This window comes from Callospermophilus lateralis, chromosome 11, assembly GCF_048772815.1.
Source record: "Callospermophilus lateralis isolate mCalLat2 chromosome 11, mCalLat2.hap1, whole genome shotgun sequence".
Lineage (NCBI taxonomy): Eukaryota > Metazoa > Chordata > Mammalia > Rodentia > Sciuridae > Callospermophilus > Callospermophilus lateralis.
This window is the reverse complement of record NC_135315.1, coordinates 94,240,899-94,385,077: the sequence shown is the minus strand read 5'-3', so window position 1 is coordinate 94,385,077 and position 144,179 is coordinate 94,240,899. Positions and strand designations below refer to the sequence as shown.

The window sequence follows — 144,179 nt, the reverse complement described above, 5'->3', positions numbered from 1 at the left end:
TTGACTCCCTTGGGTGAAGGGCCAGGCACTGTTGGTGCTGAGTTTCAAACCCACACAGGCCAGGTTCAGGGTTTGCACCAGACTCCATATCCCTGGGTGTTGTGTGAACTTGACCCTTGACTTTAACCGCTGCTTCTTCCGACCCCCTCCAGTCTTCACGGTCAGATAAGGATTTTTCAAGTTTCTTCTTAAAATTCCGATTCCATCATTGGGCATCGCATTTCAGGAGTGATCTCTTAAGGTGTCATTGCCGTCATTATCACCGTACCCATGTTTTATGTCCCTTGGAGAAAGTACTCTGGTATGAGTTTTTAAAGTGTTTTGTCCCGTAATAATAAAAATTATATGATTTAAAAAAAAAAGAAAAAAGAAAACATAGGTCCCAAGCTGCCACAGCCTGGAGTTTTATGGCAGGATCTCTGTGGCTATATAAATTTAAAGACATAGTACATTGTCAAGGTTAAAAAAGAAAAATCCAGCCGGAACCAGTGGCGCATGCCTGTCACCCCAGTGGCTGTGGAGGCTGAGACAGGAGGATCGCGAGTTCAAAGCCAGCCTCAGCAAAAAGCTGAGCAGCTCAGTGAGACCCTGTCTCTAAATAAAATACAAAACAGGGCTGGGGATGGGGCTCAGTGTCCCTGAGTTCAATCCCTGGTACACCACCCCCCCCCCAAAAAAAAGAGAGAAATCTAAATGGTAAAGGAATATTTACTGTATTTACCATTCTTTTTATGACTTTTTTTTTGAAAAATAAATTGTTAATATCCCCAAGGACCTGTTCCAGGTGGGTCTGACAACACTTGTGTGCAATCTCATTTATTTCCTCCAGGCTCTGTTTTAGCTCATTTAGCAAGTGCGTAACTAAGAGGTGGCTCCCGAGTTTGTGGTGGACTAAGACCCCAGGTCTCTAGCTCCACGCACGCTGCCTGGCGGAGCTCACATGGCTGATTTTCTTCGCCTACATGCAGAACTTCCCATACCCCTCTGAATTCACTGGGCACATTTTGAGATAATTGCTGTTCTCCCAAGATAAGCTTCCGTTCCAAATCTGATAGGCAGTCTATTAACTATCTTTTTTTCAGTTTGGAAAGTGGAAACAACTCTGCCCCTTGGCCGTGCAGAGGATTTACAGTTTCCATTATCAGCTGGGAGACGATTTTTGACCACAGTTAAGCTTCACTTAAAAGGGTCTATGAAAGATCCCTGCTCAGATCCAACATCTGCCTGCTGCCATTTTCCAAGTGATGGGATTGGAGTTGTAGAACCAGAGCTTCATATTTATAGGTTGAGATGAAGGGCTCCGGGGACTTTCTCCAGTTCAAATATGGCATTTACAAGTCGAGGTTTTCACGCCATCCTCAGTTTGAGTATTGAGTTGTGCGACTCTTTATTCAGTTTGATTTATCAGAGAGCTGTGCCTGCATGTATTGTATTGGACCATGTTTTAATCTGTGGCTATGGATCAAACCAAGTCATTAGCATTGTATCCTTTAAGTGATTTCACCATTTTATACCAATATAAGTTGATATTGACCCATAATAGGAAATGCATTTATAAATCGAAGTGTTTTACTCACCTGGAGATACAGATCTTCCTTGTATATTACAGTCCTTTACAACAATAAGTCAAGCTAAGTTTTTTCAATAAACTCTTCATGTTGGAATGGAAATCCCCAGTTATGTGGTGTTTATAATGGAGTTTTGAAGTGCTTTTGCAGTGGAAAGATATTAGTTAGACGTCATCTATTTATTCCCTGTAGGGGATATTGGTAGTGGTCATTTGAGGGTGGACACAATTGTTAAGACTGTGAAATTGAGGCAGGGCCTGACACCTCATAGCTATAACTCTAATTACTTGGAGGCTGAGGTCTGAGGATCCCAAGTTCAAGGACAGCCTTAGCAAAACAATGAAACTAGAGGAGGGGGTTTTGCTCAACACTATCTCACCATTGCTTGATGAAGGCAAGGCTCTAGGTTTGATCAGCAGAACCAAATCAAAACAAACAAACAACAATAACAACCAAATAAAAAGCTTTGCATTTTAGTTTTTTTTTTAACTTTTCTGAAATGAATTTTTGGTGTTTTTTTTTTTTCCCCACCAATTCCGTACCCATGAATGTTTGTGGTTTCCTTTCTGGGGCATAAATACAAACCAAATGGACTTTGAAAAGAAAGATGGTTTTATAAAAAGGATTAATTCTTCTTGGCCTTCTTTTTTAAATGGATTTTGTGATAGGCAAGGGATGCAAATGAAGTCACAGCAATGTCCCCAAGTGTCTCTCTATCCTGGCAATGATAAACACAGAATATTTGGGTTGCTATCAAAACTCCCAAGCGCGTTTTCTTTGTGTTAGTGACTTAACACAAGGTTGTATCCTTCATCCGTAGGTTAGATGGTGTGCCTTCCTTTACGCCCAGTATATCCTGCATCCACTGTGGGGGGTGGGGGTGGGGGGACATTCTTCTTCAGCTGAAGCTAAGAAAAGTGTCAGCGTCAGATTCCTACCTACACGTTTCAGATCCAATAAATGGATCCCCCCATGGTTATAGAAAGGCCAGAGTCTTTCCAGTCTCAGCAAACTCCCAAATGAGGTCGTACCCTGGGGTTGCTACAAAAGTGAGGTTAGCAAATCGCTGACACCTTTCCTCAGAAAGATTCCAGGTGAGGATGACTCTTGGCCAGATCCTGACGGGCGGTTGCACGTTTTCACGCTTTCTTCTTCCCCTCGCCTGATTTTATGAGTCGTCTCCATCTTTAAAAAAACAAAAAGCAAGCATTGATGATGTAGAATCATTCACACATCAACACAAACCATGAAGTCTCTTAAGACAGTAGAAAGGATCATGGAAAGGAGGGAAAGACGCAGGCCCGGGAGTCACTTGGAGATGCCATTCTTATCCAAAGCAAACTATATTCCAAACCAATTATCTAGGTCATTTCCTACTTGCTAGGTGCAGAACGCCTCTCGTGATGGGGCGGTTGATGCTCCTCCTCTTGGCCTTTCCTGTTTTATTTACTTTGCAATGCCTGTTGTCAAGGGGCAAGAGGGGAGAGAAGGGAAAGCACACAAACCAGTTCCAAGCTCTAACAAGAGTTTAAGCCACTCTTGGAGTACGGTGCCCATAATAGGAGAATAAAGGGGTCCTGTCCTTTTTGGCTTTATAATATCAACATTTGGGTCCAGGGCAACCAAATGGCTGTAAAAAGATGAGATGATTTTTATGGGTTGACTTCAGTTTCTGAACCAAATCTGTTCTGCTAATCCTCGATCCTCGTCTGTCTCCACATCACACTCTGCGGTGGCTGTCTCCGACAGGCAGCTGAAATGACCTTCCCTCCCTTGGTCACTTTCTCCCCAGCCAGTCTCTGCTTGGGAAGGTGTAGAGTTAAAGGTCTCTGCCTTTTTCTTTGATGTCACTCTGACCATCCGAGGACTCGGGACTCTCTGTCCAGTGTATGATTTATCTCCAAGAATCCCTCACGATGGCCTTTTCTTGGAATTCCCAGCAAGGCACTAACTCTGACCATCACTGCTTCTCCAATTTTTTTAATCACCTTGTAAGTGACCTTGTTCCCAATGTCATTCACCACAAGCCATTCTGATCATTTCCATTATGACCATCTCCGGTCAAGTCATTATAGACGAACACGTGTGTCCTGGAACGCTCAGACACTCATCTCTTGACTAATTCATGGCCCCGTAAAGGCTGGATACCCCTCTCCAGCAGCAAAATCTGAAATCTTTGCCTCTTCCCCGTGGCTCCAATATTAAGGAGTTAGAGGAAGTCACCGGGTCTTCAGTGGAGATGTCTCTTATGATGCACGTGACCCTGCGTCATCTCCATGTTCCTGGGAGTCACAGTGATGATAGTTTTGCGTGTCTTGGACGTAAAGCAATTCATGGTAGCTGTAAGTAGACTGAAGACCTCTGAAAATAACAGGGAAGAAGAGTCCCTTCCCCTCTCCTCCCCCCAAAAGTTATATATATATAGATTATTACTATTTAATAGATTGGACATCTCTATAGGAAATTCTTGGAAGGGTTGGGACATTGGTTCTCACATGATGACTCAGTAAATACCTACTGGGTAACTTTTGTGCATCTCGCCCTGTGTTAGACATTGGAAATGCAGTTTCATCCATTTAAAGGAAGAATCTGTTCATAGACCTTCATCTAGTGGAGGTGGATGTGACTTAATCGGAGGACTCTGCTTCCTGAAGGCTCGCACTAGGGAATCATATCCTTGTCCACCTTAGTAAGCCCATGGCTCAGAGGGTGACTATGGAATTCATCTTTGCAGTCTCACGGTTGGCATCTACCTTAGTCATATGCCAAGGAAGTTTGGCATCATATTCAAAATAGCCAGTATCCACATCCAAAGCCGTGGAGTGCATCCTCTCTGTACATTCTCCACTCTTAAATGAAGTAATTCCCTTTGCTTTTATGGATATGTGTATTTTAAGTCCTCCAAAAGTTGACAGTGATCGCAAAAGCTACCATATATTGACTATTAGACTGTTTCCTAGAACTCTGGTAAGAATTCACATCTTCTCAATTAATTCCCTTATGAGATTCAGTGGGGAAAAAAAGACTTAGGCAAGTTCAATGATCTGTCCAGGACCAGACAGCTAGACATTGGGACTTCCACTGGGGTGGCTGATTCTAGAATCTAAACATTTTTTAAAAATTTTTTTGGGGGGTGGGGTACAAGGGATTGAACTCAGGGGCACTCGACCACTGAGCCACCTACCAGCCCTATTTTGTGTTTTATTTAGACACAGTGTCTCACTGAGCTGCTTAGCTCCTCACTTTTGCTGAGGCTGGCTTCGAACTCACGATCCTCCTGCCTCAGCCTCCCGAGCCACTGGGATTCCAGGCATGTACCACCACAGCTGGCCTAGAACCTGACCTCTTAACCACTCTATGAAACTGAATCACTAGCAAACATTTGGTCTCCTCTCTATGAATGAGAAAACGTAAACCCAAGCTGTTAAGTGATTTGCCCATTTAATATACTCCTTACGTACCAACTAGAGATTAAATCTCCATGTTAATACAGTATTCATTAATAACAAAAATGTCATTTTTTTTTTATGGTACCAAGTCCATGCCAGCTGCTCTCTCCTGATGCGTCTCTTTCTGTGGGTTCATTTGTACCATCACGACTGCTATTTAGAAGCATGTTCTCTTATTATCTCATCAACCAGAGGATGTTAAGATGAAGCGGCTTCACATCACAGCACCGCAAGCCTGAGCAGGTCCAGTTCCAACTCAGCCAGGCGGTTGCAAGTTTGTGTGCCATCTCTGTAAGCAGACAGGCTTTCCCCTCCTGTTCCAGGGGCTGTGCCAGGCTTAGAGACATTTTGGGGGTCGTCACTGGTGGGAGTGAAGGGTGGCATTTGTAGCATCTGGTGGGCAGAGACCAAGGATGCCATGGAACATCATATAGTGTCTAGGACAGCCCCCCACAGCAAAGAATTAGAATTAGCTGCCCCCAGAATGTGCACAGCATTCTAACCACAATGCTAAGTCTATGCCACCAGTTCTGTCCTCCCAAATTAGCAAAGCATAGTGTCCTGTGCACATGCTTGATTTAATGCTGTGTGTGTGTGTGTGTGTGTGTGTGTGTGTGTGTGTGTTTTAATCATGAGTACAGTTCAGGCTTGGAAAATCATTGTTCAGTCTGTACCTCGTGGTTATAAAGACTAGCATTGTGCCCCCTGGGAGAACCTATAGGGGTGCATCCATTATGACAATGGAAGTACAAAATTGCTGTGTTTAGATTTAGGATGAAAGAATAGCCACCCAGTTGGAGAAGATGATAAAAGTGGTACTTTGATGACTAGGGATGATTTCGGTTTCAGTAAGGAAAAGTAGCCATATTGTTATTCAAAAAAAATGTTATTTGGGGAGAACAAAAAAAAAAAGAAATGGATTTTTCCCCCCCTGGTATTTTTCTTTTCTTTCAAACAAACCTATTTTGCAGATTTAGTATGCCTTTTATCATCAGCTCAATTACAGTTTGGGCAGCCAGTTTGGACAAAAATAAAAAAAAAGAGGAATAAAAATATTTTTATCACTACCTTGTATATTTCTCACAAGGTTTCTAAGTGTAATTTTCCATGAATATCATCCAAAAATTCTTCAACTGTGTGAATTTTGCACTGAGTTTCTGGCTAATCAGGATTGGGCCGAAGCCCAGTGTATATGTTACATAAGGAAAGGGGGAACAGGCTTTGGAAAGGAGTCCTCCTCCTGTGGTCTTGTGTGGCTCCTGATCACCCAGGGAATCCTATATAAGACCGCCTGCCTCCCGAGCCTCTCCTGTTCCTGTGATTTCTTTTAATAATCATATTGGTCTGTCTGGCAATGTGCTAGCTTTTGTGAGAAGCACGTTGTCTTCATAAACCCGACAGACAGAGAGAATTCACGGACCTCACACACCTACAGATCTGGGAACCCAGATTTTGGGGTACGAGAGAGCAGTTTCATAGTGGTCTGATATAGGAGTTTCCATATGACCTAGCAGTTTCAAAAATGTAGTCGGGTGAGCCAAAATCACTGGACTCAGCACACTAGGGACAAAATAGAAACCCAAAGGCACACCCCCCGAGTGACCCACCTCCTCCAGCCATACCCTACCTGCCTAGGGCTACACTCCAGTGAATCCATATCAGTGGATGAATGCACTGATTAGGTTAAGGCTCTCATAACCCAACTGTTCTATCTCTGAACTCTCTTGCATTCTTTCCCACATGAGGTTTTGGGAGGGATACCTCACATCTTAACCACTCCAAATTTCAATGTTATAAGTAACAGTATTTCTGTTTGGGAAAGACTACCCCATCAAGTTACTAATACTAAACATGAAATGCAGCACCCAAGATCCGGCTGATACCTGAAAAATAAGTTTCCAAGTCATGCATTATATTGGGGGCTTTGTTCTAGAGCTGCTAATGCTGTTTAATAAATACAGGGTACTTACTGTTGAAATAGTCATAAATAAAATGGATGCCATCATTTTCTTTTCTCGCTTGCCAAAAAGGTTAACCATCCAAGAAATAATACATTCAAGTTATAAGCTTCTCCAAATGACCACATAAACTACTTCACTGCTCCTGAAAGGGGAGTTCTTAATTTTTCCTGAAATAGCTTCTATAATTAAGGAACTTGTCTAATGTGAGGAGGAAAATGATAGATCCTCAGTGAAGATCAAAATTCAAAGGAGGCACTGTGCTGTATGTTTTGTTGAGTGTTATTAACTTCGAAGATTTTTAACTACATAAAGTCCTGTTGGAATTGGCACTCCTTAGCTTAGACATAGATTTTATTTTTTTACATATTTTTGTTCTTTTATTTTCATATTCTATTTTTTTTACTACGATTTCAATGTAGAAACCAAAGAATTTCTTCTGTATAAGATTAATAATCCAAGGTAATGCTGAAGGAATGGCCAAGTATACAAAAATAAGGTCTGCAAACTTTAAATTCTAATGAGTTTTTCATTTTATTGTAATAGATTTTTAGGTTTTTTTTCCCCAGGGAGGTACTGAGGATTGAACTCAGAGGCACTTGATCACTGAGCCACATCCCAGACCCTTTTTAGTATTTTATTTAGAGACAGGGTCTCACTGAACTGCTTAGTGCCTTGCTGTTCCTGAGGCTGGCTTTGAACTCAGGATCCTCCTCTCTCAGCCTCCAGAGCCACTGGGATTCGGGCCTCCACCACTGCACCTGGCTAGATTTTTAGTTTTTTTTTAAAATTAATTTATTTATTTTAATTAGGTATATATGACAGCAGAATGCATTTCGATTCATTGTTCACAGTTGCAGCACATCTTTCATTCATATGGTTGTACATGATGTAGTGCCACTCCATATATGCAGTCACACATGTACCTAGGGTAATGATGTCCATCTCATTCCACCATCTTTCCTGCCCCCATGCACTATCCCCACTCTCCCTCCCTTTGCCCAATCAAAGTTCCTCCATTTCTTCCCATGCCTCCCCCCTCCCTGTTATGGATCAGCATCCATTTATCAGAGAGAACATTTGGCCTTTGGTTTTGGGGATTGGCTTACTTCACTTAGTGGGATATTCTCCAACTCCATCCATTTACCTGCAAATGCCATGATTTTGTTCTCTTTTAATGCTGAGTAATATTCCTTTATGTATATATACCACAGTTTCTTTATCCATTCATCTACTGAAGGGCATCTAGGTTGCTTCTACAGTTTAGCTATTGTGAATTGTGCTGCTACAAACATTGATGTGGCTGTGTCCCTGTAGTGTGCTGTTTTTAAGTCTGTTGGGTATACATGGAGGAGTGGGTCAAATGGTGGTTCCATTCCCAGTTTTCTAAGGAATCTCCAAACTGATTTCCAGTACTGCACCAATTTGTAGTCCCACCAGCAACGTATGAGTGTGCCTTTTCCCCCACATCCTCGCCAACATTTATTATTGTCTGTTTTTTTGATAGCTGTCATTTTGACTGGCATGAGAGGAAATCTTACTGATTTGCATTTTAAGCAGTTATTTTTCACGGTATTGTTATCTCTTCTTCTTCCCTAAACTTTGACAGTAGGCAACAGCATCATTTGAAAGATATGAACTGTAAGTGAGGCCAACCTAGAATTCTATCAAATGTAAAAGTAAGCTGGGTACAGTGGTGCATGCATTCCCCATGACTCCGGAGACTGAGACAGTAGGATTGCAAGTTCCAGGCCAGCTTCAGCAACTTAGAGAGACCCTAATCAACTTAGAAAGACCCTGTCTCAAAATAAAAAATAAAAAGGGCTGGAGATGTAGCTCAGTGGTTAAGTGTCCATGGGTTCAATCTCTAACACCAAAAAAAGAAAAGTAAATAAAACAGTGGGGAGGGGCATTTAGAAATAAGCTATTTGCAGTAGGTCAGTCTATTTCATATTTGGGGACATGAAGTTTGGAATTGAGCAGAGCTGCTAGCAGCAGTCATTTGGTGCCTGAGGTTTCTGCCTCCTTTTGTCTCGTGACTCAGTTGGTTATTTAAGGTTCAAGTTAGGGAGTCAAGTGCCATTTAAGACAAGGAGGATTTTTGCAATCTGGTTTTTCTTGTCTTAGACCTTAGTGTTTTTCTCCCTCCATCATCATGTATAATTTTGCCCATGAGCTACGAGAAACTCTGTGGCCCTTGTGCTTCTAATAGCTCATGGTCTAAAAAGGAAGATAAAGTATAATTGCTAGGTCTTAAAAGTAGGTCGCGGATCACCAAAAGGGAGATGATGATTGTGAATGTAAAGAGTCTATGGGATGTTCCAATATGCTGAACATATATTTCCTACAGAATGCCCTACGGTTTTTCAACCCACAGATGGTTGGCAAAAATATGACTTAATCATTAAGTTCTCCACTTGGGTCATTTCCAAGTTCACTACGTGAGATATTCAGGCATCCGAAATTCTTTGCTTGTTGGTGCCCCTTCAAGTTGCTCAGTTATGTGTGAATTATGCCAAACCTAGATCACCACTGAAGAAAAGTATTCCATCCATTCGCCACCTTATTATTTTATTTTACTTTATTTTGGCCAACTTGGCAAACGAAAGAATTCACAGTGAGTTCTCTTTGGCCAATCATTTCCAAATGTTACTCTGGGAAATGTTGCATTGAGAAGCAGTCTTTTGGGTTTTCCATGAAACTAAAATCTTATAACTCCCCTGGCTGGAGTCATTTGCCTCTCACATCAGCTCGGTGGCTCAAAGGAACGTTCAGGAAATGAAGACGTAAAGGTCTCATGCATGGGAGGGGTGATTTATGGGAGGGAAAGGAGAAGAGAGACGAAAGAGAAAACTGCACGAATTCAAATGGTGCCCGTCAACTCGGTGTGGGTTGAGATCACCTAGGAAGCAATGACAGTGACCTGTTCTTGTATCCCTACGTCCATCCCAAAGAGAGTTTTTTTGGCACTGAGTCTCAGATGGAACTGGGAAACTGCATTTATTACCAGGCACTGCGGGTCACCCTGAAAAACCTGGCCCAATATGAAAGGCAAGCTCTATCCTAGAGAACACGCAGGTGTCCTAAATTCCATTTTTTTTTATTCTTTCTCAAGGCAGGGGATCATTTGAAGACTGAGGTTATTTTGTGACAGTCACATGGATCGAATCTCTGTCCTGATGTATACTCCAGCCAGAAAAGTTCCCTATTAAGGCTTTGGTAACCTTTGGTATGCTTTGGATATAGTGTATTCCCCAAAGGGAAGGTCCCCAGTGTGATGTTAAGAGGTGACGGAGTCGGGGCATGGTGGTGTGCACACCTGTATTCCCGGTGACTTGGGAGGCTGAGGCAGGAGGATCGTGAGTTCAAAGTCAGCCTCAGCAACTTAGTGAGGCCCTAAGCAACTCTGTGAGACCCTGTCTCTAAATTAAAAATTTAAAAAAAATGGCTGGGGACGTGGCTCAGTGGTTAAGCACCCCAGTACCCCCATCCCCCCCAAAAAATAGGTGATGAACCTTCACAAAGTAGGGTCAAGTGGGAAGTCAATATGTCATGGGGGTGGAGCTTTTAGAAGGGATAAATATCCTTCTCTTAGGGCCCATTTCTCTTTCTGGCTTTCCAACATACCACAGGTTGTCTCCTGTTTCACCATCTCCTCCATAAGGTCCTCTCCGGAGTTTGCATTCGAGCCTCCCAAACCGTGACCTCCATCACCCTCTGATTTTTCTGAACACCAACCCCATGTCCAGTGTTTCCTGAGAACAACAGAAAATGGACGAAAATAACCTCAAAGGCCTTCTAAATTAGATTGTGGGCAAGATGAGACTAGGAAGGGAAAAAAAGTACATTTTTCTTAACGTTCCTTAAAGTTTATCAAGTGCATAATGAGCCCAGGGTTTCTGTTCAGGATGATTAAAAAGTCCTGAAGATGGATGGTAGTGATGTATGGGCAGTTAATGCCACTGAATTATAAACTAAATAGTAAATAGTTTGGTATTTTACCCTAGAGATTATGCAGTACACATATTCTTGTGGTTATATATATATATATATATATATATATATATATATATATATATATATATTGTATTTTTTAAAAATATTTACTTCTTAGTTTTAGGTTACACACGATATCTTTATTTTATAGATATATGTTGTGCTTAGGATCAAACCCAGTGCCTCATGCATGCTAGGTGAGCACCCTACCACTGAGCCACAACCCCAGCCCCTATATCTATTTTTAATTTTTTAAAATTATAGATGGACACAATCCCTTTATATTTTTTAAAAATATTTTTTTTTAGTTTTAGTTGGACAAAATACCTTTATTTATTTATCTTTATGTGGTGCTGAGGATCAAACCCAGGGCCTCACACATGCTAGGCAAGCATTCTACCACTGAGCTATAACCCCAGCCCTCCCTTTATTTCATTTAATTTTTTTTAATGTGGTGCTGAGGAGCCAACCCAGTGCCTCACATGTGCTAGTCAAGTGCTCTACCACTGAGCTACGACCCCAGCCCTGTGGTCTGTAGTCTAACATTGCAAATACATATATAGCATTGATGGGATCAAATAACAACTTGGTGTTGAGATGATATTTTAGTGATCAACCTTGACGATGGAATGCTTTTCAATTTTTCTTCTAAAGTGACGTTTTGCTATTTATTATCTTGTGTTTTTGGTTTTAGCGAAGATTTGAAAAAAAAATGTGAGTAATGCTTACTGCGGCCTCTTAAGTACGAAATAAGAAAAGAGTCATGCAGGTGTTAAACTTGAATGTTCTCTAACATTTCTTCAAGCCTGAAGTCTCCCAGCTGCTGGGTTAGATCTCAGGGTGTCTGAATGACACCCTGAGTGCTTTTCTGACATGAAGTTCTATAGGTGTGCAGTTTGCTGACATAACCTTGGTGACTTTTTGATACAGCATATCCCCCCTAACATGGGAGTGTGTGCCATTCCTAATTGGGAAGATTTTTGGGGGGGAAGGATTCATTGTGGATATTTGAAAGTGACTTGGGGCATGCTTTCAGACTGTATCACGGGCAAGGTCAACAGCCTCAGCATGTGAGTAGTTTGTCTTTGGCTGTCTGTCGAACATACCAGGCAATTCAATCTGCTAGGTGCACTTCTGTACACCTAAACCAACACCTCTGAAGGAAGCCACCGAAGCCCAGTAGGGTCCTGGATCTCCCTGCAGCCATCGCCACAGGTGTATCCTGATCATTTAAAATGGGCGTTCATATGGGGATGTGTTATTCTGTTGACATAATAAGACTGTTAGGATTATAAGAAGGTCACTTGGAGGAGTTGATATGAAAAAAATTGAAATGCTTGTCCCACTGACCTACGCTGCACATCCTGAATCGTTAAGGCTGGTTATTTTGGAGCAATGGATGCATACATGGAACCAAACAAGGGTTTGTTGGTGTTCTCCTCTTGGATCTCTGTCTTCTCCCTCCATCCAGAGCAGTTGAGTGGAGTGAGAGGTTGGGAAGCACATTATATAACAAAACTGTGAACTCAGAAGGAAGGAGATGTTCGTGGAAAAGAAGGGAGGGCCAGAATTATTTTTTTAAGTATGTTAAAAAAAAACTGAAATGATTCCTTCTTTCTACTAGTGACTGTGTGTGCTGGTGTTAACAGAGAGAAGCTAGTTGCTATGGTACCTCTGAGCTGTGTGTTTGGTGTGGTCTGTCCTAGCTGTAACTGGACACGTTTATGCATTTAGACAGGCACAGTTAGATGGTACTGAACATATATATTCCTTTTAAAGTCCAATTAGCGAAGGCAAAATCCTATGCCAAATGAACATCAACAAGTGAACAATATAGCACTTACACATTAATTGTTTTAATAATTAGAAGGGTCAACTGTTTCCCTCTGGGCTGTGAGGTTTAGCACATGAGCATTTGAGAATTTCTCTTCTTTCTCCATCTCTTGCTCTTGAAAACAAGTCCTTCATTTCCATTTCTTGCTTTAATTTTTTCCCCCATTTCCAACTGCCAAAGCACTCAGTCACTGATCTAATTTTAGCCTTCACATATGGAGAAGATGCCAGTCTTGTCTTATTTTTTAAAAAAACCTTAAAGTATCACTAATACATATTTTCCCCATTGAATGATGTGCTAAAGTTATTTTATTTTTTCACGAGGGCGGGTAGGTTGAGAAATCCTGGTCAAGGCCTGGCTACCCAAAATACCAAGAATATGAATATTGATAAGAGTTCTAAATTGGTGCAATTTTACGAATACACTTACTTTCTGGATTCCAAATTTAGCTTTCAGCTAGCATCCTTATTAGTTCTTTCGGTGGCTTGGCCCCTATATAGGTCCAAGGACTGGGAAACTGTGAAGGTTAATGATGTTTGCCCTTGAAAAGTAGGAACTCTGCTCTCCGACCATCCTCAACATATTTTTTTAGGTAGGTCACAGCAGAATTGAATCATATGTTTCAGGCACACATAAGCCTAATAGCAACGAGATGATTTCCCTTGTAGAATAGACTTGCATGCCAACTTTTCTACCTGTGTCCTTGTGTGCGCTTGTGATGTGTGATTGACTTAATGTCTCTGAGCCTCTGTTTTCTCAATGCAGAGGGTTATATCTGCTTTGCAATTTATAATGCAAAATAATATAGGTTAAGGTTCTAGTAAGAATGCTGGGTAAAGAAAGGGTAGTGGACCACCTCTATTATTATTTAATATCAGTAACTACTTAAGAAATAAATGGGCCTCCTATATACAGGTGGAGATTTAAGCAAACAACAGCCACGTTTTCAAATCTAGACCTGATGTAACAGAGACGGATCTGAACTTGACCTTGAGGGGTCTGGTCTTTTCCTGTGTGCAGAGACTGTGCCCATAATGCAGAACTTGACCTTTCATTTGTCTTTGCCCCTGCACATCCCCTCATTAGACTTTTCAAAAGAGTTTAATGAAGTAGGTACTATTATCTATATTTTATAGGCAACTCAAAGCCCAAGGTGACTTAGATCACTCAGCAAATGGAGACAAAGTCATGCACAGAGCTAGTCCTTCCTAGCTCCTGGTCCAGAGGCATCTCCCGCAAACCCTGATGCTCTTAACAGACTCCCCCCTCCTTTTTTTTTGTAAGGAAACCAAAGCACAAAGAATTCGGTAAATAAGACTGAATTTGACATTTACCCTTTCAGACAATTTGGGCACTTTGATTTTTTAAAATTATTATTATTAAATGAGATTAGCCAAAAGAAAAGAATTAAGAATAAAGAGAGGCAAGGGGTAGGGGGGAAACATTCTAATCCAGTTTCTTATATTTGAGCTGGTTATGAAGACAAATGAGGAGTGGATAGCTGGTTTGCAGACAGTTTTTTGAACTCCTTGAGATTGCAGGTTGTATATTACCCATGTATTTCCAGGGCAGAGAGCAGATCAGATATTGATCCTGTGACAACTTTTCCAGAAATGTAAAAACAGAAAAGAATGTCCCAAAGCACATGAGATAGGCACATTGCTAGATCAGAGTCCTGGTTTGTTATTGAAGGCACTGGTGATATTTCATTTAAGAAATGGAGACATTCAGGGTGAGTTCTTCTGACTGGGATCTGTGGAAAGGACTTAGTCAGTAAGAATCTATCAATAGATTTATTTATGTTTTTAGATGAGACTCTCTGGGTTGGAAGACAACCCAGTAAAGTGGCACAAGGACTCTCTCTGGGGTTCAAGGACCTCTGCTGTGACCTAGGCATATTCTCTTTGCTCTCTGCCCTCCTTGGTATCTTGGTTCTAATCCCCATGCCTCACAGGGTACCATTTCAAGATGGCGGCCCTTGTTCCAGGATTTACATCAGAGTGGATCATAGGGAAAAAGTGGGGCAAATGATGGCACCCATTTGGGCTCTTTCTTATTCCTGTCATTTTCTAAAGAAGGGGAAATTTCCCAGAGATATCCCTCCCATGTGAGACTTTTCTTTTAAGGTTCATTGGCCAAAACCACTTCTCAGGATTCTTCCTAGCTAAAGAGCTGGCCAGGAGAACTGAGATTGTTCTAACTGACCCAGGCCGATCATCACTCATCCCCGCAGCTGAACTCCTTGCTCCGTGTTCTCTTGTTCGAGGGGAGATTGGCATTAACCCACCACGCCTGTCTCTCTTTCCTGTGACAATTTCCCATGAATCCAGATAATTTCAGTCTTACTCTTTCTGCTAAATTGTGAAACACCTTGTCATTCATGAAATATCCCAGCGAGTTGAGTAAGAACCAATTACTTAGTTCTTTGCCTCTTCAATATGGCAATCACTTCTAATGGTCTACTTTTTAAAGTTGGAAGTATTCCGATAAAGAAAACATCGAGTGATTTCAGGCAGTGACAGAGTCAGGTAATACCTGACACCGATCCTTCGAATTTCTAGCAAGTGGCTGTGGGTGAACGTGATACCTTCTCCTTTAACCCACACCCACTTCTGCGGACTTGGAGTCCTGCTGCAGCCTGAATATTTTAGGAGAGCTTTAAACAGGTAAAGCACACTAGATCATTTTCACCTCCTCTGTGCTTGAGGAAGTCTATTGCATAGTTAGCAGCATATTTCTAATGCTGGATCAGTTAAGGAACTCATTTTGGGATTCCTCAAACTCTCCAATCTGCTATTGGGAGGTTATGGCCATTTTTCAACTTTTTTTTTCTCCCCCATTTAACTCATAGAAGCTGCTGGTATATTCTGTGTGAATGTAAAAAAAAAAAAAAAAAAAAACTTCCTTTCTTTGCATCTGTTTCTGCATATCTGTGAGTGATGGGCCCAGTAGAGGCATCTGACGTTAGAATTCCTGACGCGTGCTAAGAATCTAACTCCCTAATGTCTTTGTGGAAAAAAAAATGTGAGGAGCTTCCAAGACTCCTCTGAAGTCTGCTTAGCAACCCTCGAAGGGAAGAGGCACAAGATTGTATTCATGTTTACACGTGGGATGAAGTTGTTGACTGAAAATCTTTAAAAGAAAGGCTTTTATGCATTTATTCCCTGGCATAAATGTATATCATGGGAGTGGTTTCACCTTTCAAAGTCCTTTAGAATTGCTTTCACAATAAGGTGTCTGTGGCTTATTTTTTATAAAACATGATGATTGGGTCGTTTTCCCCGATTTTCAACTGTACTTTCCTCTATTGATAAAATAGTGCCGCTTATTCCTGGTTCTGCTTATTTGTTTGTTTGTTTTGCTTTCTTATCTCCAAACTCCGGTGCAAGCCAGAGCTGGGTGGTAGATGCTCCTTGAATTTCACATCTAAGTCTCATTTCTCACCTTCTCTTAACAGGGTACCTTTTTCCAGATGTCTTATTCAGTCAGTACGAGAGGCCAATAGACACGTGTACCCCTGTAATTTATTTCTACCCCTTATATTCTTTTGAAGAACTCTACTCTGAAGACTTTACCCATAAGAACGAAGTTACTTGCCCACTTGAGGTTGCCATAAAATCAGGTTTGTCCTACCTCTGTTATGAATGGGGCATGTTTAGATTCATGCCTATTTGTACAGCTTCCCACATAGAGGAGAGTTCAAAAAAAAAAATCCATCAGTGAATCAACGGGTGGAACTTTCGGTAGGGGGACAGTTGGAATTAGATGCTTTGAGAAATCCACAAAGAAAAAGTCCACCCGGTACCTCCCCACTCTACCCCACCACCCGGATCATCAGTTTTTTCCAGGCAAAAGATGCAGATGTGTATGGAAAGCTAGTCTCTCGTGTAAGACTCTCTGCACATTAAAAATATCTATTTTTTTTTTTTTGCTGAATGAATATGGCCCCATATTAAAAGGTCTGGGAATTCCTAGCTGAGACAGATCACGGTGCATCAAAGACACAAAAAATAAGTCAGAGCGCCTTTGATTTGGGAGAGGCATCAAGTAGCTTCCACTTCTTACAGATAAGAAAACCCAAGGTGCTGAGTCCTGCTGAATCGTTTTCAAGGAGACAAACGTGGGTGTTGACAGAGTCAGAATTTGTTGGTAGAGACTGAGAGATGAGATTCATGCAGGAAGAAATGCAGAAAAAAAAATCCAAATAGGGTCATCTGGAGGGGTGCATGGCTTAGTGAGTATATAAAATTGACAGATGTGTTTGATTAAAGAACAAAACAGAACACATCACAGCTGTGTGGTGAGGAGAGGGTTCGGGAAGATGATAGAGGGTGGCTGGCTTTGTTGGACTGGAAGCCATCTGTCTTTCCAGAGATGCCCTGGTTCACGCTATTCCAAAGTGAGATGATGGTGGCGTGTGCCAGCTTGGGCCACTGGACCTTCTCGCACCTCAGTGTTAGAAGTATCAGTAGGTTGTGGTGTCGGAATCATCTCCATTGATCCCTTTCATTCACCTTACTTGCGTCTTTCATTAGAGCCCTGGGTGAGAGTTAACGGCGTCCACTTGCAGAGGAAAATCAGCGTTACCCTCAGAAACGCATATGACATGAGCATCCTCCAGTTCCTATATAAAGAATATGTAGGACGGATTGTAGAATTTTGGGGGTGAAGCCCAAGTACAAAATGGCCCATTCTGATCTGTTCCTTTTCCTCCTGTGCTCATCCTATAATTTACACAAGTTAATGGGGTATTTACATCCTTCACAGCAGATAAACATTGGTGCTGGGAGGAAAGAAATGAGTTAGATCCCTAATAAATGATTCCATGGAACTCAAAGAATTTTGTAGTCTAGTTCTTGGGCAAACCCACCTGACAACGGGTATCCAATCATAATCTATAAGTTTTCTTGGACATTGGGTTAAGTTCCTTTAGTTTATTAATTCAAGAAATGTCTATCGAGAATTTTTTTTAAATGGGAAATATTTTGGTGAACAAGGCAAACAAATATTTTTGGACTTCTAGAAAATGTACCAAGCAAGTCCGGCCATCTTGCACCAGAAGTCTAGGAAGCTGTCAAAAAGATAGGGGACCTGGCAACAGGACACAGAGGTGGTTGAACAGGGGCACTCACGTACAGTGGGACCATCTGAGCATCACGAAGCATAATGTCTGCAGGGCTGGGGCTGTGGCTCAGTGGTGGAGAGTTTGCCTTGCACGTATAAGTCACTGTGTTCCATCCTTAGCACCACATAAAAATAAACAAGTAAAATAAAGTCATGTGTCCATCTACAGCTACAAAAAAATTTTAAAAAAAGTGTGCAAATGGTTTTAAAATATTAGATATGCAATTAAGTCTCCTCTTTCATGCATAGCGGAGGAAAACCAGTTCCTAATAACCTGAACCACGGATTCTACTTATTTCCATTGTACTGATGAGGGGGATGAGCCATTGGTTCAAGAACCACTTTTAGTACGTGGTGAGCTGGAAACTCAAACCCAGGGAGGCTGCATTCTCAGTCACTGCTGTTGACAGTGACATTCCATATCTTCCTGGTTATACAGACACCTGGCTTGAGGTTTTTCTTGTGGAAGGAGAAAAAGGCACAGGATTCATTTATTGTTGTCTTATCTTTTTCTGGAAGGCTCCTTTCTGAATTTCTTCAGTAAAGAATTTCAGGGATTGTGAGATCAAGGTAGAGAGCTTCTAACTTTAAAAAAAATAAAAAATAAAAAGTAGCAATCACACCCAATAGCCATCCTTATCTACCCGGTTTGAAGGGCAGATCTTGACAGCCTGTATGTGTGTGTGAGTGCATGTGCGTGTGTGTGTGTGTGTGTGTGTGTGTGCATGTGTGTGTATTTCCCCAACCTCTTCCTTCCCAAAACCTGGTTCTCTCAAGATAAGGGTGAAAGATGTGGCTCAGATGGAATCTTGAAGCAGCAATCCCCTCTCTTGGACTCACCAGAATCTGTGTGGATATTTTATTTGGGACAATACTGCTTTGATTTCAAATATATCTTAATCCAAGTCATCACTATTACTGCTGCTTAAGGAAAAAAAATGTAGAAAAGCATAGTTTGTCCAAGAGCATTACCAAGACAGGGGGTTGGCGGTAAGAGGTGCTTTTGGATTTCTCATTTCTCACATGTCTATGATTTATGTGAAACAGGATGTTATGTATTTCCACACCTGAGAATGTACTCTGGGACTAGGGGGCGTGCATGTGTGCGCGTGTGTGCGCGTGAAGCTTAGCTATGTCAAATCAACATGTCACTGTGTCAGCAAATAGAATCGTATAACCACATTCACCGTCAAAATTGAGATGGAGGGAAGAGACCCGGCACACGATATTATTTTTTCAGTGACACATGTTTTGGAAAAACAAGTCATCTTTAAATCATGTGCTTGGTAATAAGAACAAATATCCTTGGAAATGTTGTTTAACGCCTAAAACTGGAAGGAACAGATTTCAGCGATGGTCTCTGCCATACTCCATGTCGGAAAGAAGACCTGAGATATTAAGTGACCAAAGTCACTCCCTGCCACATAGCAGCATCTGGGCCCCTGGGGGTTGGAATGATCTCTTTCCCAAATCTGATGCATTTCCCACGTTCTCCAACTTCACTAATGGGGACAACATCCCTGGACAAGTCAGCTTTTGCCCTGAGCTCTCGTCTCCCTCAGGTCCCATAGGCTTTTGGTCCCCAAGCCTTGTATGTCTTCTAGCAAATTCTTGGCTGCAGCTTCTGGGTTCATCCCTTACTGATGGCTCCCTCTTTAAAGTTCTCCTGGATATCTTTGCTGCTGTGGTGCAATAGGATCCTACTTAGTCTCCCTGCCTGCAATCTGACTTCCCATCTCCATTTTTAACAGATTTTTCTCTCTTTTTTTCCCTAAAATGCACATCTGATCATGAAATGATAGTGTTACCCTTGGAAACCGTTCCATCATGGGGCCCATAACTTCTCCCACGATGGCTGTACTCTACCAGTCTCTCCTTCTCTACAACCCTATCCCCCTGGCTGAAGCCATCATGAACTTAATTTAGATGCCCCAAAGTGATACTTTGCAGGGTATGTAAAGAACTTAAAAAACTAAGCACCAAGGAAACAAATAACCAAATCAATAAATAGGCCAAGGACCTGAACAGACACTTCTCAGAAGAAGATATACAATCAGTCAACAAATATATGAAAAAATGCTCATCATCAGTAGCAATTAGAGAAAAGCAAATCAAAACCACTCTAAGATTTCATCTTTTCCAGTCATAATGGCAGCTATTATGAAGACAAACAACAATAAGTGTTGGTGAGGATGTGGGGGAAAAGGTACACTCATACACTGCTGGTGGGACTGAAAATTGGTGCAGCCAATCTGGAAAGCAGTATGGAGATTTCTTGGAAAATTGGGAATGGAACCACCATTTGACCCAGCTATCCCTCCCCTTGGTCTATACCCAAAGGACTTAAAAACAGCATATTACAGGGACACAGCCACATCAATGTTTGTAGCAGCACAATTCACAATAGCTAAACTGTGGAACCAACCTAGATGCCCTTCAGTAGATGAATGATAGAAAAAAATGTGGTATATATATATATACATACAATGGAATATTACTCAGCAATAAAAAAGAATAAAATCATGGCATTTGCAGGTAAATGGATGGAGTTGGAGAAGATAATGCTAAGTGAAGTTAGCCAATCCCAAAAAACCAAATCAGAGAATATTTTCTCTGATATAAGGAGGCTGATTCATAGGGAGGGGGAGCATGGGAGGAATAGACGAACTCTAGATAGGACAGAGGGGTGGGAGGGAAGGGAGTGGGCAGGGGGTTATTAATGATGGTGGAATGTGATGGACAGTATCATTCAAAGTACAAGTATGAAGACACGAATTGGTGTGAATAAAATATTTATAAATTGGGCTCTATATTTGTAATAAGAATTGTAATGCATTCCGCTGTCACATACAAATAATAAAAAAGAAACCTAAAAAAAAAAAAGTGATACTTTCCAATCACATAGCAACCGGGCATTCCTTTCATTTCAGTTAACTAGAGTTGAATGAAATGAAAATCCAAGTTCCAAAGCCAGGATACCCTATGTCAGATGCCCAACCACCACTGAAGGCTGTTGGCAGAGCAGAGCAGAGATTTTAGGATGCATCCATGACTGTGCCCATCACTGCAGATAATTCACGTGGGCAGGGATGCTTCCAACAAGTGTCCTGTCCTTCACCTTGGGTCCTACTCAGAAGCCAGGATGGTCTAACTTCATGTAGCATTATCTTCTCTACCTCCATCCTAACATGAGCCAACTGAGTCCACTCCTTCCGCTAAGGGAGTGGTATTTCTTCTCCATCTTAGATTTCATTGAGCACTCAGTAAACTCTAAGTTAATTAATGGATCAATTAAAACATTTATTTTGTTTGAAGCCAACATGAAGACCCTAAAACAATAAATACACTTGTAATTCTCTTTGAATTTCAGTTGTCTTTAAGATTCTGACTTCTGTTAATGACTAGGCAACAATGTCTTCGAACATTGAATTTATTTTTGGCAATGCCTGTTTACGTGAACAACATTGACCCCCTATCATACAAGCACAATGATGATGGTAGTTATAAGAATACTGGAAAAAAAATAAGCCAGTCTCATATCCAGTTAGGGAGAAAACTGCATTTAGGAAAATTGGTTCTGTACCAAGCCACGTGAGAAGCCCATTATTGAATATAATTAGAACAAATCAACTGTTTTCATTTTTCTATTTTGCCTTCTAACCCTTGAATACATGAATACATAATTTCACCATTGCCTCCGTGGCTCAGATAGCTTCTATTCTTAGTTTCAGCATTAATATTTCATCATAGGTTTCCCAACATGAACAGTATAATTATTTTAAATGGCGACACTGCATTCTGCCCTGTTACCGCAGCGTAATTTACTTAGAAATCACTCCTATTACTCTTTGGACAGTTAGCTTATTTCCAGCGCTTTGTGTTTTTTAAGGAATAATGCGTGGAATATTTTCATATATAAATTTTTTATGATCAAGAGGGATTTAATTTGCCCTCTGCTAAAATTGCTTAATTATAAAAATCTACAACTTACTGGCATGGGAAATATTTTACCATATATTTTCCCATACCCATGGTGGATCTTGTCATCTCTTTACATTATTTTGATTGAGCAGGTACAGAATGTACAGATGGATTTGAAAGTCGAGTTTGCGGTAGGAAATTTTATTTGTCAAAACACTTTATGTGTGACCTCTGTTGATTTGGAAAAGAAGTGAGTTCGAAGGAGCAGAGGGTGCCACTTGTTTTTCTGAATTCTGAACGACATTGCTAAGCTCTCGTTGGCCAAGGTTAACAGCCCCTCGGTGAGTCCTTAGGTGTTCCCATTCAGCAAGGTCAGGCATGGGAAAATATCTGGTGTTTTAGGGTCACACCTAGTGTGGCCCGGCGTCTGAGGGTCCATGGGTGCCGCATGCATTTTAAGTCTCAGCTTTGACAAAAGTGATAGCTTGATCATCTCCGGCTCCGGAGATGCTTTTTCTTATGTTGTATTTCCAAACAGGACAAATGGTAGAGGGCGCATATCGGTGTTCTCCCACGAACATTCCATCATTCCGTCTCTCCCTTGTATCAGTCTGTTCCTATGCACAAGAGTTTTACTTCCTTCAGATTTCTTTTCTATTTTGATTGATTTTTTATCATTAAAACAGTTTTTATAGGTGCTTAGTATTTGTTCCTATTTATGAGGTGCACTGTGATGCTGTGATTCGTGGATGCGTTGGGTAGCGATCCATTTAGGGTAACTGGCTTCTCCCTCATGGTGAACTTTAATCATTCATTGATAGTGAGTGTTTGAGAGTTCCTCTTTCCTGAAAACCTGGCCAGCATATAAATACATATTTTTCCTCTTTGATAAGCGCTGTGGTCCCTAGAGTATGGTGGCATCTCATTAGGGTTTGGATTTCCACTTCCCTAGTGTTTTGATATCTGTTTTATTTCTTGTCTAATGGCCATGGTTAAAGCTCTCGGCAGGAGGGGCTACACTGACCATCACAGTGATATTGCAAAAAAAATGGTGATTGCTGTCACCCTAACTCTTCATATTGAGTTTTGGACCCTGGGTATCGCCAGAAGTACTTAGTACAAGTAAACACTCTACGAGAATCCAATGATTTGAATAAATTTGGTGTATTTTCTCATTTTTGTCCCCATTTCGAATGTAAGAAAATCGAGTCACAAATGGCAGAGGTCACAGGTCTAAAATCGCCCTGTCCTTTGGCCTCACAGTCTCAGGCTTGTCATTTGCTCCTCTTAACTTTTGGATCATACCCAACGGATCGAGAGGTCTTGATTTTGATACTGCAGGTAGTTACCTGGTGGAATTCTGAAACACCGACTACAAAATGTACTGAAGGGGTTCCTGAAACACTGTCCGGTCAGCTTTAGGATGTTTTGCCAAATCCTCACAAAAATCTAAGTTTGGAAAGGTCCAGTGGATAGGAAATGGCCCGAATGGATATGAGGCAGTCTGAATGGACTTCAGATCAGTCCCAGGAATCCATCTGCCTCGGGGCTTGTGATGGGTGGACCAGGATCTCTTGTGGGACCTCAGCTGGCATTCCCCAGGGTGTGGAGCCACTAGCTTCAGGGTCTCCTTGTGCGATATACTGCTGATGTCAGGAGCCAGTGTTTTCTCAAATGCTAGACAGCGCTTTTGAAACAGAAGCAGGGTAGATTGAGTCCATCAGAACAAAGCCAGCTAGTTCCGGTTCAGATTTTTCCACTGCAGGCTTTTGAGTAAATTCCTTGGTTTCCAGCATGGATAAACCTCAGAAACCTTAAGCTACAACAGAGGAACGCATAAAGAAAATGGGGTATATATACACAGTGGAATATTACTCAGCCATGAAGAAGAGTGAAATCATAGCATTTTCCCATAAATGGGTGGAACTGGAGAGTATCACGCTAAGGGAAATAAGCCAATCTGAGAAAACCAAAAACTAACTGTTCTCTCTGTTTTGTGGATGCTGACACACACCAAAGGGAGGGAAAGCAGGGGGAAGAATAAAAGTACTTAGGATTAGACAGAGGGGAATGAAGGGAAGGGAGGAGGGATCAAAGTTGGAAAGACAGTGGAATGAATGAGACGTGCTCACAGCTGCGTGAACACATTGTGTCCAACCACAAGAAAGGGAAGTTATGAAATACACCGTACTGTCATGTGTAACTAAAAAGGGGAAAAAATAATAAGCTAAGTGAAAGACCCAGATGCAGGGGATGGTCTCCTTTATATGATTTGTCAAGAAAAGGCCAAAATATAGAGCAAGTAGACGGGCGGTTGCCTCGGACTGGAAATGGGCATGAGGGGTCTCTTGGGAGAGATGGAACTGTTCTGAAATGGGATCGTGGTCACACCTCTTCAATTCTGTAAATATAACTGAAATTCATGGAACTGTACACTCACCACAGATGCGTTTTATACTGCGTAAATTATATTTCAAGAAAACATTAAAATCGAGAAGCATGAGAACATTCCACAGAGCCAGTGAGTGTCTGGGTCTTCTTCTGATAGTTTGGTCAGTCTTCGTTACCTGTGTAGCTGGGTCTGTATCACCCGTGGGACTCAGGATGAGAGACTCTGCGCCCGGTGACCCCGTACTGGTCAGTTTTTGCATGAAGACTGCCTTTCAGATTGAAGAATGGCACAGCTGGAAGGGATAACCGATAGAAGAGAGCCCCCCCCAAACTAGTTCTGGGATGGTTTTTGAAAGCCTAATGAATTTGGGACTCCCAGAAAATTCTAGAAGAAAGAGGACCCAGGCCCAAACTGAGGCTTCCACTGTAGATGGTGCCTTAGGATCTTGGTAGGTGCTGGAGGCATATTTATTGGGAGAGTCCAAGCTTTTGGTTTATATAATAACTATTACATAAAGAAGGAGAAGATTTGAGGCCTTCAGTGTCACCCTCTTGGCGGTAAGTATTTTATGTGCATCATCTACTTTATCATTTAGGACGACCCTCCCCACAGAGACATGTGCACCCCGCTTTGCTCATGCAGAACTGAGTTCGACCGAATTTTACTCAAATAGCTGGATCTCATTCAAATAGCTGACGAGTCATGGTCCTCATTTGGCAACGTTCAGTTTGGAATACAGACCTCCTTTGGGGACAGGGAGACTCCATGGTCTACCTTTAAAATGCCTTAAGAAGAGACCCAAGCTCTTGAGCATTTGCAAAGTTGAAATGCAAAAAAAAATCAAGCCAAGTGTCCACACATCCATGGGAAGGTAGGGGTGGTGCTGATGAGGTTTCCGAAAGCTGGGCTGGGGTTATTTTAGCTCTGATCCTCGGGGAAGGATAAATCTCCATCACTGTGCCCTACTCTGTGCTCCATTTAATGAGCTGTGTGAAAATGCTGAGCTGTCCAGGCCTGTGGCCGCTGGAGCCGTAAGGCAGAGAGTCGGGGAACAGCTGCTGCATCAAAGGCTCTCAGGAGGCCAGCAAGCCAACCGGAGATGCTGCTGGACCCTGGAGAGCGTCTGTCTTGAAACTGCTCTGAAGCCATCACTCAGGCCCTGGGACTAAAGAGGCTCATCAACCGTCAGGAGTTTTATACAAGGCACATGTCCCAGCCTCCAGGATCCTACGGGAGGTTTTCGGTTTTGCATTCAGTCATCATCTGAAGACAAGGAAAGGTCAGGTCAGCACCTGCGCACGAGAAATGGAAGAAATGGAGCCTCGGCCTGAAATGCATTCATTCTAACAAAGAAGGAAAATGTCTCTCGTGCGAAGTCAGAAAAGTCCACCCTTTCGTTTTTTTCTAATCTACTGTGGTATTTGCTATCTACATGGTGTTGGAAACAAACCATTTCTGCCTTTGGTCGCAAATTAATTTTTGCCTCAACAAATGACACATACCAGTAGGTTTTATTTGTTCGTGAAAATAAATTTAGACAGTTCAACGATGACTCAGTGGATTTTAAGATGCAAAATAGCATGCATGGCGATTGTGTGGGTCTGCCCAGAAGAACAGGCTCCTGATTTCTCTCTCTCCCTTTTTTATGTGCCAATTAACCCCTTTAAGGCAATTGGACTATTTCTGATTATTCGTGGTGCAGGTTTATTTCTTTGGGACATGGGTAAAAGCACCCCTTTTAGAATCCCTTCACCTTCCCAAACAAGTCTTGGTCAATATCTCCACTGTTTGGATATGGAAGCAAAACAATTCACAGTCTAAGTTCATGTTTTCTAAGAAAAATGTACAAGAAGTTGAACTCTGGGAGCCTGCGTGGTGGTGCCATTCAACCTCTGTGTGTGAATACATTAAAATTACCTCCAATGAAAACAAATATGCTTGCAAGTGAGGGAAGGAACTTCCATAATGTTATTTAAATGGAACGTGGGCTCTGTGTTTAATAATGGATGGTCTGAAATCCTAGATAAAAAGGATTGATAAATAATACAAGAGAACCCAGACCATCCTCCTACCCCGTCGCTCTACAGAGACCTTGGCTTCCATTGGTAAATAACTCAGCATCCAGCTGGGCTTGCTTATTTATTTATTTATGGCAAATTACGTCTTTTTCCTCTGAGTTTTCCTGTGGAAGTATTTTCTACTTTCCTAGGTCTGGATGCATTTCAGTTTTGGGTGAAATACTGAAATGTCAGTTTAAAGGCTTACTGGGAAGTGTTTGCCAATCTGGAGAGGATAAGAAATTTTTTAAAAAGAAAAAAAAATATATATATATATATATTAACCAGGTGTGGTGGCACATGCCTGCCATCCCAGCGGCTCAGGAGGCTGAGGCAGGAGGATTGCGAGTTCAAGGCCAGCCTCAATAACAGCAAGGCACTAAGCAACTCAGTGAGACCCTGTCTCTCAATAAAATACAAAATAGGGTTAGGGAGGGGCTCAGTGGTAGAGTGCCCATGAGATCAATCCCTGGCACCCCCCACTGCCCCCCAAAAAAGAAAAAAAAAGTATATCTTTGGCAGGCCCTTTCTCTCTGGAAGATGAAATGGGAAACCACAGCTGCTTTGCCCAGAAACAGGGAAATTGTTTCTTCGTTTCCAAGTTCAATTGTGAGGAGTCAGTGAAGTTCAAGGGTAACCCCCTTGGATTTAGTGTGCTCTGTTTCACAGCTTCTCCCTTCCAAAGCAGGGCCGTTCAAAGCCAATATCAGCCACTCACAGGACTCCCTCGTCTCCATCTTGTTCAGTTTAAAAGATGTTTATTTATTGAGGTCCATCACACTTGGGCTCACAGCCAGCCGCATACCGCATCTGGAGGAACGTGGTGAATTTTCATCTGATTTCTCTCCTTGCTCTCTTCCTACATTCCCCCTCTCCCGTCTCCCATGTATCCGTTCTTCTTTTGAATTAAGGAAGACCCGGCAGGATCCAACCCATCTTTCCCAGTTGACCTTCATGATCCCGAGGAGAATGCATGGGTTGGATGTAGGATGTCACTCAGCCAGATTCCTGCACCATGTTTCTGTCCACACCGGCAGCCTCCTAGGCCAATGGTGAGTACGGAATTCAGAAGTCATATTAGGTCCCGGGACCTTCTTCCTGGAGGTGGCTGAGATAACAGGGTTGGGATGATTTTCCCAGGGGAAGTCGGAGCCCTCAGGGAATATCTGCATAGACCAGAGCGTGTCCAACTCTATTTATAGGAAAAAGAAAAAATCAGAAAATTGAGCCTCTGCACCAAGGGTTTCAGGGCATGTTGTCATCTGAGCAGAGCATTCTGCCTTGGCTGGCTGCACCTCCTCCTGGGGACCCTGGAGCCACAGCAAGCCAAGCCATCTTGCTCTTGCTTCTGGGTTTTCCTGTGTCTCTTTAAGTAGCACCTGAGCAGTCTGCTGATCTAGGTTTCCCAAGGTCATCTCCAAGGGTGGCACTAAGAACTGTCTCTGTGAGCATTCTGGTTGTGGAATTGCATGGATTTGGGGGGTGATCCCCCCCTCCAAGTGCAGCATGTCATGAAGACATGTTTCCAATGCCTCATTTTCCAGAGTGGAGATTTTCAAAGTGCGGGTGTCCTGCTGTGCTGGAAATCCCATGCACTCTGCAGACCCCCATCCCAGTGTGCTGAGGGGCACCGTGGTTGGGCATGGAGGGGGCGAGCTGGAACCGTGGAGTACGGGTCACCTCACGAGCCACCTTGGCTACCTCGTACACAGGCTTCGATGTTGTTGATGTCGTTTTACAGGACAAGTGACCTGCTGAGACGTGGTCCCCAGTTGAGGACACCATCGGCTCTGAGATCACAAATGTAGAAGAAGCTAAGATGCTCTTTTCCTTGGTATCCCGGTTTTCAGTGAAAGCAAAAATAGGGGGAAAATAAAATCAAGGCTTCTGTTAGGGCAGATTGACTACCTGAAAGGAAGAAATAGACTTCAATACCTAAGTGGACCTGCTAAGCAGAAAAAGCAGTTGAGAGATCATGTTTAATATATTTCTTTTACTCCCTGCCGGGCCTCTTAATGCATAGAAGACACTCAGAAACGGTTTGCAGAAATCAGCTCATCATGGTATTAACAAACCTACCCACAAGGGCCAATTCACTATTACCAATGAAGTTTTTTTTTTCTGTCTCTTCTTTTTGTTACCAGAAATTGAACCCAGGGGCATTTAGCCACTGAGCCCCATCCCCAGCCCTTTTATTTTATTTTGTTTAGAGACAGGGTCTTTCTGAGTTGCTTACGGCCTCCCTAAGTTGCTGAGGGTGGCTTTGAACTCGCCAACCTCCTGCCTTGGCCTCCTGAGGCTGCTGGGATCACAGACAGTTGTAGACCACCGTACCTGGCCCCAATGGAGGTCTAAAAGTTGAAGAAAGGAATTAGAAAAGAATCATCATACCAAAACATTATACCGGCATGTTTTGTGCCTTACTCTGCAGAGTTTCAGCAAATGACATGAAAAGCAATTTGAAGAACACTTGTACGCAGACACACATGGCAAAATACCAAGTGGTGAGTGTGTGCACGATTGCTTCTGTATGCTCTCAGGATTTTCCTGAGTGTGTGAGCACATTCACAACAAAATGCGAGGAAGCACAGACTCTGTTGCCCCTGTCTCATGAGATGTGATTACAAAAGTGCCATAGAGCCCCGCAGGCAAGTGACAAAGACCTTTTCACGTTTTGTATTATTTCATCTGAACCCTTCTATCTAACCTGGCTTAACTGCGTGTGGCCAAGATCTGGGCTGTAAGCCTAGCGGCCGTGATTTCGGATCTTCAGCAGGATGGAAATCCTCTGACGGCATCTCCATTCCCTTATTTAAAATCCTTTGTCAGGAAGTGACCTTCCTCCTGAGATCAGGAAGGGGCCTCTTCTACCATGCAGCAAACTGTGCACCCTGGTTTCAGAGTCCTCTGGGGCTCCGCGATGGTGTCTGCCCTGATTCTGTGTGTGTGTGTGTCATTTCACAAGCTTTTATTCTGTCCCCCCAACACAGACTGTAAACTTTTCATAGATTGTCTCTATCACTAACCTCCACAACTGTCAAACCGTTCCCCAGAAAGGGTGGTGAGTTCAGGATTAGAAATAGAAGAAATACGGGAAATAAAGACCCAGGTGGAGAAGCAGATGAAGCAGGACTTGGTGGGTCAATCAGCTGGGGTCTGACTCATCCAACAAGGAGCAGAGCTCCAGAGTGTTTATTTTATAGCTTTTAAAAGGGATTCACTGTGCAAAAACTTTTTAGAGGTAAACAGGAGGAAGTTTGGGAGCAAAACAGCTTGATTGGGGCTTCTCAGTTTGCACCCATCTCTTCTGCCTCTAGGGAGCTGGGATTTGAATTCAGGGCTTTTCCCCCCTTCATTTATTCTTTATTCTTTATTCTAATGAGGTCTATATGACAGCAGAATGCATTTGGATTCATTGTATACAATTGTGGCACAACTTTTCATTTCTCTGGTTGTATGCAATGTAGCGTCACACCCTATGTGCAGTCATGCATGCACCTAGAGTGATGATGTCCATCTCATTCCACCATCTTTCCTGCTCCCTCCCCCCTCCTCATCCTTCCCTCCCCTTTTCCCAAAGTTTCTCCATTTCTCCCATATCTGCCCCCCCCACTATGGATCAGCATCTATTTATCAGCAAGAACATTCAGCCTTTGGTTTGGGCGGGGGACTGGCTTAATTCACTGACCTTGAAGTTCCCCAACTCCATCCATTGAGATCCATGACCAGCCCAGAATTCTCCCTGTCAACAGGAGTCACCTCTTGCATGGAAGGATTCCCAGGAGAGACCTCTCACCCTCCAGGGTGACATAGTTCCAAGCCATAGTTCACTGGCAGCTCCCAATATTTCTCTCTTCCTGTAAATCAGAAAATGAAGGCCATGAAGTGTTGTTGCTGTTGTGGTCGACATTTGTAATGTGCCTGTCCACCCCTTGAAGTTTATTCAGTAAAGATGGATTGAAATCTCCTGAAAGATGGGGAAATGCTGCCTTCTGGAGTCTTAGCACCGCGCCTTGCATGCAGTAGGTGCTCAGTGAATATGGTTTGGATTCCGGATGACCGGTGGCTCTGATGCTTTGACGATGTTTTCTGCACCTACTTTAGAGCATCAGGAATTCTTCCTTTTAAGTGTCTGAAATGCAGGTCTCCCTAGCGGGTCAGATTGCTGGGTGGCTTTGTCCCAGAGGTTTGTCTCAGATCTGCTGAAGCTCTCTGAAGGCACTGGAACTGAGAGGTCACCTCCAGATGAGAACGAGGGCTCTCCTTCAGGGTTCTATAAAGCTTCTTCCCAACAAAGGAGACCATTAAGAGTATGAAGAGAGCCTACAGAGTGGGAGAAAATCTTTACCCCCTGCACCTCAGACAGCGCATTAATCTCCAGGATACACAAGGAACTCAAAAAACCCTAACACCAAAAAAATAAGAAACTCACTCAATAGATGGGCAAAGGAACTGAACAGACACTTCACAGAAGAAACATACGAATGGTCAAAAAAAATATGAAAAAAAGGTTCAACATCTCTAGCAATTAGAGAAAAGCAAATCAAAACTACATTGAGATCCCATCTCACTCCATTCAAAATGGCAATTACTAAGAAAATGAGTAACAATAAATGTCGGAGAGGATGTGGGGGGAAAGGCTCACTCACACATTGCTGGTGGGACTGAAAATTGGTGCAACCACTCTGGAAAGCAGTATGGAGATTCCTCAAAACACTTGGAATACAACCACCATTTGACCCAGTTATCCCACTCCTTTTGCATATACACAAAGGAGTTAAAATCAGCAGACTACAGGGACACAGCCACATCAATGTTTATGGCACCTCAACTCATTAGTTAAACTATGAAACCAACCTAGGTGACCTTCAGTGGATGAATGGGTAAAAAAAAGTGGTATATGCACACAATGGAATATTACTCGGCATTAAAGAAGAACGAAATGATGGCATTTACAGGTAAATGGATGAAACTGGAGACTCTTATGCTAAGTGAAATAAGCCTGTCCTGAAAATCCAAAGTCCAAATGTTCTCTCTGATATGTGGATGCTGACTCCCAACAAGGGAGGGTGGAGAGGGGAAGAATAGAAATCCACTGGATTAGACAAAGGGGACCGAAGGGAATGGATGGGGAGGGGAATAGGAAAGACGGTAGTTAATCAGACCTAAGTTCCCTCGCTCTGTATTTGAAGACACCATCAGAGAAACTCTGCATCATGGACAATCACAAGAGTGGAATCCTAAGTAGATTAAGTTATACTCTTATTTAAAACAAAACCAAATGAAATAATAACACTGATATCTGCTCTAAAATAATTAAGTCAGTGGGGGCCACCCAAATATCCTGACAGGTCTAAACCACATTATTGCTAAATGGTGGGATCATTTACATATTAGAAAATGACATCGTTGGGACTTAAGGTGGTGGGGTCCCATTTAGAATATCTGGGAGACATTTACAGGACAGAACCCACACAGAGAGCTCATTGGTCACTTCTCAGCAACTGGAATCCCCATTCACTGGTTTCTGCCGCTGTACTTTTATTGCTGGTTTGAATATTTAGTGTTAAGTAACTGCTGATGGAAGGAATGGTAGCTTCCAGCCAATAGCCCTCCTCCCTTTGTTCTTTAATAACAGAACCACCGTTTTCAGTGTACCCAGGCGAGATACTACCACTGCTGGCACATGCCCAACTAATGTGATCGTACGACTATGTTCTGTCTTGAGAAACGTGAGCAGAAATCTGTGGTGGTAATGGGGTAGTGACTCTTGAGAAGTGTCTTTAAAGGGAGATGATTCAGCTGGTAACTGTTGTATATTGTCTTCCCCATCCCTTTCACTTTTTTTGCTACCTGGAATGCAGATGTAATGACTGCACCTCTGTTAGCTATCTTGGACCAAGTGGTGATCTTGAAGATGAAAGTAATATGTTACCATAGTGGAGAAAGTTAGTGGAAGAATCACAGGTCCTTAAGAGATGATTGTGGAAATACTATACTAACCATGGACTATTTATTAGGATTTTTTTCTCCCTTGAGACAGCAATGAACTTCTCTTTTATTTGAATAATAATAATAATAATAATAATAAAACATCTAGTTTAAACCAATATTGATAAAGATCCATGAAAATTAAAGTTCCAGAAGATAACAAACACATAGAACTAAACCCCAATAAAATTCAGAAATTCATAAAATGAAAAGAGTCATTTAATTTTTCCTCTATCTTACTTAATTTTGAAAAACAGAAATACCTAAACTACTTATCACATGGAGACCGTGTACAAATTCTTAGAAAAGGGTGAGATCTGCTTACCTGAAGTACGTTTTCCATGAATAACATTCTCGTGGTCTGAAGCAGAGCTCTCTGCCCAACATTCATGAACTCCTTGAGGATTTATGAAAATTTTATGGGGAGCTACAATTTTCATTCCTGGGAGGAAGGTCGACCAAGCCATCAGCAAAATTTAGATATTCAAGACCGTGTCCAAAGTGGAGAGATGATGTTTATCAGGAGAAAGGGCTCCGTGGCTTTGCAGCACAGCTACAGAGATCATTTACAATTCCCATTTCAGCGTGATGATCAACATTTAATAGCCATGCCTACGTGTCCAAAATCCACAGGTCCTTCAAGTTCTCGTTTCAAACACCACTCCCTCGTGGAAATCATGCTTCAAAGTGCAAGGAGGGGAAATCATGGTTCCTCTTTTTTTCTAAATTCCAGGAGGTCTATTCAATTTTCTCTTAAAATATTTATCTATGGGATTCTTAGTTCTCCACTGGACTTCACGTCCCTTGAAAGCAGGTGTAAGACCTAGGTCTGTGTTCAATCCCTGACCCCTAGCTCATACGACTTATTCAATAATTGCTTGTTGGATGGATGCCTTGTTAAAAACAATTGCTTCCTTTAGGACTGAAGGCCTGGCCCTTTTTATATAGCTCTCATTTGGGTCTTAAAAAAAAAAAACACACACACACACAACCAACTGATGCCAAGCCTCAAAAGTAATTTAGTGTGAAGGGCTCCACATTGGATCCCGAGCTCAGCCTCTTGAACGTGCTCAGAGGTGCAGCAGAATGAGGATCCGCAATGCATGGCTGAAAGGCACAGCTTGTCACTTATCTCCTGTCCCTAACCATCCGGATGACAAGAGCAATTAGATGTGGACATGGGCTTTCTCAGAAAACTTAGACTTAAAAAGAAACTGTTTTCCCCCCTGGGAGATGCTAGCCTTTAGCACACTCTACTCTGTGTAGTAGTTATGGAATAAAGGAAAGTTAATCAAATGCTTCCTTCAGACAAAAAAACCTAAATGTGTCGCTCCATCCGGAAGGCACTGTAAAACTGAACCCGACGTAAAGCCATTTATGCTCAATGACATTTGATGTACGTGGTTCATATGGGGTTATTTCTACTCGATTTTAATATCCCATTTTAATACCCCATTTTTGATGGGGCATTGGATGTCCTTAGAGATCCCATTAAAACATGGGGGTTTTAGAAGTTTTAAGAACAAGGCTAGCCGGGTGCAGTGGCCCATGCCTGTCATCCTAGCAGCTCAGGAGGCTGAGGCAGGAGGATCTTGAGTTCCAAGCCAGCCTCAGCAAAAGGGAGGCACTAAGTAACTTGGTGAGACCCTGTCTCTAAATAAAACACAAAATAGGGCTGGGGGTGTGGCTGAGATGCAGAACGTTCAGTGCTAAAACCTTAGCCCCATGTAGCTGGGGCACAGTGGTCCCCCTACTTTGAAGCCAAGGACCCTGTGTGTTGCGTTTTTGTATGAGGTGCCACTCTTTTCAGAGTTATGACACTTTGTGGTTTAAAAATGGATCTTTCATCGAGTTGGAAAGCATGCATTCTGTTAGAAATAATGAAGTGCTGCAAGAAATCAAATGTATGCTTCAAAAGTGGCGAGGCAAACCTTAACTTTGGCACAGGGTGTGCTACCAGGGTCTGGCTAGCAAGCACCTGGGCTGCAGGTGTACCTGCTTATATTTCTAACCCCACGGCAGCCCCGCCCTTCACTCTGATTGGAGGAGGTCAGGATTACTCTTTACGTGATTGGCTATTTTTAGAATTAGGGCGGGCAAAAGGGAAGGGTGGATCTGATCAAGGCTGAATATTCTAAAAATGGACCCTCAAGGAATTTTATTTCTCACAATTCTGACATGGATCTTCATACGTCTTTCTTGCCAGCTACATTTATTTTGTAGCATATAATCTCATGAAACTGTCAGGTCTTAACTATATTTAATCATTTCAATCTGCTGACCTTAGGGTGGCAATAGACTTGGTTGATCAAGGTGATCTAAGGAGTTCTGTCATCTTTAGAAATGACATTGCTGGGAGCTGTAATATGTTTCTCTTTCTGTTTTCACAAATAAGTAGCTCACTGTTCCCTAGTTAAAATAAATGTATTGTGAATTTTAAGATTAATGAACAGATGATTTTTTTTTTTACAGATTTGGGGGAATGTGATTTAGTTTTCCTTCTGTCAACAGGTATCTCTCAGGATTTTGAAAGTTGTGTTTATAGAGTTTTCTGCCATTGTTGGATCCTCCTGCAGGTGACATGTCTGTGTATCAATAGATTCAGGGTTTGCATCTTAGTGTGACTTACAAGGTGGCTGACATGGCTTTGGTGCCTTGAACTGTCTCTTTCTTTGACCTGGTGAAATTATTACTAATTTCTTTTTGCTCAACTTCTGGATTAATGTCTCTGATTTCTGATGAAGATGTGTGTCCCTGGTCTGTCCCATGCCATGTTGATGGTCAGACTGCTGGTTCTCTTCAGGGATACACCAGTCTTGAAGGCTGGTGACATAACTTTGTGAACTTGATAAAAGCAAAAAAAAAAAAAAAAAGAAGGCCCAGGTTTTAGCATGAGCCCACTTAGTCTGACATAGTTCATGGTCCTCTTTGGGACTCTACAATTCCTGAAATATGCTCTACTTCTCTCAAGTCCCAAATTGTTTGACAGTATAATATGTGATGCCTGTTTGACCTGATGCTGGTGTTGTTCTTGTTTGTTATTTTCTAAAATGGAAACATAAATATTTAGAAATGGCATGATACTCAAATCTGGCCCTCCACTTACCTTGTCAATAAAGTTTTATTGGCACATAACCATTGGCTTGCATGGTCTCTGTGACCACTGTTAGGCTACAGTGTCAGGATTCAGATATTGCAATACAGGACAAAGGGACATGTGACACTAAAATATTTATGGTCTTTGTATTCCTATTACTAAATCTTTTACTTTGCATGATAGCTCCAACCTACTGTTCTCCCTTATTAGTATGTAAGTCATAGGTCATGCTCAAAAACAATCAATAACTTAACATTGTTAATTTCTCTCTTAAATCACAGTAAAATTTCAGAGAAATTCCTGTGATTCATCTGTATCTTATCATCGGAGTGTGTTTGTGAATGTGTGTAGGTACATGTGTGTATGTTATGCATTGAATAAATCTGAGGAATGCTAGCAATAATTGAGGAGTTTCCATTTTTAAAAATATGTATAATTTAAAATTATGTAAGTAGAATTCAGGAGTCTTATTAACTTTTGTCAAAGATTTACCTGGGCAAAAGCAAGTCACTCACTGTACTTGATCAAGCCCATTTGAGTCTCCTCAAGGACGGCATAGTTTACTTCCATTTACTATGGACTGACCTCATTAGCAAAAGGTTTTCTTTGCGTTCCCATCAGGTCTCATCCTTATGGGCCCTTTGTGTGAGTAGAAATAGTTCAAGGCATGATTTCTCCAGGAAATGAAGCCTCCTTAATGTTTTCCAAAAAGCAGGGACTCAGATGTCACGCTTGACGCTTTTTCTCTGTATTTGCCACTTGGGCACTCAGGCTCCTAGGTCAAGAAATGAGCAGGAGGCAGCATCAAGGCAAGCCGTGGAGCTGAGGTTAAAACCCATGCGGTGCGCTAGATTATGGCGGTGAACACTGAGTTTTGAAAGAGTTCATTTATTATGTATAGCCATATGCAGTTAGTGGAATGTGTCTGTTACTGAGTCTCACAAATGTTTAATAAACCCCCCGGGATCAGCCGGATGTTCCTATGCACCATAAAAGGGAAGTGAATTTGATGTTAAATACATGCCATAATCTCAGGACAACAAGACCCCTAACTAAGCACTACCATGTACTACAGGCGACCCCCCAGTTGACCCCCGAGGGGCATTCATAGCCCAATTTCCATGTCCTATAATGATAGCTGTGATCATGTGACCCAGGCACTGCACGGAGGGCTTCCTGTATCAAGTTACAGACCGACTGGTTGCCTTTCAGTCATTCAAACACTTGTGAGTTTCCCCAGAAGGCTGGAACAAATCGGTTGGGGGTGAGCATTCAGGGTAGTGCTTTTCTTTCCTCTGGTAAAATATGTCCCTCCAGGCCCCAGAAGCATGCTCCACAGGCTCTGAGAATCACGAGGCCATCCAGACCCACTCAGCAAGCTTCAGGTTTGTTTGCACCTCTGTCCACAGTGTCATGAAAAATTCCTAAGAGGACTGTCCAAGGGCTCTTAGTGGGAATTCCACCTGTGGAAGTTACATTTACCAAGGATCCCAAAGCATCGAGCCATTTGGCAGGGATGGTAGGATCTCATGGTTCTTCAGAGCAACAGTGTGCCAGCCGCCCAGCCTGAAATCTGCCCTTAATTCTCTTGGCTCTGCCCAAGGTGTGTATCATCAGTGTTGTCTTTGTTTTAGGGGCATGAAATCAAGGGGCAGAAAAGCTGGGTAAGTTACTCGAGGTCCCTCTGTGAATGAGTACCCAGATCAGAATTGAAACACCACGCACACCCTCTTTGCCATCCATCCACACTGTCTTAAGTACCCAAACCATGGATAATTGAAACATTACAAGTAACGACAGATCTATTTAAGACTGTACAGTATCTGGCTTTGGCTTCAAGTTGCTTTATTAAAAAAAAAAAAAAAAAAAAAAAACTTCTGTGTATTTATTGGTTCGTAGAAATCATTTAGCCATCTCGGTGTAAGCAATCCAGTCCTCTGAACATCAGCTATAGTTCACCAAGGTCCACTATCCAGCACACAGCCCTGGAGCTGTTCACAGGTCAGGTAGCGCCCCCTAGAGGCAGTGGATCTGTGCCTGTCCTGCCTGCTAGAGGTCGGATTCATCCAGAAGTTTTGCTGAATGGATAACCTTCTAGGACACACTAGGTACATTCAGGACTTTGCCTCCAAAGCCTGTTCCTGTCTATATTTAATACACAAAGATGTCAACACATGATCCAACTTTTTTTTTTGGGGGGTGGGCGGGTACCAGGGTTTGAACTCAGGAGCATTCAATAAAGGAGCCACATCCCCAGCCCTATTTTGTATATATTATTTAGAGACAGGGTCTCACTGAGTTGCTTAGCACCTTGCTAAGTTGCTGAGGCTGGCTTTGAACTCGAGATCCTCCTGCCTCAGCCTCCTGAGCCGATGGGATTACAGGTGTGCACCACTGCACCCCACTTACATGGTCCAACTTTTAAGTTGTGAGACCTTCTGTTTGGTGGCCTGGGGTGGGGGGGTCCATCAGCCCATTGGCTTCTTGTCTTCATATAGAAACCCAGCCTTGACTTTGAGCTTCCTCCGACTGGAGACAGGCAGCATATCTTTTGATTGGGTGGAGATTTTTCGAAAAGTATCTAGCATGTCTGTTTCATTAGTAATAACAATGCAATCATGAAAACAGCTGGATCTAAAGTATCCTCTAAGTGGTCACACTCATCTTCAAACTGTCAGAGTCCCCAAGAAAGCAGAAGGATCGCATTCCTAAGCTTGCTGGCATGAGGTTAATTTCAAAAGTCAGTTGGTCTCTGCTCTTGACCTCAGAATCTACTTGCCCTGTAGGAAGGGGAAGGGGGACGGTGGGAGGGACCATTTCCTTTTGTCTCCGGTCAGGAAGTGAATGGAAGAAATGGGATACCCAGAGGAACATAATAGAGTGGAAACTCCCATTTTTTTCTACTTTCATTTCCATTTCCTTTTGATATTGTTGAGAGGGTCGGTAGATAAAGAAAGGCCCGCCTACTCTCTACAGATTCTCGGCTGTCCTTGACCACCTTGTGGTCTCGTGAGCAGGCGAGCATAGTAGTTGGAAAACCCATTTAAATGGTTTCCAAGTTCTTTAGAGAATCTCATGTAAATTCATTAGTAACTCGGGGAAACCATCTACTCTGCGTTTCAGGTAGTGAAAAATGTATTAGTTTCCCTACACAAATGTATTAGCATCCATTCTGTCCTTAAATGAAAAATGTATTAGCCTGATGTACAAATACATTAACATTCACTCTGTGGCATTTTTCTTAGACGTTACTCCACTTGAACTACTCTGTAAAGACTCAATACTAGAGAATTAGACTTTTAAAAAAATTCTCATAAGTAGAAAAAAAATTGGCCGCATCTGTAGTTGTACTTGTTTATTACAACAAATAAGATTTGCTTCCTGGGGTAACTGCTGTTTCAGAGACTCTTTGGTGCTAGTTGTAGAGGATTCTAGGGAAGGATCTTATCTTTAACAATGTCTACAAATAATCAGACTCATTAAACATGTGACAGGCAATTTCTTTCTAATCCAGAATTAGGGTGAAGATTATTTTCTTCAAGTTCAGACATAGCATGAATCAGTCAGTTATCCAAAGGATGACTTTTTATTTTATTTTATTTTTTTTTTTTTAGTTGTAGGGGGACACAATAACTTGATTTTATTTATTTATATGTGGTGCTGAGGATCGAACCCAGGGCCTCACACATGTTAGGTGAGCCTCGATTGCCGAGCCACAACCCCAGCCCAAGGATGACTTTTGGGGTAATATCCAAATGTAGATCAGCATCCTTCTCTGAACCTCCAGGGGAATTTTCAGGTTTTCATGGAATACTTATTTTCTCTTGAACGATGTGGCTGGATGACATTTAAACTGAAATCTCTCCCTACCTGCTCAATTCTTTCATTCTGGCTAACTGTTAAAATTTCTTGGGTTGGGGGCTGTGGCTCACATACGGGAGGCACTGGGTTTGATCCTCAGCACCACACCAAAATAAATAAACAAAATAAAGTTATTGTGTGTATGTATAACTAAAAAAATTTTCAAAAAAGTTTCTTTCTGTCTATATCATTTTTAAAAAGTTGGTTGGATCAATGTGACAATCTCCAAAAGTCAGTTGGTCTCTGCTCTTGACCTCAAAGTTTGCACATGTCTTCCAAAGTTCAGAATGTCGTTACCATAGGAATGACTTAGTTATGACAACAGTAGGTTCCTGATGGCAACAGGAGGAGACCCCTGCCTTGCCCCGCTCCCCACCTCCCCAGCACTCACAGGTCTGTGTATTGCCAGCTCTTTTCCCTGTACTTCCCACCAGGGGGCGACACAAAAAGATGGCAAGAAGAATATAGGTCCCAGACCTGGGGCATCCCAGCCTCTAGAACCGTAAGAAGTCCATCTCTGTTCCTTATAAATTAGCCAGTCTGTGGTTTTCTGTTATAGTAGCCCAAAATAGACAGTGTGAAAGGCTCTCGCTAAGTTACTCAGGGCCTCGCTAAGTTGCTGAGGCTGGCTTGGATCTTGAGATCCTCCTGCCTCAGCCTCCTGAGCCGCTGGGTTACAAGCATGTGCCACCGTGCCTGGCTTCCCAAACTTTCATTTGCTATCAAATTTTTTTTTCTCTTAATTTTTCTAACTCCCACTCCTTTTTTTCCTCTGTGAATAATTTTAGCCAGGTCCTATTCCCTGCTAAAATAGAATTTGAAAATTAAGATATTATGAGCAACAATAAAAGGGTCTATGGCACCTGTGTATCTATGTACGCCTTCGTGCGCCTGCATAATCTATTTTCCACATGTCTGTTGGCTCCTTCATGGTGAAATAACTGGATCCAGTGATCTCTTGGTCCTCCATTTATTTTCTCTTGAACGATGTTCAAAGGGGCCCACAGAAAGATTTGTTAGTTAGATGGCACCCCCAACACCTACCCTGGTTTTTTTCTGTTCCATCTTTTCTGGTCCTTTTCAGAGCTTGCAAGAGTCTTTGATCTTGATAGGAGCTGCCACCGGCCATCAGGAGAGGGATGACAAGACAGCCAAACCCACTTGCTCTCAGAACCTCCCCATCACCCACCATGGGCATACACACATCCCCTCTCCCCTCTGACCCCTGCCTTCTTGCTGAGCAGCATGAAATGTGTCTGGTTCAATTAGACATGGACAGCGAACACTCACAGCCTTTAGGGACCATGCCGTCACTCGACAGGAGAAGTGTGAGACCTGTTAAGAGACCTACTCACTTCATGCAGGATGCACACCAGACACCATCTCTGCTCTCCCCTACCTGAGTTCACCTGGAAAAAGAAATGGCTTAGAAAATAAATAGAAAATTCTTCTCAGGGCATTTTATTATCAGGCGAGATCCAAGCTCCCTGATCTGACTTTACACCTGTTGATGACTTTATAAGTACTCTCCTCCTCATATCCAAAATGAAACCCAAACGGTGCTATCAAATCCTAACCGAATCCTAAGCAGGGGAGCTTTAAGGCGTCAGACTTTATGAAGACTCTTTCTGTTTTATTCAAAGACATTTGCTGCTGAGGAACAGAATAGCATTACCCATCTCAAATGCACTTGCTTTTGAATGGACAACACAGCCCTCTGTATGTTTCTGTATCTGTTTTTAATTATTTGTTAATGTGGTATATAATTTCCTCTTTCTATACTTGCAGAGATTTAAAAAAAAACAATTTTAATAAGCTCATGTTTCCTTTGACTGATTCCTAAAATAAAGGGCACACATTTTAGCGATTTTTCTTCAGCTTGTGTAGTGCAAGAGCCCAAATAGGTCATCTGGGGTGGTCCTTGCATCAAGAGGAAATATCACTGAGCTTTGGAACGTCCCTCTTGGGATTTGTATCCCTCCCTCTGTTAATTTCCATTCTGCTTATTCAACTCCCGGGCATTCTCGATTCTTGGCCAGTAGCTCGTGTTCTTGAACTACAGCTGTCCCCAGGAATATGACCCCGGGGTATCTGCCTGACCTCCAAGGTCCCTCTAGACCTGCCATGTCCTGCTCATGCCTCTTGCTACCTAAGTGCCTTTCCAAAAATCTCTAGTCCCCAGTCGCAGAAGCAACTCCTAGTGATTCTTCCTCTCACTGCTCATCTGACTTGAACTGCATGTAGCAGTCATGCCTAGAATCAGACCCCTTGCACTGTTAATCTGCAAGACCTTGGTCCTTGGCTGATCCCTTCTTTGAATAAACTCTGCCTCTACAAGACAGGTAGAGAAATGGCCAGTCTTCAGTGAGCTACATGTAGGAACTTCCAAACTCAGTTCAACACCCACAAATAGTAGCTATTTTTTTTCTTAATCGACTTGAACTTCACCTTACTGGAAAATTTTCTCCATTACTTTCCACCTCGGGACCAACCCTCATTTGCCTGCAGATTCATGCATGAGTCTCTCCTTGAAGTCTTCCAGGGCTCCTTGGGTCCTAGAATCACTTTTTTCTCCCTTGTCCTTGTTTTGACCTTCAAACTTTTGATCCCGGGTGATTCAGGGCTGGACCTCTCCCTCCAGCAGGGCTATCGCAGTAAAGGGTGTGTCGTTTCAGCAAGATTTGGGTATGCCTTAAACACCTCTAAGCCCTTCAAATTAAGGAGAGAGTCTGACTTGATCAAAAAAGACAAGGTATACAACCGAAAGGTGTCTGTTGTGATTTTTTTTCACTTTCGACCATAAATTCAGACATGGCCCTAATGTGTGCGTTTCCCTGCCCCCCGCTTTGGGTATTAAAAAAAGCTATTAGCAATCAATAAATAATTTAAAATAAATTTTATTGTGCATATTTAAGTTACACAAAATGACATTAATGGGTACAGACAGATAGGTTCCTGTAGCGAAGCAAATTAACATATCCATCATCTCACGTAGTTAACCACGTTTTGCTTTATTTTATTTCATTTTATTTTTTTATTGTTGTTTTGGTGGTGAGAGCAGCTAAAATCACCTCATTTAGCATGGGTCCCACATGCAGTACCACTTGATTACCAATAGTCCTGCTAAACCTTAGGTCCCTTCCCTAGACTTATGCATCCCATATATCTGTTACTTTGCTTTCTATGACCGGCATCTCCCTATTTCTCCCCGATGCCCATTCCTGGTGACCACTTTTCTGTTCTATGCCTCTGGATATTTGATTTTCTTTTAACTCCACATATAAATGATATCATGCAATTTTTCCCCTGTTTCTAAACTATTTGACATAGCATAGGGTCCACCAGGCGCACGCATGCTCCGATAAAAGGCAAAGTCTCATTTCGTTGTTAGGGATGGATGATATTTCATCGTACATATGTTTCCTGAGCCGTTCATCCATCGATGGATGCTTAGGTTGTTTCTGTATATCTTGGAAGATGCAAATAACAATGATCATGGGAATGCAGATGTGTTTTCAAACTAGTATTTGCGTTTCCTTGCTGTGTGTGTGTGTGCAGAAGAGAGATGGCTAGGTCCTATGGTAGTTCTAAGACTTACTATTTTCATTCTAGTTGCAACTCTAGAAGCATATCAGAGTGAATTTTTGTGCATAAAAAAATGGATAGTTTTTGGAATTATTTAGCCAGCCATACAGTTTGAGGTGCAATACTCTCAGGTCAGACTCAGTGGGTTTGCCCCACCTCTTCAATTTCTCTGGTTCACCTGCATTTTTTTTTTCCATCTCACTTGATAGCGACTTCTTCTTAGACAAAAACCTTTGATTCCTCTGCTGTTCTTTCCTTCCTGTTATGTTTCAAATATCTCCAGAATCCTGCTAGCTCTCACTGCGGTTCCTGCCACCATCCTGACCCGAGTCACCAGCCAATGTCTCTCTCCTGGTGTAGCAACACACCCTCTGAATTGGTCTCCTCTTGGCTCCCTACAGTCTATTCTCAACATAACCATCAGGGCAGTGGTTTTGAAAAAGTCAACTAGAGCATGCCTTTCCTCTATTAGAACATTTGTCTGCACTCTGCATTTTACTGAGAGCAAAGCCAAAGTCCTTCTAGAGTCTGCTGTGTGACCTTCCCAGAGCCCCCACCTCCAGCGAGTGCCTATCCCCTGATTCCGTTCCACTCTGTCCTTGCCCCAAATGAGATCAAGGCTCTATTCACCTCCGGGGCCTTGGAACCACTTTCCCATCATCTGCCATGATCTGATCTTCCTTGAGATCAGAGCTTGGCTAATTCCAAGCCCTCCTCAAAGCTCTGCTGAGGTCTCCCCTGCTTTATGGGGACCAGTCCTAAAAACTGATTTCCTCCTGCACCTGACCCACCTCCCTCCTTATTCATGAACCTCCTCCCCTACCCTCTCCTGCTTCTTCTTTTTCCTGTGATTTGATAAGCTTGGAACACTTCATACATTGTATTCAAGGACAGGTGTCTTCATTTGGTCTAAGACTGGCACAGTACATTTATTGAGTAATTAATGAATGAATGAATGAAAAATTAACCAATTTCACCTTTTCTGAAATAACCCAACCACTTGGGAAATGTTTAATACATTTATGTTTTACAAAAGTGGTTTTTTTCCCCCCATTCTACTGCTATTTCTATATAAAGTTGAAATGCCAAAAAGGAAAAGAAAAGCCTCACTGGTTAGCTGGCATTGTGCAGATAAAGCCAAATGATTGAATGCTTAACTGAACTGACTTGTTGTTTCAACATTTTTTTATAATAGCTTAAGGAGAAAGGAAGCTCTCTGACTCCCACCCCCTCACCCTTTGCTAGAGCTAGAGTTTTCAAAAAGGCACATAATACACACTTGGTTTTTAAAGAATTTAGTTAATTGAATTCAATGTAGCAAAAACACTCACAGTGAAAAATCATCAACATTTATATGTAAAACAAAATCTGTTTTTATCTGGCTTGAAGGGGATGTAGCTGGGGGCTAAAGATTACAAATGAGAACCAGCATCGACTGATGCTGCTCTTCTTTGCATGCGAGCTTTCTGAACACTCAAAGAGCAGCGTTGGGAAATGGGTTCCATGATGGTAGAATGGGACAATTTGGAGCTTACATTGAGGAGCAGAAGCAAACGCAGGCCCATTGTATGTGAAAACTGCTGTCGAAACAACAGATCAGACGCTGTACTCTAACAGCACAGGGATTCATAGGATTCGGCATGGCCTGTTGGCAGGGATCCTGTAAGGCCTTTGCCCATTAGCATGGGTGGAATGAGGTCTTAACCTGCAAAGGAGAAACTTTTTGAAGGGAAGTGTTTCTGGCAGGATAGTGCCATCAGGAGATGGTGGATTGGTGGAGCAGATAGGATGTCAAGGGAGCTTGGGTATGTGGTCAGGAGCCAGTGGTGAACCCGATGTGGTCCTTTAGGAAATGAAGATGGAGCAAGGGTAGATAGTCCCCGAGAGCTCTCCCCAAATAAACAGCAGCTGTGGTATAAACTAACTAGACACAGAGACAGTTACGTAAGGTCCTAGGATGGCTTCTACAGGTGTCTGTGCAGATACTTACACATGCACACAGACCTATCACACCCACTGATGAATATGTGTGTATATCCATATATAACATGCACACACATGCCTATCACACATCCATATATAAATACACACACATGCCAATCATGTGTACATATAGAAACACATATGCACATCTACCTATCATACGTATAAATACATGCATATGCACATGCATACCTCTCACATGCATATCTACAAACACATATACACACATACTTATCACATGTATATATAACTATATATGTTAGCACACAGCAATCACATGCATGTATTAATGCATATACATGCACACCAATCACATGTGCACACATAAACACATGTGTATGCACAAATACCTATTGCAAGTGTGTATATAACACATGTACATGCACATATCTATCACATGTGTGTATATTAATACATATATGTGCATGTGTATCTCTATCACATGTGCATATGAACACATAGATATTTAGACATGCCCATCACATGTGCATATATAAACACCTATACATGCACGCATATACCCATCACACATACACACGCTCACATATGTTGCATGTATTTATGTGGAGAACACAAACAAAAGTCCTTCATGAAAAATACAAAGACCCTCATTCCATCCTCATTATCAAACGTTCTGCCCTTGACTGCCAGGGCATTTTAGCTGATTGGCTTTGGAAGCAGAGGCCCTTCTCACAATGCAGCTGTGTCTAGGATCCTACTGTCTCATCAATGGCTCTTTGGAAAGGTGTCACATTTATCAGGTCACTTTTCTCTCTGATGGGAGGTAACTTCAGAGAGCTGGACAGAGGATAAGAGAAGACAAAAATCAGGATGATTAACAAAGAGAACAATCTGACGGTGGGCCTGAAAATGTTCCTTGATTTCTCCATTCTGCCTAGGCCCATGGCTGGAAGAATTCTGCCGGATTGCTCGTTAAATCTCAATGTGTTCATTAATGCCCAAGAAATTAATGCACCACACCACTGTAAGTCTGTGTTTGTTCAAAATGCACCACATGCATCAGGTTTTAGTGATGGATGAAATTAAATGCTGTCACGTGCTTGACAGTTGCCAGATCATTCTATTAATTATGATAGGTATTTTCACGGTGGCACGGATTAAAAACCCCATTGACGTCATCGATATGTCGATACCAAATGCCTTGCATGTCTTTTCTGAATGCTTTCAGGGAGATCACTTTATTTTCATTTTTTCACAGAGACACGAAAGCAGGAAATATTAAAATCATCCCGAAATCAGCCTTTGCATTTAAACATCCAGTTTGTTTTATTCCTGCCGACTGCAGGAACTCTCTCATTAAAACAATCTGCACATTTGTCAAATAAGTGCAAATAAATTTTCCAGCGGAGAATGACAGATGCATCAACTTTAGTTCCTCCACTCCCAGTGTTTTTAGTCTTACCCTTAAAACCCGGTTCTCATTTCCCTTTCCATTGCTATGTTTGCAGAGGAAGCCCACTGTCTTATTCCTGGTTGTATATGGTTCCTCTGAGTGGCCCACTCCCAAACTGGAGCAAGACCTTTGCAGCCCAATGAATAGCAACACCCTTGGGTATCCTGGAGGTGGATTTGTAAAAAAATTGTGTTCCTGGCTGGTTTGCCAGAGCTTATGTGGAGCCAGCAAGGAACATTTCTAGGATTCTGTCATAGCCTGAATCGACAGATGGCATTTTTAAAGCCAGTCAGATTGCAAGATGTATGTGCACGATGTCGAATAATACATTTCATTATATCTGTATTTCTCTCACACCTTAACTTTGGTGGAGCTCAAACTATTTCAGGACAACTTTGTAAAAAAAAAAGGATATACTCTCATTTCTCAAATAAATCACTTAAATTATAGAAAGTTCATTGCTGCTGTTGAGGGCCAATGTCTTCCAGCCTTAGGAGATTTTTGCATATACCTAGATGCAGGTATGTGTGTACATTTTCTGCATCTGTTTATATTATGGCCAAGTCTAAAATGCACGGTTTTTCTGTCTTCCATGCTTCCTGTCCTCAACTACTCTTATCTTGCCTGGTGATCACACAAATCTTTATTCCTGCCCATGAATGGTATAAACCTTACATATTTCTGTGTTTCTGGGTTTCTGACTGTTATTGCTTCCTTATCTCTATTTACTGAAATTCTCCTTGTGCTTTTAGATCCCACAGACTTTGATTCCTTGGGTCTCTGTTTGCAATCCACCAACAGAAGAGGCTGTGTGATTTAGTGATGCAGCCTAACCACTCTGAAAGTCCGTTTCCTCTTCTAGACAGTGGAGATGGTGGTAGAGTATATACTTCATGGGGCAGGTGTGAGGTTGCATTGAAGTAATCCCTTTGAAGCATTGCACATGAGACCTGTTGTGTAGGAAGGGCTTCGACTATGCAAGTCAAACGGTCTCATCAAACGTCAGGCCACCTCATAATGCTTTGGTGTCAGGAAACTCTAATGGAGCCATGTTCTGTAGTGTGCATGCCCCACTAAGAGGGTTTCCCTAGTGCCTGGAGTGGAAAATAGCAGTTAAATTACAGACAAGATACCCCTGCTCGCCTTTCAGCTACAGAAGACGATACCAAATAATTATATAAATGGCAAAATTTCAGGTAGAGATCAAGAGCTTCGGCAGAAAAGGAAGAGGTGGTCTAGTAGCAAAAACAACACTTCAATGTCAAGACCTCAAATTCTGCTTTGCTGCAATCTGTTCAAGAGGTTCCATTTAAACGTCTGCATTTGGGTCTGTAGGTTGTAAACTGTGCTCCAAAGAGTAGAGAGAGGACCCACTACTTCTTGGCTGTCTTTCAAAGCCGTCCTGATCTCCTGGGTCAGGTCCCCAGCAGTGGCATACGAAGCTACCACCGCTGTCTGTTAAGAGTGGGGGGGAACTGTTCTGGGAGAGCTTCCTCTCATTCAAATCCATGTACTCTCATCAGATTCAAACTCCCTTGTATCTGATCACCCCATTTTCATTTCTGTTCTATTCCGATTAAAGGTGTCTGGTGTGGATGGTGGGTTCAGCCCAAGACACTGTCACCGACATCTCTGTTCCCTTCCGATTCCTTTAGCCTTAGCCCAGGAGCTAAGCACAGGGGCCCTGCATCTGCCCTTGAACATTGTTTGAGTCAACTTTTCACTGCTGTGACTAAAAGGACCAACCAGAAAAGTTGGAGAGGAGGAAGAGTTTATTTGGGGGGGGGCTCATAGTTTCAGAGGTCTCAGTCCACAGACAGCGGGCTCCATTCCTCCTTGGGGCTCATGGTCAGGATGAACTTCATGGTGGAGGAGATTGGCAGAGGGAAGCGGCTCACATGGTGATCAGGCAGCAGAGAGAGACTCCACTGGCCAGTTACAAATATATACCCCAAAGCCACGTCCCCAGAGCCCACCTCCTCCAGCCACACCCACCTCTTCAGTTACCACTCAGTGAATGCCTATCCCAACCCCATCGTTTTTTTTTTGTTTTGTTTTGTTTTGTTTTTCCGGTGAAGATCCCCTGCATTAGGTCACATGTGAGCTTCTGGGGGGGACACCCCTCATCCAAACCATAACAGACTCACGTCAGCTCTTGGGCTCTCCTTCCCAGTTTGTGTTCCTCCTTGCCAGGGAGGGAAGAGGAACAGAGAAGCAAGCCCCTAAAGGTACATTCTAATGGTGTCCCCAAAGGCACAGAACATTATCAAGAGATGCTCCCAACATCGGCGTCAGCTGTCAGGGCTGAGGGTCCCTGTAGAGGCTGAGCAGCAGCCGGACAGCCCTTGTTCTCACGATCAAAGAGGAGGGTCGTTGCACTGAGTAGGTCTAGGGTTCTGGTACTTTCCACAGTGCTTTTCAGAACCTCTCCCGAGTCTCAGAGCCAAAACTGAATGCCCGAGGGCAAAGGGCGATTACACCCTTCTTGCCGGGCTTGCCTGGTCTGTCTCTCTGTCTGTCTGTCACTCGGTTCAGATACATGCTCTCCTTCTCCATCCTCCAAAACACCACAGGATTAAATCTGAGTTGGCAAAACTGTGGTGGAATTGTATTTTTTAAAAGATTTCCATGGATTTGAGTCAACACGTCCTGTAGGATCTGTCTTTAGGAGGATCACAGAAACGTCGGACATTTGAGTTTTCTGGCCTCCCATTGTTGAAGATGGACCCAGTCTTAGGGTACCAACCCTGAGTGCCCTCGGTCAATACCCCTGTCTGGGGCCATGCTAGTAGTGCCTCAGCTACAGGCAAACACGGTGGCTCTACCTGGTGTCCAGAAAACCCATAAATCGCTCAACTCATGCCTTACTATGGCTCTGATTATGACACTGTTTCCAAGACACAGGACTTTGGGAATGAATTCCTCCTGTCCCAGGGAAGTATTCCAAACTCTGTGGCAAAGAAAATGAATCTTCAAGATGGGTGGGAGAAGGGGGTTGTACTGAAAGTGGTTTATTGAAGAGATTGGAGAGCCACCGTCAAATGAACAGAGACTGAACACTTGATCCATTTCTCCTTCTGATTCTTTTCAGACTCGAAAATTGTTCAGACTTCCTGTCTAGGGAGTGAGATACCATTAAAGATTCCAGAAAACCAATATGTCCTATCAATCCATTGTGCTCTGGGTGGTGGGGGGTGGAGAAAGGAGACAGGTGACATTGTTCCCTTATACGCTAGAAACCTGATAACACCTTATTGTGCATCAAGGGTATAAGAAAATTTCATTGTAAAGAGGTTCTTGTGACAAGATCCATGAGGAATGTGATGTAATCAACTTGGATGTCGGCTCTTTACAGTGTACTTTTTTCCAAGACGGTCTTTTTGGGTTGGGCTACAGGTGGTTATTTAAGACAATCAATTTACATAGAACAATTTGTTCTTTTTTCATGCTGTTAAAGCAAATTGGTATGTAATTAGATTTATATACTGAATAATCTCATTTGCATATCCAATTAATTCTTCCTGTTTTAATTTGCTAGGGTTGAATTCACATTAGTAGTAAAAATAACACTTAAATCATCAAGGCCTCAAATTTTCCTTTGCCGCAATTTGTTCAAGATGTTCCATTTAAAAATTGGTCCCCAGTATCCTTTTTCTACACCTATGGGGAATAGGCAAAATACTTTTTTTTTTTCTTAAAAAGCACCCTTAGCCCAAACCCACAACATTGAGGTTTACCCTTTTTATGCGTGATCATGGGGTTGTGCGAGCTATGAGTCACTTTTTACACAATATTCTTCAGAAGAAAGAAAAGCTAGGTTCCACATTTGCAACCTCTGACTCTTTTTACATTTCAGAATCTCCAAAAACACAGACACAGGTGTGTGCAGAAATCACATCTCTTCCTACATGATATCTATATTTATTCTCAGTTGTACCCTGCCAACTCTTGTGGTTTATCTCCATAGACGTGTAGGTAGAGAAGGAAGGTATGGGGCACTAAGATTCCACTGCAGAGGACTCCAGATGGATTATTTCTGTCTTGGATTCTGTGGGTCAGTGGCCTCTTCTATTGAAATGAGGGAGAATAAGATTTACCACTTAGAATTACTACGATGCAAATGAAAGTATTATTGTGCATGCGTTGGTATCCTTGGTTTCTACATCTGCAGACCCAACAGCTCATGGATGAAAAATACTTGAAAAAACAAAAAGTAGGAACAGAGCATATGCAGATCTCTCTCTCTCTCTCTCTGTGTGTGTGTGTGTGTGTGTGTGTGTGTGTGTGGGTGGTGTGTGATTATTTCCTAAAACTATTCCTTTAGCATCTACATTGTACTATGTGTTGGAGGCATCTAGAAATGACTTTGTTTCAAGTCCATGGATCATAGGCAAATGCTACCTTATGGTATATAAGGGACTGTAGCATGGTCACATACGGAGAGGTCAAGTGTCCTAGATGGAGCTCATGGTACAAGATCGAGAGGAATTGTCTTTGGTTGGCACGAAAGGTTCAGGAAGACTGTGGAAATGACTATTCAGTTCATGGGACTCCATATTTAGATCAGTGAATATTAGATCCTGGACATAAACAGGGGCTGAGCAGTTTGTTCAAGTCACTGAATCCCTCTGGGCCTCAACTTCTCCATCTGTAAATAGCAATAACAATACTTGGTTCCGAGAACTGTGGTCAGCATTGAAAGTGTTCGAACAGGTTAAACCCTTAGCATATTTCCGGGGACATCCTAAGTGCTCAGTAAGTGTCCACTATGACTATTCCTGCTACCATCTTAAAATAATATATGCGCAGTTCAGTTTCTTTCTCGTTATCCATTACCAAGCCTGCTGGGGCTACCACAGATGGGTGTGTTTAACAGCAGAAATTGAATTCCTTGCAGCTCTGGAGGCTGGGGAGTCTCAAGATCAAGGTGTGGGAAATTGGGTCTCTCCTGAGGCCTCTCTCTGTGGTCGCCTGCCCAGCCTGTGTGCATATGGACTTTCCTCTGAATGCATTCAGATTTCCTCCTCTTACCAGATGCCAGGTGGGATTAGGACTCACCCTCGGGGCCTCATTTTATCTTAACTGTGTTTTTTAAGGACCTGTCTTCAAGTAACTGTATTTGTACCCACTCTGAGGATGTGGGGATCAGGGTGTTAGGATGTGAACCTGGAGGGGGCAGGGATCAGCTCACATTCCCTGACATTGTGCCTTGACAAGTACTACCAGAATGGACACGTCCCCTCTTCTCAAAGGATTTAGAAAGCATAGGTCATCTCTGCCTTATTTCTAAACCTCTGCCTGCTTTCTGTGACCACAGTCATTATTTCAAAGCCATACTCTGGTTTTCTCCTCTCCCAATTTTAGCCTGGGTTCTGACCCAGGGAGTAGAATTCTCCTAACATTTGTGGTCCAGAGACCTAGGCTCTCACCTCGGGGTGGCTAGTTAGTTATACCGACAGGCACACACAACTTGTGTCAACTCAGACAATTTATTTCACCCTGTGACTCCGCCTTGTACTTACCTGTGAACAGGGACAGGCATCCTCACAAACCGATGTGAGCCGAGACAGGACAGAGGAGGGAATTGGGTAAATTCCAAATTGCTGTAAAAATCCCAGCCGTCTCTGCTTACCAAAAAAAAAAAAAAAAAAAAAGAAAGAAAGAAAAAGAAAAAAAAAAGGTCATCTCGATCCTGCTTTCTATATTATGATCACGGTTAGTTTACAATTATTGATATTAAATGGTTTCATTGGTCACTTTAGAAAACACATGAAACTTTTTTTCATTAAAGTAGCACATTGAGATTTTGGATTCTTTGCAGATTTTAAGGAAATTGTAATCTGCAGCGGACACTTTGGCAGTGCCCAGCCCTCGTTGAGTGTGTATAACAAATACAAAGCAGGTGTCCTGGAGATTGTGCCTTTTATTTTATTTTTCCTCCCTCTGCCAAAGTGCCATGTCCCCTTAGGAATCACCCCTTAAAACATCACAGTAGTGTCACTCTGTTTGTTTGGATTGCTGACATCCTGTGCGTAACTCTCCAATAGACTACAGACACTTGATACAAACTATCCAATCTTCTTCCTCCTTTCACTTTGAGAAATGATACAGTTAGAAAGGTGTAGAATTGTCTAGGCTGTGCTTTGAAAACAAATGGGACTAGCATTTTTTTAAATATTTTTTTTAGTTGTAGTTGGACACAATATCCTTATTTAAATTATTTTTGTATGCAGCACTGAGGATCAAACCCAGTGTCTCACCTTTGCTGGGCGAGCGCTCTACCACTGAGCCACAACCCCCAGCTCTGGTACTAATATCTTTTATTAACAGATACGAACTGACCACATCCGCAGATCAGAAAGATTATGGACAGTCCTCTTGGGTTAATACTCAAGAGTGACCACTGTATCTATAACGGCTCCATGTATCACCAATCCATATCCATCTATCTATCTATATCCATATCTATATATCTAGACCAGATATAGATATGGATCTATATTTTGGTAAATTGAACACATTTATTTAAAAGCTAAAAGAAGCAAACATTATTTGTATAAATTCTCTTGCATTCAATGCAAGGCACATTCATCAAATAAATATTTAGAATAGCCTTCGTATGCACTCGGCATTATCAATTCATAATTTCATTCAATTAACAGCCCCAACAACATTGTGAAATGGGCATTACCACACTCTTTAATTATCATTTCTTTCTTTTTAAAAAATCTTTTATTTTATTTGTTATTTTTCAACATAAATGACAGTAGAATGTGTTTCGACAGACATACATGGAATATCACCTATTTTCGTAAGAATATTATTCTTGTGGTTGTGCATGATGTAGAGTCACGTATTCAAATACAAGGTTGGGAAATCTTGTATTTTAAAATCATCTTTGTCTCTTAGAAAGAGGCTGAAGTGAAAAAAGAAAGAAACCTTCCCTCTCTGATCCCTCTGCTTCTTCCATTTGTGGGTCTCCTTAGTAGCTCTGTGCCCTTCTCCCTCAATGTGACTTCTTCACCAGGGCCACCTGGGCATGTTGTCAGTCCCTATGACACTCACGTGGGACCTCCGAGACATGCACCCTTTTTTACATCTCCAAGAATGGACTCTCTGAGAGAAAGTCTAGAGCAGAAGAGACAGCCAGGGGCTTCATCTTATCACATGTCCATTCACAAAACGAATACGTCAGGACGCCTGAGCTGGTTCCTGAGAATTTGGCCTACCATAGGGTTTCTGCCCTCGGGGACCTGCTCATCTCAATAGACACCTCCACGAGAGAGAGGGGATGTGCTACTGTGTCTAGATGCAAAGAAATGAACAGGAAACTCTGTAAGGTCCCAAAGGGTACCCGAACTTGTCCAAGGACACCAGCAGGAGAGAGTGGCACAGGTCTTGGTGGGATTGGTGCCTCAGGATGAGAGGTCATTTTTTGGTGGTGCAGACTGGATCTCCTTTGGGTGCTTCATCCACGAGCACTTCCCAAACTCTGCACTTTTCTTCGTACTTTGACTATTATTTTAAACATCTCTGCGTCTTCTTCTCGGAATTTTCTTTATGACTTGCCCTTTCTCCCTCTGAGTATTTTAAGTTTCTGGGAAACCCTGTCCTTTGAAGTTGGATTTTATTTTTTGGCAACAGCGAAGCATCTTATTTTTGGAAACTTGTTCAGAGCCAAGTCAGAGTAAACCCTGGTGCTCACGCTGGGCCTTACCGGTTTTTCGTCCAGAATGAATTGTGACTATAAATTAATGAAGGTAATTTTCTAAGGTGTCTCTAGATCATGTTTTCAAAAAAAGAGTTTTTAAACTTGCATGAGAGAACACATGGGAAAGCTGAAGGTGGTAAATCGGTCCACACACGTCAAGACTCCATTTTCATGGAACTTGGGTGATGGTCAGTACATGGCCATGAGATTCATCAAGAAACAGAGGAGCAGAGAAAAGAGGGTTTTTTTGCGGGGAGAAATTCTACGGTGAGTGTGCAGCAAGACCATGAGAGAGACATCTGGCGAGGAACTCATATGGGGTGTGGATTAATATGTGCCTTTGAGTTCTTTGCCTTTGATGGGCTTTTTGCTAAGTGAAGAGTGATTGACAGATTCCTGGGTCTTGCCCATAATGTTCATTATACATGGGCCATTTGGGGCCATTTCCAGGTTTTACATTAGATACATGAGATACAGGAAGTAAGTGTGAGATCTTCAGTGTGGGGGGGTCTCCCTTGTGGGTTACAGTAGGTGAAACTGGAGTGTCTCTGTGCGTGCTTCCCAGCATGGTTGGGCAATCTTGTGATAAACAGAGTCTTCTTCTTTATAATCTGGGAAAGTTACCAATTCTGATCACAGGAGAGCATGAAAGATAGGTCCTTAGAGGTCCTTGGCTTCATGTTGGTTCTGCTGATGAAGGTAGAGTAGGGCCAGGGACAAGGGTCCCTAATTTTTCTCTTCTGCCCCATCAATAACTTTTTTATGCAGGGCTACTCAACTACTGAGCCACATCCCCAGCCCTTTTTATTTTTTAAATTCGAGACAGGGTCTCCCTGAGTTGCTTAGGGTCTCACTAAGTTGCTGAGGCTGACTAGGATCTTGAGACACTCCTGCCTCAGCCCCTTGAGCCCTGTGCCTGGCTCCTTAACAACTATTTGAAATCATCGATTGTATTTCAACATCCTGCTTTTAGCCTCAATATACTGAGCACGGTGGTGCACACCTGTCATCCCAGCAGCTCGGGAGGCTGAGGCAAGAGGATCGTGAGTTTAAAGCCAGCTTCAGCAACTTCGCAAGGCCCTGAGCAACTCAGTGAGACCCTGTCTTTAAATAAAATATAAAAAGGGCTGGGGATGTGGCTCCGTGGGTAAGGGCCCCTGAGTTCAATCTCGAGTACTAAAAAAAAAAAAAAAAAAAAAAAGAGAGAAAGAAAAGAGAAAAAAAAAGACTCACAACACATACTTTAAATTATGTAACCACTAGCTGTTTCTTTAGTAACTGTTCCTTTGGTGTGGTGTCTACCAGTGAATCTGTAGATAGAGCTCTGTTCTATATTCAGACTGTGGTTCATTGGAAAATGTCTTAAGAGGCTTGTCAAGGGAGGAAAAGAAAGTTCAGAAAGGAGAAAAAAATATATGTACGTTTACAAGAGCAGCCAATGGACCTGAGTTGTGGGAGCTCCTAATTGTTTGGAAGCTTTGTCTTTAACAAGAACCAAGCGACGGGATCATCTGTACTAAATCCAGGGTGTGTGTTTTTCTTGATTTGTGGGTTTTCGAGTTGTAAGTGGTTCCACAGGTCCAAGAAGCATCTGGAAAACAGTCAGTTTGGGAATATAGGCCTTTCTAGGGAAGCATAAAAGGGTTCTGGTGGTTGTTTCAATGCTGTTGTTAATTCTGTTTTGTTTTGTTGCTCTTGGCAGAGGAGACCACCATGATGATACAACTCGCTTTTGCCCAGTTACCCCAATGCCTTGCTTTCTGTCTTGAAAACAGTCAATGTGTCTCAGGGACCGAGTTTGGCCTCCTGAGCTCCAGAGCTGAGCTGCAGGAATTCAGTTGCATCTGGATCACCATTGCCAAAAGCATTCTTTATTCTTGGCCCAGTTGGTGGCCCAGCCGGATTCTTGGTTGATTGTTGAGAGCCTCGTCCAGAAACCCCCCTCAAGTGGGAAGCCCTTTAAACTATTCAGATCAGAAGGCCCCAGAAGGAAATCTTACCATTTTAATTATCACGCTGCTTTCAAAATTATACTGTTTGCAATCATGCAGGTCGAAATAGCCTAAAAATTGGGGCTTGATTATGTACTTCGGAACCACAAGATAGATTCCATCTCCTCCCCCCACCCATGATTTTAATTACCTGGGTCTCCTTTTTCTCAAAGACTTAAAGAGGCCATTCCAAGGGTGTCAATTCTGAGAATGAGACAACCCAGGGTTATTATTTCTCAAAACTGGGTTTGTTATAAGCGTTCAGCTCTGACGTGCAGCATGGATTTGAAGAATACATATTTCTTTAGGAAAGAAAAAGACTATTTGGAAAGAGAGTGGGGTAAATGATATGTGCTGTAACCTTTGAGTCTTTTATTCTTTTTCTCCTCACCCTTAGCAAGCTGGATAGAATTTTATAAAACCAAACAGGACTCTGAAGGTCTTATTGGAAGTTCATTCACTTTACTGTCTACTGCATATGACGAATATTATACCCAGCTAAGAAGGACTGGACCTGTGGACATTATTCAGGCAGCCAAACATTCTAGAAGCTGTAGGACCTTGTCAAGAAGGTGGTCAGTCTCTCACTCTGAAATCTGATGGCTGTTGTTTTTGTTTTTTAATTTTTTTTCTTTTTGAATTTAAATTCTTTTCTTTTTTTATTAGTTACTCAGAACATTACAATGATTTTGACATATCATACATTTGATTCAAGTGAGGCATGAATTCTTTTTTTTCCATGTGTTCACCCGATGGCTTTTTAAGAAACTCATTTCCCTGAGCAAATGTTTTGGAGAGCTCTATCTACAGATAAAGGTAAAGAGTCCCACATGGTCCTATTCTCTCATAGAAGTCACACTCAAGGAGGGATCCAAATGCTGATTTTCAAAGAATTTAGATAAACCTTCTTGTTTGACTCCTACTCTCCCCAGAATGAGAATCTTCATGAGAAGTTAGTTGCCTTTTGAATCACGAATTCAGAAGGCTCCGGGATGTTCCACTTGGAAGATTTAGGGCTGGAACTGGAAAAGAGAGATCTTGTAGGTGAAAGAATGTGCGTGCACTCTTAGGTCACCAAGTGTGGACGTGACTTCTTTCTATTTACAACATTTTTAATGAAAAGCTGTCTCCTGGGTTCGGTGTGCCCTTCACCTTTCCCAGAATGAGATTGCTAGTGAAAATTTCTCTGCTGTTCTCATGAAAGCAGAATCAAGGGTCTCGATGTTGGTTTAAGGCCCTACAGCCTCATCTCCCACTTATCTAGTGGTCTCCTCTCTGGATCTGTCCCCCACCCCCATATTCTAGCATGCACGGCCATTCCCGGGGATTGGCCAGGCAAAATAGAGGCTAGTCGCAGAGGAAGTCATGAATTCTGCCGGAAGGATAATATCACACTGAGATACCTGACATGTCTGTAATGTAGAAAAAAAAAAGTCTTAAGAACTTAGCTAAAGGATTGGACTTTACCAGAGTTATTTGAAATGACGGAACGTGAATATTTCCACATGTAGTATAGTAAGGCCTCTTGACCGGAAAGATGGTCATAAGACAAATATATAAATTGCTGTCATATTACCAAAGTTCTTTTCACTCTTAAGTTTCAGAAGGTCCCCACCCCAAGTTATCAGCTTTCAAATATTTCAAGGCCCATCACGTGGAGAAGGAATTCGACTTATTGGCAGTGGCCCCAGAACTTGAAAAAAATTGGGGGAACATTCTAGCTCACGTTTAGCATTGGCTTTCTGATCATTAGAGATATCTCAAAAGTAGAATGGACTTTCTGGAATGGAAGAAACAAGAGCATTTTTATTGTCTAGGAGGAATTAGAATTGGGACCATATTTGGCCAAAAAAATAATGTGGCGATTGGACCGTGCGTTCTATGGAATTTTAGAAGCAATTAGAGTAGAAATCAAGTGATGAGATTTTTACTTTACAACTGTTGATAAGGATGTATATAGTATCTCAAGACAGGAAAAATTGATGTAAAGCCCAAGAAAGTCAGGATAAATTCAAACCAAATATATATATCTCAACAGAAGAATCCTAACTACTTCTGCGAGTGTAAAAAGAATTTTGGTCTAATGCCAGAAGAAATTGCCGCAAAGCATTTTGTGGGGTTCTGTCTTTAGAGCATGTTTCACCAGTTGTAATCAGAGATTTGTTTTTGTGACTGATTAATGTGCATTTTTTTTCTCTCAGTGCACTGTATCTTACAAAGAGCAACTGTGACTCTCTGTTCTCCATTTAAATCTCCAGTTCTAATACAGTGCCTGGAACCCAATATGAACTAACTGAACATTTGAACCAATGAACACATGAGTGCTTTTGGGCAATTTAATGTGGCAATAAATTATTGAGAGGTCAAGTCTCTGAAAGGAGGACTGAGCTAATTAATGTTTTAAGAGTGTGTGCAAAAACAGCTTGCTTTGCAAAAGCCTTTTCTTTAGATGTGCATAGTGGAGCAGCCCCTGGAACTCAGTGAAGATAGATATACACAAATCTGGGTACCCTCTCTTTGAAGTATGTTTCTCAGACCTTATCAATTGCCCCCATTTTCCTGGGGTGTGAGGATTAACCATGTCATCTAAGTGATTTGCCGTAGAGTTCAGATGAATAGCTCTTTGGGAGTTCTGGTAGGGTATTTCCAAATTCAAATGAGCAATCTCTTTGGGAAATCTACCTATAATGCAAAATACTTTCAGGTTGAAGGAGTGGCTGGGTGTGTAGCTGTACACCTGTCATCCCACCAGCTCTGGAGGCTGAGGCAGGAGGACCCCCCAGTTCAAAGCCAGCCTCAGCAAAAGGGAGGTGCTAAGCAACTCAGAGAGACCCTGTCTCTAAATAAAATACAAAATAGGGCTGGGGATGGGGCTCAGTGGTGGAGTGCCCCTGAGTTCAATCCCCAGTATTAAAAAAAAAAAAAATTTTAGGAGTGGTTTGATGTGATCTGGAACAGTTCACCCAATCAAGGTTAACAATAAAAATAAACTATGGAATGGGGATAACCAACTATTACAGTTTGGAAAACTGTAAAAGGCTGAAAATAAATTCACAGGTTAAGACCATGAACCACTTGACCCAACAAGCATATTTTTCCGATTCGAGGGCCAGAACGTATCTGTAAACATTCTCGTGTGTATAGAAAACTAAGGGAAAAATGACCTCTACCTTTGAGGCACTTATGGAAAACCTATTTTAAATCGAATACACCAAGCCAAGATAATATAGGCTGTTTGATAAGAAACATTAGAGAAATATATAACATGAGGCTTTTTATTATGGGTTTATTACATCAATCTCTCCAGTGGGCAATGGAACTTGTAAACATGCTGTTATGGAAGGAGTCTCCTTGCAGGCTTTTTATTCATGCCAAAGTAAGCGCAGCAAACTTATTTGCTGTCAGGGTACATTGAATTTAAGATTAGTATTTATTTTGGTTCTAAGGAGGTTTTGCTTTTGTGAATTGGAAGTTGGATCAGCTGCATGAAAACAAGATGGGTCTACCGGGAGTGCAGAAGTAAATTAGTTTTTTTTTTTTTTTTCTAAATATGCACTCCGTAAACCCACATATTCACTTAGGCTGGATGGTGCATGCACTGCTTCACGCACCCGAGGTGTGTGGTTAAGGTGCAGTGGTCTGGGGACAGAGAGACATTCAAACTGGCATTCTGCAGTGGCTGGTTTCTCATGAAAAAAGTTCTAGAGGAAGAAAAGAATAGATAATTTTTTTGTGTGTGAAGCCAATTCAGAACCTCTTTTTAACCAGGCGCTTCATTCATTCTAGGGGACGGATGAAGTTAAGAGTGTCCCTGTCCATCTAGCCACACTATCCACTCAAGGCACATAGCATCGTCCAATTATTCTAACTTTTGATGATGCTCAAGTACGATGTATCAGGTGTCCCCGGTGCCCCTAGGAAGGATCCCCATAGCAATAACAGATATTATGCTAAGTGATCTATGCGTTGCCTCATTCAATTCTAGGATTAAATGGCATAAATATGAAGGCAGATCTATTGATATTTCTGCTTACGGGGGAGGAAAGGTAAGATCTCAGGGAAGTAAAGTGATTTATTGAAGCTGAAAATCTATTTCCTATATTTGGACGTATTGTTATTCCATGATCTGACTTTATATCTGAATAGGATCCTCTTTCCCATTTTCTTAAATGCTAGATCATGAATATCATTGGTTCCATCCTTTATTTCTAATAGACATTTACAGTGCAAAATCCTTTTTGCCATGAATGTGGGGCTCACCCTGGAACTCCTCTAGACATCTGCCCTGGGATCTCTATTTTATTGGATCTTAACTCATCGTTGGGGAAGTGAGTGGCCTTCTTCAGATTTTATCTGAAGGAACTGAGACTTAGGTGCAATGTCAGAATTGCTTCACTGGCTCTTAATTTTAATCATTTTCCCCCGGAGACCCAACATTGTCTCAACTAGAGCCCATTCAGGGTTCTAGATTTCAGTCACGGAGGGGATTAGCTGTATGCCTTCATGAGTTCGCGTTTATGTAAGCCATGAATCCGTGGGAGTCAACACTGCTTGAAAACAAAGTTTAATGCGGAGATTCACACAGAGCTATTAATTATTTCAGTTCTCATTAATTGTATTTGCTTTCAAAATACATTAATATCTGAGAGAACATGTTTAAAAAATAATAAAAAAATGTGTCATGCAAGACAAAGCTGGTAGTCTTTTCTTATCGAAGAGTCAAATTTAATAAGAAACTTCTTAGAAACAGAAGCAAAGTGGTAGGAATGGTGGTGATTGCCTATAATCCCAGCTGCCAGGGAGGCTGAGGCAGGAGGACCTTATATCCGAGGTTAGCCTCGGCAACTCAGCGAGGTCCTAAGCAACTTAGCAAGACTCTGTCTCAAAATAAAAAAAAAATTAAAAGGGCTGGGGCTTTAGATTAGTGGTAGAGCACCCCTGGGTTTGATCCCCAGTATGAGAGAGGTGGGGGGAGAGAGGGAGATGGAGGGAGGAGACATAGAGTAGAAGGCAAATCCATAGGCTACTAGTCTGCAGTGAGGTTGCTTTTCTCTTACTCTTACAGTGAGTGAGTTGTGATATCTTTTACGTTGATTTTCAAGTTGTTCTTTAGTTATTATTATCTGACATTTCACTCATTTTACTTGGCTTTATAAACATAAGATGATCACCCAGCAACCATTTATATGTGTGTGTGTGTATTTGTGTGTGTGTGTTTATTAATCCTCTGTAATTTTCTCATTGTATCCAGTATATATTTGATATGCACATGTATTTATTTAGTAGCCTCCATTGGATATGGAGGTCTGTGAATTCACCCTTAATACATATAATCATTTGGAAACATATTGTATTAAATATGGCAACATGTGAATTGCTGAAAAGGTTGCTCTTGTCCAGATCCGTCAACCTGGAATGCTGATCAAGGATTGTTTGAAGAGCTTTATTTTCTCAGCTCTACCTCGTCCTCAGAAATCTCATTTCCAGTTGTCATTTAAGGACTTTTAAAATAGCATGACAATTTGATGCTATTTTTTTGCCAATTTCTGTTTTCCTTTGTGGTCACAAGAATTTTACATTCCTTCCCAGACCTCTCTGGCTGTGAACAGCCTGTGGAGGGGACACCTCGCTTTGGTTAAAAACACCCGACATCTTCAAAACTGTCATGCCACAGCCCTGGCAGATTTTCTGAGGTCAAAGAGATGATTTATAAGTGATAACAAAACTATAGCAACACACTCCAAACATTAAAAAGAAAGAAAGAAAGAAAGAAAAAGAAAGAAAGAAAGAAAGAGAGGACTTTATTTAAGAAAGATGGGCTAATATTGGGGGGTGGTAGAGTCAGTCACACTGTGATATCAAATAAGTATTTCATGTGTGCAAAGATAAAGCTGCAAAGTAGGCAGAATAAACAGCATATGTTCACCTTAGATAACCAGGACATTTTACTCTGGGTAAATTTGCTCTGCTTTTAAGAATTCAAGGCAGTATTGTCTGTTTAGACAGATTCTGCATTTGGTCTGCTTCAGGCCTATCTTAACCCTGCTATTAACTGGCCTAGGTCCAGGCAATTAGAATTACAGAATCAAGCAAATTAAGAAGGTGAATTAAAAACCGGAAAGTCATTGGAAATTCCAAGGTCAGATTGAAATGACATTGAATTACCTTCTTTGGGGAATTACCCCTTCCTCTGTGTGTCCCCACCAGCAGTGAAAATCTAGATTTGATTGCTAACTCCTTGCATCTTCAGATTGGGGGGCAAAAAAAGTAAGAATGTAATTTGCCAAAGACCAGAATAAAAGATGGAGGACTGAAGTCGAAACAGAGTGAATCCCAACATGACAGTGCAGAGCTAGGAGTCAGAGGCAATGGAATCCCACCCTATTTTGACAGGAAGAACCCAGGCACAGAGCAGTACATGTGACTTGTTTAAGGTCATTACCACGGGGCTCCCCTTCAATGCTCAATTACTAATGATGGTAGATAACATTGAACTCTTGCCTGCATCAAGTTCTCCTTCAAACTCTTCCAATGTTTTGATCATATCGCTGGGGACACTGAGTTTGCTTTTCGTCATTCTCCAATGAGAACAACTTGTAGGAGGAAGAGTTCATATTGGTTCATAGTCTCAGAGGTTCGGTCCATGGCCGGGCAACTCCATCGTTCTGGGTCCAAGGTGAGTAGGAGCATCTGGCAGAAGGGCATGGTGGCAGACTACTGCTCTATTCATGGTGGCCACAAAGCAGATAGATCAGGGGCAAAGGGCTGAAGGGGAGATGCACCATTCCAGGGCAAACCCACAGTGACCCATCTCCTATAGTTACCACCCAGGAAGGGCGTTCCCATTAGGCTGGACTCATTAGGTCGATTGCTCTTGCAGTCCAATTGTGTCACCTCTGAATGTTCTTGCATTAACCCAATGCAAGGGGGGGACACCTCATCTCCAACACTAACGTCCAGGGTGAGTTAAACCAGTTTCCACTCTAACCTTACTGACTTCCAGACGATCTTTCTAGCTGAGATAATAGCTGTAGTCATTCTGGCTCATTCTTAATTCAAGAAAGACAACAAGAGCAATGTACAAAGCATGCTAGATTTTATCCTCAAGTCCCTTTCTGTATGTTATTACTCATGGCAGAAAAATAACCCAACGCTAGGCATCCCTCAAGAAGGTGCACTCTGGTGTAGTGATTCTAGAAATTTATCAAACCCTGACTATTTCAGTTGACTCTCTGATTTATATATTTAGGATGGAAATATAACATTTCTGGGTATCCATGTAAGATTTTGCAATATTTATATTAGTCAAGGTCAGCTTTTTCCAAATATGCTCTGTGATTCATTCTTTCGAGATGTTCTGGGAGGAAAAAAAAAAAGAAGTCTGTGACCAAATATTTTTGGGAAAAGAAAACCTATATCATCTTGATGATGCTCATTATCATGTGGAAGTTCAGAACATACCCATAATAAAGAAACACGATGCTTTGTTTAACCCAGCTTTTTTGCAAATTTAGATAAACAAAGATACCACACCCCTACGACCACTACCACCTTTAAAAAAAAAAAACTTGTGTTGATATTCCAGTGAAATAGATGTGGGGAGAGATGTCATTGTACCTTGAATTCCTTAAAATATATATATACTTATCAAGTAGGCTGGATTGTTATGGTAGATAGTGGCTTATAAAAATTAAAGACCCAATTCCCAAGACTTTATGGATCTCCAAGCTGGTGAAAGAGATAAGTTTGAAAACCACAATTACAGTATAAGGTGGTGAGTTGTGGGATGCATAAGAATGTGGAGTCTACAGAGTTAGAAATGAAGATCACCTGATTGTTAAGAGTATCGTGGACAGCAGCCTTGGGTTTAATGCTCAGTTCTGAGGCTCAATATTGCTAAGTTTTAGTTCTGACCCGTGGAAAATTCATTGGAAGAGAGAGGAGGGAAAAACTTTGGGCCAGGAGGTCATTCAGGCATGTAGACCAATCTTCAGGGAGTGACTTGCAGGATCACAGTTTTTGGACGTTGACCTAAATGGGAAAAGAAAAAGGCATAACGTTGTGAGGGGGACTTTTATGACCTAGACCCAGAAGATCATTTTCACTCATGGTCCAATGACTGGAGTTTACTCATGTGGCTCCACCTACCTGCAAGAGAGGTTGGGAAATGTGGTCTAACCTTAGATCCATCAAGGAGAGGGAGAGGATTGGAAAAGCATCTGACTAGTCTCTGCTTCCAGAGACAATGTGAATTTAGACAACAAAAGGTGGATACAATCCAGTTTGTGGGAATACCCCATCCAGTGACGTAAGGGGAGGGAGATCATAGCACTATAAACTACCTACAAAAACACCCTGATATGAGTAGAGAGGCCCCCTCTGGAAGCGTGGTTGGAGGTAGATTAGAGAAACGAAGAGCCAAGATCATGGGGCCATTTTGTATTCTGCTGAGGAGGTTGGATTTTGTTTTTCAATATAGTGAATTATTCAATCATCTAAAATAAATTAACCTAGAATCCAAAAAGTGAGTCATTAGTGTGGGATAGATATAAATGTTAGATATATCTCATAGATAAAATGAGAGGTAATGGATGACATGGATTAGTGATGGAGTCGAGACCCCTCAGTAGGCAGGTTATACATGGTTTGGGGATCCTAGAGGTGAAAGTGAGGGAGAAGAAGGAAGAACCAAGAAGATATCCTGAGGATGTCTGACTAGTTAGATCCTGGGCTGATTTTTTAAGAACACGAGATTTGGATGGGAATGATAATAAATAGGAGAACCACACGGGCTTATAACAAACCTGCAAACAGAATTTAAAGAACTGAGAGAAGAGTCTTTCCACGAAGAGCCCTGATTTGGTCACAAGGAGAATTAAGAAAAGAAAGAATTCTTAGAAAAAAAGGTAGGAAACAACCCAAATATCCATCGGTTGATAATGCATGAAGACATGGGGTACATCGATAAAATAATATTATTTAGCCATATGAAGGAATGAAAAACTCTGATACACGTGCGATATGGATGAACCTCAAAAACATACTGCAAAGTATTTTGGGAGAAAGAAAAAATATTCTAAAATTAATTTTGGTGATAATTGCATAACTGTGAAAATAGTGAAAACCATTGAAATTTGACTTCATTAGGTAAACTTCATGGTTTGGGAGTTATATCTCCATAGAGATGTCATTTAAGGAAAATAAAAGAGAGAAAGAAAGAAAGATGAGACCCCAGCAATGTCTTGAATCAAAAGAATACCAGATTTCCTCTAAGAACCTGTTGGAGGCAAAATTCTGTGATTTCTAAACCAGTCAGGAGCTTTTTTTGGGTGGGGAGAGGGAGCGGGTCCAGAATTATATTTAAATTTCTAGACAGAAATCACTTGTATTTTTCTCCTGTCATCAATGGTCACATTTGGGGGGTGGGTATTGAGGTCCTCAGCATTGACTTTTCCTTCTTTAAATGAAGTCTGGGTTTTCTGTGAATCCACATTGTGTTTTATGATAAGTAAATTGGCAAAGTTTTATTTCTAGTAATGTAACTTTTCCTATAAGATACCATATCAGAATCATCGTGGAAACTCTTCAGTGAGCTGCAAACACATTGCATCCCCGCATTCAAAGCTACACAGTCTTTAGTCCCATCCTCAGGCATGCCTGGGACCCAGAGTGAACTCCGGCCAAACGTCTCAGAGGAAAACATGTGTCATTTCACATTGAAATTCTCACCCAAGATATTCTCCAGGTTTTCTTGGACCTGGAGAAATATCAACAGTTATACATTATTTAGTAACAAGGCTTGCTTTGCAAAGGTCAAGTTCATACTTAGTATGCGATAACACTAACAGATTTGTTGTTTTAGAGAAATAGAATTTGATGAGTGAAACGAACTTTTCTCTGGAAGGGAAAAAAAAAGTCACCTTTCCTGGGCATTTGATTTGCAAGTGGGTTTGGCCTCATTCATATTTAATCACCTTTTTAATCTGTATGTCAGCTTTTATTGCAGTCTGCTCCGAGGGAGATTTCCTTTTGAAATACCAATAACACCCATTCTTCACTCTAACATCCAAACAAGCACCCTTTCAGGGGGCCGGCTCGTGGTATTTCATCTCTGAGGATATAATTATTTTGTGTTTATCCACAGTTCCTCAAGGGGCTGATGATGTAGGACACCTTTCTTAAAGACCTTGGTGATTTTAAGGAACGGATCTGATCTGTTGGTGTTGCAAATATCAATTCTTGCATCATTCTCGTGAGTTGCCTGTTTGTAACCAAGTCTCTGCGAGTTCTCCTTTTTATATTTTATCAGCATGGTAGTTGCATGTTTGAAACTATATCAACAGATCTTTTCAAGAGGTCTTCATACGCCACCACCATGCTGGTAGAAAGGTAGAATTTGTACAGAGCTTCATGTGCTTCAGTCATTTAGAGAAGAGGGTGTCTCTTCTGTTGATGTGTTCTGAACATTTAAATTTGTTTTCCGGCTCAGGATAATTCTGAATAGAGAACAGAATTATCCTCAACCCACTCTGAACTATCAACACAATCATAGAGAGCAATAAAACTACAAACAGGAACTCAGAGTCCATATTTCAAGAGATTGATGTGGAGAAATGGAGGCTGACACTGCGGCAGCAAGCCTGAGTCTTTTTCATCAAAGTTGGTAATTGTTAATACCTGATCGCTCAGGAGAATCTGGGTGAAAAAATTGCAAACCACAGTTTTTTTTTTTTTTCATTTCTAATAGAGGAAATCCATACGGTATGAGCTTTAAGTTAATTAGGTAACTGCTCTTGGTCCTCTCAGGAGAGAATTGTGAGGGTAGATGTATTGGGAGAAACTGAAGTACCTCTGGATCCATCCCACATTGATCTCCAGCTGCCATGTAAGAGAGGAAAAGGCATATGGCAGACACATGTTTTCCCACATTCTACAGAGAAGGCTTACCAAGATGGCCACTTACCAAGATGGCCACTTACCAAGATGGCCAGAGGCATCCACAGGATCTGCCTTATGAATGTCATTGTAGCATGGCCTTACCTTGATTTTTCAAATTTTCATCTGTTTTTAAAGAATAGTATTCCTCTGGAGGGGTATACTTTCAAGTTAGAATAGAACCTGTGATTAAGAAGGTCCAATCCCCTAGGTATGTATACAACTAATCAATAACCTGCATTGGGAACACACTCAAGCTAACAATAGAATAAATTTTCATGACCTTATTTTATAACTTTCCCTAGAAGAGGATTCACAATGAATCATCTTTTCCCCAGGCCAATTAATACTCTTCCTTTTTAGATTTCTCAGTTCCATTTACCAACCCTTCTTTTTGGTGTTAGAGGAACTCGTTTCACGTCCTTGGGGTTTTCACCTACATGTAGAGTCTTGTTTCTGTAGAGTAGCTTAAGCCTTTGTAGCTGTTGTTTATGATTCTAGGAGAATTTCATAAGTAAGCTCTGATTTTTGTGGACGGATATTAAGAAAATGAACATGATTGACAACAACCTGTTCCAGGGAGCTGCCATTTTGCTTTCCAGATCATAATGTAATAGTCGCCTCTTTTATGATCACCATTGACTTGTTCAAAATAAGACAAGGCTGATTTATTTTATCTGTGCTCGCTTTTTCCTTCTAAAAAAGAAAACCCCGAGGCAATTTTCCTCACAAGAAATAAAAAAATTTCAAAATATAAAACTTTCCATTGCCCAAGGCAGAAAACACCCTTAATTAGCTTTGCAACATTTTTTAATTCATTAAATCAGTAATAGTTATGTGAAGTCTGCTGTAAAGCAGTCACCCACTGTTTCAGGTCCCCAGGACACAGCAGATGCACAGATGATGAAAATCTTGTCGTTGACCTAAGGGAGCTTTCAATCTAGTGGGTAGAGAATCACATCATCAGGGAAACTTCAATGGAGTTTGATGACCACCATAGTTTTTCAAAGTATGAAAAACAGGACATCCTGGTTTCCAAAGGACTTTTGTATTTCGATGGTGGAAAGCATTCGATGTCTTAATTTTCCTCTCCTCTCCATATAATATAATGAGAAGCAGTTGAACATTTTGATTAAAAGTGCACAATCTGTGGCCATATTGCCCAGGATTTACTTTGACAAGGGTTGTTCAGCCTCAATTATTTATGTAACTTGATAGTATACACAGGAGAATGCCCTGTGGTGTATTTGGGAAAAGTAATGAATTTCTTCTAAATCAGCCCTCCATGTACTTTCCTGCAATTAAATCTTTGTGAAGAAGTGGGGCAAGGCTATTGGGGTTTTAGGACAGAGGGAGAATGATAGGGTGCCAGTGGAATGAGCCAGTTTGAACTGCCAGACCCCAGGTAACTATATCATTTAGTCTTGCTTGATGCATTTATAATTCTGCCAATACATTACTTCTAAATTTTGATGTTATGCAACTGCAATGAATGCTCAGTTTTAATGTGCTTCAGCATCCATTTTGAACATAAGCTGAATTTTCTCATACGTAAAGCAGGGCTCCGTTGCCCTGACACAATTTCCAGTTCTTACACACCCCCACTCTAGTTCCTCAATCTGGTCCATCTAGGCACCTGCCCTATATAGCTGCTCCCTGATGACTACTTCCCTATGGGCCTGCTGGACTGGCCCCATGACCCTCCCACCCTGCATGGACTGTGGGGACATATGTAGGAGCCACCGCCAATTACAATAAGACAAAAGGAATTCTTGTCTGTTTGGTTTAAATCTGCCAATTAAAACTCCCCAAGGGAAATCTGTTTGGAAGAAAACCCTGGACTACCCAAGGGTATTGACTTCAGTGTCCCCCTCCTCTTGGTGACTGTGCTCCCTGACTTCTATACTACAGACATGCAGTGCACCCCTCAGGACCTATAAGTACTAGAACTTGTAAACTTTCACATTGTGTTTGTATAACTGCAGCCATTTCTGAGATTTGTCTCCTGAGGGTAAAGCCTCTGTGAAGTGACCCATGCGGGTGGACCTCTGTGAGTACTCTACTGCCTGGGCCTCTAAGTTGATAAAGAAACCTACCTGAAAGTTCCATTCACATCAGTAACTTGAAGAGTTTTTAGGAATAGTCAAATATCAAAGATATTACATTATTGTTTTCTTCCAAAGCAAATAAGAATCTAGCATAAGCATAACACTTTATTTTTTTATACAATTCTATGAAACAGCTGCCTGCAATACCTAGTCTACAATAACCCAGATGCTCTTCTCAAGGGTCTGACAGATCAGAGCACACCAAGAAGGCTAGGGGGCACTAATATTTTTGTTCCCTGCCTTCTTTTTAAAATTATCATGATTATTATGATTATTATATTACTATTATAGTGGGGATTAAACCCAAGGGCACTTAACCACTGAACTACATCTCTAGTCCTTCATATTTTGACACAGGGTCTCATACTCTGTTTGTTTAGAACCTTGCTAATTTGCTGAGAGTGGCCTCAAACTTTGGATTGTCCTGCCCCAGCCTCCTGAGTGGCTGGGATTACAGGCATGTGTCACCATGCCTATAGTCTTTTACTTTTAACCTGGTTGAACTACTTGTTGAAATAAGTTTTTCTTTTTAGGGCTATAAGCCACCTTAGAGAATGAGAATGCTATGGACTGATTTGAGTCCCATTCCCAATCCAGGTATTGATGCCCTAAACCTCAACGTGATGTTACTTGGAGATGGGGCCTACAGAGGCGGTTAGGATTAAAGGAGGTCAGAAGGGTGGGTCACTCGTGATGGGATTAGTAGCTTTGTCAGAAGAGGAAGAGAGAAGTGTTCTATCTACTCTGTGAGGACACAGCAAGCAGGCCCTCTGCCAGACAGGAGGAGAGACCTCAGCAGGAATCATTCTGTGGGCACCTTCATCTTGAACTTCCCATCCCCAGAGCTGTGAGTAATAAGTGCGTATTGTTTAAGCCACCCACTCTGTGGTATTTTGTTATAGCAGTCTGAGCTGATGAAGACAGCGAGATTCCTGGAATTGGTGAGTCTGAACAATGACTTGGTTGCTAAGACAATCCATTTATTGATTCTGCAACACTTCTTCCTCCCAAGTGGACCTTCTTCCAACTCCCCTTGGAAGAGAAGTACTTGAGGGCTTTCAGCTGCTGCTACTGCAGCTGCCATGAAGTCAGATGGAGAACTTTCATAAGACTACAGTAACACGAAACTTAATTTTAAGAATTTCTAAAGGTAGTCTGCATAATATTAACCCAGACAAGAGCGTCACCAAAACCAGTCACTTCACTTAAAGAAATAATGCTCAAAGTCTGTGAACCAGGGAATTCTTTGTTTTGTAAACATGTTTACAAGTACAGCTGCGTTGTTCTAAATGGAAATGACTATAGTATTTAACCTGGGATTGTCCTTGCTTGCGACTGGATTTATGCTTCATAATGATTATCTTCTAGACACAGAAATAGCATTTCTGTAACTCAAAATTGTTACTGGAGGCATTTAGTAGAATCTTGCCTTAAAAATATAATGATTTTTCATCTTTATTCTCCCCCCTTCAAAAGGTTTTACTGCTCCTGATGTTTAACGTTATGCAAAGACGTGTTTCTGCCAATGAATATCGCCTTATGGTTATGCTTCTGCAAATAGCCTGCTGTGAGCTGATAAAGGGATTAATTCAGCCAAAATTCTTAATCTGTGAAATTACAAATTAAATTCTCATATTAAAAATACCACCCTGAGGTATTTTTTGTGGTTTTAATTCCCCTCTGGTGTTCTGCATACATTGTGCTTGTTAATGATGGGGACAAGGCTGTCTCCACTGGCAGTCTGCTGTGGAGTGATAATGTGTAGGCATTTACTCACTGATAGAAACTGGATTTAACCACTGCCTGATAAACTAAGTGGCAAGTGGGTAATAAGTCCATATTAGCAGAAAAGTACTACTACAGAATTCAGAATTCATAGACCATCAAAATCCTGGCTTAAACTCAATCATCAAGTCATATGGGATTGAGATGTCACAAAGGAGGGGTGATATCAAGTTACAAGTTCCACTAAAGAGAAAAAACAAGCCATATGCTTGAGTGTGGTGAGCAGTAAATGTATGAGCCTATATACGTCTTTTTTTTTTTTTCCTCAGTATAGTAAGATGTGTCACAAAATCATTATTTTCCATAGAAATTTCATGTTTTCTTTTTTTATTTGGGGGAATAACTGTTATAATGATGGCCAGTGCGTTGATTTTTAGAAAGGAAGTAGAGTAGAATATAGAGTAAATATGGTCAGGGACATTATGAAATGTTAATGAGAAGTTGCTAGACACAAGGAGAGTAGTAGATTAATATATCTATAGTCACTTTCAGGTAAAAAAAAAGTTGTTGGAAGTAAGTGTGGGATAGCAAAAAGATTTAGGATAGGAATACTCAACAGGAGTTGCTACTTGGGGTTATGTTATAAAGTAAAGGGCTACTGTAAAGGAGAAACCAGTGCTGCAAAGAGGAGGGGAAAAAAATAAAATTTAAGAGACAAAGGAAATTAGCTTTGTGTCTACTGTAAATGTTGTATACACAAGGATTAATATACATATCACAAATATTTGTGCACAGAGGCAGTATGTTATTTTAAGGCAATCAGAAGAGTATGAGAAAAAAATATAATGGGCATTTAAAAAAATGCATCAGCATTGAACAAAAATATTCCTACTGCAACAGTGTTCTGCATAATTTCACAAGAATTCTGTTTCACACTTGGGAAGAAAGCTGAGATCCTCCCAGCCATAAATCCTCCCCCAAATATTTTAAATGTAATTGAAAAAGCCTGTCTAAGAAAGAATACTTTTGTAAAAACAAAACACAAACCCACCCAGGAATGTGTTTTGTTTTAAAAGATCTAGAGAAGAGCTGTCTGTACAAATAGCAAGAGCATGTGCAGTTAAAATAAATTACATGTCTTCAGTCTTTACATGTCAATTCAGTGCATTAGCCAATTGCCAACTCTGTTCCTCAGCTCACTGAGTATTCATCCTTTTTAAGGTCATTGTTACAACCAATATGGTTTCTGAGAATTAAACAGAAATGAATCATTTCTCCGCTGTGTACTGCAGCCAGTTAAAATAGTACTGTATGCATAAAGCACTAAATATGTAAATCATATATTCCTTTTTCCTTTATGAATGCTCAGATCATTTTTTGACACACACATAATCAAAAACAAAGATGCACAGCTGCAGACTGCAGAGCAAAGATAGCAAAGAAGGAATCCATTTTCTTCCTGTGTCTGGGAAGCTAGAAATTGAATACCAGGATTCCACTAAATATATATATATATATATATATATATATATATATATATATATATATATATGTGTGTGTGTGTGTCCCCCACCCCTGCTCTTGTGCACTCACGTGCTTGTTCACTCTCTCTCCCTCCCCCCACCTACCCACCCCCACACACAAAATGCAAACACATATATACATGATCTTGTGTTTGTGCAAACATAAGCAAATGAATCTCTCCTCATGTATGTTCTCTATAGATAGTAAAGTACTTTGATTGGATATGCAGATGTGTCATACTCACTATCAGTTCCCATAGCCATGGGGGAAGGTCACTAAAATACTCATGGCTCAAGGCAGCCTGTGCTGATAGTCTGTTCTTTGGGGAACACTGTAGGAGCTTAGAGGCCATATCTTCTGCATGATTCACATAGCTGAGCCTGAAAATAGAAACCAAAAAAGAAATCAGACCAAAGAAGAAAATCTACCAAATAAGACATAAGGATCATGTAATTTTTCTGTATTTCAAGTTATGCCTGGCGAGGAAGACAACTTAAATTACCTGCTGAATTCACACTGGTTCTCAGAGTATCTTTTACTCAAACTGACATTTACTCTACTATCAGTGACATTAGGTATCATAGTACCAATGATTTAAAATGTTTCTACTGTAAGCAAAGGGTTGCAACATTCAGAATGAATAAAACTAAGTCCAGAGAAAAAAAATTTCAGAGACAATTTACCAAATGGTTTCCAGCATTTTGTTCATAGGATCTATATACTGCATAGACATCTGGATATAGTTATAGGAAATTAATACCAAATAACTAGGATAATTAAAATAGTACTGCTATTAAAATCTCTAGTTACTAAAAATTACCTATCCTTTAAGAGTTTATATTTTTTTGCATTGAATATAAAAGTATGGAAACAAGTGCCCCTGACAAATATCAGCCGTCATGATATTACAGGTTAACAAAGAGGATATGCTGAAATGATATGGGGCAGAATCAATTCAAGATGACCTTTAAAACAACAGTAGACAGAAAATATGTGTCTCAAGATCATCAGAAAAAAAAAAAAAAGAAAGAAAGGACAGAAGTAAAGTCTTTTATAAGCTTTCAAACAAGAGGCAGCAAAACTCAGCCCAGTCCTGCCTTGGTTTCCAGAGAGTCTCTATTTTTCTGCTGGAAGCAATCAAATACTTATGATTAACATAATACTGATAAGAAGAGTATTCCTAATAACAGCTACTCAGGAACTTTTCCAGGCATTTTTCAGAATCTCATGTTTATTATGGTCCACAAGGTAACTGTCCCCATTTTCTAGGGGTACAAAGTAAGGAGGAGTCAGAGATGGTAATGGATTGCTCAGTTTCAATCCAGCATCTCTAAGGGCATTCAGCCAAGGACCCTGAGTTTGTGCAACACAGAGCAGTATGTGCTTTGATCCTCAGAGACAGTTAGGAGCGGGTGAGAGAAAGTTGCTTCTGTTGAGAGGGCTTTTTTTTCTTTGTGGAAAGCCTCCAAGCTATTAGCACACAATTAGTAAAGAAACATCTTTCCTCAATGACCAACACAATTCTCCTCATACAACTCATTAGTATTGATTTGAAATTATTACGGGGGGAGGTGGTCAGGATTGAAAAAAAGGAAAGGAGGTAATGAATATAGGTTTCAAAACGGAGAAAAGCAAAGAAAGACAGTACCTCACAGATCCAGTCTAAGAAACTGCTCTGAATCTTCATGTATAGAAGATTCAAATAGGTTCAATGGTTACTGTGATGACTGTTTATTTATTTACAAATAGATCAACAGATTTATTTATTTTATTTTTGTTTGTTTTTGTGTCCTGGGGATTGAACCCAGAGCCTGCTGCATCCTAGGCAAGTTTTCCGTCACTAAACTAAATCTCCAGCTCCAATAGTTTGGTTTAAAATGTTTCTTCCTGGCAAAGAGAAATTTGTTTACCAGAAAAGGAAATTATAAAATGACAAACTATATAAGGACGTTGTAAGAACCACTTGCTAAATCCACATAAGTAGTGTGGGTTGACACTTTTGGGAATCTACATTTTATCCTAATTAGAAGTTTTATCTGAAACCCTAATTGTGGCTTATCAGATTGCTAGAATGATTACTGTTCTCATTATCCTATTGTGATGTACATTTTTTTCAATCTTTCCTTGTTAGACTATCAATTTTTGTTTTATATATTGCAAATCTGTGTAATTAAAGGCCTAACAGTTTAACAATGTTATACCTCCTGGTAAATTAAACCTTTAATCCTTACATTGAAATTTTTTTTCTTTAACAAAACTATCTAAAGTTTGGGGGTTTTGTTTGTTTGTTTGGGTGCTGGGGATTGAACCCAGGGCCTTGGGCATTCAAGACAAGCACTCTACCAATTGAGCTATATTCTCAGCCCAAAGTTTGGGGTTTTATTTCCTATTAATGTAATGACCTCTGCTTTTTTTTATTGTTGGTTGTTCAAAACATTTCATAGTTTTTGATATATCATATTTTACACTTTGATTCAAGTGGGTTATGAACTCGCATTTTTACCCCGTATACAAATTGCAGAATCACATCAGTTACACTTCCATTGATTTATATATTGCCATACTAGTGTCTGTTGTATTCTGCTGCCTTTCCTATCCTTTACTATCCCCCTCCCCTCCCCTCCCCTCTTCTCTCTCTACCCCCTCTACTGCAGTTCATATCTCCCCCTTGTATTATTTTTCCCTTTCCCCTCGCTACCTCTTGTATGTAATTTTGTATAACCCTGAGGGTCTCCTTCCATTTCCATGCAATCTCCGTTCTCCCTCCTTTTCCCTCCCACCTCTCATCCCTGTTTAATGTTAATCTTCTTCTCATGCTCTTCGTCCCTACTCTGTTCTTAGTTACTCTCCTTATATCAAAGAAGACATTTGGCATTTGTTTTTTAGGGATTGGCTGGCTTCACTTAGCATAATCTGCTCTAATGCCATCCATTTCCCTCCAAATTCTATGATTTTGTCATTTTTTTAATGCAGAGTAATACTCCATTGTGTATAAATGCCACATTTTTTTATCCATTCGTCTATTGAAGGGCATCTAGGTTGGTTCCACAGTCTTGCTATTATGAATTGTGCTGCTATGAACATCGATGTAGCAGTGTCCCTGTAGCATGCTCTATTTAGGTCTTTAGGGAATAGACCGAGAAGGGGAATAGCTGGGTCAAATGGTGGTTCCATTCCCAGCTTTCCGAGAAATCTCCATACTGCTTTCCAGATTGGCTGCACCAATTTGCAGTCCCACCAAAAATGAACAAGTGTACCCTTTTCACCACATCCTCTCCAGCACTTGTTGTTGTTTGACTTCCTAATGGCTGCCAATCTTACTGGAGTGAGATGGTATCTTAGGGTGGTTTTGATTTGCATTTCTCTGACTGCTAGGGATGGTAAGCATTTTTTCATGTACTTGTTGATTGATTGTATGTCCTCCTCTGAGAAGTATCTGTTCAGGTCCTTGGCCCATTTGTTGATTGGGTTATTTGTTATCTTATTGTCTAATTTTTTGAGTTCTTTGTATACTCTGGATATTAGGGCTCTATCTGAAGTGTGAGGAGTAAAGATTTGTTCCCAGGATGTAGGCTCCCTATTTACCTCTCTTATTGTTTCTTTTGCTGAGAAAAAACTTTTTAGTTTGAGTAAGTCCCATTTGTTGATTCTAGTTATTAACTCTTGTGCTATGGGTGTCCTATTGAGGAATTTGGAGCCCGACCCCACAGTATGTAGATCGTAGCCAACTTTTTCTACTATCAGACGCCGTGTCTCTGATTTGATATCAAGCTCCTTGATCCATTTTGAGTTAACTTTTGTGCATGGCGAGAGAAAGGGATTCAGTTTCATTTTGTTGCATATGGATTTCCAGTTTTCCCAGCACCATTTGTTGAAGATGCTATCCTTCCTCCATTGCATGCTTTTAGCCCCTTTATCAAATATAAGATAGTTGTAGTTTTGTGGATTGGTTTCTGTGTCCTCTATTCTGTACCATTGGTCCACCCGCCTGTTTTGGTACCAGTACCATGATGTTTTTGTTACTATTGCTCTGTAGTATAGTTTGAAGTCTGGTATTGCTATACCGCCTGATTCACCCTTCCTGCTTAGCATTGTTTTTGCTATTCTGGGTCTTTTATTTTTCCATATGAATTTCATGATTGCTTTCTCTATTTCTATAAGAAATGCAATTGGGATTTTGATTGGCATTGCATTAAACCTATAGAGAACTTTTGGTAATATCGCCATTTTGATGATGTTAGTTCTGCCTATCCATGAACAGGGTATATTTTTCCATCTTTTAAGATCTTCTTCTATTTATCTCTTTAGGGTTCTGTAGTTTTCATTGTATAAGTCTTTCACCTCTTTTGTTAGGTTGATTCCTAAGTATTTTATTTTTTGGGGGGATATTGTGAATGGAGTGGTTGTCCTCATTTCCATTTCAGAGGATTTGTCGCTGATATACAGGAATGCCTTTTATTTATACGTGTTGATTTTATAACCTGACACTTTGCTGAATTCATTTATTAGCTCTAATAGTTTCTTTGTAGACCCTTTTGGGTCTGCTAGGTATAGAATCATGTCATCTGCAAATAGTGATAATTTAAGTTCTTCTTTTCGTATTTTTATGCCTTTAATTTCTTTCATCTGTCTAATTGCTCTGGCCAGTGTTTCGAGAACTATGTTGAACAGAAGTGGTGAGACAGGGCATCCCTGTCTTGTTCCAGATTTTAGAGGGAATGCCTTCAATTTTTCTCCATTCAGAATGATGCTAGCCTGAGACTTAGCATAGATTGCTTTTACAATGTTGAGGTAAGTTCCTGTTATTCCTAGTTTTTCTAGCGTTTTGAACATAAAGGGATGCTGTTTTTTGTCGAATGATTTTTCTGCATCTATCGAGATGATCATATGGTTCTTATTTTTAAGTCTATTGATGTGGTGAATAACATTTATTGATTTCCATATATTGAACCAGCCTTGCATCCCAGGGATGAATCCTACTTGATCATGGTGCACAATTTTTTTGATATGTTTTTGAATCCGATTCGCCAGAATTTTATTGAGGATTTTTGCATCTAGGTTCATTAGAGATATTGGTCTGTAGTTTTCTTTCTTTGAAGTGTCTTTGTCTGGTTTAGGAATCAGGGTGATGTTGGCCTCGTAGAATGAATTTGGAAGTTCTCCCTCTTTTTCTATTTCCTGAAATAGCTTGAAAAGTATTGGTATTAGTTCCTCTTTAAAGGTTTTGTAAAACTCTGCTGTATACCAATCCGGTCCTGGGCTTTTCTTAGTTGGTAGTCTTTTGATGGTTTCTTCTATTTCCTCAATTGATATTGGTCTGTTTAGGTTGTCTATATCCTCCTGCCTCAATCTGGGCAGGTCATATGACTTAAGAAATTTATCGATGCCTTCACTATCTTCTATTTTATTGGAGTATAAGGATTCAAAATAGTTTCTGATTATCTTCTGTATTTCTGAAGTGTCTGTTGTGATATTGCCTTTTTCATCCCGTATGCTAGTAATTTGATTTCTCTCTCTTCTTCTCTTCGTTAGCATGGCTAAGGGTCTGTAGATTTTATTTACTTTTTCAAAGAACCAACTTTTAGTTTTGTCAATCTTTTCAATTGTTTCTTTTGTTTCGATTTCATTAATTTCAGCTCTGATTTTAATTATTTCTTGCCTTCTACTTCTTTTTCTGTTGTTTTGCTCTTCTTTTTCTAGGATTTTGAGATGAAGTATGAGATCATTTATTTGTTGTTTTTTCTTTTTTTAAGGAATGAACTCCAAGCAATGAATTTTCCTCTTAGAACTGCTTTCAATGTGTCCCATAGATTCTGATATGTTGTGTCTGTGCTTTCATTTATCTCTAAGAATTTTTAATTTCCTCCTTGATGTCTTCTATAACCCACTGATTATGTAGTAACCTATTGTTCATTCTCCAAGTGATGCATGTTTTTTCCTTCCTTCTTTTATCCTTGATTTTCAGTTTCATTCCATTGTGATCAGATAAGATGCATGGTATTATCTCCACTCCTTTATATTGTCTAAGAGTTGCCCTGTGACATAATATATGATCTATTTTTGAGAAGGATCCATGTGCTGCTGAGAAAAAAGAGTAACTGCTTGATGTTGGGTGGTATATTCTATATATATCAATTAAGTCTAGGTTATTAATTGTGTTATTGAGTTCTATAGTTTCCTTATTCAACTTTTGTTTGGAAGATCTGGTTCTCTGTGGAGAACCGAACTGGACCGTTTCCTTCCCCCGTCTCAAACCCAGAATTCAGCTCTGAGCTCAGCAAATGCATAGCTGGCAGGAGCCCGCAGAATCAGCATCACTGTATCTCTGCGCTGCCAGCCTGTCATTTCCCAGCGCGCTCCACAGACTCCAGCCGCGGGGGGATCTTACGAACAAGCAGCATGACGCTCCGTATGGACAGATCGCTCGCGTTTGAGCCCCCGAAGCTGATCCTCGTGCGATGAAAATCCTTCCACTAGGTTTTGGAGCACCCCAATCTTGCTGGAAATTCCTAACAAGATAGCTTTTAGCCCTTCTAACTCGTCATTTTCCCTCACAGTGACACAGTACACGGAGTTGATTCACTCCCTCCGCAGCCATCTTCCCTCTACTAGTCGACCTCTGCTTTCTTTTGCTTAATATTTGCCTGGCATACCTTATGTCAACTACCTATTTTATTGTCTCATATCCTTAAATTTAAGGTGTTTCTTTTGTAAATATTGTGTAGTTGGTCTTAATTTTTATCTAATCCCTGTCTTCTTAAGAAGAAAGTTTAGTCCTTTTACATTTTGTGATTCCTGATATTTTTGGAATTACTGCTACCCACTTAATTTTGTATTATATTTTATCCTCCTTTACCTTTTTTCTTTTCCCCATCTTTTTTTTTCAAATCAAGTTTTAAAATTCAATATCTTCCATCTTGTGTTTTAGAAGTTCTACATTATATTTTCATATACTTAGTAGTGATCCTTAACTCTTTTTTTCCTATTTCATTATTTCCTGAGGAGCTTAAACTCTTGTAGTAAGTTTTTACAAGTTGGAGGACACTGAGAAATTTTTTCATCCACAGGACTACAATCACAAATAAACACTTTCCAAGTAGCACATGTATAAAGATGAACTGACATCGATATAAATCATCATTTTATGGGTTATACAGCAAAACACATTATTAAACATGCAGCTATTATATCACATAGCTCAACAGCATATAAAGTATTAAATATCTGCTGAATTCAACAGTAGAAATTCACTTCTATCTTTGCAAGAGAGTTTGGGAAGAGAAGGGAAAAAGTTACACTTCTAACAAAAATAGTTGGCAAACAACTTTCAATAGATATGGAAAAAAATTACAGGATTAAAAAAAAATATGATTAAGTATTATTTTGGTTACAGCCACAAATCATCTCTACTTTAAAAGAATATTTACAAAATTAAAGGGCATATGTCCTGCAGAAGGCAAACACATTTTGCTAAAAATATTTAATGGTTCAATGGTTCAGTCCAACTTTTTCTTTAGTACCTCTTTCAAGTTGTGCCCAAAAATGAAAACATTAAATTAAACTTTAAGACTTTTCTTTTGTCTGGAGACACTAAAGATATGTGCTTCTGTACAATGTGGACTTCACATGAACTTTTCAACTAGAGGTTTGTGATTTTCAAAATGGAAGTTTCATAGCAGAACAAAACAGAATTCATAGAAAGACATTAAGAAATCATCATAAGACTTGGACAAAGGCCAACAAAATCAATGGTTACACAAACCTGATGTGTACTGTTTTAAATGTGGTAGATATAAACATAAAGTAGCAGGCAAACAGCCACACAGGCCTTACTAGCAACATGTGAACTGACTGAGGGGATAGACCACAGAAGGTCTAGGCTGTTGTTCATGACTTGTGGGATTTTAATTCTCTATGTGATGCTCAGTATTTTGTTACCTAGTCTCTCTTCATTTCTTACATAATGAAAAGATTTGGGTGTGGGAATAGATTTGAAAAACACATAAATCAGGCAGGTCAGTTGATATAAAGGGCAAGCACATTTTAAAGATTGGACAGCAAGGCATTTTATGCTAAGTTGATCATAATTTGAAGACAGAAGTTGCAATTCTGCCAAGCTTGAGGCCTGGTATAACTGATATGCCTACGGAAGCTTCATTAGACTTATCATTCAGTAAGCCTGCATTTGGCTAATACATACCATAAATCTGGTCCTACCTTAAATTCCATCTCCAAACTAATAGCATCACACAGTTCAGTTTATTGACTGTAACAGTTGCTTCTATGACTACTGATGTCAATGAAGTGCAGCTGTATTTTAGGGCAATATTTTTCTTAATAGAAATGTTCTACTTCACTTTTGTCTTCTGAACTTCATATGCTGTTCCACCTTCAAATAATGCAAGGGCACCAAGCACTAGTGCTCTCCTAGGGCCTTCAGCCCAGTGACAGCAACATCACAACCAGGTTCTTCAGGAAACTTTATTTTATAAGACAATTCCAACCTTCCCGTCTGGTTGGATGGCAGCATACCATCATCAGATGGCCATTCCAGAACCTTCCTTAATAGAAGAGCAGTGTTGGGAATTGCTTCACTTATGCTCACCACTGTGGTATTGCCATACTTCTGAAAGTTTTCTGCAACTTCATTTAAGGTCACATGGGTTGGATTACCCTGTGTGTGACTTCACAAGAGGTGGCTGATTCATTTGAGTCACACTAGTTAAAACACACTCAGTAGGATTATTGAAAATTAGAAGAATTTGAATACAGAACACAGAACAGATGTAAAGACACTGAAGTCTGCTTTGGTACACCACATTTGGACTTCTCGGTGCTTTGAGTATTGAACTGGAGCCACAGGAAGGGAGACAAACCTCCTCAGGAGCAGCAGCAATTCTTTCATCCAGTACTGAGGTGAGAGAAAGGACATTCCTCCAGGTTTACCCATGTAGGTCAGAACACTTGCAAAATGCTTTCCTGGTTTTAATTCAAACATGTGGTGTCCTAGTTAGCCCCTCTGTGGGGTTTCTTGGTGGGAGAGAAGTGAAAGTTCACTGACTGCACTCAAGTCATGCAGTGTGCCTCACAAGAACCCCACAGCCCTTCAGATTCTTCACAAACCCACACCAGAAACACCACAGAGTACTTGACTTATGGCTAGCAGTGGCTTCTCTTGCAACAGGGTGACTTCACGCCTTTTTTTTTTTTTTTAACCATCAGGGATATTTGAAGAACCTTCACACTTTATGCTTTTACTTCCAAGTCAATGATTCTTTAACTTTTATTTATTTATTTATTGGGTACTGGGAATTAAACCCAGAGGCTCTCTGCCACTGAGCTATATCCCCAGACCCCATTTTTTTTTTTATTTTGAGGCATGGTCTTTCTAAGTTGCTTAGAGCTTCACTAAGCTGCTGAGGCTTTTCTTGAACTTGTGATCTCCTGTCTCAGCCTCCCAACATTTATCTCTGGATATCTAATTAAAAGTTTACCGTTAAATTTTAATTTTACTCACCTGGAAAACAATTCACAAAAATTCCAATGCTTTAAATCTTATGAAACTTGTACCATCTCTTATTAGGGTCTAGCATTATATTTTTATTGTCTATGTTTATAAAGACACATATTAGACACTTTTATTTTATTTTACTTATCTATATTTAGTAATTTATCAAATCATCTTCCTTCTCATGCTTCATCCCTTGAGTTCTGTTTGTTTCCATTTGAAATACAAACTGTATAAGTTCTTTCTAAGAGGATAATTTGTTGGTAAATTCTCCATTTTGTTTTCATTTTGGATAATTATTTGGCAGAGTATATTATTCCATTTTTCCTTCACCTTTTGAAAATATTATTCTATAGTCTTTTTTCAGTTGTTGCTGTCTCCCTCCCCTTATGAGTTCAACCATTACAATGAAAGATGTTCTTTTTATTTAACCTGTTTTGTATTCATTATGTTTCTTGAATTTGAAGTTTCAAATCCTTCATCAATTTCAGAAAAAATATCCTAGCCAATATCCTATGAATACTTTCTTTCCCCAGTTTTCTCTTTTCTATCGCTTCCTAACTCTAATGTAATGACATATCATTAAATTTCTGTTGTTACACACTCATATTGTGTGCTAGTCCCTCTGTTTTCCTGTCTGGATAGTTATTCCAGAGTCATCTTCCATTTCAATTAATTCTCTAATCAGTTGCCTATAATATACTGTTTTCCCTGTTCAGGCATATTTCATGTTCAAGTTTTTAATTTGATTTTTAAATTGTTTAAATTTAGGTATAAAACATATCTGATAATTCTCAACATCTGAAGTTCTGGGTGAAGGGAGAGTTCTTTTTTATTTCTTTTGCTACTGACCATTACCCCCAGTGTGGTTTTCAAACATACTTTATAATTTTTGATTGTGAGCTCATTCTCAGTTAAGGTTGTTCTGTGCGAATCCTCAGGAACCTAGGTTGAGAATGTACTTCTCCATAGGGATTTTCTTTTGTTTCTGCCAGGAGTTCTGGGGCTCTCTAAAGACCTATGCACTCCAAGTTCTTGCTGCTGGTTTCTGAAACCCTGCCAAGTTGTGTAAATTTAAGCCAAACCTGTAGGAAGTCTCAGGGGAAACTTTTTCATCTTCATCTAGAAATAAGGCTGGCACAAACCAATTGTTCTTGCAGGCTTTCTTTGTTGGAAGTAGATTTTTTTCCTTTTACCCTAGCCCTTTACAGAAGTTGAATTGTATTATAGAAGCGCTTCTCTGTGTGGAGAATCCCAATTCCTATGTTCTTTCTCAGGTCTAAACCTTTGTTTTTATGTTCTTATTTTAAAAAAATAAACAAAAAAACAAAAAAACTCTAGGGCAACTGAAACTTTAGCACTTGCTTAACACTCTATTCTTCTTTCTTGACCCTACTGAAGAATTCACTTATTTTCTTCTTGGTTCAGCTGTGCATTTGAAAGGATGTGCTTGCTGTATTTGATCTAGTATGGCAGGTGGTTTTTAGTAGTACTGGAGATTCTTTTTCCTCTATTCGATTACATGTGTGATTTCCACAATTTGATTAGTTTTTATAAGCTCATCTACATTTATAAATTTTGGATCTTTCTCCCTCGAATAATCATTAAGTTGGTGTTATTTTCTTACCTCCCTCTTTAAACAAATTATAGGTCCCCTCTATTGAACCTCAAACCAATCATCAGAAGTTGAGTCAGGCTACTATTTATTTGCCATACTAATTTTAGATGAATCTCAAATGTATTATCCTAAGTATAAAAACTGAATAAAATCATTCATTTATAAAACATTTTGGAAAAGCCAAAATTATAGAAACAGAAAACTGATGAGTGGTTTCCAGAGGCTGGAGAGTATATGAGAGGAGTTACCAAAGGGTAAGCTGGAGAAACTTTTTGGATGGCTGTACATCTTAATCTAGAAGGATGGACATAGGGCCATGTGAGAGGATAGGGTTGGAGTACATTCAAGGAAATTCAGAAAAGGGAACAGTTTAGAGCAGTGAAACATTACAGATATCTTGCAAAGAAACTTCAGGCATTAAGAATGGAGAGCTGTTCTCAAAGTGGCTGAAATTGGGACTTCCCGTGTCTTAGAATGATTCCCAGTGATATATCAAGGGATATTCTGGTAAATGGGGAGATGCTGCTGTGAGTGGTGAGGCCCTCCTTTGATTTCAGTGCTCCTTTCCAGCCACTGGGTGGGGGATCTGCCTCAGGCTAATGGAACTGTGTCTAGGTTGGTTAGGGTGTACTCAGTAAGCCTCTATGTTCATAAAGGGTCAGAGAAATATAGCAGATATGAGGGACAAGAGAGTGTTATGTTCATTCCACATTCATTTTTTATAAAGAAAAAATATAGTTGGTTGTTTATAGAAACATTTGGGGCAAGTCCTAAGGAATTTTAAATTTATAAATCTAGATGACAAGACATAAATAATCCTTACTGAATTCAGAGTGTGTATGGGAAGAGAATTTTATACGAAGAGCCACTTTCAAACAGATGCTTTTAGGAGAACTAAAAATAATGGTATGCTGCTATTTAAATCATGACAAATTTTACACATTTCTCTAGTTCTTACCCATGTGCACGCATGTGCACACACACACACACACACACTCACATACACTTTACCTGTGTTCTATTTGAAAAGGCATTAGAGAAGATAATTAAGTAGTGAAAAGCAGTGTTGGACCATGAATATCAAGCAAGATATTCTCTCTATTCTTTGCTTAAGACCCTATTTACATCTCAGAAATGAGGAACATAAAACAAATAGACTTTTTGGCTTTGTTCTAGCTTTGACATTACATGTGTCCAATCTAAGAAGAACTTGACAGTGAACTAGAGGCAAGAAGGTTTAGAACAGCTGCACTGGCCTGCCAGGGCTGACCTACAGAGTTTTTCCCCTGTTACCAATGAAAAGACAAAATGGTGCCTTTCATTTCTCTCCACTTAACCTGCAATTAACTCTTCTTCAAAAGCTCACCTAAATTTCTCAGCCTTCCTGAAGACAGACAAAGAGTAGATCCAGAGTTCTTTGTCAGACTACAGGAGACTGCCCAAGTTGAAAACAGAAGGGAGAGTAGAGGAGAAAATGATGATGAAAAAAGGAAGAGGAGGGTTACAGTGGTTCTGGCCACTTTCTATAAGGCAGAAAGTGACAATGTGGGACACAACATTTGTTCAGGACTGATTATAACAATGTGTGTTATACCTATACAGGTTCTGTTTAACTTGAAAGGGTACACAAACAACCGTTTTTGAGTCAAAACATGTTATGTTCAAGTCTTGGGTCCTTAAAGAAACACACACACACACACACACACACACACACACACACACACACACACCTGGGAAAAACTGTTAGGACAAAGTGGTTGCCAAAGCAGTGACCTCATTCACTTCCCTGAAGGAAGTGACCTCACCTCACTTCCTTGGTGATAGATCTCTCTGAACTTGGGATCCAGGAGGCGAGGCATCCAGAGGCAGTTCCACTCCCAGTGGGCTCACTTGATTGTCTATACCAAGGCCAGAGTCATTCTTTGTTGGTACCTAGTGATGTGTGCATAGTCAAATGCCTTGAATGGTCTCAAAAGGGGCCTTTCCTGAGAAAGAAGTGTTGGCTCATTGCTGGCTCCTGACAACTACACAGAGATGGCCAAGGAGACCAGAGCTGAGACAGGACAGGCCACAGCCGAGGAACATATTTTCACCCACCAGTCAGAGGACAGAGTGGATAGATGCAGACCAAATACAGGGGTGGTTTGTGTGTCTCAGTGGGTGTGTGTTTAAATTTGTCGTTTTGTCTCCTGTTCTGAGAACATGAGGAAAAACATTGTTGTTGTTGTTGTTGTTGTTGTTGTTGGTTTGAAATGGACTGTTAAAAAGTGAGCCTGTTTATGTCAGTGGATCCCACTGGGTTTGTGGTTAAAGAGAGTAGAGAGAAGAATGCAGCCATAAATGTGTTCTGTCTAGTGGAAAACTTTGCAGGACTCCTCATGGCCAATTTATGAATGGACTGCTACTTGCCTTACAGATGGGCAACACCTACCAAGATCCTAAGTTCCTGTATTCTTCCTGAATTTTGGCCACTCTCTGAAGAGGTTCATGGTTTTGTGTCCAAGATGTGTACCACATTCAAGCTCTGTGACATGGCCATGGACTGGATTGCTGAAGGGCATGCCAAGCATCTCAGAAAACTCAAAAATTAGCATGACTGGAAAGGATCTCTCTGGAGAATCCCTGCTTGGATAGATAGTAACCCAAGTTGCATGATTAGGAGCTGTCAGTGCCACAGTGTTCAATTAAAGTTTTTCTCCAGGCTTCTTTCTTCCCTATTGTTCTGTTCCCCTGAATGTCAGAAAGGTGTTTGCCTTAGGGCACTCCTTTGTAACTCCTCAAGAAAAGAGTTTCAAATGGAAATGAAGAGGCCTAATCTGTGACTTTGAAGTAAAGTGCTTTGTAAAAGCTGTGTCTGTATCAGACTCCTGGCCCTGTGTGTGGCTGTGAATTACATTCTCAGCACCCCAGGAAACTCGGGAAAACTCCCATATGTTCATCCCAATCTAAATGGATGAAAAACAAGTGCACTATTGGATGAAGTCTCTTGCCTTCCTCTGGTCAGACTTCTGACCCCTATGATGTCAGAACAGGGATCCTCTGGGTCAAATGAGTTGTTGCAAGCCCTCCAGTAACTAGCACACAGGTGTTTGGGTTTTTTCATGAGTCCAGGAAACATAAAGAATCTACCCCTGGCAGGCAAGAGGCCTCTAATTTGAGAAGCAGAGCAGTATGAACTACAGGCCCATTTTATCTATCCTGTTTCTCAGTAAGGGTGTCCAGGCCACCATGACATTTGGCATATCATGGGCATGAGAGCTTACTTTGCACACCATCTAAGACTGCTCACCCTATAGAAACCACCAGCCAGAATGTTATGATGAGTGTCTGTATGGAAGAAGATGAGGGCCATGTGGGAGTGTTTTTGTTATAATAGTGGTTTTTTGTGTGGTGGTTGGAAAAGATGACTGGGTTCACCTCAGCTTGAACTCTGGTGTGATGTCATTAGAGATTGAGTTCTGGAACTGATATCAGAGAACTATTGCCATGAATTGTGTTGGGATTTTAGAAGGTCAGGCATTAGAGGAGCCTTTGGAAACTGAGATCTAGGCCGAAGGTGGCTTTCTTCACAACACTGGGAATCTCAGCCAGGATTTCACATGATTTTGCTGTGAAAGCCTTTTCTGCTATAGTTGAGAGCCAAAACTCACAGGAACCTCTTATTTTAGACCCCAATATACCTGGATTCCTGTGACCTTTCACCACTCCTTGGGAACCTTGCCTGCATGTGATCTCCAGAGCTTTTACTGAAAGGAGATTCCTCAACACTTGATGGCTCCTGAACGAATCAAAACCCACATTGTCAACTTCTTCATTATTGAAATATGGCTAGGCCAATACCATGAAGTTTTTGAGAATCTCATGACCAGAAATTCCTGGAGAACTTTAGATTTCCTGTTGCTCATCATGATTCAACAAGCTAGTGCCATTTTTGACTGAGTGGAATTCATGACCATGGTGAAGAACAGAGATGGCAGTGAGTAGGAGCCAGCGGAAAACTGGGCCTGGAGCAATGGAGTGCAGGTGTGTGATCCAACATCTGTGGTGGAACCCTGTGGTTCTGTCATTGGCTTCCAAATGCCATGTGACTGACAAGGTACAGTTAGGAGACCCGAAAATATAAAATCATGTTGTTGTGGGGAAAGGATTTGGTGCGATGCTCAAAAATATCTTGCTATGCTCAAGTGGGAAAGATATATGGGGTAGCAGCCCAGTTTGTGTTTTTGCCTTCAGACCCTGACTCATGCTACGTGGCAGAGCTCCCTCCAGCATTGTGTCCTGGTTGGCCTTTTTGTATATCAAAAACAAACACCAATTTTCCAGGGAAGCTGTAAGAAATTAAAACTGGGCAGTGAGCCAGAGGCTTCACAATGCACCCAGGGAGACACTCATGCCCCAAAGGCCACAGTCACCAGCATAGAGAGGATTCAGCTCTGCTGCCTCCTGTTCCTATTAGAAAATATGAACCCATATCCTCCTGTTCACATAGACTCAGACAAAGCTTTCATGATCTCACTACAAAGGAAGCTAAAACACAAAGGTATATTTCTAGTGGACGAATGTCAGAGGCAGATAGTCAAGAAGTCAGTAGGCCAGCAAAGGTCCATGTTTGTGGAATGTTTACCCTGTCCTCTACTTTTGGGATCTCTTCTGCCACACCCAAGTTTGTGAGCTCCTCAGAATTTCCAATTCCAGATATGTATTCACAGATTTTTTTTCCTCTTCTCCTCTCATTGTGTCTTCTTTAGGGTGATAGTAATATCCAGGCATTGTGGTAAATGACAGTGGAAGCTTTTTATGTGCCACGTGCTCCCATATGTATTAGACTCATTTTCCGTTTTGCCATGTGAAATATTGAATCTCTGACACTAATCCATAACCTTGTAGGCTCTGACTACTTATCCTAACATCGATAAAAATAATCCTAAAGAATAGAAGTAGAGGCATTTGATAGGAGGCATGGTGTATACTTGGACTTGCCTTTTGCTTCATCAGAGATACATATTATAAAACCTGTGACACATTTTTCTCATTTTACTTCTCCAAGAATTTTCAAAATTAACGAATGTGTAACTTCCTGACTCCCTGTCTCTGTCGCCTGGATCACAATGGGTATTTTTATATACATATATATAATCCTACTGCCATCACAGGTATATTTTTGAGAGTACTCTCACTTTGGTAAATACGAATTTCTGAAGAGATCACTGCCCCCCAATACACTGAGGTAACTGAAAATTCAAGCTGTGGTGAGCTTTATACTTCAACCAGTTTAGACATGAAACAATGTAGAGGAAAATGAATATTTTGGGTACACATGTGAAGGATATATATATCTCCTTATGAATTTCGATTGGCATACATACTATTACATTTTAATGTATTAAATATATATATATATATATATATATATATATATATAGTATGAATTTGCAAACATGAACTATATGTGTCATATACTTATACTACCTTGATTCTTTCATGTCCATCTGCGTGGATTTATAATCAACTTTTCAGGAGATATTTTTCAGAAATATTCACTTTCTTGACATACATATTCATTTCAGAATACTCAGAATGAACTTCAGTGTATATTGAGTACTAACCCTAATATTTCTACAGCAAGTGACCCAGTTTAACATCAATGAAATTATATTCATATGGGACATGATGTGTATTTTGAATTAAATTTTTATTCAAATTTGTTATATTCCTATTTCTTCAGTATGTATACATCATAGGATGTATCATTTCATCCAGAATTCACAAATTGATATGCATATGATTCACTTTCATTCACTCCCTGTATCAGATCCCATGTATTTCTCCATGTTGCTTTACTTGCATTTTCATGAGATTCTTTTATATCACATAACTTTTGAATTCCATCATCATTTTTGAAGCAAAACTCAAACAGAGTTGGTTATAATTAGTAACCCTAATATTACCATTACATGTATAATTACTTGGATTGAATGTTTGTATGTGAATACCAGATTTCATGTATTTTTTAAAATATCAATTCAATCCATTATTTAAAATAGTAACCTGTTATATTCTTTATTCACCCTATGGTCTATTCATGCATCATCTCTATATACATAAACCCAGGGTACACCTATTTTTATCCCCAAACTCTAAATGACAGTGTCTCAAAACATGCTCCCAGAAATGGGGAAGAAATACGCATGTCACCTGATCCATATATTCCTTTCATCACATCATGTTCTGGACACAAAATGCAAAACTCACACTTATCTTATTCTTCTCCCAAAGCCTCATTTTAAAGAGAGCATGGATTACTGAAATCATCTACATCTGCATTGCCTATTGTTTTCAAATTTCAATTCTATGGTGAGTATACACTTGATTCTTTCAAGGATAGTGTGTTCAACTACCCCCTTGTTGAAATTATCCCTGATCTTATCACTCATTTTGTACTTTGCCTGATCTCCTAACATCCTTATTGATAACTATTTCCCCAAGTGCCTTGTTGTGACTGACTCTTCATGTGTGCTGAAATTCCCATTTACACTTCTCTGCATGGTCAGACAGATTTGCAGGGAATTGTTGGGCGGTGTGCTAGGTAGGACTTTTGGGTGCAGGTGGACGTGGGGCAGCTGTTTTCCTGTGGACAGTGGCTGCTTCATCCACAAAAGCAACTGGTTGTCCCCCACCAGAGCTGTCCAGAGTGATGGCCTTTTAATTTTATTATCAGGACCATGAGTCTTCTAGCAGGGATCACACCTCCCTAAGAGGTTGTAAGGAAACTCTGAATAGAAATCCACATAGTGGTGGAAAGATCTCAGACCAGCCATCCCTTGGGAGGTGGAAGTTAAAGGTTAGTTTCACTCAGTTGGCAGAAAAGTTTTGAGGGAAAAGTTAATTTTCATAACGTTTCTTTTAGCTGGAGATAGGATAAATGGGGCAAAGATGAATGTGCTTTTGTACATTGGGCTAATTGGGTTAGATTAATGAATGTGGTTACATATCCAGGGCACAATATGAGCTACTTTTGTATGTACAGATTCTTTTACTTGCCACTGTAATCTCAGAGGGTAGACATCATCACTCCCCAGTTCTTACAGATTCTTTCCCTTTGTACTTTCTGGATGCTTATAGGACATTGATTCCTCTCCAATCTGCTGGGCTTCTGCAGGAGTTCCAGATTTTTCTCCCCACTGTGAGAGTTTTGTGCATTGAGTGCAAAGCTTCAGTTACCAAGTGCTTAGTTTAGCTGTGGTTTGTCCACCCAGGGTTCCTGTGTTGGAAGCTTGTTCCTGAGTGTGGTGATATGGGGGATGGTGGAACCTTGAAGAGGTGGAGCTAGTGGTAGGTCACTTGAGGACACTGCCCTCAGAAAGGGAGACCTGAAGTTGCTGCCCTTAGAAGAGACTCTGGTTAGTTCTTGCATCTTGAGAGTCATTATGAAAGAGTAAGACTTCTCCAGTCTCTGGCTTCCTAGCTCATCATGTGCTCTCTCCTTTTTGCTTGTATTCCTGCAACTATGCGATCTGCCATGATGTTATATAGCCAAAGAAGGAACCCTCATCAGAGGCTGAATTAATATGAACATCTGATTTTGATTTTTTCAGCTTCCCAAACTGTAATATATAAACCTCTTTTCTTTATAAAGTACATAGCCCACAACCTCAAATATACGGGTCACTGGAGGAACCCAGAAACACCATGGAGGAACCCAGCAACACCATCAGGGTAGTGCCCAGGACACATTATCCATCAATCTCTCATCAGACGAACCAGAGGGAGCACAGGGTTGGACATCTGCACCTCCACCAGCACAGTACTAACACCAGAGATGGGAGTTCAAATCATTCCCACAGGAGTAAAAGGACCTCTTCCCCAAGGAACAGTAGGCTTATTATTGGGACACAGTTCTTCTACTACAAAAGGACTTATGGTAAGTCCTGGGGTAATTGATCCCAATTATGAAAGTGAAATAAAAATTATAGCTAGTTCTCCAAAGGGTATATCAGTAATTTCACCAGGAGACAGAATAGCACAGTTATTAATAATACCCAGCCTACATGATAAATTTTCCAGTAGTACAATAGAAAGAGGTTCCAGGGGATTAGGCTCCACAGTTGTAGATTGGTCTCTGCTGTCTTTAAATTTAGATTCTCGCCCAATGCTAAAACTAAATATTCAAGGATATGAATTTAACGGGCTACTGGTCACATGCAGACCTTAGCATCATATCTCATCAAGAATGGTCAAAACATTGACCATTACAACAAGCCAGTCAAACACTTTGAGGCCTAGGAGTGGCAACTAATCCCCATAGAAATGCAATGGTGTTAGATTGGAAGGATCCTGAAGGATGTGAAGGAACTATACAGCCATCTTTATTGGATCATCTTCCTATAAATTTATGGGGACGAGATGTCCTAGATCAATTAGGTTTGCAATTAACAAATAATAGCAATCCAAATGCGCCCACTATTATGGCTAGACAAGATTTGGGGAAAGAAAAAAGATTAGGAGAACAAGAACAAGGCATAGCAGCACCAATTCAAATAGATCAAGGAATAAATAGACATGGATTGGGTTTTCAGAAGGGGTCACTGAGACAATAAAAATTACTTGGAAATCAGAAAGACCAGTATGGGTTTCTCATTGGCCCCTGAGTAAAGAAAAGATACAAGCAGCCCATGACCTGGTCAAACAACAATTAACGGAGGGACATATACAACCTTCCATATCTCCCTATAATACTCCGATTTTTGTCATTAAAAAGAAATCTGGTAAATGGAGATTATTGCAAGATTTAAGAGCCATTAATAATGAGATGCTTATTATGGGACCTGCTCAATCAGGGATTCCCTAATAGTCTGCTTTGCCAAAAACCTGGTATGTTTTAGCTATAGATATTAAAGATTTTTTTTTTCGATTCCAATTCATCCTGAGGATAGTCCATGTTTTGCATTTACTATCCCTGCACTAAATCATGAAGTTCCTGATCAGAGATATGAATGGAAAGTACTCCCTCAAGGAATGGCTAACAGCCCAACTATGTGTCAAATTTTTGTTAACAAAGCAATCCAGCCACTTAGAAATCAAAATCCTGAACTACAAATATTTCACTATATGGATGATTTATTATTAGCACATAAACTTAAAAACACATTGCTAGAATATTATGCCACACTTACAAATTTAGTAAAAAATTATAATCTAGAGATAGCAATAGATAAAGTACAATTAAATTTTCCAATTAATTATTTAGGAGTTCTATTATCTTCAACCATGGTGCATTCACCAAAAATTCAAATAGAAGTAGATCAACTCAAATCACTGAACGACTTTCAAAAATTATTAGAAGACATAAATTGAATAAGACCTTATCTAGGCATACCAACGGGAGAGTTGGGACCTTTATTTGCTATCCTAAAAGGCCCATCAGATCCAAATTCACCCTGCATGTTAACGCCTGAAGCAAGAAAGGCATTAAAAATCATTGAAACATATATGGAAAATATGCATTTGGATAGAATTGATATAAGTTTGCCTTTATTATTTATTGTAACACCAACAAAAAAATATTCCTACAGGAGTATTTTGGCAAGAAGGTCCATTATTGTGGATACATTTATCTTATTCTTTTAACACTATTCTTATTAGGTATCCTGAGGCTGTAGCACAATTAATACTCAAAGGAATAAAAAGCAGCAAAGGGAGTGTTTGGAATTTCTCCCAATAAAATTATTACTCCATATACTATGGATCAAATTGTTGAGTTAGATAATGAGTGAAATACTTGGGCAATAATCATTTGTAAATCTAATATTTCATTTGATAACCACTTACCATCTAATCCTTTATTGTCTTTTTGGTCTTCGCATCCTATAGTTTTTCCAAAAATGACAAGAAAAACACCTATCATGAATGCTCCCAATATATTCACTGATGGGTCAAAAAATGGTACAGCAGTAGTAGGTACCCCTGATCAAACTTTTACATTTTCAGTACCCAAACAATCAGCTCAAAAGGTAGAGCTTAATGCAGTATTACAAGATTTTGTGATGTTTAAAGATTCTGTATTTAATTTATTTTCTGATAGTCAGTATATAGTTAATGCTATAGTATCCCTTGAAGATGTTGGTAGGATTTCCCCTTCCTCTACTGTTTTCTCTTTGTTTTTCACTATACAAAGTCTAATCTGGGACAGAAAAGATCCATTCTTTATAGGACATATCAGGGCACATACAGGATTGCATATACATAGTCTTCGTTTTCACCCAAATTTAATTTGCCCAGTTATACCTCAGTGTTGTAGCAGTGCTGTGTACCTGACATAGTGCTTTGATATTATCATACCATTGTAGTGACCTGGAAGAGATTTAAGAGTCCTTTCTCTTTTTGAGTTTGAATCATAGCTTTGATGTGGTCTTTCTAGTTTTATGTTCTTGTTCCTAATGTAAAAGTGTTTAACGCTTTTTGGTTGTTTGGGAAGTAGAGGGATAAGGTTTTAACTGATTATTCTTGAATTGCTTTTACAATAAGCCAATTTTATTATCTTTAAATTCATCAACTTTATATATATATATATATATATATATATATTTAATTTAGGACTTCTTAACTCTACTTATGATTGATGGAACACATTGATTTGGAATTTCAGATCTTCCAAAGCGGTATTTGTTGTAATATTATTTTTTAAATATAGTGCCTTTTAAAAATAACATAAGGAAGTGACTGTAATACAAAAAATGTTGATGTTTCAAGTTCTACTCATTTTTGGTAGATGCATTCTATATAGAACATGGCAGAAAGATGAAAAACAACAGTAATTGTGTATTCAGAATTCATACCAATCAGTGGTGAAACAGTGCAAAAGCAGGAGGCAATATCCATTGATTGATTTCACAGCTTTTGTATATCTGAGAAATGAGTGCTCCGATGAATTTTATCTTTTCAAGCATGTTTTTGTAAGAATTGTGGGTTTGCCTATCTTAACATTTATTTTCTGTATTTTAAAATCAAGTATTCTCCACGTTTTAAATGTTTTATATTAGAGACTTCTCTAATGCACACTTGTACCAATATTGTACCTTTTGTTTTTAGATGTTAAGCACATGCTCATGTTAGGTACTTACAAAAATTGTTACATTATGTTTTCTTATGTAATTTATTTTTGGTTTGTTTATGTGATCCAAATATATTCTTTCCTTAAAAAAATCATGCTAAAATAAGTAGAGCACATCTAAATTTACATTTAAATACAAATGGAATTCTAATTTAGTGACCTGAAAACATATGGACCTGTCCTTAAAATAGCCCCCTTTCCAAAATTAGTTATCTCTCTGCCTAAATTGTGCTTAACAATGTTTTTAAAACTTAAATATTCTGAGTTAATTTGCATATTATATTACTTAAGAATTACAATAACATTTTATTTATTGACATAAAATTGCTTGAACGACTAGTGTTTTTTTTTTTGCCATCCTAGATATCTTACTGTAGTTTAATAAATATTAGCCAAATTGGAGTGGAAGTTAACTTATATATGAGTGTTGTATTAAGAATGTTGCTTTACATTTCATGCAAATCTATTGATGATTTTGCCATTTTTAAGTAGAAAGCTTAGGACTTTACTACAGCAATTTAAAGTTACCTCAGTATAAAATACAAATAGCCTTATCTGTTATTTCCTGTTTACTCAGTATGGTATTGCTAAATTCAGTGATGTTTTGAAGTTTAAAAATTATTATTTCTGAATCTATGTAAGTGCACCTGAACCGGTATTTAAAATAACCCCCATGGGAACACACTTTAAGAAATACCGTATTCCATGGAGTGTGGTGGTGCACCCATGTAATCCCAGCTACTGTGAGCCTGACTCACAGGTCATGTCAAGGTCAAAAGGGTAGAATTTAAACCCTGCTGAAGCAGGGTTTTGAATTTGAGGCCAGCCTCGGCAACTTATTGAGACTTGGTTTTAAAATAAACAGTTAAGAAAGGGTCTACAGGGGTAGCTCAGTGGTGGAACAACCATGGATTCAATCCCCAGTATTGTAAAAAACACAAACACATTCCATAAACATTTGTCTTCATATTTTTCTAAATATGCAACTGTTTTAACCGCAGGGCAGGCATGTTTAGAACAGTATTTTCTGCTAGATGAACAAGGAATTTCTGAGTTGTGAAGCTTCCTAAGCTGCTTGTTTTAAGAATGTATAGCTCGGGTCCGGGATTGTGGCTCAGTGAGCAGAGCGCTTGCCTAGCATGCATGAGGCACTGAGTTCAATCCCCAGCACCATATAATAGTACACAAATGAAATAAATGTATTGTGTCCATCTATAATTAAAAAAAAGAAAGAATGTAGACCTCTTCATGAGTCTTGCTGGATAGGCCTCCTGCTTTTTGTGCCATTGTTCAGTGGTTCTGATGCCCATCTGTGCATTAGAATCACAGCGGGACCTTAAAAAAATCTAGGTACATTTCAATAGATCCTGATTTACAGGGTATGGGGTAAGGACTGAGAATTGTTAGTTTTTAAACTGCTACCCAGGTGGTTTTAATGTGCATCCATGGGTAAAAACTATCATCAGCCTTGGAGGAGAATGTTAGCAAACAGACTCAATGTCTTTTGAGTTTTAACACTCAGCTCACTTCTTCCCAGACCCCAGCGGCAGACAAAGGCAAAGCTTTCAGGCTCTGAGTCCTACACCTTGGCGCAAGGTTATCTCCAAGAGATGGCAGTACAGGAAAATTCATCTAAACTTATTTGTGTTTTCTTTAATAGCAGGTAATTTATGGAGGTACTGAGCTATATACTTGCTGTCAGAATCATGTTTAATTCTCCCTGAAACCCTACAAAGTAGTTAGAATTATAATTTTACAAGGAGAAACCAAAAGGGCAGAATGAACAAGAAAAGAAATATGTCCAAGCTTACACAACTAGTAGACGGTAGAATTGAAACCAAAGCAAGTCTGACTGCAGTATTGTAAGCAGAGGAGTTGGTCAAAAGATTATTCCCACTACTGAATAGAGACTGACCATGGAGGAGACCAACTGGGTTTCAATTGAAATAAGACAAGTAGAGATGATGCTGTGTGTGGCTAAAATGATAAGTGGTCTTCATGTGTTTTGAAGTTATTGTTGGAAGGGTTTGCAGGTAGATTCATGTAGACTTGTAAGGGAAAGAGAAAAAGCAAGGTTGCCTCCTAAATTTTTGGTCTGAGCAACTTAGTGAAAACTGGAGCCATTTACTGGGAAGGACAGGGGATGGCAGAGTTGGAGGGAAAAACATCAACAGATCTAATCCTGCCAAAGCAGTACCTGAATCAGCAGGGAAAACTCAATCCACTCAAAAATAATATCAATTAATAAGCACTTATCCAAGGAATGTCTTTTCTATTTCTAAAAATTATTTTTAAAACACCAACTAATGAACAAATGCATAGCTATTTCATCTGTTTTGTTTCTTATCTCATTAAAATACCCTTCTGTTCTACATACCAAATTAAGGGAAGTATTCAAAACATATTACTAGTAAATAGCATTAATAGTAATAGTAAATAGCAATTCATTTCTTATTTTCTACATGTAAATTGAGAATGAGATGTGATCATGCTTGGTTTAGAATTCTTATTCCGAAGTGACATAAATAAATGAAAACCTCCTGATACCAAAAGTCAATGCTTGAGGGTATATGAATTCAAAAATGAAAAACATTGTGTATATTTTTATGAAATTACTAATATTAAAGGAATAGAGAATGAGTAGAATTAAGAAGGAAGGGAAACAAAAATATAGACTAAGAAACAGGCAGCATAGAAGGAGCCAGAGGGTATTGCCCTGTGTTATAGTTGTGGGTTTTCAGGAAAAGGGTAGTCAGTTTTAAAGAACCAGTAACATAGGTACCTAAATTTCTCAGGTATAAAACTTAGAGGCAAAGTGGATAGTAAATTTCAAGAATAAAAAAGGTCCTTTTATTAATTGGAGCAAACATCTATCATGAAGCCATTTGAAAATCCTCTCTCTGTCCCTCACAGGATTGGGAAGTGAATTGGAGTAGAGGGAGAGGAAAGAGGGCTTCACATTGCCCTACTGATTCATTTCTTTGGGTTGTTTTTCAGCATCAAATACTTTTCCTTCCCCCATCTGCTAACCTTTCCTTTTCATGGGAACCAAATTCTTGAATAAGGACTTTAACAGGAATAGTGTTCTGCACTTTAAATTTAGAAAATGAACCATTTCCTGTGCTAGAGAAAAGTCTGTGTCTGAGAATATTATCTCTATAGTGTACTTCGTACTTCCCGCTTTGCCTTTTCTTTCATTGTGCTGTGTTATTTATCTGCTATCCATGTAAATTCCTGACCAGCACAATATGAAGTATTATATCAGAGCCACAATAGTCCACTGACATCTCAGTATAAATATTTCTGTAAAAATAAAAATAAGGCTGTGTTGCCAATGTCTTACTAAGGAAAAACAATTCACAAATACGTCCATGTAAGCTTGTGAACTACTTTTAGATATCCATTTTCTTCCATGATGATTACCATCTGACACTGTGCAACACACTTTTATGTGAAATACCACCAGAATAATTATGGGGTACTTGAAATCTCTTTATTTCTTTGTGTGTGTTTTTTTCTCTTTCTTTTTTAACCTCATTAAAAGTTTATTGTTTTTTTCCAATGTTAAGTGCCTTTACAAAAGTAATGATTTGTCAGACATAAAGGAATACATTTTGTTTTAATTTTTATAAACCAGTCTGAGCAATTGTCACTGTGTCATTGTTCTTTGGATGCTAAATAGAGAAGAACAAAGGCAATTTCCAGACTAGTGGTCATGCATTGTTTCTGAATAGGCCATCTGAGATTGGCCTGTCATATTCCTTCAATCAGCCTATGTGATTCTCATCTAAACTTAGACCTTGTAGCATCTCACTAAAATAAAAGCTGTGCTCTAGCTGTGCTTCATGTATGTTACCCAATTTTTATTAGTACTTTGTACCCTAAGACCTGTCAAGAATTGAGGAGGCAGACATCAATCTCTGTGAGATCTTTTAGTTTGATCCTGATTTTTCCCCCCTCACTTCCACTCTTGGTGAATTTCCAAATTTATGGAATGTTGAAAAATTAAATGTATGAATAGAAAGATTGATATGTATGCACAATTTGGGGGGGGACAAGTTGGAATCCAATACATTGTGAAAGATCCAATATTTTAGACCACACACAGCCTCTGATTTATAATGGTTTGATTTGGGAGTTTTTGATTTAACAATTGTGTATTCAATAGAAATCATTCTTTGAATTTCAAATTTGAATCATTTCCCTGGTAGTGCTGTGCACTCTGGTCCTCTCACCATGCTGGGCCGTGACCTTGAGCCCAGCTCCTGGGCAGCCAAATGAACCTCTGTGATTGATCTTGAGGGACAACAACTCATACTGTACAAAGGACCTTGTTGTAAGCAAGGATGTTCTGTACGTTTGGTGAACGAAATAATTTTTGACTTAGGATATTTTCAAATTTACATTGGGTTTGTCAACATGTGACCCCCTCCATAAATTGAGGATATTCTGTAAATTTTGTAAAATTTTCCACCAGAGGTCTGAATTATGTTTGTTTTGATATTAAGGAATTATCCAAAAGTAAGAGTCCCTTAGATTGATTTGGTATTAACAGAGGAGCAGAGAAGAGAAAGCAGTGGATTTCCCTTGTAGGTTTGTTCTTTTCAGTGTTAGGATGAAGAAATATGGCTGTAGATGTAGATAGTGATGGTAGTGGCAGGAGCAGACATACCAGCTATCACTTTTTTTGGGCCCCTCGCTGTGTCTTTGTACTGTGCCAAGTGCCAACTACAAAGACCTCCATGTAATCCTCTCCATTTTTCTGAAGCAGCTATTATTACTAACCTTCTTGCTTTAGCTATTCTGGGTCTCTTATTTTTCCAATAAATTTCATGATTGCTCTTTCTATTTCTATAAGGAATGACCTCAGGATTTTAATTGGAATCACATTGAATCTGTAAAGCGCTTTGGGTAGTACAGACATTTTGATAATATTAATGTTGTCTATCCAAGAGCATGGGAGATCTTTCCATCTTCTAAGGTCTTCAATTTCCTTCCTTATTGTTCTGTAGTTTTAATTGTAGAAGTCTTTCACCTCTTCTGTTAAGTTGATTCACAAACCACTCTTTGGTCTATACCCAAAAAACTTAAAATCAGCATATTACAGTAATGCAGCCACATCAATGTTCATAGCAGCTCAATTCACAAAAGCTAAACTGTGGAAGCAACCTAGATGCCCTTCAATAGTCAAATGGATAAAGAAACTGTGGTATATATACACAATGGAATATTACACAGCATTAAGAGAATAAAATTATAGCATTTGCTGGTAAATGGATGAAGTTGCAGAATATCATGCTAAGCGAAGTAAGCCAATCCCCAAAAACCAAAGGCCGAATGTTCTCTCTGATACGTGGATGCTGATCCATTATGGGGATGGGGGAGGTATGGGGAAAATGGAGAAACTTTGGGCAAAGGGGAGGGAGGGGAGCGAGAATGTGTGGTGGCAGGAAAGATAGTGGAAAAAGATGGATAGCATTATCTTAGGTATATGTATGACTGCACATAAGGTGTGACACTACATTGTGTACAACCATAGAAATGTAAAGTGTAACTGCAATTGTGTACAATGAATCAAGATGTATTCTGCTGTCATATATACCTAATTAAAATAAATTTTAAAAAATAAATACAACATAAAATGGGCTAAAGCTGTGGCTCAGTGGTTGAGTGAACCTGGGTTCAATTCCTGGCACCATCCCCAAAATTAATTATAATTATCATAGTAATCATCTATCTTCTGGAGAGCTATTTGTTCCCTGTACAATGTTAAAATGTGAGTTCCTTAAACAACACACTCTACCTACTTGCACTTCTTTGAAATTCATAATTTGAACAGTCATGTAACTAGATTTACTGACTCATCAAACTATGTAATATCTTCCACTTTTCACAAGCCAAGCATTAAACAAATTGTTTTCTACCATGCAACTGGCATTATGCTTCCAAATCTCTTAAATTTGGGAAGTTCTACATACATTTTGCAGCACATTTTTAGGAAATGCTGCTCACAAAAAAGAACAAAGAAAATGGAGTTGGAAGGGGTGTGAAAGTCCACCTAAGGCTGGACACAGCGTTGCAGACCTATAATCCCAGCAATTCAGGAGGCTCAGGAAGGAGGATAGAAAGTTCAAAGACAGTCTCAGCAACTTAGTGAGGCCGTAGGCAACTTAGCGAGACACAGTTTCAAAATAAAAAATAAGAAGTGCTGGGATGTAGTTCTACTGAACATTCAGGTTTAAGTCCCCAGTACAAAAAAAAAATCCACCTAAGAATGCTATTTAAATTTCTTGAGTTCACATATTACAAATATATTACCAATAAGCTCACATATTACAAGCAATACACCAAATACTTTTACCAAGACAGGGACAAATGTATTAAGAAAATTAGTTTCTTCTCTGTGCATCTTAAGTGAATACTTTTTAAAACTTTACATTACACTTCCATATTTCAGTACATTCACAGATTTTTCAGAGAGCTAAATGATGCAAAGACACTTGAATTGAATGCATTCTAGAAAGTGATGCACCTGACTAAGTACACATAGAGCTATAGCTGCTCTCATACCTGGAGAAACAACAAGAGGAATAAGAACCTGCTATAGCTCAGGCTCAGGGTAATCAGCTACATGATTAAGGGACTTTTATAGGCTTCATCTAAAATTGGAATCCCAAGGAGTACTAGTCACAGGTTGAGTTCCACAAGCCTTCACCAAGTGCTGAAGTGTGTTGCAGGCAGAGCAGCCAAATTGAAAAAGACCTACAGAGCCTTCTCCACTGCAAGTCAGGCACCTACTTAAAGCAGGGGATGGGGCAGATGAGCGGAGAGGAACCCTTTTGAAGACCTTCAGTTCTTCACAGGCACCATGCAGTAGCCCTCAGAATGTCAGACTCAGGAGTATTTGGACATAAAGAGAACTGCTAAGGTGCAGAAGCCAGCTGAGGGACTAACACACTACATTATAAACTGACAGCAGGACTGCAGAGCATGCTGAACTCTCCCAGGCTGGAGGCTGGACTGAAAAATACAAAGGGATCTCCTGATCCTCACTCAACAGCACACCAAAGCCCAAGCCCAGCAGAAGAGGAAATCCTGACCCACATTCAAAACATTTAAAGATAGTAGTGAAAAATGAGTATAAGGTACAGCTTCTTTTAAATATCATTAATAAAAAGCTTAAAATAGGGGGTGAGGATGTAGCTCAGTGGTAAAGTGCTTGCCTCCTATAACTGAGGCACTGGGTTGAATCCTCAGCATCACATAAAAATAAATAAAGATACTGGGTGTTCATCTACAACTAAATAAATTTTAAAAAGCTTAAAATAATGTTATAGTTTAAATTAAGCAAAATCAAGCTATTGCAAATAATCTAAAGAGAGAAGTGAAAGATCTCTACATTGAAAATTATAAAACACAGCTAAAAGACATAGAAAATATACAAATGAATGGAGAGACAGCCAATGTTCACAGATAAGAGACCTATTTTTAAGAGTAAGATATCAAATTTCCCAAAAGATTTTTAAAATATTTATTTTTTTAGTTGCACACAATAACTTTATTTTATTTATTTATTTTTATGTGGTGTTGAGGATCGAACCCAGGGCCTCGCACATGCTAGGCAAGCGCTCTATCCCTGAGCTACAACCCCAGCCCTCAATCTTCCCAAAATTGACTTATAGATTCACCACAAACTCAATCAAAATTTTTGTAAGTTATTTTTTTAATTGACAAGCATTTCTAAATTTTATTGGAAAAACAGAAGCTCTAGAATGATCAAAACAATATTTACAAAATTAGGAACTTAGAAAACATGATTTCAAGAATTATTGCAGAGGTACTATAATCAAAACAATGTAGCAAGCGCATAGAATAGACAAATCTATAGAACAGAATATCTGTCAAATGCAAACTAGATGATTCCTGGGCTTGAAAATGTCACTTTAATACACGTTGTCAGAGCTGTGTATATTCATATGTGGAAAATAAAATACTCCTCAACTCCTGCTTCATTCCTTACTAAAAATCATAGTGTTATCACAGACCTAAATAAATAAGGTGGAAATATAGAACTTAGAGAATAAGAAAAAGTAGAAAAATATAACATGATCTTGGGATAGGCAAATATTTTTAGGACAAACATGTGCAACAGCTTTTATCATAATTTAAAACTCTTGTCATGAAAAACAACCCTTTGGGCCACAGATTGCATTACAGTATCATCAGTATCATTCATATATACATATATATGCACATGCACACACACATGCACACACACACACACACACACACACATATACATACATATACACACACACACATTTCCTTATGTACAATATATTTAAAATACTAAAAGTCAATACTAGAAAAAGAAAGCTACCCAATTTATAAATGTAAGAACAAGATAGAAATTAGTATATGAAAGGATGCTTCAGATGATTGGTTATCAAAAGTGCAAATGAAAATTAGAATAAGACACCACTAAATAAATACCATGAACTAAAATTATAAACACTGACATAACAAGCATTGGCAAGGATATGGAACAAATAGAACTCACACACATTGTTGCAGAGAAGGTAAAACAGTAAGCAGTTTCTCTTTAAAGAAACTGCTTCTTAAAAAGTTTAATATATAGTTACTGTATGACCCATCAATTTCACTCTTTGCAATTCACCTAAGAAAACTAGAAATATACATCAAAGCAAAGATTCATGTTGGAACATTCATAGAACCTTTAATTCATAATAGATAAGAATTGGAAACAACATAAACATCTGTCAAATAGCGAATGAATAAGTAAATTATGTTTCATTATGTGCTATAAACATGAGTGAGCATGTCAATTTTTATCATAAATCGTATCTACTAAGATATATTTAAGTTATTGATGATTAAGTAAATATTTACATATCTAATGAAACAACTCAATAGTTTTGCACTCATGTTGACTCTGAAAGTTTTCCAAGTAAATAAAGTTTTCTCTAAATAGGTTCAGCATGGATAATGAAACACAGTGAAAGAACAAACTAATTTGATCTGTTGTGCAAAGATAACTATCTTCAGATTGCAGTATTACATAATCAAGTGCATATGGCTTTTTTTAGAATACAAAAATAAGTTAAAGGGACAATCATCAATTATCTTCAAATCAGGGCCTTATATTCTGTTTGTGATTCATATTAATGAAAATAAAAACTTAAAACTAGTAATAAAAGGGCTTATAAAAAGAAAATATTAGTCATTGTATTCAACATAAAGAACATAATAATGAAATGCCATGTAAATTCTATTTGGCTTTACATAATTCTAAATGTATACTTTCATTATTCATAAAACATTTCTTAGGCATCCCTGTGTTTGGAGAGCAGTAGACATAAAGACTTCATCAAGTCATCAGTCTTAAAATGGGAAATAAGAGAAGACTGTAGAAGGAAAAAAAGAGAAATAAAAAGAAAAGAAATAAATAAAAGGAAACAAAGTGGCTGGGGACATAGCTCAATTGGTAGAGTGCTTGCTTCACATGTATAGAGCCCTGGGTTCAATCCCGAGCACCGCATACACACACACACACACACACACACACACACACACACACACACAAAGGAAATAAAGCCCCTCCCCTCATCATGCTTAAAATTCAGTTTTAGGTAGAGCTATACACATGTGGAATTATCTAAAATCTCATAGAACTGTTAGTATAAAATGTCTTCTGGGAACTAACCCCTAGGAACTCTACAGAGAAACTTCCTATTTCTGTTGTTATGTTTTCTTTTTTTTTTTTTGTTTTCATTTTCATAGTTTATTTCTTTATTTTTTTTTAATTACCCCCAAATTTGACTGTGCCTGGAACACAGGATTTACCTGTGCTAACTCACTGCCTCCACCTTATGGTGAAGTTGTCTCCCTGAAAATGTAGTCAGGAATGCTAGGTTATTGATAAAATTCAAGACCAACATTAAATCTATTTCTCTGATTTGTCTACAGAATCTAGCACAACACTAGATAATAAAATCAAATGCTTAACACTGGCACGCTAAATTCACAGTATGCAAATATTTTCTTTCTCTAAGGTTTCTTTCTGAATTGATATTTCCAACAACTTTTAATGCACTATTAATGTGACAATAGTTCATAACCAGCCTTATCTTCTTTAAGTATAGAAAGATACTTCATTCTATACATACGGAAACCAACTAGTTGAAATATAAAGTCTGCAATCAATGAATCTCCTCTGTTCTCTACCCTCCTCTTATAACTCTACCCTCCCAAATTTAAAATAACACATCCAGTAATAATTTAAGGTGATTACAACAACTGAACTTTTGTTTTTCTATCCACACCAGGGTGTAATATCTGCCAAAAGCAAACAAGATGACCTGGACTAACACAGGCTTTCTTCTTTAACGGAATAGTGGTGATCACGCCACTTCACCTGCAGAGGCATGTTTCTGAGGCAGTTAAGTGTTGTCTATCATCTTGGACCAGAGCAAACACGTCCATTAGAAATATGTTTTATCAATGGAATCACCAAGAACCAGTTGACAATTACTGAGTAGTACTCATTTTAAAGATATATACAATTGCTATGCACAATTTCTACAGTACTTAATTTGCCTTTTCAAACATTATCTATTACCTAATTTAATATTATCTTTAAATTACTTTCCTACAGTCACTCTAATCACTTCTCCCTTCAATCGCCATCATCAGTGTTACAGAATATTCTGAAATTTTCTTTGAAACATAATCCAACAATATTTTCAAGTGCCTCAAGTTATGAAATAAGCCATTCATATTCTTCAAATATCTATTTTATTCAAGTTAAACACTGATTAACAAATGCATCCACTTTTCTATATACCATCAACCCATCCCTGAATCCCTAAGTCAAAGACCAGTTTCTCCATGAATATTTCTCCTAATTCCTTAACCCAGACATTTTTCTCTTAATTAGTTCACTGATAGAACATAATAGATAAAATGCTTATTTATCATTTAATATTCAAATGCTCCCATGGTGATTTGGCACTGTATAAAATATTCAATAAACAGCTACTGAAGTGAAGTAACAGTTAAAATGTCAAAAAAATAATTGCAAGAGGTAGCATTCTAAGAAACTGCAAATTGAAACATTTAATTACAAATTAAATATATCATTCTCAGTCATAAATTCTAAAGGCATCCTGGCATACATGGATGATCCAATAAAACAGGTTGTGAATATTAGAAAATACAGCCAAAGCAAGGTTTTAATTTGAGAAACTATTTGTATTTAAAGATGCAGATTTGTACAGAATTATTAGTTATAACATTAATCTATAAATACTTAAAAATCCAGAACCACTTTAAATCATTGTTTTTTCATTACTAAAAAAAAATCCAGAACATTCTGAAATTTTCTTCTAAGCATAATCCACACTATTTTCAAATGGCTCAAGCTCTGAAATAAGCCATTCATATTCTTCAAATATGTATTTTCCTTCAAGTTAAAAACTGCAATTTTTAATGACCTTAGAATTTTCAACTGATATGTGTTTATCTGAAGTTCCTCCTTAAGAATAACTAATTACATTGCATCTGTTTTTGTAGGGTACCAGTTATGACTCCCTATATCCCCTGAAAGAATAAAGTTTGGTTCTGCTAACAAGAAGACAGCTACTATTATGTTCAGATGAATAACCCAAACTAAAGGAATCTGGACCATTGCTATAGCGGTTATGGAAATAAGCTTTTGTCCTCTTCAACATCAAAGTGCCAACATTCAGATCCTGTAGTTATATATCCACTTATGATGTATTTGTTGCAACATACTGCACTGTTTTTTAAAAATACCTAATGCATTATAATGAAAAAGAAATGAATGTCTTAAAATTTGCTTTTGATACTCTTTAGTCTGAAATTCTTTTTATAAAAAGGCTCAAAATCTATTTCAGGAGACACTGTCTCAAAAAAAAAAAAGGGCTAGGAATGTAGTTCAGTGGTAGAATACTTTCCTTGCATATAGTAGCACTAGCTAGGTTCAATTCCCAGTACACAGGGGAAAAAAAGAAAAGGTCCACATCTGATCAAGTCAGATTTTAAGCAATGCCCCATGAAATTACAAATGCTATATTTCTCCAAGTTCTAAAATGCTTCTCAGCCTACATGCTTACTGAATGAATACATGCTAGAGAAACATTAATCATGCTTCTCAGCCATGCCTAATTAATATACACAAATTAGAAAATGATACAAGAAAATAGAGCAAAATCTATGCTCTGCAGTAAATTGATTAGAGAGTTGTATCTTTTTTCTTTTATGTTTGCTTTGTGTGTGTGAGTGTGTATGTCTGTGTGTGTGTGTGTGTGTGTGAATGTGCATGTGTGTGTGTCTGTTTATATACCTACAACATTCTTGGTACTTGAGTTAAAACCCAGGACATCACACGTGTGAGGCAAATGCTCTACCACCAAGTATACCCCCGAAACTTATTTTATTTGGGACAGTGTCTCTCAGTAAGTTTCCCAGGTGACCTCGAATTTGTGATCCTCCTGTCTCAGCCACCCAAGTAGCTGGGATTACAGTTCTGCATCACTAACCTGGCTAAAGGTTTATATCTTAACACCTGTCTATGACATTATAATATTCTCATCCTTGCTGACCATAGAGATGGCAAGGAAACTGGGCCTTGACCTTGACATCATAACCTTCAGAACATAATGGTTTTTCAGTATTCACAGCTCGGCTTTGACTTCCCAGAATACTTGTCTATAGCAATTCCAGAGAAAGAAAGATAAAGAGCAAGTATAGGTCAGTATAGACCCTGTCTATGGGAAATATCAATCCCTCACCAAGAAAGTACAAAGCTTAATGTATTATTTGTGCTATCATTCAGCACCTCTGTCTTGGCTAGAGCTTTCTTTAGCAAGAATGAAAAATAATGAAGAGAATGTAGTCTGTAATGAAGGTTGAATGGCTTGTTTTAAAGTTGTAAAATATTCATGCTTAAAATTTTAAACTCTTTATATTGTTTCCTAGGAAAAGAGATGTCTCATCTATACTGGGGATCATGTCCAGGCCTGGTAACAACTGGCAAGAGCTGAGTGGCAATGAGTCTCTGCATTCCCCAGACCCCACTACTCCCTAAAGTCCAACCTTCATTTCTGCTCCCTGTCTTATATCAAGAATATCCTTATTGGGTTCCCTTGGTGTGAAGGTGAATCATGTAAATACTGCAGTCAGACTTCCTTTGGTTTCAATTCTACCGTCTACTAGTTGTGTAAGCTTGGACATATTTCTTTCCTTGTTCATTCTGCCCTTTTGTTTTCTCCTTGTAAAATTATAATTCTAACTACTTTGTAGGGTTTTGGGGAGAATTAAACATGATTCTGACAGCAAGTATATAGCTCAGTACCTCCATAAATTACCTGCTATTAAAGAAAACACAAATAAGTTTAGATGAATTTTCCTGTACTGCCATCTCTTGGAGATAACCTTACGCCAAGGTGTAGGACTCAGAGCCTGAAAGCTTTGCCTTTGTCTGCCGCTGGGGTCTGGGAAGAAGTGAGCTGAGTGTTAAAACTCAAAAGACATTGAGTCTGTTTGCTAACATTCTCCTCCAAGGCTGATGATAGTTTTTACCCATGGATGCACATTAAAACCACCTGGGTAGCAGTTTAAAAACTAACAATTCTCAGTCCTTACCTCATACCCTGTAAATCAGGATCTATTGAAATGTACCTAGATTTTTTTAAGGTCCCGCTGTGATTCTAATGCACAGATGGGCATCAGAACCACTGAACCATGGCACAAAAAGCAGGAGGCCTATCCAGCAAGACTCATGAAGAGGTCTACATTCTTTCTTTTTTTTAATTATAGATGGACACAATACATTTATTTCATTTGTGTACTATTATATGGTGCTGGGGATTGAACTCAGTGCCTCATGCATGCTAGGCAAGAGCTCTGCTCACTGAGTCACAATCCCGGACCTGAGCTATACATTCTTAAAACAAGCAGCTTAGGAAGCTTCACAACTCAGAAATTCCTTGTTCATCTAGCAGAAAATACTGTTCTAAACATGCCTGCCCTGCGGTTACAACAGTTGCATATTTAGAAAAATATGAAGACAAATGTTTATGGAATGTGTTTGTGTTTTTTACAATACTGGGGATTGAATCCATGGTTGTTCCACCACTGAGCTACCCCTGTAGACCCTTTCTTAACTGTATATTTTAAAACCAAGTCTCAATAAGTTGCCGAGGCTGGCCTCAAATTCAAAACCCTGCTTCAGCAGGGTTTAAATTCTACCCTTTTGACCTTGACATGACCTGTGAGTCAGGCTCACAGTAGCTGGGATTACATGGGTGCACCACCACACTCCATGGAATACTGTATTTCTTAAAGTGTGTTCCCATGGGGGTTATTTTAAATACCGGTTCAGGTGCACTTACATAGATTCAGAAATAATAATTTTTAAACTTCAAAACATCACTGAATTTAGCAATACCATACTGAGTAAACAGGAAATAACAGATAAGGCTATTTGTATTTTATACTGAGGTAACTTTAAATTGCTGTAGTAAAGTCTTAAGCTTTCTACATAAAAATGGCAAAATCATCAATAGTTTTGCATGAAATGTAAAGCAACATTCTTAATACAACACTCATATATAAGTTAACTTCCACTCCAATTTGGCTAATATTTATTAAACTACAGTAAGATATCTAGGATGGCAAAAAAAAAAAAAAAAAAAACACTAGTCGTTCAAGCAATTTTATGTCAATAAATAAAATGTTATTGTAATTCTTAAGTAATATAATATGCAAATTAACTCAGAATATTTAAGTTTTAAAAACATTGTTAAGCACAATTTAGGCAGAGAGATAACTAATTTTGGAAAGTGGGCTATTTTAAGGACAGGTCCATATGTTTTCAGGTCACTAAATTAGAATTCCATTTGTATTTAAATGTAAATTTAGATGTGCTCTACTTATTTTAGCATGATTTTTTTAAGGAAAGAATATATTTGGATCACATAAACAAACCAAAAATAAATTACATAAGAAAACATAATGTAACAATTTTTGTAAGTACTTAACATGAGCATGTGCTTAACATCTAAAAACAAAAGGTACAATATTGGTACAAGTGTGCATTAGAGAAGTCTCTAATATAAAACATTTAAAACGTGGAGAATACTTGATTTTAAAATACAGAAAATAAATGTTAAGATAGGCAAACCTACAATTCTTACAAAAACATGCTTGAAAAGATAAAATTCATCGGAGCACTCATTTCTCAGATATACAAAAGCTGTGAAATCAATCAATGGATATTGCCTCCTGCTTTTGCACTGTTTCACCACTGATTGGTATGAATTCTGAATACACAATTACTGTTGTTTTTCATCTTTCTGCCATGTTCTATATAGAATGCATCTACCAAAAATGAGTAGAACTTGAAACATCAACATTTTTTGTATTACAGTCACTTCCTTATGTTATTTTTAAAAGGCACTATATTTAAAAAATAATATTACAACAAATACCGCTTTGGAAGATCTGAAATTCCAAATCAATGTGTTCCATCAATCATAAGTAGAGTTAAGAAGTCCTAAATTAAATATATATATATATATATATATATATATATATATATATATATATATATATATAAAGTTGATGAATTTAAAGATAATAAAATTGGCTTATTGTAAAAGCAATTCAAGAATAATCAGTTAAAACCTTATCCCTCTACTTCCCAAACAACCAAAAAGCGTTAAACACTTTTACATTAGGAACAAGAACATAAAACTAGAAAGACCACATCAAAGCTATGATTCAAACTCAAAAAGAGAAAGGACTCTTAAATCTCTTCCAGGTCACTACAATGGTATGATAATATCAAAGCACTATGTCAGGTACACAGCACTGCTACAACACTGAGGTATAACTGGGCAAATTAAATTTGGGTGAAAACGAAGACTATGTATATGCAATCCTGTATGTGCCCTGATATGTCCTATAAAGAATGGATCTTTTCTGTCCCAGATTAGACTTTGTATAGTGAAAAACAAAGAGAAAACAGTAGAGGAAGGGGAAATCCTACCAACATCTTCAAGGGATACTATAGCATTAACTATATACTGACTATCAGAAAATAAATTAAATACAGAATCTTTAAACATCACAAAATCTTGTAATACTGCATTAAGCTCTACCTTTTGAGCTGATTGTTTGGGTACTGAAAATGTAAAAGTTTGATCAGGGGTACCTACTACTGCTGTACCATTTTTTGACCCATCAGTGAATATATTGGGAGCATTCATGATAGGTGTTTTTCTTGTCATTTTTGGAAAAACTATAGGATGCGAAGACCAAAAAGACAATAAAGGATTAGATGGTAAGTGGTTATCAAATGAAATATTAGATTTACAAATGATTATTGCCCAAGTATTTCACTCATTATCTAACTCAACAATTTGATCCATAGTATATGGAGTAATAATTTTATTGGGAGAAATTCCAAACACTCCCTTTGCTGCTTTTTATTCCTTTGAGTATTAATTGTGCTACAGCCTCAGGATACCTAATAAGAATAGTGTTAAAAGAATAAGATAAATGTATCCACAATAATGGACCTTCTTGCCAAAATACTCCTGTAGGAATATTTTTTTGTTGGTGTTACAATAAATAATAAAGGCAAACTTATATCAATTCTATCCAAATGCATATTTTCCATATATGTTTCAATGATTTTTAATGCCTTTCTTGCTTCAGGCGTTAACATGCAGGGTGAATTTGGATCTGATGGGCCTTTTAGGATAGCAAATAAAGGTCCCAACTCTCCCGTTGGTATGCCTAGATAAGGTCTTATTCAATTTATGTCTTCTAATAATTTTTGAAAGTCGTTCAGTGATTTGAGTTGATCTACTTCTATTTGAATTTTTGGTGAATGCACCATGGTTGAAGATAATAGAACTCCTAAATAATTAATTGGAAAATTTAATTGTACTTTATCTATTGCTATCTCTAGATTATAATTTTTTACTAAATTTGTAAGTGTGGCATAATATTCTAGCAATGTGTTTTTAAGTTTATGTGCTAATAATAAATCATCCATATAGTGAAATATTTGTAGTTCAGGATTTTGATTTCTAAGTGGCTGGATTGCTTTGTTAACAAAAATTTGACACATAGTTGGGCTGTTAGCCATTCCTTGAGGGAGTACTTTCCATTCATATCTCTGATCAGGAACTTCATGATTTAGTGCAGGGATAGTAAATGCAAAACATGGACTATCCTCAGGATGAATTGGAATCGAAAAAAAAAATCTTTAATATCTATAGCTAAAACATACCAGGTTTTTGGCAAAGCAGACTATTAGGGAATCCCTGATTGAGCAGGTCCCATAATAAGCATCTCATTATTAATGGCTCTTAAATCTTGCAATAATCTCCATTTACCAGATTTCTTTTTAATGACAAAAATCGGAGTATTATAGGGAGATATGGAAGGTTGTATATGTCCCTCCGTTAATTGTTGTTTGACCAGGTCATGGGCTGCTTGTATCTTTTCTTTACTCAGGGGCCAATGAGAAACCCATACTGGTCTTTCTGATTTCCAAGTAATTTTTATTGTCTCAGTGACCCCTTCTGAAAACCCAATCCATGTCTATTTATTCCTTGATCTATTTGAATTGGTGCTGCTATGCCTTGTTCTTGTTCTCCTAATCTTTTTTCTTTCCCCAAATCTTGTCTAGCCATAATAGTGGGCGCATTTGGATTGCTATTATTTGTTAATTGCAAACCTAATTGATCTAGGACATCTCGTCCCCATAAATTTATAGGAAGATGATCCAATAAAGATGGCTGTATAGTTCCTTCACATCCTTCAGGATCCTTCCAATCTAACACCATTGCATTTCTATGGGGATTAGTTGCCACTCCTAGGCCTCAAAGTGTTTGACTGGCTTGTTGTAATGGTCAATGTTTTGACCATTCTTGATGAGATATGATGCTAAGGTCTGCATGTGACCAGTAGCCCGTTAAATTCATATCCTTGAATATTTAGTTTTAGCATTGGGCGAGAATCTAAATTTAAAGACAGCAGAGACCAATCTACAACTGTGGAGCCTAATCCCCTGGAACCTCTTTCTATTGTACTACTGGAAAATTTATCATGTAGGCTGGGTATTATTAATAACTGTGCTATTCTGTCTCCTGGTGAAATTACTGATATACCCTTTGGAGAACTAGCTATAATTTTTATTTCACTTTCATAATTGGGATCAATTACCCCAGGACTTACCATAAGTCCTTTTGTAGTAGAAGAACTGTGTCCCAATAATAAGCCTACTGTTCCTTGGGGAAGAGGTCCTTTTACTCCTGTGGGAATGATTTGAACTCCCATCTCTGGTGTTAGTACTGTGCTGGTGGAGGTGCAGATGTCCAACCCTGTGCTCCCTCTGGTTCGTCTGATGAGAGATTGATGGATAATGTGTCCTGGGCACTACCCTGATGGTGTTGCTGGGTTCCTCCATGGTGTTTCTGGGTTCCTCCAGTGACCCGTATATTTGAGGTTGTGGGCTATGTACTTTATAAAGAAAAGAGGTTTATATATTACAGTTTGGGAAGCTGAAAAAATCAAAATCAGATGTTCATATTAATTCAGCCTCTGATGAGGGTTCCTTCTTTGGCTATATAACATCATGGCAGATCGCATAGTTGCAGGAATACAAGCAAAAAGGAGAGAGCACATGATGAGCTAGGAAGCCAGAGACTGGAGAAGTCTTACTCTTTCATAATGACTCTCAAGATGCAAGAACTAACCAGAGTCTCTTCTAAGGGCAGCAACTTCAGGTCTCCCTTTCTGAGGGCAGTGTCCTCAAGTGACCTACCACTAGCTCCACCTCTTCAAGGTTCCACCATCCCCCATATCACCACACTCAGGAGCAAGCTTCCAACACAGGAACCCTGGGTGGACAAACCACAGCTAAACTAAGCACTTGGTAACTGAAGCTTTGCACTCAATGCACAAAACTCTCACAGTGGGGAGAAAAATCTGGAACTCCTGCAGAAGCCCAGCAGATTGGAGAGGAATCAATGTCCTATAAGCATCCAGAAAGTACAAAGGGAAAGAATCTGTAAGAACTGGGGAGTGATGATGTCTACCCTCTGAGATTACAGTGGCAAGTAAAAGAATCTGTACATACAAAAGTAGCTCATATTGTGCCCTGGATATGTAACCACATTCATTAATCTAACCCAATTAGCCCAATGTACAAAAGCACATTCATCTTTGCCCCATTTATCCTATCTCCAGCTAAAAGAAACGTTATGAAAATTAACTTTTCCCTCAAAACTTTTCTGCCAACTGAGTGAAACTAACCTTTAACTTCCACCTCCCAAGGGATGGCTGGTCTGAGATCTTTCCACCACTATGTGGATTTCTATTCAGAGTTTCCTTACAACCTCTTAGGGAGGTGTGATCCCTGCTAGAAGACTCATGGTCCTGATAATAAAATTAAAAGGCCATCACTCTGGACAGCTCTGGTGGGGGACAACCAGTTGCTTTTGTGGATGAAGCAGCCACTGTCCACAGGAAAACAGCTGCCCCACGTCCACCTGCACCCAAAAGTCCTACCTAGCACACCGCCCAACAATTCCCTGCAAATCTGTCTGACCATGCAGAGAAGTGTAAATGGGAATTTCAGCACACATGAAGAGTCAGTCACAACAAGGCACTTGGGGAAATAGTTATCAATAAGGATGTTAGGAGATCAGGCAAAGTACAAAATGAGTGATAAGATCAGGGATAATTTCAACAAGGGGGTAGTTGAACACACTATCCTTGAAAGAATCAAGTGTATACTCACCATAGAATTGAAATTTGAAAACAATAGGCAATGCAGATGTAGATGATTTCAGTAATCCATGCTCTCTTTAAAATGAGGCTTTGGGAGAAGAATAAGATAAGTGTGAGTTTTGCATTTTGTGTCCAGAACATGATGTGATGAAAGGAATATATGGATCAGGTGACATGCGTATTTCTTCCCCATTTCTGGGAGCATGTTTTGAGACACTGTCATTTAGAGTTTGGGGATAAAAATAGGTGTACCCTGGGTTTATGTATATAGAGATGATGCATGAATAGACCATAGGGTGAATAAAGAATATAACAGGTTACTATTTTAAATAATGGATTGAATTGATATTTTAAAAAATACATGAAATCTGGTATTCACATACAAACATTCAATCCAAGTAATTATACATGTAATGGTAATATTAGGGTTACTAATTATAACCAACTCTGTTTGAGTTTTGCTTCAAAAATGATGATGGAATTCAAAAGTTATGTGATATAAAAGAATCTCATGAAAATGCAAGTAAAGCAACATGGAGAAATACATGGGATCTGATACAGGGAGTGAATGAAAGTGAATCATATGCATATCAATTTGTGAATTCTGGATGAAATGATACATCCTATGATGTATACATACTGAAGAAATAGGAATATAACAAATTTGAATAAAAATTTAATTCAAAATACACATCATGTCCCATATGAATATAATTTCATTGATGTTAAACTGGGTCACTTGCTGTAGAAATATTAGGGTTAGTACTCAATATACACTGAAGTTCATTCTGAGTATTCTGAAATGAATATGTATGTCAAGAAAGTGAATATTTCTGAAAAATATCTCCTGAAAAGTTGATTATAAATCCACGCAGATGGACATGAAAGAATCAAGGTAGTATAAGTATATGACACATATAGTTCATGTTTGCAAATTCATACTATATATATATATATATATATATATATATATATATATATATATATATATATTTAATACATTAAAATGTAATAGTATGTATGCCAATCGAAATTCATAAGGAGATATATATATCCTTCACATGTGTACCCAAAATATTCATTTTCCTCTACATTGTTTCATGTCTAAACTGGTTGAAGTATAAAGCTCACCACAGCTTGAATTTTCAGTTACCTCAGTGTATTGGGGGGCAGTGATCTCTTCAGAAATTCGTATTTACCAAAGTGAGAGTACTCTCAAAAATATACCTGTGATGGCAGTAGGATTATATATATGTATATAAAAATACCCATTGTGATCCAGGCGACAGAGACAGGGAGTCAGGAAGTTACACATTCGTTAATTTTGAAAATTCTTGGAGAAGTAAAATGAGAAAAATGTGTCACAGGTTTTATAATATGTATCTCTGATGAAGCAAAAGGCAAGTCCAAGTATACACCATGCCTCCTATCAAATGCCTCTACTTCTATTCTTTAGGATTATTTTTATCGATGTTAGGATAAGTAGTCAGAGCCTACAAGGTTATGGATTAATGTCAGAGATTCAATATTTCACATGGCAAAACGGAAAATGAGTCTAATACATATGGGAACACGTGGCACATAAAAATCTTCCACTGTCATCCACCACAATGCCTGGACATTACTATCACCCTAAAGAAGACACAATGAGAGGAGAAGAGGAAAAAAATCTGTGAATACATATCTGGAATTGAAATTCTGAGGAGCTCACAAACTTGGGTGTGGCAGAAGAGATCCCAAAAGTAGAGGACAGGGTAAACATTCCACAAACATGGAACTTTGCTGGCCTACTGACTTCTTGACTATCTGCCTCTGACATTCGTCCTCTAGAAATATAGCTTTGTGTTTTAGCTTCCTTTGTAGTGAGATCATGAAAGCTTGCTCTGAGTCTATGTGAACAGGAGGACATGGGTTCATATTTTCCAATAGGAACAGGAGGCAGCAGAGCTGAATCCTCTCTATGCAGGTAACTGTGGCCTTTGGTGTATGAATGTCTCCCTGGGTGCATTGTGAAGCTTTTGGCTACCGCCCAGTTGTAATGGCATTTCTTACAGCTTCCCTGGCAAATTGGTGTTTGTTTTTGAAATACAAATAGGTCAACCAGGACACAGTGCTGGAGGGAGATCTGCCACATTGGGTGAGTCAGGTTCTGAAGGCAAAAACACAAACTGGGCTGCTACCCCATATATCTTTCCCACTTGAGCAAAGCAACTTGTTTCTGATCATCGCACCAAATCCTCTCCCCACAACAACATGCCTTTATATTTTCAGGTCTCCTGGCTGCACCTTGTCAGTCACATGTCCTTTGGAAGACAATGACAGAAACACAGGGTCCCACCACAGATGTTGGATCACACACCTGCACTCCATTGCTCCAGGCCCACTTCCCTGCTGGCTCCTACTCACTGGCATCTCTGTTCTTCTCCATGGTCATGAATTTCACTCAGTCAAAAATGGCACTTGCTGGTTCACTCATGATGAGCAACAGGAGATCTAAAGATTCTCCAGGGATTTCTGGTCATGGGATTCTCAGAAATTTCATGGTATTGGCCTAGCCATATTTCAAGAATGAAGACGTTGACATTGTGGGTTTTGATTCATTCAGGAGCCATTAACCGTTGAGGAATGTCCTTTCAGTAAAAGCTCTGGAGATCGCATGCATGCAAAGTTCCCAAGGAGTGGCGAAAAGTCACAGGAATCCAGGCCCATTGGGGTCTAAAATATGAGGTTCCTGTGAGTTTTGGCTCTCAACTATAGCAGAAAAGGCTTTCACAGCAAAATCATGTGAAATCCTGGCTGAGCATCCCAGTGCTGTGAAGAAAGCCACCCTCGGCCTAGATCTCAGTTTCCAAAGGCTCCTCTAATGCCTGACCTTCTAAAATCCCAACACAATTCATGGCAATAGTTCTCTGATATCAGTTCCAGAACTCAGTCTCTAATGGCATGACACCAGAGTTGAAGCTGAGGTGGACCCAGTTATCTTTTCCAACCACCACACTAAAGACCATTATGCTAACACAAACATTCCCACATGGCCCTCATCTTCTTCCATACAGACACTCATCATAACATTATGGCTGGGGGTTTCTATAGGGTGAGCAGTCTTAGATGGTGTGCAAAGTAAGCTCTCATGCCCATGATATGCCAAATGTCATGGTGGCCTGGACACCCTTCCTGAGAAACAGGATAGATAAAATGGGCTTGTAGTTAATTTTGCTCTGCTTGTCAAATTAGAGGCCTCCTGCCTGACAGTGTACTGGACTCATGAAAAAACCCAAACACCTGTGTGCTAGTTACTGGAGGGCTTGCAACAACTCATTTGACACAGAGGATCCCTGTTCTGACTTCATAGGGGTCAGGAGCCTGACCAGAGGAAGGCAAGAGACTTCATCCAATAGTACAATTGTTTTTCATCCGTTTAGATTGGGATGAACATATGGGATTTTTCCCGAGTTTCCTGGGGTGCTGAGAATGTAATTCACAGCCACACACAGGGCCAGGAGTCTGATACAGACACAGCTTTTACAAAGCACTTTACTTCAAAGTCACAGATTAGGCCTCTTCATTTCCATTTGAAACTCTTTTCTTGAGGAGTTACAAAGGAGTGCCCTAAGGCAAACACCTCCCTGACATTCAGGGGAACAGAACAATAGGGAAGAAAGAAGCCTGGAGAAAAACTTTAATTGAACACTGTGGCACTGACAGCTCCTAATCATGCAACTTGGGTTACTATCTATCCAAGCAGGGATTCTCCAGAGAGATCCTTTCCAGTCATGCTAATTTTTGAGTTTTCTGAGATGCTTGGCATGCCCTTCAGCAATCAAGTCCATGGCCATATCACAGAGCTTGAATGTGGTACACATCTTGGACACAAAACCATGAACCCCTTCAGAGAGTGGCCAAAATTCAGGAAGAATACAGGAACTTAGGATCTTGGTAGGTGTTGCCCATCTGCAAGGCAAGCAGCAGTCCATTCATAAATTTGCCATGAGGAGTCCTGCAAAGTTTTCCACTAGACAGGACACATTTACGGCTGCATTCTTCTCTCTACTCTCTTTAACCACAAACCCAGTGAGATCCACTGACCTAAAAAGGCTCACTAGTTAACAGTCCATTTCAAGCCAACAACAACAACAAAAAAAAAAACGTTTTTCCTTCATGTTCTCAGAACATGAGACAAAACGACAAATTTAAACACACACCCACTGAGATACACAAACCACCCCTGTATTTGGTCTGCATCTATCCACTCTGTCCTCTGACTGGTGGGTGAAAATATGTTCCTCGGCAGTGGCCTGTCCTGTCTCAGCTCTGGTCTCCTTGGCCATCTCTGTGTAGTTGTCAGGAGCCAGCAATGAGCCAACACTTCTTTCTCAGGAAAGGCCCCTGTTGAGACCATTCAAGGCTTTTGGCTATCCACGCATCACTAGGTACCAACAAAGAATGACTCTGGCCTTGGTACAGACAATCAAGTGAGCCCACTGGGAGTGGAACTGCCTCTGGATGCCTCGCCTCCTGGATCCCAAGTTCAGAGAGTTCCATCACCAAGGAAGTGAGGTGAGGTCACTTCCTTCAGGGAAGTGAATGAGGTCACTGCCTTGGCAACCACTTTGTCCTAACAGTTGTTTCCAAGGGTCCCATGAGATGGAGGCTGCCCCACCTTCCTGTGACATTTTCACAAGACATAAAGGTCTATACACCCTAGGAGCCCGGGATCAGCAATCCACACAGACCTGATTGTGTCCCTCTTCCCTGCATTGAGAAGAGAGAGGCTGATTCAGCCTCATCCCTTCATCCTGACTGGGTTGTTGTCCATGGAAGATGACTTTAGACCTCACAGGTCCTACCTAGCTGCCTACATTTGCTCCAGGGATCATTTCTGCATCTACCTTTGAGCTTCTCAGCAGCTGTAGGATTCCCTACATACCTGTATGGCAAGATCAACTCAGCACCTGCTGTTATGTGAAAATAGATTGAGGGAACAGAGTATGGTTAAGGGTAATATCATGTTCGATTTGGGTTAAAAGTCATTCTGCTGGATGAATACAGGTATTGGGCAACTGGGATATTTATAGGAATGTAAGGTGAAATGTAAGTATGAAAATAGAAAACTAGGTAAGATCTGAAGCACACAAGTTTGTTGGGGCCTTGATTTGGATACATAGTTTTGAATTATGTTCTGCAGAGATGAATCCTCTAAATCCATAGACAATTGCCTGAGATCTTGTACCTCGGACTACTGAATGTAAAAGAGAGCTTGCAGTGAAATGGAGAGAGTAGGCAGGATTCCAGTGTAGGGTAAGGAAGAATAGTGAGTTTAGGATTTGGATCAAAGGCCGTTTTTGCAATCCAATGAATTTCTATTAAAATGTAAATGGGAATGTCAGCACACATGAAGAGTCAGTCACAACAAGGCACTTGGGAAAATAGATATCAATAAGGATGTTAGGAGATCAGGCAAAGTACAAAATGAGTGATAAGATCAGGGATAATTTCAACAGGGGGGTAGTTGAACACACTATCCTTGAAAGAATCAAGTGCATACTCACCATAGGATTGAAATTTGAAAACAATAGGCAATGCAGAAGTAGATGATTTTAGTAATCCATGCTCTCTTTAAAATGAGGCTTTGGGAGAAGAATAAGATAAGTGTGAGTTTTGCATTTTGTGTCCAGAACATGATGTGATGAAAGGAATATATGGATCAGGTGACATGCGTATTTCTTCCACCATTTCTGGGAGCATGTTTTGAAACCCTATCATTTAGAGTTTGGGGATAAAAATAGGTGTATCCTGGGTTTATGTATATAGAGATGATGCATGAATAGACCATAGGGTGAATAAAGAATATAACAGGTTACTATTTTAAATAATGGATTGAATTGATATTTTAAAAAATACATGAAATCTGGTATTCACATACAAACATTGAATCCAAGTAGTTATACATGTAGTGGTAATATTAGGGTTACTAATTATAACCAACTCTGTTTGAGTTTTGCTTCAAAAATGATGATGGAATTCAAAAGTTATGTCATATAAAAGAAATCTCATGAAAATGCAAGTAAAGCAACATGGAGAAATACATGGGATCTGATACAGGGAGTGAATGAAAGTGAATCATATGCTTATCAATTTGTGAATTGTGGATGAAATGATACATCCTATGATGTATATATATACTGAAGAAATACGAATATAATACATTTGAATAAAAATATAATTCAAAATACACATCATGTCCCATATGAATATACTTTCATTGATGTTAAACGGGGTCACTTACTGCAGAAATATTAGCGTTAGTACTCAATATACACTGAAGTTCATTCTGAGTATTCTGAAATGAATATGTATGTCAAGAAAATGAATATTTCTGAAAAATAGCTCCTGAAAAGTTGATTATAAATCCACGCAGATGGACATGAAAGAATCAAGGTAGTATAAGTATATGACACATATAGTTCATGTTTGCAAATTCATACTATATATATATATATATATTTAATACATTAAAATGTAATAGTATGTATGCCAATCGAAATTCATAAGGGGATATATACATCCTTCACATATGTACCCAAAATATTCATTTTCCTCTACATTGTGTCATGTCTAAACTGGTTGAAGTATAAAGCTCACCACAGCTTGAATTTTCAGTTACCTCAGTGTATTGGGGGGCAGTGATCTCTTCAGAAATTCGTATTTACCAAAGTGAGAGTACTCTCAAAAATATACCTGTGATGGCAGTAGGATTATATATATGTATATAAAAATACCCATTGTGATCCAGGCGACAGAGACAGGGAGTCAGGAAGTTACACATTCATTAATTTTGAAAATTCTTGGAGAAGTAAAATGAGAAAAATGTGTCACAGGTTTTATAATATGTATCTCTGATGAAGCAAAAGGCAAGTACAAGTATACACCGTGCCTCCTATCAAATGCCTCTACTTCTATTCTTTAGGATTATTTTTATCGATGTTAGGATAAGTAGTCAGAGCCTACAAGGTTATGGATTAGTGTCAGAGATTCAATATTTCACATGGCAAAACGGAAAATGAGTCTAATACATATGGGAGCACGTGGCACATAAAAAGCTTCCACTGTCATTTACCACAATGCCTGGATATTACTATCACCCTAAAGAAGACACAATGAGAGGAGAAGAGGAAAAAAATCTGTGAATACATATCTGGAATTGGAAATTCTGAGGAGCTCACAAACTTGGGTGTGGCAGAAGAGATCCCAAAAGTAGAGGACAGGGTAAACATTCCACAAACATGGACCTTTGCTGGCCTACTGACTTCTTGACTATCTGCCTCTGACATTCGTCCACTAGAAATATACCTTTGTGTTTTAGCTTCCTTTGTAGTGAGATCATGAAAGCTTTGTCTGAGTCTATGTGAACAGGAGGATATGGGTTCATATTTTCTAATAGGAACAGGAGGCAGCAGAGCTGAATCCTCTCTATGCTGGTGACTGTGGCCTTTGGGGCATGAGTGTCTCCCTGGGTGCATTGTGAAGCCTCTGGCTCACTGCCCAGTTTTAATTTCTTACAGCTTCCCTGGAAAATTGGTGTTTGTTTTTGATATACAAAAAGGCCAACCAGGACACAATGCTGGAGGGAGCTCTGCCACGTGGCGTGGGTCAGGGTCTGAAGGCAAAAACACAAACTGGGCTGCTACCCCATATATCTTTCCCACTTGAGCATAGCAAGATATTTTTGAGCATCGCACCAAATCCTCTCCCCACAACAACATGATTTTAAATTTTCGGGTCTCCTAACTGAACCTTGTCAGTCACATGGCATTTGGAAGCCAATGATAGAACCACAGGGGCCCACCACAGATGTTGGATCACACACCTGCACTCCATTGCTCCAGGCCCAGTTTTCCGCTGGCTCCTACTCACTGCCATCTCTGTTCTTCACCATGGTCATGAATTCCACTCAGTCAAAAATGGCACTAGCTCGTTGAATCATGATGAGCAACAGGAAATCTAAAGTTCTCCAGGAATTTCTGGTCATGAGATTCTCAAAAACTTCATGGTATTGGCCTAGCCATATTTCAATAATGAAGAAGTTGACAATGTGGGTTTTGATTCGTTCAGGAGCCATCAAGTGTTGAGGAATCTCCTTTCAGTAAAAGCTCTGGAGATCACATGCAGGCAAGGTTCCCAAGGAGTGGTGAAAGGTCACAGGAATCCAGGCATACCGGGGTCTAAAATAAGAGGTTCCTGTGAGTTTTGGCTCTCAACTATAGCAGAAAAGGCTTTCACAGCAAAATCATGTGAAATCCTGGCTGAGATTCCCAGTGTTGTGAAGAAAGCCACCTTCGGCCTAGATCTCAGTTTCCAAAGGCTCCTCTAATGCCTGACCTTCTAAAATCCCAACACAATTCATGGCAATAGTTCTCTGATATCAGTTCCAGAACTCAATCTCTAATGACATCACACCAGAGTTCAAGCTGAGGTGAACCCAGTCATCTTTTCTAACCACCACACAAAAAACCACTATTATAACAAAAACACTCCCACATGGCCCTCATCTTCTTCCATACAGACACTCATCATAACATTCTGGCTGGTGGTTTCTATAGGGTGAGCAGTCTTAGATGGTGTGCAAAGTAAGCTCTCATGCCCATGATATGCCAAATGTCATGGTGGCCTGGACACCCTTACTGAGAAACAGGATAGATAAAATGGGCCTGTAGTTCATACTGCTCTGCTTCTCAAATTAGAGGCCTCTTGCCTTCCAGGGGTAGATTCTTTATGTTTCCTGGACTCATGAAAAAACCCAAACACCTGTGTGCTAGTTACTGGAGGGCTTGCAACAACTCATTTGACCCAGAGGATCCCTGTTCTGACATCATAGGGGTCAGGAGTCTGACCAGAGGAAGGCGAGAGACTTCATCCAATAGTACAATTGTTTTTCATCCGTTTAGATTGGGATGAACATATGGGATTTTTCCCGAGTTTCCTGGGGTGCTGAGAATGTAATTCACAGCCACACACAGGGCCAGGAGTCTGATACAGACACAGCTTTTACAAAGCACTTTACTTCAAAGTCACAGATTAGGCCTCTTCATTTCCATTTGAAACTCTTTTCTTGAGGAGTTACAAAGGAGTGCCCTAAGGCAAACACCTCCCTGACATTCAGGGGAACAGAACAATAGGGAAGAAAGAAGCCTGGAGAAAAACTTTAATTGAACACTGTGGCACTGACAGCTCCTAATCATGCAACTTGGGTTACTATCTATCCAAGCAGGGATTCTCCAGAGAGATCCTTTCCAGTCATGCTAATTTTTGAGTTTTCTGAGATGCTTGGCATGCCCTTCAGCAATCAAGTCCATGGCCATATCACAGAGCTTGAATGTGGTACACATCTTGGACACAAAACCATGAACCCCTTCAGAGAGTGGCCAAAATTCAGGAAGAATACAGGAACTTAGGATCTTGGTAGGTGTTGCCCATCTGCAAGGCAAGCAGCAGTCCATTCATAAATTTGCCATGAGGAGTCCTGCAAAGTTTTCCACTAGACAGGACACATTTACGGCTGCATTCTTCTCTCTACTCTCTTTAACCACAAACCCAGTGGGATCCACTGACATAAACAGGCTCACTTTTTAACAGTCCATTTCAAGCCAACAACAACAACAACAACAAAAAAAAAGTTTTTCCTTCATGTTCTCAGAACAGGAGACAAAACGACAAATTTAAACACACACCCACTGAGACACACAAACCACCCCTGTATTTGGTCTGCATCTATCCACTCTGTCCTCTGACTGGTGGGTGAAAATATGTTCCTCGGCAGTGGCCTGTCCTGTCTCAGCTCTGGTCTCCTTGGCCATCTCTGTGTAGTTGTCAGGAGCCAGCAATGAGCCAACACTTCTTTCTCAGGAAAGGCCCCTTTTGAGACCATTCAAGGCATTTGACTATGCACACATCACTAGGTACCAACAAAGAATGACTCTGGCCTTGGTATAGACAATCAAGTGAGCCCACTGGGAGTGGAACTGCCTCTGGATACCTCGCCTCCTGGATCCCAAGTTCAGAGAGATCTGTCACCAAGGAAGTGAGGTGAGGTCACTTCCTTCAGGGAAGTGAATGAGATCACTGCTTTGGCAACCACTTTGTCCTAACAGTTGTTTCCCAGGTGTGTGTGTGTGTGTGTGTGTGTGTGTGTGTGTGTGTGTGTGTATGTGTTTCTTTAAGGACCCAGGACTTGAACATAACATGTTTTGACTCAAAAATGGTTGTTTGTGTACCCTTTCAAGTTAAACAGAACCTGTATAGGTATAACACACATTGTTATAATCAGTCCTGAACAAATGCTGTGTCCCACATTGTCACTTTCTGCCTTATAGAAAGTGGCCAGAACCACTGTTACCCTCCTCTTCCTTTTTTCATCATCATTTTCTCCTCTACTCTCCCTTCTGTTTTCAACTTGGGCAGTCTCCTGTAGTCTGACATAGAACTCTGGATCTACTCTTTGTCTGTCTTCAGGGAGGCTGAGAAATTTAGGTGAGCTTTTGAAGAAGAGTTAATTGCAGGTTAAATGGAGAGAAATGAAAGGCACCATTTTGTCTTTTCATTGGTAACAGGGGAAAAACTCTGTAGGTCAGCCCTGGCAGGCCAGTGCAGCTGTTCTAAACCTTCTTGCCTCTAGTTCACCGTCAAGTTCTTCTTAGATTGGACACATGTAATGTCAAAGCTAGAACAAAGCCAAAAAGTCTATTTGTTTTATGTTCCTCATTTCTGAGATGTAAATAGGGTCTTAAGCAAAGAATAGAGAGAATATCTTGCTTGATATTCATGGTCCAACACTGCTTTTCACTACTTAATTATCTTCTCTAATGCCTTTTCAAATAGAACACAGGTAAAGTGTATGTGAGTGTGTGTGTGTGTGTGCACACATGCGTGCACATGGGTAAGAACTAGAGAAATGTGTAAAATTTGTCATGATTTAAATAGCAGCATACCATTATTTTTAGTTCTCCTAAAAGCATCTGTTTGAAAGTGGCTCTTCGTATAAAATTCTCTTCCCATACACACTCTGAATTCAGTAAGGATTATTTATGTCTTGTCATCTAGATTTATAAATTTAAAATTCCTTAGGACTTGCCCCAAATGTTTCTATAAACAACCAATTATATTTTTTCTTTATAAAAAATGAATGTGGAATGAACCTAACACTCTCTTGTCCCTCATATCTGCTATATTTCTCTGACCCTTTATGAACATAGAGGCTTACTGAGTATACCCTAACCAACCTAGACACAGTTCCATTAGCCTGAGGCAGATCCCCCACCCAGTGGCTGGAATGGAGCACTGAAATCAAAGGAGGGCCTCACCACTCACAGCAGCATCTCCCCATTTACCAGAATATCCCTTGATATATCACTGGGAATCATTCTAAGACACGGGAAGTCCCAATTTCAGCCACTTTGAGAACAGCTCTCCATTCTTAATGCCTGAAGTTTCCTTGCAAGATATCTGTAATGTTTCACTGCTCTAAACTGTTCCCTTTTCTGAATTTCCTTGAATGTACTCCAACCCTATCCTCTCACATGGCCCTATGTCCATCCTTCTAGATTAAGATGTACAGCCATCCAAAAAGTTTCTCCAGCTTACCCTTTGGTAACTCCTCTCATATACTCTCCAGCCTCTGGAAACCACTCATCAGTTTTCTGTTTCTATAATTTTGGCTTTTCCAAAATGTTTTATAAATGAATGATTTTATTCAGTTTTTATACTTAGGATAATACATTTGAGATTCATCTAAAATTAGTATGGCAAATAAATAGTAGCCTGACTCAACTTCTGATGATTGGTTTGAGGTTCAATAGAGGGGACCTATAATTTGTTTAAAGAGGGAGGTAAGAAAATAACACCAACTTAATGATTATTCGAGGGAGAAAGATCCAAAATTTATAAATGTAGATGAGCTTATAAAAACTAATCAAATTGTGGAAATCACACATGTAATCGAATAGAGGAAAAAGAATCTCCAGTACTACTAAAAACCACCTGCCATACTAGATCAAATACAGCAAGCACATCCTTTCAAATGCACAGCTGAACCAAGAAGAAAATAAGTGAATTCTTCAGTAGGGTCAAGAAAGAAGAATAGAGTGTTAAGCAAGTGCTAAAGTTTCAGTTGCGCTAGAGTTTTTTTTTTTTTTTTTTTTTTTTAATAAGAACATAAAAACAAAGGTTTAGACCTGAGAAAGAACATAGGAATTGGGATTCTCCACACAGAGAAGCACTTCTATAATACAATTCAACTTCTGTAATGGGCTAGGGTAAAAGGAAAAAAATCTACTTCCAACAAAGAAAGCCTACAAGAACAATTGGTTTGTGCCAGCCTTATTTCTAGATGAAGATGAAAAAGTTTCCCCTGAGACTTCCTACAGGTTTGGCTTAAATTTACACAACTTGGCAGGGTTTCAGAAACCAGCAGCAAGAACTTGGAGTGCATAGGTCTTTAGAGAGCCCAGAACTCCTGGCAGAAACAAAAGAAAATCCCTATGGAGAAGTACATTCTCAATCTAGGTTCCTGAGGATTCCCACAGAACAACCTTAACTGAGAATGAGCTCACAATTAAAAATTATAAAGTATGTTAGAAAACCTCACTGGCAGTAATGGTCAGTAGCAAAAGAAATAAAAATGAACTCTCCCTTCACCCAGAACTTCAGATGTTGAGAATTATCAGATATGTTTTATACCTATATTTAAACAATTTAAAAATCAAATTAAAAACTTGAACATGAAATATGCCTGAACAGGGAAAACAGTATATTATAGGCAACTGATTAGAGAATTAATTGAAATGGAAGATGACTCTGGAATAACTATCCAGACAGGAAAACAGAGGGACTAGCACACAATATGAGTGTGTAACAACAGAAATTTAATGATATGTCATTACATTAGAGTTAGGAAGCGATAGAAAAGAGAAAACTGGGGAAAGAAAGTATTCATAGGATATTGGCTAGGATATTTTTTCTGAAATTGATGAAGGATTTGAAACTTCAAATTCAAGAAACATAATGAATACAAAACAGGTTAAATAAAAAGAACATCTTTCATTGTAATGGTTGAACTCATAAGGGGAGGGAGACAGCAACAACTGAAAAAAGACTATAGAATAATATTTTCAAAAGGTGAAGGAAAAATGGAATAATATACTCTGCCAAATAATTATCCAAAATGAAAACAAAATGGAGAATTTACCAACAAATTATCCTCTTAGAAAGAACTTATACAGTTTGTATTTCAAATGGAAACAAACAGAACTCAAGGGATGAAGCATGAGAAGGAAGATGATTTGATAAATTACTAAATATAGATAAGTAAAATAAAATAAAAGTGTCTAATATGTGTCTTTATAAACATAGACAATAAAAATATAATGCTAGACCCTAATAAGAGATGGTACAAGTTTCATAAGATTTAAAGCATTGGAATTTTTGTGAATTGTTTTCCAGGTGAGTAAAATTAAAATTTAACGGTAAACTTTTAATTAGATATCCAGAGATAAATGTTGGGAGGCTGAGACAGGAGATCACAAGTTCAAGAAAAGCCTCAGCAGCTTAGTGAAGCTCTAAGCAACTTAGAAAGACCATGCCTCAAAATAAAAAAAAAAATGGGGTCTGGGGATATAGCTCAGTGGCAGAGAGCCTCTGGGTTTAATTCCCAGTACCCAATAAATAAATAAATAAAAGTTAAAGAATCATTGACTTGGAAGTAAAAGCATAAAGTGTGAAGGTTCTTCAAATATCCCTGATGGTTAAAAAAAAAAAAAAAGGCGTGAAGTCACCCTGTTGCAAGAGAAGCCACTGCTAGCCATAAGTCAAGTACTCTGTGGTGTTTCTGGTGTGGGTTTGTGAAGAATCTGAAGGGCTGTGGGGTTCTTGTGAGGCACACTGCATGACTTGAGTGCAGTCAGTGAACTTTCACTTCTCTCCCACCAAGAAACCCCACAGAGGGGCTAACTAGGACACCACATGTTTGAATTAAAACCAGGAAAGCATTTTGCAAGTGTTCTGACCTACATGGGTAAACCTGGAGGAATGTCCTTTCTCTCACCTCAGTACTGGATGAAAGAATTGCTGCTGCTCCTGAGGAGGTTTGTCTCCCTTCCTGTGGCTCCAGTTCAATACTCAAAGCACCGAGAAGTCCAAATGTGGTGTACCAAAGCAGACTTCAGTGTCTTTACATCTGTTCTGTGTTCTGTATTCAAATTCTTCTAATTTTCAATAATCCTACTGAGTGTGTTTTAACTAGTGTGACTCAAATGAATCAGCCACCTCTTGTGAAGTCACACACAGGGTAATCCAACCCATGTGACCTTAAATGAAGTTGCAGAAAACTTTCAGAAGTATGGCAATACCACAGTGGTGAGCATAAGTGAAGCAATTCCCAACACTGCTCTTCTATTAAGGAAGGTTCTGGAATGGCCATCTGATGATGGTATGCTGCCATCCAACCAGACGGGAAGGTTGGAATTGTCTTATAAAATAAAGTTTCCTGAAGAACCTGGTTGTGATGTTGCTGTCACTGGGCTGAAGGCCCTAGGAGAGCACTAGTGCTTGGTGCCCTTGCATTATTTGAAGGTGGAACAGCATATGAAGTTCAGAAGACAAAAGTGAAGTAGAACATTTCTATTAAGAAAAATATTGCCCTAAAATACAGCTGCACTTCATTGACATCAGTAGTCATAGAAGCAACTGTTACAGTCAATAAACTGAACTGTGTGATGCTATTAGTTTGGAGATGGAATTTAAGGTAGGACCAGATTTATGGTATGTATTAGCCAAATGCAGGCTTACTGAATGATAAGTCTAATGAAGCTTCCGTAGGCATATCAGTTATACCAGGCCTCAAGCTTGGCAGAATTGCAACTTCTGTCTTCAAATTATGATCAACTTAGCATAAAATGCCTTGCTGTCCAATCTTTAAAATGTGCTTGCCCTTTATATCAACTGACCTGCCTGATTTATGTCTTCTTCAATTCTATGCCCACACCCAAATCTTTTCAATATGTAAGAAATGAAGAGAGACTAGGTAGCAAAATACTGAGCATCACATAGAAAATTAAAATCCCACAAGTCATGAACAACAGCCTAGACCTTCTATGGTCTATCCCCTCAGTCAGTTCACATGTTTCTAGTAAGGCCTGTGTGGCTGTTTGCCTGCTACTTTATGTTTACATCTACCACATTTAAAACAGTACACATCAGGTTTGTGTAACCGTTGATTTTGTTGGCCTTTGTCCAAGTCTTATGATGACTTCTTAATGTCTTTCTATAAATTCTGTTTTGTTCTGCTATGAAACTTCCATTTTGAAAATCACAAACCTCTAGTTGAAAAGTTCATGTAAAGTCCACATTGTATAGAAGCACATATCTTTAGTGTCTCCAGACAAAAGAAAAGTCTTAAAGTTTAATTTATTGTTTGCACTTTTGGGCACAACTTGAAAGAGGTACTAAAGAAAAAGTTGGAGTGAACCATTGAAACATTAAATATTTTTAGCAAAATGTGTTTGCCTTGTGCAGGACATATGCCCTTTAATTTTGTAAATATTCTTTTAAAGTAGAGATGATTTGTGGCTGTAACCAAAATAATACTTAGTCATAAATTTTTTTTTAATCCTGTAATTTTTTTCCATATCTATTGAAAGTTGTTTGCCAACTATTTTTGTTAGAAGTGTAACTTTTTCCCTTCTCTTCCCAAATTCTCTTGCAAAGATAGAAGTGAATTTCTACTGTTGAATTCAGCAGATATCTAATACTTTATATGCTGTTGAGCTATGTGATATAATAGCTGCATGTTTAATAATGTGTTTTGCTGTATAACCCATAAAATGATGATTTATATCGATGTCAGTTCATCTGTATACATGTACTACTTGGAAAGTGTTTATTTGTGATTGTAGTCCTGTGGATGAAATAATTTCTCAGTGTCCTCCAACTTGTAAAAACTTACTACAAGAGTTTAAGCTCCTCAGGAAATAATGAAATAGGAAAAAAGAGTTAAGGATCACTACTAAGTATATGAAAATATAATGTAGAACTTCTAAAACACAAGATGGAAGATATTGAATTTTAAAACTTGATTTGAAAAAAAAAAGATGGGGAAAAGAAAAAAGGTAAAGGAGGATAAAATATACTACAAAATTAAGTGGGTAGCAGTAATTCCAAAAATATCAGGAATCACAAAATGTAAAAGGACTAAACTTTCTTCTTAAGAAGACAGGGATTAGATAAATATTAGGACCAACTATACAATATTTACAAAAGAAACACCTTAAATTTAAGGATATGAGACAATAAAAGTAGGTAGTTGACATAAGGTATGCCAGGCAAATATTAAGCAAAAGAAAGCAGAGGTCATTACATTAATAGGAAATAAAACCCCAAACTTTGGGCTGAGAATATAGCTCAATTGGTAGAGTTCTTGTCTTGAATACCCAAGGCCCTGGGTTCAATCCATAGCACCCAAACAAACAAACAAAACCCCCAAACTTTAGACAGTTTTGTTAAAGAAAAAAAATTACAATGTAAGGATTAAAGGTTTAATTTACCAGGAGGTATAACATTGTTAAACTGTTAGGCCTTTAATTACATAGATTTGCAATATATAAAACAAAAATTGATAGTCTAACAAGGAAAGATTGAAAAAAAATGTACATCACAATAGGATAATGAGAACAATAGTCATTCTAGCAATCTGATAAGCCACAATTAGGGTTTCAGATAAAACTTCTAATTAGGATAAAATGTAAATTCCCCAAAGTGTCAACCCACACTACTTATGTGGATTTAGCAAGTGGTTCTTACAACGTCCTTATATAGTTTGTCATTTTATAATTTCCTTTTCTGGTAAACAAATTTCTCTTTGCCAGGAAGAAACATTTTAAACCAAACTATTGGAGCTGGAGATTTAGTTTAGTGACAGAAAACTTGCCTAGGATACAGCAGACTCGGGGTTCAATCCCCAGGGCCACAAAAACAAACAAAAATTAAAAAAAATAAATCTGTTGACCTATTTGTAAATAAATAAACAGTCATCACAGTAACCATTGAACCTATTTGAATCTTCTATACATGAAGATTCAGAGCAGTTTCTTAGACTGGATCTGTGAGGTACTGTCTTTCTTTGCTTTTCTCCGTTTTGAAACCTATATTCATTACCTCCTTTCCTTTTTTTCAATCCTGACCACCTCCCCCCGTAATAATTTCAAATCAATACTAATGAGTTGTATGAGGAGAATTGTGTTGGTCATTGAGGAAAGATGTTTCTTTACTAATTGTGTGCTAATAGCTTGGAGGCTTTCCACAAAGAAAAAAAAGCCCTCTCAACAGAAGCAACTTTCTCTCACCCGCTCCTAACTGTCTCTGAGGATCAAAGCACATACTGCACTGTGTTGCACAAACTCAGGGTCCTTGGCTGAATGCCCTTAGAGATGCTGGATTGAAACTGAGCAATCCATTACCATCTCTGACTCCTCCTTACTTTGTACCCCTAGAAAATGGGGACAGTTACCTTGTGGACCATAATAAACATGAGATTCTGAAAAATGCCAGGAAAAGTTCCTGAGTAGCTGTTATTAGGAATACTCTTCTTATCAGTATTATGTTAATCATAAGTATTTGATTGCTTCCAGCAGAAAAATAGAGACTCTCTGGAAACCAAGGCAGGACTGGGCTGAGTTTTGCTGCCTCTGGTTTGAAAGCTTATAAAAGACTTCACTTCTGTCCTTTCTTTTTTTTTTTTTTGGTAATCTTGAGACACATATTTTCTGTCTACTGTTGTTTTAAAGGTCATCTTGAATTGATTCTGCCCCATATCATTTCAGCATATCCCCTTTGTTAACCTGTAATATCATGACGGCTGATATTTGTCAGGGGCACTTGTTTCCATACTTTTATATTCAATGCAAAATAATATAAACTCTTGAAGGACAGGTAATTTTTAGTAACTAGAGATTTTAATAGCAGTACTATTTTAATTATCCTAGTTATTTGGTATTAATTTCCTATAACTATATCCAGATGTCTATGCAGTATATAGATCCTATGAACAAAATGCTGGAAACCATTTGGTAAATTGTCTCTGAAATTTTTTTTCTCTGGACTTAGTTTTATTCATTCTGAAAGTAGCAACCCTTTGCTTACAGTAGAAACATTTTAAATCATTGGTACTATGATACCTAATGTCACTGATACTAGAGTAAATGTCAGTTTGAGTAAAAGATACTCTGAGAACCAGTGTGAATTCAGCAGGTAATTTAAGTTGTCTTCCTCGCCAGGCATAACTTGAAATACAGAAAAATTACATGATCCTTATGTCTTATTTGGTAGATTTTCTTCTTTGGTCTGATTTCTTTTTTGGTTTCTATTTTCAGGCTCAGCTATGTGAATCATGCAGAAGATCTGGCCTCTAAGCTCCTACAGTGTTCCCCAAAGAACAGACTATCAGCACAGGCTGCCTTGAGCCATGAGTATTTTAGTGACCTTCCCCCATGGCTATGGGATCTGATAGTGAGTATGACACATCTGCATATCCAATCAAAGTACTTTACTATCTATAGAGAACATACATGAGGAGAGATTCATTTGCTTATGTTTGCACAAACACAAGAACATGTATATATGTGTTTGCATTTTGTGTGGGGGGGTGGGTAGGTGGGGGAGAGGGAGAGAGAGAGAACAAGCATGTGAGTGCACAAGAGCAGGGGTGGGGGACACGTATATATATATTTAGTGGAATCCTGGTATTCAATTTCTAGCTTCCCAGACACAGGAAGAAAATGGATTCCTTCTTTGCTATCTCTGCTCTGCTGTCTGCAGCTGTGCATCTTTGTATTTGATTATGTGTGTGTCCAAAAAATGATCTGAGCAGTCATAAAGGAAAAAGGAAAATATGATTTACATATTTAGTGCTTTATGCATACAGTACTATTTTAACTGGCTGCAGTACACAGCGGAGAAATGATTCATTTCTGTTTAATTCTCGGAAACCATCTTGGTTGTAGCAATGACCTTAAAAAGGACTGCTACTCAGTGAGCTGAGGAACAGAGTTGGCAATTGGCTAATGCACTGAATTGACATGTAAAGACTGAAGACATGTAATTCATTTTAACTGCACATGCTCTTGCTATTTGTACAGACAGCTCTTCTCTAGATCTTTTAAAACATAACACATTCCTGGGTGGGTTTGTGTTTTGTTTTTACAAAAGTATTCTTTCTTACACAGGCTTTTTCATTTACATTTAAAATATTTGGGGGAGAATTTATGACTGGGAGGATCTCAGCTTTCTTCCAAAGTGTGAAACAGAATTATTGTGAAATTGTGCAGAACACTGTTGCAGTAGGAATATTTTTGTTCAATGGTGATGCATTTTTTAAATGCCCATTATATTTTTTCTCATACTCATCTGATTGCCTTAAAATAACATACTGCCTCTGTGCACAAATATTTGTGATATGTATATTAATCCTTGTGTATACAACATTTACAGTAGACACAAAGCTAATTTCCTTTGTCTCTTAAATTTTAGTTTTTTCCCCTCCTCTTTGCAGCACTGGTTTCTCCTTTACAGTAGCCCTTTACTTTATAACTAAACCCCAAGTAACCCTAAATCTTTTTGCTATCCCACACTTACTTCCAACAACTTTTTTTTACCTGAAAGTGACTATAGATACATTAATCTACTACTCTCCTTGTGTCTAGCAAATTCTCATTAACATTTCATAATGTCTCTGACCATATTTACTCTATATTCTACTCTACTTCCTTTTTAAAAATCAACCCTTGGCCATCATTATAACAGTTATTCCCCCAAATAAAAAAAGAAAACATGAAATTTCTATGGAAAATAATGATTTTGTGACACATCTTACTATGCTGAGGAAAAAAAAAGACGTATATAGGCTCATTCATTTACTGCTCACCACACTCAAGCATATGGCTTGTTTTCCCTCTTTAGTGGAACTTGTAACTTGATATTCCTCCTCCTTTGTGACATCTCAATCCCATCTGACTTGATGATTGAGTTTAAGCCAGAATTTTGATGGTCTATGAATTCTGAATTCTGTAGTAGTACCTTTCTGCTAATATGGACTTATTACCCACTTGCCACTTAGTTTATCAGCCAGTGGTTATATCCAGTTTCTATCAGTGAGTATTTGCCTACACATTATCACTCCACAGCAGACTGCCAGTGGAGACAGCCTTGTACCCATCATTAACAAGCACAATGTATGCAGAACACCAGAGGGGAATTAAAACCACAAAAAATACCTCAGGGTGGTATTTTTAATATGAGAATTTAATTTGTAATTTCACAGATTAAGAATTTTGGCTGCATTAATTCCTTTATCAGCTCACAGCAGGCTATTTGCAGAAGCATAACCATAAGGCGATATTCATTGGCAGAAACACATCTTTGCATAACGTTAAACATCAGGAGCAGTGAAACCTTTTGAAGGGGGGAGAATAAAGATGAAAAATCATTATATTTTTCAGGCAAGATTCTACTAAATGCCTCCAGTAACAATTTTGAGTTACAGAAATGCTATTTCTGTGTCTAGAAGATAATCATTATGAAGCATAAATCCAGTCGCAAACAAGGACAATCCCAGTGTTAAATACTATAGTCATTTCCATTTAGAACAACGCAGCTGTACTTGTAAACATGTTTACAAAACAAAGAATTCCCCGGTTCACAGACTTTGAGCATTATTTCTTTAAGTGAAGTGACTGGTTTTGGTGACGCTCTTGTCTGGGTTAATATTATGCAGAATACGTTTAGAAATTCTTAAAATTAAGTTTCGTGTTACTGTAGTCTTATGAAAGTTCTCCATCTGACTCCATGGCAGCCGCAGTAGCAGTAGCTGAAAGCCCTCAAGTATTTCTCTTCCAAGGGAGTTGGAAGAAGATCCACTTGGGAGGAAGAATTGTTGCAGAATCAATAAATGGATTGTCTTAGCAACCAAGTCATTGTTCAGACTCACCAATTCCAGGAATCTCGCTGTCTTCATCAGCTCAGACTGCTATGACAAAATACCACAGAGTGGGTGGCTTAAACAATAGGCACTTATTACTCACAGCTCTGGGTATGGGAAGTTCAAGATGAAGGTGCCCACAGAATGATTCCTGCTGAGGTCTCTCCTCTTGTCTGGCAGAGGGCCTGCTTGCTGTGTCCTCACAGAGTAGATAGAACACTTCTCTCTTCCTCTTCTGACAAAGCTACTAATCCCATCATGAGTGACCCACCCTTCTGACCTCCTTTAATCCTAACTGCCTCTGTAGGCCCCATCTCCAAATAACATCATGTTGAGGTTTAGGGCATCAATACCTGGATTGGGAATGGGACTCAAATCAGTCCATAGCATTCTCATTCTCTAAGGTGGCTTATAGCCCTAAAAAGAAAAACTTATTCCAACAAGTAGTACAACCAGGTTAAAAGTAAAAGACTATAGGCATGGTGACACATGCCTGTAATCCCAGCCACTCAGGAGGCTGGGGCAGGACAATCCAAAGTTTGAGGCCACTCTCAGCAAATTAGCAAGGTTCTAAACAAACAGAGTATGAGACTCTGTGTCAAAATATGAAGGACTAGAGATGTAGTTCAGTGGTTAAGTGCCCTTGGGTTTAATCCCCACTATCATAGTAATATAATAATCATAACAATCATGATAATTTTAAAAAGAAGGTGGGGAACAAAAATATTAGTGCCCCCCTAGCCTTCTTGGTGTGCTCTGATCTGTCAGACCCTTGAGAAGAGCATCTGTTTTATTGTAGACTAGGTACTGCAGCTGTTTCATAGAATTGTATAAAAAAATAAAGTGTTATGCTTATGCTAGATCCTTATTTGCTTTGGAAGAAAACAATAATGTAATATCTTTGATATTTGACTATTCCTAAAAACTCATCAAGTTATTGATGTGAATGGAACTTTCAGGTTTCTTTATCAACTTAGAGGCCCAGGCAGTAGAGTACTCACAGAGGTCCACCTGCATGGGTCACTTCACAGAGGCTTTACCCTCAGGAGACAAATCTCAGAAATGGCTGCAGTTATACAAACACAATGTGAAAGTTTACAAGTTCTAGTACTTATAGTTCCTGAGGGTGCACTGCATGCCTGTAGTACAGAAGTCAGGGAGCACAGTCACAAAGAGGAGGGGCACACTAAAGTCAATACCTTTGGGTAGTCCAGGGTTTTCTTCCAAACAGATTTCCCTTTGGGAGTTTTAATTGGCAGATTTAAAGCAAACAGACAAGAATTCCTTTTGTCTTATTGTAACTGGCGGTGGCTACTACATATGTCCCCACAGTCCATGCAGGGTGGGAGGGTCATGGGGCCAGTCCAGCAGGCCATGCCTGGATGTCCCATAGGGAAGTAGTCATCAGGGAGCAGCTATATAGGGCAGGTGCCTAGATGGACCAGATTGAGGAACTAGAGTGGGGGATGTGTAAGAACTGGAAATTGTGTCAGGGCAACTGTACCCTGCTTTAAGTATGAGAAAATTCAGCTTATGTTCAAAATGGATGCTGAAGCACATTAAAACTGAGCATTCATTGCAGTTGCATAACATCAAAATTTAGAAGTAATGTATTGGTGGAATTGTAAATGCATCAAGCAAGAATAAATTATATAGTTACCTGGGGTCTGGAAGTTCAAACTGACTAATTCCACTGGCACCCTATCATTCTCCCTCTGTCCTAAAACCCCAACAGCCTTGCCCCACTTCTTCACAAAGATTTAATTGCAGGAAAATAAATGGAGGTCTGACTTAGAAGAAATTCATTACTTTTCCCAAATACACCACAGGGCATTCTCCTGTGTATACTATCAAGTTACATAAATAATTGAGGCTGAACTACCCTTGTCAAAGTAAATGAACAAAATACACTTCATAGCACAGAGTCCTTTATTTTATTACATTCATTTGCTAATTCACAAAACTCAAATTCAGTAAAAGAAGGCTAACAAATTGGTACAGTCTAAAGAAAACTGAGCTGGGAATCAGACCACCTGACTTCGCACTTCAGCTCCAATGTTACCTAATAGGGCAACCTTGGACAGGTGCCTCAGACTCCATGGACTTCACATTTCTCATTTACAGATGGACCTTTCCAGATCTGTAGTTTTTCCTGCATTGTCTTACATATTATCCTAAAACAACAAGATGCCACTATGTGATTCTGTGCCATTATTTCAAAAATAAAAAAAGCACACCCATTTCAAATATATCTACATCCTCTAGGACAAACTTCTGTTCTGTTCTGAGTCCTTTGCAACCAGGTCCTTAAGTCCACAACTCCTGAACTTCTTTTTTCAAAGTTTCTGGTATCTTTTCCCAGGCTTCATCATTTTATATATATTTGTAGATGAACACAATACCTTTATTTTGTTTATTTAGTTTTTTTTTATGTGGTGCTGGGCATCGGACTCAGTGCCTCATGCATGCTAGGCAGGCACTTTAATACTGAGCCACAACCCCAGCCCCCCAGTCTTCATCTTGATCAGCAGAATTTAACATGATTGGCACTGCCTCCTCATGGCACTGACCTCCCTGGCTTCCAGGCAGGATTTTCTCATGATTTTCCTTTTGCCTCTTAAATTCTCTTGTTCATACTCCTTTGCTGGTTTCTCTTCTGCTAGACCTCTCATTGTTCCAGTGTCCTGAGGCTTAATCCTCAGGTCTTTCTATCTGCATGCACTTCTTGGAGCCCTGATGATCTTATCCAATCTCAAGATTTAAATATCATCAAAGAAACATGGTTCTATCTCTAGCTCTACTTCCTCTGACTCCAGACTTGCATATCCAAGTGACTGCCCAGTGTCTCCACTAGTATTATCAAAACTGAACTCCTAATCTTCTCCCCAAACTTACTCCTTGTGAATAAATGGCAATGCCATTCTCCCAGCTTAGGGTAGTTCTTTGACACCTTTTCTCACACTTTATATCCAATTCATCCACCAACACTGTTGGTCGTACCTTCAAGATATACCCAGGTTCATACCAGTCCTCACCTCACTGCTATCACCCTGTCCCAAGCCACTCATCGTCCTTTATTGACCTTTTGTCACAGTAGCCTCCTAACTGGTCTGCCTCTCTTCTGGCCTCCTCTTTTTGACATTTGTACTTTCTCTTCCTCTAGAGGAAGGTCCACATCTTGCCCTCTCTCCTCTTTTTCATCCCTGCTCAAATGTCCCGTATCAGGAAAGCCTTTGCTGATGTTCTTCTACCCTCAAACTTCCAATGTCTCATTCCTGTTCTGTTTTCCTCCCTAACATGTATCACTATTTATCATATTTATTTGGTTGTTTCATGTCTGTCTCCTACAGCCAGAACCTGTAAGAACAAGAATTTCCTTTCATTCTGATTTGTGGGACTCAGTAAATACTTCTCCATTGAGTGAAGTGAAAGAATGGCATAAAGAAAGGGCAAAATATGTTGTTTCCGGATTCAAGTTAATTTTTCTAGATCCAAGACCTGTGGGAGACCTGAGCTGTGGTTCTGAGGGGAAGGCAAACTCTTCCATCCTGTGTGTGTGTGTGTGTGTGGGCGCATGTGCCTGTGACCATTTGACATTTCAACGATAAGACACTGTGGCAATCTATGTGCTGCACAAAAAGAATGACATCTCAGTTTTTACTTTTTTTTTTAAAAAAAAAGATCATTAGCATACTTATAAGTATATAAATGAAAACTTTTCATTCTGTCTTCAGTGTCTTCTATTTTTACCTTCTCAAATGTGAGATCGCAACCAGAAGCTGGAGAGAGCATGCGGGCCTTTGGGAAAAACAATAGTTATGGCAAAAGTCTATCAAACAGCAAGCACTGATGAGCACAGCCCTCTCAAGAGAGCAGGTAAGATGACCTACTTTTACTTGGAAGGTAATATTTAATAGATATTAATAGATTTTTTGAATGAAATATTTCAGACTCATTTTTTTCCCTGAAACTATCTTACGAGTCCCTTGGGTTTATTATGGCATTTATCATATATTCTACTGAGGCAGAGTGAATTCAGTAATTTCCATATTTCCAGACACCTACTAGAAATTCCCTATTTCCAGGTATGTACTAGAGTCTAATATCCAAAATTATATTGCCTTGCACTTTAGTTATGTAGTCCTAAATGAACTGTTTGAGTCATGAGCAAATCATCTTCTCTGCTCACACAGTCTTCATTGAGGTCATAAAAAGGTTTGCTCTGAGTTGTATCTAAGCCACAAACCTGCTTTGTTTGGTCCACACAGTCTTAATTGGTTGCTCACATTTAAAAATTGGGAGATTTTACACAAAGACTCGATAAATTTTTAGCTTTCCTGGAAAAATTGGCAATTCTGGCAATACTGCACTCCCATTCCCACCAGATTTCATGTGTGACCCAATCATGACTGACTCCTATGGAGAGCATGTAAGCTCCCCTGTTGAGCTTAAGTGCCATCTGAGCCTCTTTACCCATTTCTGATTTCTATCTGGCTCCTGGCAGAGACTTTATCATGATGAAGTTTCTCCTTTGCACTATTTCAGTTTTTGACCTCTACTATTTTGCAGACAGGAAGCATAATATAAACATGGTGAAGTCTAGGTGATATACCCTGTCCCAGTCATCATATGTGCTATAAAGCGACAAACAGGAGAGACAACTTCTGGAAAGACTTTTCTTGATTGCCAGATGGAAATATATGGGGTTTATATTTGTTTGTTTTTTTATTTGGGGGCAGGGGTTGGTTTTCTTTGTTTCTATTTTTGGAATTGTGTGTGTGTGTGTATGTGTGTACACACATGTGTATCTTCCCTTTCAATGTAATATTATACTGTAATGCAAATAAATAATTAACTTGCCCTTGTAGGCAAAACTTTTTATACTGATTCAAAGTTCAATAATTGTTCAAGTGAATTGAAGATGTATACAGTATTACAGGAGGTATTCTTCCTTCCTCTTTTAATTTGAAATATGATAAGAGGCTAAATTGACAGCAAGGTAAAGAAAGTGAATTTAAGTATGCAGATTTTTCTTATGGATGATCTACCAGTACTTTGAGCTTTTTTAAGACTTGCTTTTATGTGCCCTCAACATGGGGGCCAATGGTAGGTCTCTCAGGGCTGTGTTGGTGGTGTATGAAAGATTCAGAGGAAAGAGATTCCTAGATAAAATATGGTAAATGATAGTCAAAAGATGTTACTGTTAAACTTGAGTAAGACTTCTCCTTCTTCAGGCTATTTCTCCTCATTGGATATAAAGTTGTCTAGAATCACAAGTAACTAGATAGAATTTGTGCTCTTACTTTGAATTTTGATTGACCCAAGAATCAGGCTGTTTTTGAGCAGTTACGTCCTCATTCTGAGAATGTTTTGATTCACAAGGGTTGTGGTATATGCTTTTTAAAATTATTTAACCTGCATTATCATATTGAGTACCCTTGGCTTTATAAATCCCTTAGCCAATTTGGTGGAACAAAACAAAAAGTGGACATTATTTGTGCTCTGCCTCCCACATGCACACAAGCAACCCTGAATTCCAGTCACAGTGCCATGTCCTTTCTTGGCTCTTTTGAGATCTCCTGACCTTAGCCTGGCTGTCAAAGCTTCTAGCACGTGTTTCAGGTCACCTCATCCTTGTAAAAATCAAATCAAGCAAACTGGATAGAACATTGCCCAGACAGTCTTAAAAATTGCTAATGTTTGAAAGGAGATTTTTAAAAGGTGCTGAATAACTTCAGTCCTCAGTATTTGAAAGTCTTTACAAAAATGCATTTTCATGGCAATATGATTTTTAAACTAGGTCTAAGGTTATATCTGCACAGTGGAAGCTTTTTTCTCTACAATTGCTTGACAGCAATGCTAATTTTTTTCTCCAAAAGTTTTGTCTTTTCACACCAACTTTTAAAGCTTGGATATTATTGTTCTAACCAAATACCTCAGCTTGAGTCAACACGATGTGGAGGAAACATTTCAATTTTTCTCCTCTCAGAAAAGCTGTGGGAAAGCTGGATTCTAACAGTTTTCTGTCAGTCAACAGAAAAAGAAATCATTTTAATTTCTCATCTTTGTGGGTTTTTAAATTTTAATCAAATAGGGCTGTCTTAGAGATCAAATAAGATAGCCAGTTTATTGGCCTCATACAGCATATGGAATGGCCTCAGTCTGACCAACAACTAATTATTAAGTTATAGACATTATAGAGCAAAATATCCTCCCAAATAAGGCATCCTTAGAGGAAAAATGTGTGATTCTCTCGGCTTTGATTTCTTTATTTTTGTTGAATTCATTTGCTGTTTAGAGCAGACTGTGGCATCTTAAATTTCCCTTGAATTTCCCAGTTCTTTGTAAAGCCCAGAGAGATTGAGATAAAGGAGGGCGGAAGATATTGGGGGCTCAAAGAGGCTGAATGCAGACTAGCATTCTAACGGTTCCTCTCAGGGGAGTTATAGGGAGGTACATGTGGCAGGCTTTGCATCCCTCTGTCTTCCCAATAATGGAGGGTTAAGTAGGAAGGAATGGTTCAAGTCCTAAATTTTCTCCCATACCTTAGTGTCATATTGTTTTTTTCCTTGCAAACTGAGGCCACTTCAATTATTTATTCAATAATGCTGGATTTACATAAATTGGCCTTAGTAGAAAAGCTAATGAAATGCATTTTGTTTCTCAGCAATTCCTTTTAAAACTTATAGTGAAATTAAATAAAAAGAAAACCACAAGCTCCTAAGTTAAAAAAAGGGATAAGTGCCACTGTTGATCAAAATACTGTGCTGCATTTTGTTATCCTCTAAAGACAGCTTGTTCCCACTCACCACCATTGAAAATAAGACCCTTCTAAAGTCTGAGAAAGCCTTAAACATGAATAGAATTTCCCGAAGGACAGGCCAGAAGCTATGTTGAATATCACATACATTAGTATCACTTGTATTTGAACAGAGTGATACCAGACATTCCCCTCTCTTGAGCTTAATTTTCCAGTCATTCTGAATTGACATAGGAAGTGCATGGTCACTTTCTCCTTCTTCTTTTACTGAATTCAAGGAATAAGAATGGCACTTCTCTTTAGATATATGTTTTGTAATTTTTCTGAAACAGTAGGTACTCTTTTCAATCAAGCAATTGATCTTTAACCCCCATTAAATTCATAGTAAATCTATGAATATCTGTCTACTGTGTTAAAGAATTTGATTTAAGTGCAAGAGGTTCACTGTGTGCATACCTTGGTGACCCTCTCCCCTCCTTTTAGCATGTTTTCTTTGCTAGTCCAAAATTATTTAAGAATTGCAGAATGATGGAAAAATGGCTATAGACAATCACTGCTTGACTCAGTCATTAAGCAATGATTTCTTAAAAGTAGTATGTCAAATAAAGAAAATAGAATGCATTGATTGCTCAAGAAAATTTAATTAAATAAGGTAAAGTTGTTTTTTAGGAACCAGATTATAGACAGAGCTTGGAGCACCAGACCCCTGAGGAGTCCTTCAAATCCAGTTCCTGGTGCCCATGAATCTGCATTCTAGGAACTCGAAGGAATGTTGATGCAGGTGGCATTAGATAATGAATTCCCCAGCAGATAATGCAGAAATTATATATTTATGTGATAAAATAATCAACTATTTTGGGTCAGGATAAAGACAAACTAGGAAAATAATCAGTGCTTCATCACATAAAATTAAGCAGTTCCTTGTTACTTCCTTTCCTCCTGCCCTTTCTTCCTTTTTTCTTTCCTCTTACCACCCTCTTTCCCTCCATCCTTTCTCCTCCTTCCTTCCCCCTCCTTCTTTCCTTCCTTCCTCTCTCCCTCTCTTTCCATCTTTCCTTTATCCTTTCACTTCTTAAAGAATGGAGTTGTGTTGTCCAACATAGTAACCACTAGGAATATGTGCCTATTTAAATTTTAATTTATTTCAGTTAACTTAAAATATTCTTTCTTCAGTAGCAGTACCACATTTCAAGTGCTTGAAGCTGCGTACAAGTCACCATTTTTAGGGCGGTACACAACATTTCCAGGATCACAGAATGTTCTACTAGACAATGTTGGTGAAAAGCATTTCTCCCACCTATGTTTTCTAAAGAGGAATCAGAAAGAGAAAACTGAATTAGGTAACAATGTGTTTCATTTCCAGATTAAGTCCCATTGTGTGTGAGGAGGAGAAAGATGAGCAAAGAGACAAGAGCCAAAGTGAGAGGGATAGAGTGCACAGCTGAGAGTGTCGGAGTGCTGTGCAGAGACACCAAGCCTAGTGCCCAAGGGCGGGGACAGGAGAGACTGAGACAGAGCTAGTGTCAGAATCTTTCAGGAGAAGGTGACCAGGTCAGGCTTCCTCAGTTAGCAGTGGTCAGTGAAAAGAAGGATGGGTTGATGGTCTAAGTCGCCTGGCATGTCACTCAGAACCCAACAGTAGCTTTAAGTTTATCTGCCATCTCAACTCTGGAAACTGTTCCTGGAGAAAGAGCCATCTATTGCTCTCCTCCGTGCTGTGACATTGTGGTGGCTCACTTTTTCAATCCCTACATCAACTCACATTGCTTTCATCTTCCCTTCACTTTGTGGCTTCAGCTGATTTGTTTCTGCTTATTCATGGATCCTGCTCATTGTCATTTCTCTTTGTCCCTCTGCCTCTGGGACAGTCTGCCACTGAGTTCTTTTTGCCTCAGATTGAAACCATCCTAGAGAGCAGCTCTGATTGCTGTAGCCATCATCATGAGCATGCAGAGAGCAAGGCTGCCATGTCAGTCACCCCCATATGAGCTGCTGGCCAACCATGGGCTGTTGTAGGTCAGTCTCGGAGCCCTGGGGCCATCAGCTGAGCTGTAAATGGGGTGGACAACCTGTCCTTAAGGACCCCTCA

The 144,179-nt window shown here is 39.5% G+C and overlaps 1 protein-coding gene across 8 annotated transcripts; it reads right to left on the bottom strand.

The window, feature by feature from the left end:
* Positions 1–45,307: 45,307 nt before the first annotated feature.
* LOC143409445 (cyclin-dependent kinase 15-like) lies at positions 45,308–128,632 on the bottom strand. 8 transcript variants are annotated; one of them, XR_013092653.2, is made up of 6 exons: positions 116,671–116,885; positions 114,322–114,399; positions 72,469–72,604; positions 63,763–63,963; positions 51,753–51,854; positions 45,308–45,614 (listed from the first exon to the last, which is right to left on the bottom strand). XR_013092653.2 is itself a non-coding variant. In XM_076869714.2 (4 exons), the coding sequence occupies exons 1-4, from the start codon at positions 116,721–116,723 to the stop codon at positions 63,943–63,945; spliced, it is 288 nt and encodes a 95-aa protein (XP_076725829.1). In that variant the 5' UTR covers positions 116,724–116,885; the 3' UTR covers positions 60,482–63,942. The 8 variants fall into 8 exon arrangements, 1 of the variants encoding a protein (XP_076725829.1); XR_013092654.2 differs by lacking the exon at positions 45,308–45,614 and adding an exon at positions 50,701–50,878; XR_013092652.2 differs by lacking the exons at positions 45,308–45,614; positions 51,753–51,854 and adding an exon at positions 60,483–63,289.
* Between the last annotated feature and the right edge of the window lie 15,547 nt (positions 128,633–144,179).

What these genes read in the sequence shown, in the direction of transcription:
- LOC143409445 (XM_076869714.2), bottom strand. Translation starts at nt 116,723, where the DNA reads ATGCCAGTGAGTAGGAGCCAGCAGGGAAGTGGGCCTGGAGCAATGGAG. An exon ending in CCTGGAGCAATGGAGTGCAG is followed by an intron (nt 114,400 to 116,670) that starts GTGTGTGATCCA and finishes CTTCTCCCAAAG; the next exon opens with CCTCATTTTAAAGAGAGCAT. An exon ending in CATGGCTATGGGAACTGATA is followed by an intron (nt 63,964 to 72,468) that starts GTGAGTATGACA and finishes TTTCCCATTTAG; the next exon opens with GTCAACGTCCAAAAACTGTG.